General features: G+C 41.5%; 6 protein-coding genes and 1 long non-coding RNA gene across 13 annotated transcripts; 6 read left to right on the top strand and 1 right to left on the bottom strand.

Moving 5' to 3' along the window:
* Positions 1-9,375: 9,375 nt before the first annotated feature.
* Positions 9,376-66,821, top strand: frmpd1a (FERM and PDZ domain containing 1a). 3 transcript variants are annotated; one of them, XM_085410750.1, is made up of 16 exons: positions 9,376-9,655; positions 20,109-20,222; positions 40,063-40,185; positions 40,490-40,653; positions 45,701-45,803; positions 45,943-45,988; positions 49,204-49,308; positions 53,861-53,956; positions 54,403-54,528; positions 54,616-54,735; positions 55,245-55,381; positions 57,616-57,835; positions 57,940-58,122; positions 58,887-59,031; positions 59,113-60,384; positions 61,609-66,821. In XM_085410750.1, exons 3-16 carry the CDS (start codon positions 40,067-40,069, stop codon positions 65,028-65,030), a joined length of 6,258 nt encoding a protein of 2,085 aa, XP_085266876.1. In that variant the 5' UTR covers positions 9,376-9,655; positions 20,109-20,222; positions 40,063-40,066; the 3' UTR covers positions 65,031-66,821. The 3 variants fall into 3 exon arrangements, with proteins under 3 accessions (XP_085266876.1, XP_085266878.1, XP_085266879.1); XM_085410752.1 differs by lacking the exons at positions 9,376-9,655; positions 20,109-20,222; positions 40,063-40,185; ... (4 more) ...; positions 53,861-53,956; positions 54,403-54,528 and having other exon boundaries at positions 54,618-54,647; XM_085410753.1 differs by lacking the exons at positions 9,376-9,655; positions 20,109-20,222; positions 40,063-40,185; ... (5 more) ...; positions 54,403-54,528; positions 54,616-54,735 and having other exon boundaries at positions 55,253-55,381; positions 57,620-57,835.
* On the bottom strand, positions 31,967-33,501 carry LOC146668761 (uncharacterized). The gene is made up of 2 exons (XR_014912179.1): positions 33,299-33,501; positions 31,967-32,413 (listed from the first exon to the last, which is right to left on the bottom strand). It is a non-coding gene; the product is annotated as an uncharacterized LOC146668761 (long non-coding RNA).
* A 3,573-nt stretch (positions 66,822-70,394) lies between the features above and the next one.
* On the top strand, positions 70,395-79,778 carry LOC146668762 (multidrug and toxin extrusion protein 1-like). 2 transcript variants are annotated; one of them, XM_085410770.1, is made up of 16 exons: positions 70,395-70,740; positions 72,235-72,336; positions 72,452-72,520; positions 72,637-72,785; positions 73,122-73,164; positions 73,700-73,744; positions 73,834-73,931; positions 74,479-74,576; positions 74,680-74,861; positions 75,674-75,782; positions 75,964-76,039; positions 77,724-77,793; positions 77,867-77,999; positions 78,104-78,198; positions 78,287-78,350; positions 78,451-79,778. In XM_085410770.1, exons 1-16 carry the CDS (start codon positions 70,570-70,572, stop codon positions 78,690-78,692), a joined length of 1,746 nt encoding a protein of 581 aa, XP_085266896.1. In that variant the 5' UTR covers positions 70,395-70,569; the 3' UTR covers positions 78,693-79,778. The 2 variants fall into 2 exon arrangements, with proteins under 2 accessions (XP_085266896.1, XP_085266897.1); XM_085410771.1 differs by lacking the exon at positions 70,395-70,740 and adding an exon at positions 70,751-71,514.
* Positions 79,779-81,608: 1,830 nt separating this feature from the next.
* On the top strand, positions 81,609-91,356 carry LOC146668763 (multidrug and toxin extrusion protein 1-like). 4 transcript variants are annotated; one of them, XM_085410769.1, is made up of 17 exons: positions 82,909-83,005; positions 83,382-83,966; positions 84,234-84,335; positions 84,425-84,493; positions 84,716-84,864; positions 85,902-85,944; positions 86,837-86,881; positions 86,982-87,079; positions 87,351-87,448; positions 87,727-87,908; positions 87,983-88,091; positions 88,621-88,696; positions 89,086-89,155; positions 89,249-89,381; positions 89,862-89,956; positions 90,034-90,097; positions 90,170-91,356. In XM_085410769.1, the coding sequence occupies exons 3-17, from the start codon at positions 84,249-84,251 to the stop codon at positions 90,412-90,414; spliced, it is 1,563 nt and encodes a 520-aa protein (XP_085266895.1). In that variant the 5' UTR covers positions 82,909-83,005; positions 83,382-83,966; positions 84,234-84,248; the 3' UTR covers positions 90,415-91,356. The 4 variants fall into 4 exon arrangements, with proteins under 4 accessions (XP_085266892.1, XP_085266893.1, XP_085266895.1 ...); XM_085410767.1 differs by lacking the exon at positions 83,382-83,966 and having other exon boundaries at positions 81,613-83,005; XM_085410768.1 differs by lacking the exon at positions 82,909-83,005 and having other exon boundaries at positions 83,012-83,869.
* A 6,332-nt stretch (positions 91,357-97,688) lies between these two features.
* LOC146668764 (uncharacterized) lies at positions 97,689-99,114 on the top strand. Its single transcript, XM_085408353.1, has 6 exons — positions 97,689-97,767; positions 98,251-98,367; positions 98,529-98,591; positions 98,675-98,737; positions 98,828-98,908; positions 99,011-99,114. The coding sequence occupies exons 1-6, from the start codon at positions 97,689-97,691 to the stop codon at positions 99,112-99,114; spliced, it is 507 nt and encodes a 168-aa protein (XP_085264479.1).
* An 18,267-nt stretch (positions 99,115-117,381) lies between these two features.
* On the top strand, positions 117,382-127,272 carry LOC146668765 (multidrug and toxin extrusion protein 1-like). Its single transcript, XM_085408354.1, has 16 exons — positions 117,382-117,549; positions 118,122-118,223; positions 118,313-118,381; positions 118,604-118,752; positions 120,194-120,236; positions 121,055-121,099; positions 121,207-121,304; positions 122,384-122,481; positions 122,907-123,088; positions 123,171-123,279; positions 124,438-124,513; positions 124,823-124,892; positions 124,986-125,118; positions 125,778-125,872; positions 125,950-126,013; positions 126,086-127,272. Exons 1-16 carry the CDS (start codon positions 117,382-117,384, stop codon positions 126,328-126,330), a joined length of 1,746 nt encoding a protein of 581 aa, XP_085264480.1. The 3' UTR covers positions 126,331-127,272.
* A 5,839-nt stretch (positions 127,273-133,111) lies between these two features.
* On the top strand, positions 133,112-134,565 carry LOC146668766 (uncharacterized). The gene is made up of 8 exons (XM_085408355.1): positions 133,112-133,215; positions 133,288-133,323; positions 133,401-133,571; positions 133,701-133,817; positions 133,980-134,042; positions 134,126-134,188; positions 134,279-134,359; positions 134,462-134,565. Exons 1-8 carry the CDS (start codon positions 133,137-133,139, stop codon positions 134,563-134,565), a joined length of 714 nt encoding a protein of 237 aa, XP_085264481.1. The 5' UTR covers positions 133,112-133,136.
* Positions 134,566-143,315: the final 8,750 nt, after the last annotated feature.

The raw sequence follows: 143,315 nt of genomic DNA on the forward strand, positions 1-143,315 counted from the left end.
ATGAAAAGGATCTTTTGTAACATGATCTTCTTCTCCACATTTTGAAGTTTTAATAAAAGCCGACAAAGTTTTCCACAGTAAAGGAGTTCGTTTCTTACTGAGGCCACCCATGCTGCCTTTGTGAACCTGCAAGGTACTTTGAGTGAAATCATCCACAAAATGGCAAATGTTTATCATTCGCTGATTTAAAAACCTCAGGTAAACGAATGCTCTTTTTTTTCTTTACCTTCGCCAAAGGCTGTTTAATGTAAAGAAACATTGTTTTTCAAAGTCTCTGGTTTTCCATAACCATCTGCATACCAGCTAGATCTGGACCAGATGGAAAGAGAGAATGGAGGTTTTTCTCTCTTTGTCTGCCTCTCTTTTTTTCCCTGCGTGTGTGAGAGAAAAGGTCTAACAATGTGCACTGAAGACAGACAGTCTCTGAAACATAAGGCCAGCATGTGTTGGCGCGCTGTTGATCTACAGACTGCTTTGTTTCCAACTCGAGCCTCGCAAGCATGCACAACAGCCACATCATCAGTCTGATAATGCCACTCACTACTTCAGTAACATACTAATTCACTTCTGGTGTACTGAGAGGAAGTACAAGTATCTTCACAGCCGCTGTGCATAGCTAGCTTACTGTATATTGTATGAAGCATAATACATTAAATGCATTACCAAAGATCTTGTCTCTGTAGATTCTGTATGCACATATCTAGATATCCTCCTCATAAAGATGCAAGGAACTGTGCTGAGGAGGAGAAGACAGGAGTGGGTGGAGGAAATGCTCTTAACCATTAAGTTTACATAGGCTTCAGTTCCCACCACCAACCCTTTGATTCAGTCATGCTGGCGCTTTAAGTGCTGGTGTTCTATCCTCACAGAATATTCTTTCAAATATTCATTCCCTGATGAGAGAAAACACTTTGGCACTGTAACATCTTCATGTGGAAGTCTTTTCATCTTAATTTATAATAGTGATTTGGCTGTACATTAAGCACTACTGCCACAGTTCAACCATTCATTGTTGCCATCGTTAGATATGCAGCCAGCACATCCAGTTCGCGGCTTCTGTTTTTGTCGGCTGGTAATCGTTTATGAATGCAGATGCATTTAAGATACATATGGCTGATTTATTTTTCTGAATTCATTATTTAGATACATGGACCCAAATCATGTCTAATCAATAGAACGTGGACTTCAAGCAGTAACCAGAATGCCTGCAGTGCCCAGTCATAGTCATTAAAAAAGTTATCTTGACTTAATTAAACTACGCTGCCTTTTTATTCTCTTGTTTTTGGTTTCTAGTTACAAGTTTGTTAGGTTTATGCAACAATAATACTTGATCTGTTTATTGTGGAGGTTTGGCTGAAAATCCTGAAATCAAATCTGTGCTGTGTGCTCGGTTTCCTTGAGCTGCAAGCAATGACATCACAACAACATCACTGGTCAACTGCAATGAAGTTGCTGGACCAACTCCAATACAGTAATATCACATTGCAGTGTATTACCCATCCAGCAAGACTGCTACAACTGTAATGTGCAGAATCATGATATTACGCCACTCTTGTCTCATAGGGTGGGCGTACAACTGCATAAATGTTTGTCAAACAAAATTAGCTTCTCTATTCACTCTCTTCTCTTTCAGCAAAATTAGCACCATCACACCTTTGGCCTCCTGTCAGCGCTCGAGTGCCAGCGGACATGCTTGTGTGAGTCTGAATATTTGGGGGTGCGAGTTCAATTTAGCTGCACTTTTGCTACACAATCTGGAAGGAAAATCAAAGTTGTGCGTACTGTTACGGCTCAATTGTAGCTTGGCAGACCCACTCTCCATTGAAAATAATGGGCTCACTCTGGGCAACACTGCATTTGTGCACTTGGTATGAAACGACAGTAAAGTGAGCCAACGCACTTCAAACAAATGGCTTGTCAGACTCAGATGTGGTTGGATAATAGTTTGTACAAACTGATTCATTCCAAACATGCTCTCTTCTTTAGCAAAAAACTAAACATAGTCAAGCTGTAGTGGCAACTTCATTGACCCTGTTCTCAAGGAAACAAAACAAACTGCATATTATTTATGACGATGATTAAGTGATAGATTTAGCTTTTGACCAAACAGCCGGGTGACAAATAAGAACTTTACAAATGTTTCCTCAACACTAATGAGCACCTTATTTCCCTCTGAGCATTTCGAGGCTTTAACTTAAAACACACCTCTCCCTTTCTTTTAGCTGGATCATCGTTGCTGGCCTCCTTTACACTTTCCCTGTCTGTTTCTCAGTATCTGCTGCCAGCTGGCTAGAAATCCAAGCCATGCTCCGTGTATCACTAAATATCCCATATAGCTCTTTGGTCACACATTTTTGTCAGTTCTTGGTGACTTTACAGCATTAATCAGATGTCCTTTGAAGCTCCACTGATCTCACTTTTTAGCCGACAACAAATAACATGCACTTTTATTACTTGCTAGATATTTCGTATTTCTCCTGCTAATCCTTTCAAGTTTGTCCTCAGCAGCACTCTATGTGCAATGATCTGTCTCTTACTCCCTCCCTCCGTAGCCCTCATCCCTCTCTCTTTCTATCTAATCCCAGACGAAAGGGAGTTGGACACTCTTTCCAAAAGTTGGATTTGTAAATAGCTCGAACCACATCTAAGAGAGAGGCAGAATTAGCAAGAAAACACCAACTCGGGGCAAAGAAAAGAAGAAAGAAGGAAAAATGCAATATTGTTCAATTTCGGCCCAGAAATCCTTTAAAGCAAGTCCCATTCAGGAGGTTATGGAAGACCGACAAATGAATTTTCATTAGGGGTTAGTCCAAAGTAAACTTTTGAGCCATGCACAATTTCCATCCTCACTTAACATGAAAATGTGTTTGATGTCTGTTTTTCTGAAGAAATTATCAAAGGTAACTGGATCACTTTTGGTTCCATGATGACACTACAGTAATTTCTAAAAGGTCCAGAAGTATCGAGGAGGAACATCCACTGCGGACATGCTCTGAGGTGACCTATGCTGAGCATCGCTGCACTTTCAGACTCACGACTGTCCCACTCATGTTGGTGATGTGTCTTGCCTGTTTCTCCAGGAGACGCCTGCAAGGCACCGTGGTCTGATCAGGGAGCTGCTGGCAAACAATACCAGGGCCCAGTGCCATCTCCAGCTGCTTCCTCTCCACAAAGGCCTCACTGAAGTGGATTGTACTTATTTATTCCTCTTTTAAAAAGCCGACATGAAAGCCAGAGCTGTTTATGTGTGTTTATTATGACTTGCGTCCACAATAGGAACCTTGAGGAAGACTCCCCCAGAGAATCAAAGTACGGGTGAGCGTTTGATGCAGGATACAATTGGTCTCAAATGCCAGCATCAGCTGTTACTGTGAGTTCATTAATTCAGCTGGCATTTAGGCATGATGTGGCATGACCTCAGCCTCGGTACAGCACCACTCGTGCTCTCCTTCTTCTTTTCTGCCACTAAGACTGCAAGTGGGCGTGCTGAGTTCTCACTACCTGAAAGTGACAAATGTCTCTGCCGTTGTTGCGCAGAGCACCTCGGCACTCACTCTGAAAACTTGGCCATATCCCATGCAGAGCCCTGTGGGGAATGGCAAAGCCTCACGTCTGCAGCCGATTAGGGAGAGAGATTAAGGCCTGCCAGGAGAAACCGGGCCATGGTGGAGGTGTGGGTACTGGGAGAGATGGAATGAATAAAAGACGAGTTCAAACCAAATCAGGCCTGCTGGGCTTTATCCACCATCAGCAGCAGAGTGGTTGAAGCTTCCTGATAAAGATGCAAGGAACCATGTGGAGGAGGGGGAAAAACGCTGAACCATTAAGTTTACATAGGTTTCGGCTCCCACCACCAACTGTCCACATGCTATCCAAAATCTATTCGCCCTTTTCTTCTTTTCCCTTCATCTCAGCTCCCACCCGATGCGATGGCCCCTTTGATTCAGTCATGCTGGCGCTAAGCTTTTAAAGGGAGATTTTTTTTGGTCCTTACTGTAACTTACAGTAGGAACTTTGCTGCCTGTATTTACTCCCTGTTGAGAGGAAACCATGTCATCCATTTTTAATTCAGCACAGAAACATCTTCATTTGGAAATCTTTTTATCTTTACTCATAATGACAACGTGCTTATAAATAATGTTTTGCTGTATAAAATCATTGCCATCTTTAATGGATTTTTAATAGATATTGTTTAGCACTATCAACATGGCAAGTTTAAAATAGAGAGGGGGCACAGAGGCAACTTTAGACACTTTTAAACAACTTATTTTTTATAATAAAGAGCTCAGGTTTCATCCAAAAACCAATGAAATGTTCTGTATGGGCCACCTAAGCTAATAACTAAATGCCAGGCCAGACAAACACATTTTTATCCAGTGTTGAATTGGGTACTTTTGGCTACGTTATCCTTCCGTCTTTCGATTTAAGAATGCTTGAACTTTTACTGGCTGGTACTTTAAATATGTGATGAGTAAATCTACAAAGACTTTGTGAGGTGTGTTTACCCTGGTAGTGTTGGTTAATACCGGAATGAAACTGGCCAGTTTTAATTTGTTATTATGTGGTTAAAAAAAAAATCCCCAGTTCTCTAATGTGTTCCAGTAACTCACTTCTTTTCTTTCTTCCAGTTAGTCTCTTTTTTTTGTATCAGGAGTAGCTCCACCATCTAGTGGCTGGAACAGAAACATATCAGCTTTCTCAAACATGCACCCACTTCATATACAGTCTCCAGCATGGTACATAAAATAGTACTCATGTTGCTTCTGTGGTAACACAAATAACTCCGAGCCAATCATTTGAAGTTCATCCATACTCCACTAATGATGCTAATAAGGCTAATGACAAAGAGGCTCCTCTGTTCTTCTTTCATGTCAGCCACGAACAACATCTCCCTTCCTTAGGACAGTATTGAATGGATTTTGGCTTCAGAGGGTAGCTCAATTCGCTTTGAAAATCTAGGGTTTTCTTTTTTTGTTATCATGAGAGAGAAGGCGACTGGAGCAATTGAGAGAAAACGGGAAAAGGATTGTTTGGAGTCAGAAACACATTTCAAAGGCTTCCCCCAAAAACAGCCTGCAAAATCTGAGATGAAACCGGCTAATAAAGCACCACACAGCAATAAATAATGCAACAAGAGGAAACAACATGAAAGATCTTTTCATCTTCTTATGGAGAGAAAAGGGGAAAGGAAGCAATGAGAATATGTATACGCTTAGTTCTGTAGTCAAAGTTTGTTGGACTTTGCTTTGAAACTATGGAGCATTTGGTCAAGGGGAGAAATGTATTGTATTGTATATGCAAGAAAACCATACTGCTCTTACTCCATGTAGATAAAATACAATAATTTATCTAAATTTAATGGCAGAATATGCTTCAACCCTTACTGCATCCTCCACGTTTCTTTTCTAGTTGAAATTTTCTGTGACTCAGACAATGAACAGGCTAAAAATCCCCTTGCACCCACCCAAAATAGTTCTGTCCACCAGCTGATGGCCAAGGACAGAGATCAAACAGACCACAAAGCAGGGAGTGGGGGGGTCGGTGCAAGAGCAACAAAAGAGCTTCCTCTCCTAATCTCTGTTAAATTAGAATAGACGTGCGTGGCAGTGTGGGCTTCCTGCAGAGGATGAAGGGGATTGAGCGGTGACTGGAAGTGGACTGTGTGGTTATGATATTATTAATAAAAGCAGCATGGAGGCTGTACAAGTGCTAAATCTGCATGTGAGACTGTGTGTGTTAGTGGGGCAAAGTGAGAGGGAGAGAGGGGAGGAAAAAAATAGACGGTGTGGAAGCAGCAGTGCAGTTGTGTAACACTGACATCTTGTGGCCAGATGTGTAAATTGATTGTAAGATAACTGTTTCATGTGATAGTTATTACATTTGTTACATTTTTTATCTACATTACCCCCTAAAAGTTAACAGAATTCACAAAGATTATGTTATAATGACAACTTCTACATTTTACTTATAGCAAAAAAATCAAGCAAGGTTATTTAAAAAGTTATAAACACCTTGTAAAAATTATTAAAACTACAAACAGAATGTGAAAAAAATAACTGCTGTTATCTTATGTTCAAGACATTTGTATGTTGTGCTGCAGAGATATCAACTGACTCTGAAATAGGGCTGTGCTGCACTCTCATGTAATACCACTTTAAATCACAAGGTGGTGCCACGGGTCGGTGTAAGCAGTGTTGCCAACTTAGCGACTTTGTCGCTATATTTAGCGAGTTTTCAGAAAAAAAGACGTGAAAGTGCATATCGCTTTTACTCTCAACAAGCAGCGGGTGCTGTAACGCAGTCAGTTCTTCTTTTACTCTTTTACTCTTATGCTGTTTTGTGGATCACAAGATTTAAAACTACTTATAAACACACACACACACAAAGTAACTCCACCAGAGTGCCTATTTCGGGTCACTTTTGCCGGTCCAAGCCCGGGTAAAGGAGCAGGGTTGGAATTGTGACATTAAAAAAAAAACAATAATTGCTAAAAGAAATTTAATTTGTAGTTCTAAATAAACTCTAAATGCATTTAGGACGTTTTTACTCACTTTAAGTCTCTTCCACGATGTTATTTCTCTCTCCAACAACATAGGTTACAATTAGATTAGCATGACCAATTATGCAAATTAGGCGATGACGTCATTTAGCGACTTCTAGCGACTTTTAGGACAACCAATAGCGATTTTCCTTACTGAGGAGTTGGCAACACTGGGTGTAAGATCAGCATAGCAAGGCAAAGCCACACATCTGCAGCCGATTAGGGAGCGAGATTTAGACCTGCCCAGAGATGGTGGAGGTGTGGGTGCTGGGAGAGATGGAATCAATAAAAGATGAGTTCAAACCAAATCAGGCCTGCTGGGCTTTATCCACCATCAGCAGCAGAGTTTCAGGAGCTTCCTGATGAAGATGCAAGGAACCATGTGGAGGAGGGGGAAAAACGCTGAACCATTAAGTTTACATATGGTTCAATTCCCACCACTAACTGTCCACATGCTATCCAAAATCTACTTGCCCTTTTCTCCTTCTTACTTTGTCTGATCTTGCACTCGATGGCGCCTTTGATTCAGTCATGCTGGTGCGCTGGACTTCTAAAACAGCTTTTTCTTTCTGTTCTTACTGTAATTTAAAATAGCGGGTTCTCTGCTTGTGTTTAGTACCAGCTGATAGGAAATCAATTCATCTATTTTAATTCAACACGGAAACATCTTGATTTGGAAATGTTTTTATCTTTACAACATTAGATAATATTGAAGCTATTATTACCTTTTGTACATAATTTATGCTTACTGTCATACTAATGTGTGATTTAGACTCCTGTGGGGAATCTATGCTCATGACATACATGTTAACCCTTCGCGTAACCGAACGTGCACCCCTGAGAAATATAACTACACGACGGTTATTGTATGGATGGCCGTAGCCCATACATTGAGCGGGTAACCTACTAATCAGAAGGTTGGTGGTTCAATCTGCTCCAATCTGCATGCCAGATATTCTTAGGCAAGATTCTAACCCCAAGTTGGCCTAACCTGCATTTTAAATGAGGCACAAATCTTGGTTCTGCATTTGAATTTTACATTTTCTGTAATGTCTTGAAGCACCTCTCCACTCTGTTTCAACATTGCTCCACTCCTGATGATGATATTGTTAATCCCTGTTTGCATATTTGCACCACTACAGGATCTTCTTCTTCCTCAGGCTGCTCCCTTTAAGGGTCGCCACAGTGGAACAGCTTGCTCCACTGCATCCGATCCTTAGATCCTCTGTCATATACGTCCTCTGCATATCTTTGTCCACTACATCCATGAACCTGGATGTAGTGGATAACAATTTTTTTTAATGAGCCCATATTTTCATATGTGAAAAAAATAAAGTTTGAAAAAAGGAAATCTGTGAGAAAAGTACAAAAAGCTTGGGCTGCTGGGAGATCTTCCATGTTCCTGAATTGTTTTCCTTGATGATGCTTACACATCATGGATCTTTGCATAATCTTGTGTAGTCTGTAGTCTGTTTTTTCTCCTGTTTATTATCTTACTATGCTTCTTTTTTTATCCCTCAGCCCCATGCTGAGGTTACCCCTAACTTACTATTAAAGGAAAATCTCTTTTCTCATCACTTCGATGTACTTGCTCATAGGGGATTGTCTGATTGTAGGGTCTCTACCTTACAGAATAAAGTACCATAAGTTGATTGTTGTTGTTGTAGCGATGCTGCTCAGCATCACTATGTGCATCATCTTTCACTCCATAAAGGTGTTTGTATGTTTGAGTTCAAAATGCTGGATTCATTATGAGTGAAGAACAAAAACTGAACGCATACTTGATGCACATTTAATTGCAGATGACAACAGTCATTGCTAATTGTTGGGACCCTTATGCGCTCAAGTTTCCATCAAATAGCATTTAAATTAGCACAAAGTGGTTCTGAGTCATTGCCATTATCCTGTGATGAAATATTTCTATTCCTTTATCCATAATGTGCCGAGTGACTGGTTTGATGAAAACAAATAAATACAATTCTATGGCTTTCAGATTCAACAAACGGGAGAATTTAGATGGATTTTTTTTTAACCTGTACACTCCATGGGAACCATCAAAACACACAATTATCCCCACTGTAGAGGTATGGAGTCTTCAAGAATCTATACACAGCTATACATTCGTCTTACTAGTGTATCTGTTACCAGACTTGCCTACTACATTAAAATGCACCATAACATATTAATATTTTTTATAACATATTGATATTTTTACTTAAAGTCCCTCTAGGTTGTCCAGCTGCGAATACTGTAATTTGTAATACTGTAATTTGGACACGTGACCCACATAGGCTGTTTATTTTTGTGGTTTTATAGCAATAGAGCTACTGCTGTTTGGGGATACTTAACAAAACAGGTGGAAATGAAAAGATTAAGTACAACATGCAAACCTAGCCTTGGATATTTCAGGAGGTGAAACACAAACGTGCAACACAAACGCCAGTAGAGGGCGAAAGGGGACAATTTAGTTATCTCCACTACTTCTTTCTTATTTTAAGCCAGCTGGTCGTGTGTCGTGTGTGGCTTCCCAGTTTAAATAAAGCACAGGAAGGTTTTTTTGTTTGAACCCAGTCCCCCCGCCCTGTTTGTATATCAGTATTCGGCATATTTGTATGGCAGCACTGGATGCGCGCAAGCGGACAAAAGATACAAAGAGATGCAGGTGTGCAAACAAGAGGGAGCTCGCGCCGTACGTTTCTTTGCTGTTTGTTTTCTCGTTAATGTCGGAGTCTGACATCACTGCTGAAAGTTCCTGTGAGTGTTTCAGAGAGAGAGAGAGAGAGAGAGAGAGAGAGAGAGAGACTGGGGTGGGTGAGGTGGGGGGGAAGAGAGACAGATAGAGAGGATTACCGTCGCCTAAGCTGTGCGCGCCTCACCCCATCCGCATCACACGCGCTTACCTGCGCGGGGACTTTCGTCAAACGCAACTTTTCCTTTCTGTGGGGGATTTCGAGCCTCTCGTTGCCCACACCCAGGTGATATGGATTAACTGCACTTCTTCGAGGTGCGGCGGGGTTTTTTGCGGCGCTTTTCGAAGTTGTTCCACGTACAGGACGGTCGGGACGGCCCGCCCTGCGCTCAGGAGGGGATTAGAGAGCGGAAACCCGCTACTCGGTAAGGTCTTTACACCTACAACCAACCAGGATGAACACTGAGCACACATAGAGGTGCTAGAAACATTTTCTGTGCACCGATATTACCTTTATTTCCCTTACGTGCATGAGCGCAAGCTCTCGAAGCAAATTAGACGGTGCTTTGGCTCAGTTGGCTGGACATTTGTTTTAAAAATCAAATAAGAAAAAAAACTTGCTTATTGTTAGCCTGCTAGTTTCACAGTGCAAAGAAAAGTAAAGGTTTAATTTTCAATTCATGTTCTTAATTAAAAAAGTTAATCTGCCACATTTAGAAGTCTCATTAACTTCCTCCGATCTTTCCCCTTAAAACACACGCAGCTTAAAGAGTGCAGGTGAAAGATGGCACCCATTCACAGCTTCACCTGTTTAAATCCATCTCAGTCAGATTAATGGAGGGGCGGAGGCAGGTGGATGAGGGATTTTTTTTAAAGCTTCAGCAACAATCTGAGACGTAGACTGTGTAGAAAGGGCTGGAAGGCGTCCCTAATGTTCCACAAGTTCCACTCCATTCATTAAAGAGACATTCCCAGGCTGCTTTTAAAGCACTGGGAGTCGCTCAGTTTCTGTGTTCAACTGCTGCTAAAGAATTGATGAATAAACTAATAGTGCATAGTCTGTGTGAAATGAAAATGTGTTTTACTAATGCATCACTGCAACCAGAAACACACACACACACACACACAGCTACATGCATTTTACAGTAAGATGTGTCTCCAGATATTTTGCTGCATCATGCTTCAGCCTTCACAGAGACTGGGCTGATGCCACTGTGTTTGGCTTATAGGTGGCACAGTCTGCTGCTGCTGCTGGACTGTGAGTCCCAAAATCGATTCGTTTCGTGCAGACACACTAATACAAAGCGTGCCCTGATGCTCAGGATTGAAACTGAAGAAGACTGTGGGGCCGACTGCGTTGTGATGGCTCTCCCGGGCTTTACTAATTTATGATGTTATTTTTAGGCTTGACTACATTTTTGATGCTGCCTATTTGTCAAGTTTAATAGCGAGTGAAAACTCGGGTGTGTCCGTCAACCTCTCTGTGTGCACACGTGCCTAAACTTGATCAGGCAAAAATGGTGTGTGGGGATACTTCAAAGGCCTTTCGGCACTTTTGTTCTGTCATTGAGGTTTGGTGTGTAGTACTGTTCAAACCATTAAAAAGTGCTTAAAATGACATTTCTCACCTATACTGAGAAGAAGCACACTCTTCAACTTTAGCTCCAAATGTAATCTCCCTCAGCTCCTCCTTCACAGTCAGAGCCTTAAATCTTTACAACCAGCTAAAAAATATGAGATGGATTTTCAGCCCGAGATGGGACTTTTTGAACCCTCATTCCCAAAACTCAGCTGTCTTTCTGACTTCACATTGTGCTGTAGTTAAGCTACTTGAAACGTTGAAAGAGATAAATCCTTTCAAAAGGCTTCTCCAAACATCTGAGAATATGAAGGCGTTGGAAAATTAGAAGCAAAGAAAGCGAAAAACTCCCCAGCTTCTTACTGCAGAGAGGTGAATCTCAACCTCGGGATGGCTGCTCTAATGAGGTCTAAAAGGTTTTAGGTCAACCCTAATCTCCTCTGCCATAAAGACGGCCCTTTTAGACACGTTGGCTTCAGTGTGAAACACCTGATTAAAGAGTTTTCCAGCAACAGCAGAAGTAGTTCTCTAAGCGCTTTTACTGTATCAGAGGCTTTCCATCATTTCATACTGGATAGGGAGGATCACATGCTGACAGCTGTCTGTCTGCTGAGTTAGTAGAAATTTTTCTTACTTCAGATCTGATCTTCATTTGAGTGTTGGTGGGATTCTGGTCAGTTTAGCATAATGGGATGTGGTGTTTCAGTTGTGGGATTACACTTGAGTATATTATTACTGCTGCAAAACAAAAGATATACAGAGCGTAACATGCCATTCATTTTAAAGCACATGAACATAAAATATATGTCTCATTGTCTATTATACCTGTGTTTATGTACCTCCAGCTGGTGTATGAACAAAAAACATTATCACCTTTAGTCATTAGTCCTTGAGATTTGCATACATTTGCCTCTGACAGATATTTAATATTGGATTTTCTTCTATAAATAAATAACCAAATCTAATATTTATGATTTCTTTGTTTAATTTGTTTTTTTTAGTTCTTTTAGAAGAAGATCTGATGATGTTTTAGAACCCATGTATGGAAAAATGTATTTTCCTGCAGTAGTACAATTAAATATGACATGACATTATTAATCATAAAGAGTATTTTAAGCTTTTTCTTAGGACTCACTCCATTGTCTTGTTGCCTGGAGCCGTCATACAGCTGTAGAAAATTTACATTTCAGCACTTTGTGACAGTTTACAGCACAGGCAGAGCAAGCTGACAGACACGCATATGTTTGCATGTTTGAGCTTAGAGACATAAGGTCACTCAACTTTTGGCTGAATGTCACAGTTTTGTCCAGTATATTGACACTCACCATGTCTCACACGCATACTGTGACGCACTGAAAAGCCACCAAACATCTAACAGATAGGACGAGAGTTGGGTCAGAGCAGTTTGAAATGCAACCAGTCGATTAGGACAAATTAACTTTTGACATTAGTGATGCAATTGATTGTTTTTTTTAAGTAATTGGAATACTTTGGATTACTAAATTACTATATCTCATACCAGAAAAAGAGGGACGTTCTATAGATAATAGTTTTGTTTAAACCTCTCAAAACATTTTTAGTGAAGATAATTTTTTTTATTATTGTTGTACTTTTGTTTACTCATGAATAGTATGTCTGACATTTTTTGTCGAGTTCCTTGCTTTGTGGCAGTACAAAAAAACCCTGTTGGTTATAAGCAACAACTATCAAGATCTGTGGGGTATGCAGGTCATGGAAGCAAAACTTAAAATAGCACACAAGGAACACAAGCTAACCAAAATAAAACAAAGTTTAAACACAGATACAGACTTAGACACACAAACTTGACATACACAAAATGTAAGCAAACATGGAGACATGAGCTACTACATACATGGGATGCCAGGAAGGACACACAAGACTCAGATGAACAAGAGATAACTAAGATACGAGAGTAACTAGAAACATGAAAAACGAAACTAGGAAACACTGGAAATACTGAACTAGATGACGAAACAATGAGAAACTAGAATACACTCATAATAATAACTCAGACTTGGATAAAGAACACAGAAAGTCAGAACACAAGAAAAAACTGAGGAACCGTGACAGCAGTAGTTACTCCTAAATAGTCCTCCATTTCTGCAAAAATGTGCGGCGCAGGACACCATATTTTAAAGATGTAAAGAAAATGTTATCAACTAATCCTCAGTCATGCAATTCTAATTACTAATTATATATAAAAAAATACATAATATGGCATGGGTATTTTTTTGTAATGAAACTACATTTAAACACTACGCATACTATGCAATTCTATGTATGAATGACTTGAAGGTTGCAGCTGCCAACTTAAAGTCACATTCTCCCCAGAAATGAGTTTCTTAAACATTACTTCTCTTGCAAGTTGACTACGCAAAATAAGATCTGCAGTTTGACACTTTTGAGCTTGTCAGCACAACACAGGCTTTTCTTTATTCACATAAAATCTGGAACCTATGAGCTAGAAGTGTGATGTGATGTCACTCTTATCCAGTAAAGCGTAATAATAATCTGGTAACTTGAAGCCTGATTTGCACAGCCTGTGCTTTTAAAATTAACTTAGTTGTTAGTTAGCCCTGGGTAATTAATTCAGTTTTCTGTTATTTGGCTTCCAGCAATAAAGGAATAAAGAAAAAAAGATGATTGTGCAACACTTGAGTTTTTTTTTTTTTATCGTTTTGACTCTATTTTCTGTACAGCTGTGTGCTTTCACCCCTCCGAAAAACTGAAACTTGCTCAGTTTTTGCTTCAACTGTCCCCAAGATGACTGGAAAAGAGCCTTATATCATCAAGACGTTTCTTGAAGGAGGAAAAGTGAGAACTTTTACATGGATTGATCAGCAGTGGCTCATCAGTGGTAGCTGATGTTGCACAATATTCATCTACCAGATCTTTGAGGGTCTCTCCTGCAGTTCAGTCTTAATAGTGTGCTGTAGAAGTGTATTACCGCCTACTCCCTTCCTTGGCTAGACTACCATGTAGGCGCCTTCAAGGTCTGTTGTTGCCTCGTGGTAGTGGTGTTGTGGCTGGTGAGCATAAGCAAATGCTCTTTTGAGATAGGCTTCACAGTCCAACACAATCACAACATTACATAATTATGGGAATAGACTCATTAAAAACAAAATATTATTCAAAGTGGAGTGTTTTTATACATCTGAGCTGTCTACAGGGGTCGGCACAGCAACTGTAAAGAGTAAATATTTGTTTCAAATGGATGGACCCAACCAACAAAAGTAAATACTGACAAGATCAGGTGAGCCATTTTAAAAAGCATCATCCTCATTAAAGGACTTAAGTTACCCAATGCAGCCTGCTTAAGTGGATAATCAACATAAAGTGATGTCAGGAACAGGAAGTGATGTCACTATTTGTCTCTTTCTCACAGATAATTCCTCTCAGTTTGGTGTGTTTGTCTTCCTCAGAAATATCTCTAAAATTCCTCTAAAAGAACGGCTGGTCATCTGGCCAGTTATCTTTCAAGAAGTGCAGCAGAAACAATGCATTTATTTAAATATCACAGCAAAGGTCAACATGTTCTGCTGCACATATTGGCTGTCGCACACTGGCGTTCGCTCTATTTACTTTTATGTAAGGCTAGCTCAGCAAATAATACTAGTGCATTAAATAGATGGGGAGCATAGATACTGGCTTTGTGTATAAGCCATCAGATAGCTTGTTAGCACTGGCAGCTTCGAGGCTGTCAACCTGCTAGTACACCAGCTCTGAGGCAGAACAGCAGAGCTGTGTTGCCCCAGGTACATCTCTGCACACACAATAGGTGACAAAGAAGCTTATTTAACACTTTACACTCTGTACCAGCAAGAGACGATGTCCTTAAGAGAGAATTTAACTTACTAGAAATCCTAATTCAGATACATAAGTGAAACAACATCAGCTGAACAGGTTCATTGATAGTATAACATTATCCTGGTTCTTAATTATTTCAAATTTTTTGACCTAATTTTATGACAACAGTAGGTAATAAGACACATTAGTTATTTTAGCAGTTGTATTTTTGTATGGAAAAAAGAATGGCTCAAACCCTGCAGTGATGGTAAAGATGCATTACCCTAGGTAGCCTTCTATGGTAACTTTTTTTTAAAAAAAACCTTCATTTAACCAGAAGAAGGAAGTCTTAAGATTAAAATTCTCTTTTGTCAGACTGCCCAGATGTAGATAGCATAAACCAGCATTCCTGGAGAAAATCCACACAAGCACAAGTGGACATGCGAACTCTACATCCAATGGCCCCACTTGGGTTTGAACTCAGGTTCAGCCTTTCTTGCTTTGAGCAAACTGTGCTAACTACTTAGTCACCATGTTGTGTGCATGTGCACCAACCTGAATGTAGAATTTATTTTAAACTGCATGTCTTGTTTATTATTGTGAGGAAAATGTGGTTTGCAACAAAGTGCACAGCAACTGGGAATAAGAATTAGCACCTGTAAGCACAAGGCTTTGTATCTCAGCTGGAAAAGGAAGGATTGCCCAAGTGGCAGAGTTTTAAGTACCTTGGAGAATTTCCTTTGAGGGAGGAAGACTGGAAATTGACAGACAGATTAGCAAAGCATCCGCATTACTGCAGGCAGCTGTAGCGAAGGAAGAGCTGAGCCCAAAGGAGCAGCTGTTGCTTTAGTCTTCGATCTGTGTTCCTACTTTTAACCCTGGGCATTAGCAGTTGGTGGCAATATTAAAATTGATCAGGAGTTAGGTTTCTGGGTAGATATGAGGAGATCTGCCATTTCAGAGGGGTGCAGGGTAGACTCTCTGCTGATGTGATTTGAACATCTCACTTGGATGCACTAGGCATACCCAGCTGGAAGGAGACCCGAAGCAGACCCATAAGCTGGAGTTCATCTTTCCAGGAAGAGTTAGAAGCGGTGGTGTATGACAGGGAGATCTGGGAACCGATGTTTCTTAGATTAGTGCTGTATCTACTCTGGATGAAAAGCAGAACAAGGACAGATGGTTGGAACGTTTTCTCATGCAGCGTATGAGACACACAACCACACCTGCATGCACAATAGGGGTGGGGGGAAAAATCGATACTGTCTAGTATCGTGATATTTTGTTCATTCATTCATTCATTCATTTGTTCATTTTCAGGCACAACAAATACCTATATTGAACATAAAATGCACAAAACAAAAAACAAAAATTGCCTGAAAAAGGAGTGGGACGAAGAAAACTTATTAAATCCCACCCCTATACTCACTCATCAACAAAAAAAACAATAAACTTCCCGCAGCTACGCCCATCATTGCATACAGACCCATCAACAGCCCCGGGCACATACAAGCATCTCAACGGCAGCTCGCAAACAACAATTAGAGCCTTCATAACTGAATACAGAATATATAAATTATAAATTGCATTACCACAGGTAACAGGCAGTAATAATTACAAGTAACAAACACACATACATATACATACATACATACATACATACATACATACATACATATATATCTACACACACATGCACGTATATATACATACATACGCACACTCTTCTTTCTTTATTTTTTTTTATTTTTTATTTTTTTTCTCTCTTGGAATCCATACCAGCAATGGTAAGAGGACAGACATTACAGAGCACACTAAAAAACATCATTGAGTATACTGTGACCAGACCAAATGTTTGTAGAGGAATTTAAATCTATGAATATTTTTGCATTGTTTCAATTGTAAACTCAGACTGTTCCAGATTTTCACACCACATACAGACACACAATTGTTTGCTAATAATGTATCGATACAGGGACAGCAGAAATCGATATTTTGACTTCAAAATGCTCTGACTTCAGAGCATGTTGATCAGCTCCCTTTTCTGAGCAAGAATCCTGACATTCCTTCACTGTCCAAATGTGTTTAACTTTTTTTTTTGGCAGCAATAAACATGACAGTTTACTTATTTTAATTTAAGACATGTTTTATTTTAATTAAGTTTAAAACTTTTTTAATTAATGTAAAATTATATTTTGTTTTAATTTACTTTCAAATTCTTCAGTTGCTGAATGGGCTGCATAGTTTTCATAAATTGCATAGTTCAGAATAGCTATAATTGTACCAGATGGTTGCATTCAGTTAAGTTGGACTAGACTGTAATACAAACCGTTCAGTTTGTCAGCAATAAAACTGACTGAAATGAGAGAAAGACTGAGTGTGAGACTTTGATATTAGATAAAATGAATATTGATAAAGTTTACCTTTATGTACAGAATTTGAATATCGCAAAATATTTTTGCAATAAATTGCAATAATATCGTATCGTGCGTTAAGTATTGTGATAATATCGTATCGTGAGTTGTATGGTTAATGTTTTATTTGGGAACAGAATGGTGTGTATGTGTAAGTTTGGTGATGGAGTTTTTATTATGAATGAATGATGAATTTTTATGAATTATTATGTCTACTTTTTTATGTTTAAGGACAACAGATGGAAATTAGCCTTTGGCTAAAATCTGGCATGTTTACATTCATATATATATATATATATATATATATATATATATATATATATATATATATATATATATATTTTTTTTTTTTTTTTTTTTTTTTATGTTCATTAACATGCACTGTCCTAAATAAAAAAATAAAAAAATAAAATGGTGATTCCCACCTCTAATGCACAATGCTACACAGTCACCCAAAGTGTCACTTAACAATCGTGGGGTTCCACACAATCCTGGTAAGTGTGTGAACTCCTAATTGCATTCTGTCCCCACTGCTACCCTTCAAGCTGTGAACATAATTCATTAATGTCAAGAGGAGAAAGGAAAGAAACAAAATTAATGAGAAAACATAAACAGGGCACCAGCTCCCTGGGTCTAACAGGCCTCCCATATGCTGTAAAGCTAATGCAGAGGCCCACGTTTGTGTCCACCCTAAGGTCGTTTTCTGTGTGTCATGCCAAGGCTCTTTTTACTCAGCTTTCCATATTTGCTCCACCATCCTATCCCAGTAAAGGCTAAAAAGCACCCTAAAGTATTAAAGCATAAAGAGGCCAGTACACCTACCGTCTATAAGAAAATATTTTGTGTTTTAACGTAGGTTGTACACTGACCGTCAAATGTAAATGCTATTAATTAGAGATCTCTAAACTTGAGCGAGTTTGTTTTTGCAGCCTCTGTGAGCCAATTCTACAGTTTTACTGTGGTGAGACAAAAAGTAAAAGTCAAACTGTAACTGTCTATATGCCTGAGCTGCCAGGCAAAGGAAAGGAACACTTGGACGCTTCTTGCATAAACCCCACCCACCCTTTCTCAGAGGGCTTGAGCCCATGTGTGACATCATGGTTATAATTATCATGAAGATGCCATTTTTGTTTGTTTTTCCCAAGCAGTCAGAAAAATATCACACCTTTGTTTAAGGATTTAAAAGTATTATCTAAAGCTGCACTGTTGCCCACCCACATGAAGGTTCTTTTTAAAAACACTCTACATTTTCTCAGTAGGGTTAGAGAGAGCCCTCCTTGTGATTATTCCCATTGCAACTAAAGACAGGATTGTTTTCTGAAGCATGAGGTGGTGTACTTGCCTACACCATATAAAAATAATTTTAATAGGGTTTTCGGATGGAGCTTCACATATCAGAACAAAGTGACAGTGACACCCTCAGGAATTCTGCAAAGACCTACCATCTCACTTCCCATATTAAAAGCTAGATCATCATTCTGCCACATTCTTGCTGATGTTTGCAGTTTTGCTTAAATGTGGCTCCCATTCAACAGCCTTCCCCAGCCATATCCATCTGGACCAATTAGTGTACACAGCATTCATCAATGAATAAAACAATATGAAATTTAGTCTTCATCACAGAAATGAGCCTGCTGCAAGTCAGCTTTGGTTATGAAGGACCGAGATGAAACATACATATGGTTTTCCTGCCTCTTGCAGAACGTTGCACTGTTTCACCCTGTTCCTCTCCAGAAACATCTTTCCTCTTACCTGTGTTTCCTGAGAATTGTGACTTTCATAATGGTGTAAAACAACTTCTCTTCAATCAAGATCGCCTGACAAGCGAACCTAAAACCAGATTTAGAAATTATGAAAAACATAATGAAATATTCAAAATGAAGTGTTTTGTGTTTCTGAGGTATCAATTACATAATCACTGGAGCACAGAGTAGGCAAACCGGATGTTCTCCATGCCCGTCAAACCCTAACCCTCTTGATCCCTTTTATTGCTCACATTTCTCTTTCTCATCTTTCTGTTCTTTGCAGCCTCATGCGTTTTCTCTCTCTCCTCATTCTGTCTTCCTTTGTGTGCGTCGGTATGCCTGTTAGTTGTTGGTAGAGTGAAGTGGCTGCATTATCTACATACATTATTGATGCTTGCAGCACTTTAACACACACATGCACAACCACACACACACACACACACGCACACACAAAATCCAGCTTACCGCTCACATAACAAAAACTTACATACAGTTATACAATCACACACACATACAGTCACAAAGAGCACACGTAGCCTCACTTTTGAATGAAAAAGTGAGTGACAGCGCACACATGTTGTCGTTTTTTTAAAACAGCTGATTCCCTGTTTTAAGAAAAAATGAGGAAATTGTGACATTCTCAGACTAAAATTAATTCACAGTCACATGCTGGGCTAATAGGTTAAGACATGAATAGAAAGTGAGAGTTATGAAAGAGAAGAGACAGAAGGATTAGAATTTGAGTAGCAGGGAGTTGGAGATGGGAATAAGGGAGGGAGGGGACAGAAGAGTTCCCAGCATCTCTTTTCCCAGGGCTTTGTGAGGGCCTCATTAAATATGGATGGTGTTTGGATCAGAGCAGGGGTAAGTGGGACTCCACAAACAGCACATGCAGCCGATGCAGGCAGCCCCATCCTGCTGTGATGGAGATCGGTGTGGTTTTTTGCTTCATCTGTCTCTCCGTACTCCTCCTCCCTTGATTCAGTTTACTGCCCTCAACCCTTTTGTCCAGCCCCTGTCGCTGCCATCATGTGGCACTGTCTGTCAAACTCTTCTTCTTTTTCTCTGCTTGTCTGTTTTTGTCTTTTTCTTAGACTCATTTTCTGTCTTCCGCCTCAGTGCCCCCCACTCTCATTCCATCTCCAGTTTGCTTGTTTTTCCCCATGATTCACCGATCTAAAAGGAAAGCTTTCCTCCATTATTCACACCCTAATCGTAGTTTTTCAGATGAGAAGATAAAAATCATGTTTCAAATTGTCAATAATATTACAATGCTGAGAGACTCAGGCTCCAACAACCCTAACTCTTAATTCTGATTCATGCCTGTCGTCAGGAGATGAAGACACGTCACCCTGGTCTTCTTCAGTGGAGTGATGGGCGAGCAGCGAGGGCAGCGGGACTGTAACTGGCACCTTCATGGAGCCCTGATACCCAGGGCAGAGAGCAGGTGTGTGAATGTCTGTCTCTCTAATACTGAAATGAAACAGATTGTGTTTGTGTATGTGATTTGTGTGCACTAGAGCTGGGCGATATAAGATTTTTTCATATCACGATATGTTTTTTTCATTTCAGGCGATAACGATATCTATCACGATATAAGCCAAATAACTATATTTGTAAGATTTAAATGTGCCGTTGCTCACAAGTAAAATGTGAAATAATCAGCAGCTTGTTTTTATTTAAATATTTATTTCCCATAATAAGTTCAACAGGGTAGATGTACTTAAGGAACATGAGACTTTTTCAGATAAATAAAGGCAAATATTGCAAACTACAAAAGAAAGGCAGCCGCTAAAGCGTTTAAGTTTCAAAATAGAACAAACGAAACAGACTAAATTGTCAATTCCACTTAGAAACAAAATATTAATTCTAAAAATAAATCTTAGTTTGTTTTACAGAAGAACAGACAAAACTGACTAACTTTTGTCAATATCAAATAAACAGAGAACTAAAAGGAAATTCTCAATCTCTCCTTGTTGTATAGCTGAGCTTTTCAAACAGTTTTAACAGTTACTTTAGTCTGACAAAAGCCGAATGATGAATCAGCGCTTCCAGTCAGAGACTGAGGCTACGTCCACACGTACACGGGTATTTTTGAAAACGGAGATTTTCCGTTTTCGTTTTAAAAAATAATCCCGTCCACACATAAAGGCAGAAATGAAGGAAAACGCTGCTATGAACATGCCAAAGCAGCAGGTGGCGCTAGATTCCTAACCGTGCAGAAATGTTGGCCAATCAGAAGTCTAGAAGCCTCGGTGGGAAAAGTAAACAAAGCTGGGGCATAGAAGCAGAACCGAGTCGTATGTGTGGAGGGACAGTAACTGTGTGTATATGTAAGCATTTAAACACTGCAGAGAGTAGAATTAACAGTAACAGTATTGTAGAAATTCATTTCACCGAAACAATAACGTGGCGCACAGTGTGACGTCAAAAAATGCGCACACCTTTGACGCTGCGTTTTCTCCGTTTTTCTAGTCCACACGTAAATGCAAAAACGGAGTTTTCAAAAATCTTCGTTTTCAGTGACCAAAAACGCCGTTTACGTGTGGACGAAAGGTGCAAACGCATAGAAAAATCTGCGTTTTCAAAAATACCCGGGTACGTGTGGACGTAGCGCATGCACCAGTTTATTGTATTTCCAGACTTGCTTTCGGCACAATTTACAGTGCACGCTACTCTGTTTTTTGTCAGACTTGAAATAGCCGAAATACCTTCACACTACGGAACTTCTGTGGCTCTTCCGTTCGACAATCTCTCCGGCATTGGAACCATCATCTGTTTTCTCTTCGGTCACGCTCGGTTGATTTTTCTAGTCGGCACACTCATTTCCTCCATTACCCGGGCGGTACGGTGGCTGGCTGCTTCCCAAACAAATACACATGTGTGGCTTGGCACTTGTGCTGTACGTAACAAGTCACGTGACGTGACGCTGCGGCTGTGATTGGTTCGGCTCTGCGCTACGTAATTTGGATTGGCTGTTTTTTTTTTGTTTTTTTTGTTTTGTTTTTTTAAGAGGACAAGAGCGGCGAGGTCTATCGCGATAGTTTAATTTTTCTATCGAGAACAGGTTATATCGCGATACATATCGTTATCGTTCTATCGCCCAGCTCTAGTGTGCACACAACAAAAGATGGCAATATTAGATGATTTAAAGACTGTGGGATAAACACAGTGAGACAGACGCACAGTGGAGAGGTAAGTGAGCAGTAAACTAGTGTCTGTCTAGTTTAGCCAGTGTGTTACTCCAAACAGACCTGTAAGGCTAAGGTGAAGCTCAGTCTAATCTGGCTCAGCAGGAGTGACGCACAAACTCCCTGTCACAGCCTGCAGACACACTCTGTAATCCCATTTGCCTACTCTGCGCGCCTGTGTGTCTCTGTGCGTGCAGTAAGAGTGTTAGGCAAAAGTTGTAAGTAATGCATGTTTCAGAATTTACTATACTCATCGTGTATGCATAGCTAATTTAGTTAACGTTCCAAAAATACAGAGAAGTCACAGGGAGGGTGCATGGGCGGATGGATTGTTCTGTGGAGTGCCAAGACTTGAGTTTGCAGCTTTTCTCTAGACCAGGGATGTTAAACTCATTTTATGTACACAGTAACCTGTAGGCCCACCTATAATCAAGTAACCTGTACACAGGTTACTTTGATTATAGGTGGGCCAGACTGGCGAAACTTCCCTTTCTGTCAGTGTAAAGTTTAACTATACATTTAATTCCTGAGATATTTTATTAAAGGAAAAAGAAGTGAAGGAAAGAAATGTGTCAGCACAACTATTTGGGCTTAAAATGTAATAAATAAATATGTAAAACTAAAGAAGAAAGTAATAGTAGCGCATTGGGCAGTGTCCAGAACATGTCCTTTTGAAATTTCTTTAGCCCAAAGTAAAACAACAGGAGCCTTTCAGTTATTTAGTTACTTTGGTATAGTGTGAAAAGCTGTGGGGAAGGTGTTTATCAGTAGGAAAACCTATAAAACGTATTAAAATAGGTTTAAAAGTCAAAATATTTAAGCCCTACTTAACATTTTCTAAAGCAATTTAGGGGCTAGAGTTTTCCCGGACCAGTTCTGGTCCCTGGGCCTTATGTTTGACACCCCTGCTCTGGACATTTTGAGTGAATTGTGTTTTTGGATAATATTATTTATGTCATTATATTTCTTTAAGACTACAAGTGCCATCTGACTTTACAGACAAATTATTTTTTTTAGCTCAGTTCAGTTATATTAATGTAGCACCAATTCAGAACACAACAGTTGCTTCAAGGTGCTCGGTCTATTCCCAATGCTAACATGTTTGCTGTGTCAAAGCTACAAAATGTTTAGTGGTTATTACAGTGTTTCCCACACTTTAGTTGGCGAGGCCACCCAAGTATATTATCAGACGCCTGTGTATATTTTGTGACTTATTTTGGATTATTTGTATTTTCCACTGTATTTTGAGAGTTCAGTCTCTGCTCACAGCCTTTCCTGTCAACAGCAGCCACAGTCTTTTGAGAGACAAGAGACTGTCGTGTAGGGGTGGGTAATATAGCTTCAAAATGATATTGCAATGCTTCAGTAAATTTGCAATAAATACATTTTCAGTGATAAAAAAAACATCAAACAAAATAACAAAAAAAAAAATACTGCGCAACAGTTGGGGAGTGCAGATTAAAGGTAGCAGGATTTAATAGTGCAAGTATAATCAAAGACATTTTCCATCCTTTTCCAATGAGTTTTTGCGTTGTTTTCCGATGTCTAAGGAGCTTAGAAAGAAAAGTGTCTGTCTTCTTTAAGTTGCTTGAAGACGTTTCATCTCTCATCCGAGAAGCTTCTTCAGTTCTAAGATCAAATGGTGGAGAGTCCCATATTTAAGCCCTATGGGAGTGTCCTCCCAGGAGCACAATGGACCCCCTAACGATCCTCTACCTAATCGCACAAGCCAAGGTGTGAAAAGGTCACAATCAGCCAAGGTTTCAGGTGAACTCATCGGCTGTATCCCAATTCAAGGTCTGCAGCCTTAAAGTACGCAGCCTCAACGATCCTCAAGGGCCGCGTACTTAAAGACCGCTAAGGCCGGAAGTGCAAGGCTTGTGAAATGGGACGGTCTAGCCTCCGTTGCACTGCCCAGGTTGCCTAGCAACCATGATACTAACAGCTGGAAACGTGTCATACAGCTTTGTTTGGACAGAAATGAAGGAGAAAATCTTTTGTTCATTTGTTTGTTTCTTTCTACATGAGCTTTGATCATTCTCTGTAGGATTAAGCTCAGCTATTGAACGGCGTATATTTTAAAGTAGAGGCTTTAAAACCAAGTTAGTACAAACGTCACTAATGTCACATAACTTTGCCGACATGTGGCCAACAGTAATGTTTTAATGTTCTTCGTTATTAAACATTTGCACATAAATAAGTGACATAATATTCAGTACTTACTTAAAGTTTACTCTTCGGGCACCCCTCATTCGCCGTTTTTTTTCGGCAAAATTATCCACACCCACCGCCGCGCTATGCATTCTGGGATACGTTGGGCCACGAAGTCTACACTGCCACAGCCTTAAAATTCAGGGAAATGAAGGACGCATTTCAGGGCCGCATTTCGAGCAACCTTTGAATTGGGACAGCCTTCGGCGCGCCGCTGTGACGTAATCGGCCTTGAAACGCGTACTTTAAGGCTGCAGACCCTGAATTGGGATACAGCCATCGTGAAACCTAGCCCCACCCTATCATGTGATTTCCTAAGGTCAGAAGGCCCAGGATGTGAGTGGGCGTTAAGGCGTCTGGAAAGGGATCTCAAAACTGGATTATAGATGGGAGACAGTTGGTGTCATAAACCACCGCCTCTGTTTTATGAGGATCATTCACAGTGGACATAGATGGCTTCTTTCACTCCTCTTTCAAACCATCTGTCTTCTCTGTCCAAAATGTGAACATTGGTGTCCTTGAAGGAATGACCTTGGTCCTTTACGATGACCTGGATGATTGAGATGTTGTTTTCTGATAATCCTGAGGTCAGAGTGTGAAGTTGCTAAACTGGTTAACACTTTAGTTTAACAATAATTAAACTTATTTAACCTTATAACAATACAGGAGCTTCACAGTAATGTCCAGAATAAAATGTTTTCTACCTGGGATGTTGTATCTGGGGTTGACCTTTTTTGCTAACTGCTTTTAGGACTTTTACGACCATTTGGTTTGGAATCCTATCCTAGACCGATCAGTATGTAACCGCATCCATGCACAGTTTGCTTTGGCTCTCAACACAGCCCCAGAGCTATGATGATGCTTGGTGGTGTCATTTATTTACTTTTTTGTTGCACATCACTGGCTACCAGTGTCTCCACCTTTACGGTTGTACCTCAAGCAGTGAAACAATTTTGTTGTTTCCAGTTTTCCCAGAACCAGTTTTGTGGTGTATTGTGACGTATTGGAGGCTGTGGAAATGTTGCTCTCAGACATGTGTTAGCTTATCTCTTTGTTTTGCTCATAAATGCGGAGCTTTTCTATGCCATTGATGATTAATAGGACATTTTTATATAACAACTAAGAATGTAGTTTTATTGTCATGGACAGTATATACACACATACATTTTTACCATGATATACATGATATTCTTACATCTAGTATTGATTTAAGCGCAATTGCCACTGAGCATCATCCCCAGAGATTAATGTCACAACCCTCTTTCACATCATGGCTATACTACGATTCCCAGCATTCACCCTAACCATATTTGACTGTTTTTTTGTGGAGGCTTGAAATTTGTACACCACACTGCTTTAAGCTGCTAGTTTTTATGATGTCAAAAATTCTTTAGACGACTTCAATGTTTAACTTGTGTGAGAGGTTGACATGGTTCACATGGAGAAGAAGATGATAGAGGGAAATTCTAATAAGCATCTATTGTGTACAATTAAACGAGGCATCTAATGAAAATAAGCTTTTAATGGCCAAAAAACAAAACCAGGAAACAAAAAGACTGTAAGAATATAAACGAAATTACACATGAGAAAATAGAACTAAACAGAGTAGGTTTAAATTGCTAGCTATGACAAACATGTGGAACATCTTCTTCACAGAGGAAAGATCACTATAGATACAAACTCTGCAAAGACTAAGCTGCAGGTAATTAACACAGGTGAAGGACGTTAGAAAAACAGGAAACAAAATCCAGAAAATTAAATGAGAAGATCAACTCAAATCAAAGTAAATAAGAAACAACCAAAAGATAGCTATCATGGCAAAGTGAATGAATAAATGTACATGAGAAAACACAAGTGTGGGGAAGGAGAAGTGCTGCTGTAGCCCCTTTAGTCAGCTTGTGTGTGCGTGTGTGTGTGTGTGTGTGTGTGTGTGTGTGTGTGTGTGTGTGTGTGTGTGTGTGTGTGTGTGTGTGTGTGTGTGTGTGTGTGTGTGTGTGTTTCTCTGCAGCATTTCTTACCCTGCCCAGCTTCAGCATTAGGTAAAACTATTCTGGCAGAGATTTTTGTTTACTTCTCTAATTTTATAGCAGACACAGCTATCTGAAAAAAAAACAACCTGAGCTAATATATATGTAATTCGATTACTGTGTTAATATTGTAATGATTATAGTGTGTATTGCATATCACAGTGTTGGGGGAAAAAACAACCATGTAATAGATTTTTAAAAAACTAGGAAATGCAAACAGCACATTTATTCATAGTTTTCAGAGGATGTGTGAGGAAAAGCTCAGCACACCGGCAGTGGCATTTTACTCATTTACAGCCTGAATCATATTTTAGTTTCTAATTAAGCATTGACCGGCTAGCTCATGGTCTTATGGCAGGAGGCAGGACTCAACAAGTGGTAAGTCTGTTGTAGGGCCATGTTTAACTCACATTTTACTACACCAAACTGTAGACATTTTGTGGCATAAATGCATTCAGGGAGTCATACAGCATTAAAAAAATGACTTGACTTTTCAACTAAATTTAACCGCAAAGGTTTTCTTCAGACAGATATAAAAAAAATGCCACTAATGATCCTGATCAATAACAACGGCACAGAGCCAACCTTTTTTAACCTTTTTTGTCTGGATGAAAGCCCACTAACCAATTTCCAGTGGAAGCAAGAGTCAGATTACTGCACAGTCAAACATTTGACAAAAGTGATATCGTGTGCAAAAGGTAAATGTTTCTGAATCGCATCTTTTATCAGAACTAAAGTACATATTACACAAGATGAAGCCTCCATTTCATTGAAAAAATGCATTAAAAATGCATATTTTACTCTAATGTGACATCAAATTTGACCACACCCTATGGATCACTTTTGAGCTCTTCTAACTCTGTGGAAACGGACAAAATAACAAAGGCAAAAACGTCATTCAACAGGAAAATGACACCATCATGCAGTGTTAATCTAAATAATGTTCTATAAATACATACACATTTTAGCATTGGATTAGAAAATAAGCTCCACTTTGAGCTGTTGCTTGTGTGTGTGTGTGTGTGTGTGTGTGTAAGCACACTGATGAGCATCATTGTATCACAAAATGAATTAAAAATTGTACTGAACTGGATGGTACTTATCAAAAATAACATAACAAAGCAATTGTATCAGGTGTAATAGACAATTTTCTGGTTTCTTCTTTCAGCTCCATTTTTCAGTATCGTTGAGACACAGAGAAAGCAAGAAACAGATGTGAGAAATCTGATTCCTCCCACATGAGCAATAATCTAATAGAACGAGATGGAAGGGGACACATGATTGAGTGATGACATGGTCAGTAGTTGGATGGCTGCAAGACATTCATGGGTGAAAAGGAGGGAGGAACAGAGTTACATGGACAGCACATCTTAGTTCCTGGTTATTTTGTTTATCATGCTTACTCACATTGATGTCATAAATATAATGTAATTAATTGTGGGCAAGTTTAGAGGTGATTCGGTAGACCTGAAGTTATTTTTTTGTACGACGAGTACCTCATAACACCTGTCCCAGCAGCAGGGTTGCCAGATTGGCCCTGCGTTGGAACTCTGCCAGAAACGACATGCAGGTCACTGGGTAGTGCTAATACTTGGCAGTGCATGCTGTTGCTGTCAGTACAGTAGAAGTATTTGTTGTGTTGTGGACAAACCACAAAATTATACAGTGTCTTTTCAGCTCAAATTCCAAACTCTGTTTAAATTTACATTGTACATACATTATTTATTAATGTAAAAACATTTTTTATTCATTGTCCTAAGGTCAGTTCCTGACTGTGTGCATAAGTTCCATTCATAAAAGATGATGGGAATGAAACAACATGTTAAAGCAGGTTCTGAGAGTCGCTTTTGCATCTTAAGCACCTGTTACCTGTAAATCTCCTAAGGCCAGTCTTAAAATCATGGACAAAAATGTCTTTGTGGTTTCTCAACACTCTCCATTATCTGGATCATCTAAAAGTATTGCTTTGGTAATGCAAAAAACCCAACACAGATTCTGGTTGTACTTCCTGGTTTTTGTATTAAGATGATGTTTCCTAAGTAGAGGCTATTACGTGAATCAAAACAAAAACAGCAAAGTCTATCAAAGATAAAGTCACTAGATGAGAGGTGGAATTATACTTTTTAACACTATCAAATTTTAGATCATGGTCCATTATCTTAGCATTATTACTGGCTATCATTAGGCACAGTGATTCAGGTACAAATAACCTCACAATGCAACATGTGATGGACAGACAGGAATAAAAATGGGATAGATGGACACAAATATATGATATAAACATATATGTTTATATTTTACTGTAAAGTAGAGCTCATTGTATCTGGCTGATTCCAACTACACTACTGGCCAAAAGTTTTAGAACACCCCAGTTTTTCCAGATTTGATTGAAAATCATACAGTTTAATCTCTCACTGCACTCTGAAATGAAAGCATGGTACAAATAAGCAATTGGAGTTGAAAAAGAAATCATAGAATGAATATATGGACCAAAATGTATTCTAAACTTTTGGCTCATCAAAGTAGCCACCTTTGGCAGATATAACAGCTGAACACCCGTGCCATTCTTTCTACAACAGAAATCAAATATTCTTTAGAAAGCTCTTCCCATATCTGTTGCAGAAGTCCCCATAAATGTGCAGCACTTGTAGATTGCTTTGATTTAATTCTTCTGTCCAGTTTATTCCAAACCAGCTTGATTGGATTTAAGTCTGGAGACTGTGCTGGCCATTAAATGTTTTCAAGCTTACCATCTTGTTTTTCTTTCCTGCGGTAGTTTTGGAATAGCTTGAACTTGTGTTTTGTGTCATTATCTTGCTGTAAGATGAACCCCTGACCAACTAGGTGCATACCAGATGGTATTTCATGGCACTGTAGAAAGCTGTGGTAGCCATTTTGATTCAGGCTGCCTCCTACTCTGCACAAGTCACCGACCCTGGATCCATTAAAAACAGTCCAGACCATCACCCTTGATCTCCAAGTTTGACAGTTGATGCCACACACTGTGGAACCATCCTTTCCGACTCGATGGCGTACAAAGATCCTGCGTGATAAACTGAGGATTTCAAATTTTGATTCATCAGTCCATTATACCTTCATCCAGTCTTCAGTAGTCCATTGGCAGTGTTGCATGGCCCAGGCAAGCATCTTTGTCTTATTCTGATGTCTTAGTAATGGCCTTCTTGCTGCAACTTGTCCTGTCAAACCTGCAGCATAAAGTCTTCTCTTCACAGTTGAAACTGAGACTTACAGTAGCTTGCAAAAGTATTCCCCTTGAACTTTCCCACATTTTGTCACATTACAGCCGCAAACATGAATCAATTTTATTAATTTCCACGTTAAAGACCAACACAAAGTGGTGTACACGTGAGAAGTGGAACGAAAATCATACATGATTCCAAACATTTTTTACAAATAAATAACTGAAAAGTGGGGTGTGCGTAATTATTCAGCCCCCTTTGGTCTGAGTGCAGTCAGTTGCCCATAGACATTGCCTGATGAGTGTTAATGACTAAATAGAGTGCACCTGTGTGTAATCTAATGTCAGTACAAATACAGCTGCTCTGTGACGGCCTCAGAGGTTGTCTAAGAGAATACTGGGAGCGACAACACCATGAAGTCCAAAAAAAAACACACCAGACAGGTCAGGGATAAAGTTATCGAGAAATTTAAAACAGGCTTAGGCTACAAAAAGATTTCCCAAGCCTTAAACATCCCGCGGAGCACTGTTCAAGCGATCATTCAGAAATGGAAGGAGTATGGTACAACTGTAAACTTACCAAGACAACGCCATCCACCTAAACTCACAGGCCGAACAAGGAGAGCGCTGATCAGAAATGCAACCAAGAGGCCCATGGTGACTCTGGACGAGCTGCAGAGATCTATAGCTCAGGTGGGGGAATCTGTCCATAGGACAACTATTAGTCGTGCACTGCACAAAGTTGGCCTTTATGGAAGAGTGGCAAGAAGAAAGCCATTGATAACAGAAAACCATAACGGTGTGTTCACACCGAACGCGATGGACGCGAATAGAGCGTCAGGTTTACATGTAAAGTCAATGGAAAGGCGCGATGACGCGCGATTGCGGGTCTCGCGAAAATTCGGAAGCAGATTTGCGTCGCGAAAACGCCAAAACGCGTGAAACGCGCGTCAGTGTAGCGCGTCTGGCGCGTTTGACTCGCGAATAAAACCACGCGCGTGAGTTTTTGTGTTGCATTTTGTGCATACGCGCGTTTCGCGTCTACCGCTCGAGTTGGAAAAATCTGAACTCCAGCGTCAAATCGCGCCGCGACAACCAATCAGGAGCCTGGTGACGTGGCTGTTACCTAGGTCAAAGGGGCAGATCCAGCCAAAGCCTTTCATACTTCAATGGAGGGGAAGGCTAATCAATGCGGTAGCAAACAACTCGGAGCTGTACAACACCAGCTGCTTTCAGTACCGAGACAGGAATAAAAAGGACTGAGCTTGGAGGAAGATATGTGAAGAGATCGGGCAACCTGGTAAGTTCATTCATTTCTCTTTTGAAAGTTTTCACTGACCCGGGGAAGCCGCACAAAAGCTAGCAAGCCACCGCTATTTTCCCACTGACGTACAAATACCGTTCTGCTTTTATGCATGTTATCATTTAGGAATATATTTTATTGTTTATTAATAAACAGCACACAGTGGTCCCGCTGTTCATCCGTCACTGCTTTGCTTTTTCGCTGATTTTTTATTGCACAGTACAGCATTGCATTCTGCAGCCTGATTGACAAATCTCCTGCGCTTGCCAAATTTATCACGTTTGGTTTTGATAACCATCGCGTCCAATAGAAAAAACAGCACAAAAACACCCATAACTATGAGCCTCATTCGGAAATAGACACCTGCACCGTGAGGGAAAAAGGCGCACGAAAGTGGCGGGCAGATGAAGACAAACCGCGGCATAATAATACTTTTACGTTTTGCAATCTACAAAGGTTTGCACTTTGAGAATCAATTGTGAGAACTGTGACCAGGGGCTAGTTATTCTGAGAACCCCTGCAATAAATGAGGGACCACTGTCTACTCTACGATTATTATATCGAACCTGTTAACATTTAATACTGTATTGATAGAACCAACTGATTCTGCAGCAGAGCATCCCCAGTCCCTGAGCTCCTGCTGCTGCACCCACAGATATGTACAGCAAGCACTGATACCTTTTTAGTCGGTGGGATTCCCTTGTGATCACCTTTACTAAATATCTACAACCAATCTGATTATATCCTGTTATTGTTTTTTTTTTTTTCCAATGTTGAAATTAAAATCTAGTAGCAGCCTTCTCATTTCTTTGTGTTTTGTGCTGTTTTACAGGCCCACAGAGGAGGACGGCTCCGAGGCAGATGAGGGACGGGTCCCAGGACGGTCCATCGGCGGTGGAGCTGGCCATCCTGGAGTCCCTGAAGAGGCCACACCAGTCTCCAATGGAGCATTTCCTCCTCAGCCTTGTTCCTGCTCTGGAGAGCAGCTGGTCCTTTTTATTCCTGTCTCTCTGTAAATTCTTATATTTTATATATTTATGTTTAATGTTTTTCTGTTTGAGACTTTTAATATTATTTCAAATAAATGTTTATAATGACTAATGTCTCAGTTCTACTACACAGCAAATGTTGGCACACGACTTGACACATGTAGAATTTATTTCATATTATACTAATGACAAAATATACTGATACAGTGGGATGCAGAAGTTTGGGCAACCTTGTTAATAGACATTATTTTCCTGTATAAATTGTTGGTTGTTACAATAAAAAATGTCAGTTAAATATCATACAGGAGACACACACAGTGATATTTGAGAAGTGAAAAGAAGTTTACTGGATTTACAGAAAGTGTGCAATAATTGTTTAAACAAAATCAAGCAGGTGCATCAATTTGGGCACCACAAAAAAGAAATGAAATGAATATTTAGTGTATATCAATGTGTGTGTCTCCTATATGATATATGGGGTGCCTTTGTCTGGATGTGCTTCCCATCCAGAGCTGCACAGCACAGAGGAAAGTTCCAGCGCTCCTGGAATCCCTCTGTGATGGAGCGCCAGTCTCCAGGTGAAGGCACAGCCATGAAGTCGTCCACTAGACAGTCCCAGATGGACGTCGCTGCCTGGGGGGTGATCTGGCTCACCGTGGACACACCGACTCTGAAACTGAACGCGATGGTCCTGAAGGAGTCCCCAGTGACAAGGAACCTGGACAAAATTGTTCAAAATCAGTATTATGTGTACTGCAGTTACAAAATACATTATTCAAATTCCAAAATACTTTTGTGATGTCAGATATAAATCACAAAACTTAAATCTTACATAAAACATTTTGTAATTATAAGGATAATTACAAAATGTATATTAGATAATATCTAAAACAGTTGTTTTGTTTTAACTTTAACATATCATAATTTGATTGGTAGCAACTTTCACAACTACAGTGAGCCAATCACTCATAATTCCTAAACATGTCAATCAGGTAGGAATGAAGTAAGACATTAATAGAAATAAAGAGTTGTATGTTGACATGTAGCCCTTTCCTTGCTTAAATCATTAATATTTTTGAAAAATTAATCTGTGATAAGACAGCTTATCAAGATAGAACCATGTAACTAGAGATGAATCAAACTGTTCACAGTTTTATCTAACTCTGTTTTAATAAAGGCTGTGACCCCTGCTATAGAGTCTGACAGCTGCAGGGATTATATACAAACATTCAACTATCCCAGAATTAAACCAGGTCTAAATAAAAAGGAGTGAGTATCACTACAAGGTTAACTCAGTGGTCCTAATGCTACAGTTTGATATCAGCAAACACCGAGCGCATACATTGATGTGACACCACAGCCATGCTATCATTCAAACACTGATAACAGCATAAATCGAATTAAATCGGGACTTGATGAGACCTTCTGAGTATCACTAGAAATATTATAAAGAGTCGTCTCTGTACCACAGTTTGCTTTCAGTAAACACCGACAGCATTCACTGTTAGCATAGCACATCCATGTTAGCAGTGTATAACTGGATGGATTAGCATATTAGCACAGGTATCAATAAAGGACTACCGTATTAAATAGTTTTACTAACCTCAGGCAGACGGACAGGCGCTCTGCAGGTGGGATTGAGCGTCTGTAGTTGGTGTCTAGGCGGGCGATGCTGGGACCGACGAGGGAAAGCAGGTCCTCAAACTGGCCAACGGTGATAGCGCTGGAATCGGCCGTCATCCAGGCGCAGCTCCTGGAGCAAGTGGTGAAACTCACCAAACTGCTCATGCCTCTGGAGGACCTGATGGACCCAGGTACGGCGAGGACGTCTGTTACGCTGCTGCTCTGCTCTCCACAGTACATAGAGAAGGGAGACTCTCTCTTCAAGTGCTAGCTCGATAGCTGCCATCTTGCAAAGATACCGGTCTGGCACAACTCCCTCCCACATTCCTCCCACATTTCCGGTTCACGCGCGTCAAAATGTATTTTGACGCGCGATGGATTTTTCTTGGACACGCGTTGAGACGCGAATGTACACGCGTCAAATTAGGGGCGTTTGGGGCGTTTTATTCGCGTCCATCGCGTTCGGTGTGAACACACCGTAAGAGGTCCTGTTTGTAGTTTGCCACAAGCCAGGTGGGGGACACAGCAAACATGTGGAAGAAGGTGCTCTGGTCAGATGAGACTAAAATGGAACTTTTTGGCCAAAATGCAAAACGCTATGTGTGGAAAACGAGCACTGCACATCACTCTGAACACACCATCCCCACTATCAAATATGGTGGTGGCAGCATCATGCTCTGGGGGGGCTTCTCTTCAGCAGGGACAGGGAAGCTGGTCAGAGTTGATGGGAAGATGGATGGAGCCAAATACAGGGCAATCTTGGAAGAAAACCTCTTGGAGTCTGCAAAAGACTTGAGACTGGGGCGGAGGTTCACCTTCCAGCAGGACCTCGACCCTAAACATAAAGCCAGGGCAACAATGGAATGGTTTAAAACAAAACATATCCATGTGTTAGAATGGCCCAGTCAAAGTCCAGATCTAAATCCAATCGAGAATCTGTGGCAAGATCTGAAAACTGCTGTTCACAAACACTGCCCATCTAATCTGACTGAGCTGGAGCTTTTCTGCAAAGAAGAATGGGCAAGGATTTCAATCTCTAGATTTGCAAAGCTGGTAGAGACAGACCCTAAAAGACTGGCAGCTGTAATTGCAGCAAAAGGTGGTTCTACAAAGTATTGACTCAGGGGGCTGAATAATTACGCACACCCCACTTTTCAGTTATTTATTTGTAAAAAATGTTTGGAATCATGCATGATTTTCGTTCCACTTCTCACGTGTACACCACTTTGTGTTGGTGTTTCACGTGGAATTCCAATAAAATTGATTCATATTTGTGGCTGTAATGTGACAAAATGTGGAAAGGTCCAAGGGGAATACTTTTGCAAGCCACTATACTTACTACGACCACTATTAAGCTGTTGTCCTGTGAGCCGCCTATCACGCAAGCTGTTAACTCTCAGAAACTTGTCCTCTGATTCAGTTGAGGCTTCTGTTTCTGAGCCTTTTGATGGTGAAGAAAACTGTACCTTGACTTTTGATTTTGCAATTCCTCTGTAGGAAAGACCTACATTTTAAGTGTTGTGATGGTCTGTCTGTCTTCCATTGTTAATTGCCTTTTTCTCGCCATTTCTGTTACAACACACTACTTTCTGCAGTATAATACTGTTCAAATGATGGTACCAGAGTGTGTTCTAACCAAGAGGGTTGTAAGTAATCCAGAAAGGTTGGAACACCTGTAGGAATCAGTAGCACCAGCTTTCAAGGCTTGATCAACCTCCATTGCTGCAGAACAGCTTTAAATTGTTAACCCATTTTGTGTACCTTGAAAAAGGACTTTTTGTATAATTCTGAAATGTACATTACTTTAGAGTTTTAGGTAACCTTACCTTTTTTTTAACCTCTGGCAGGTCACTACTTACCTTTGTACCATTTCTAGCTATTCATTGGACTTGAACAACTTCAACTGCAATAAATAACTGGAAAAATTGGGCTGTTCTAAAACTTGTGACCGGTAGTGTACGCAAACAAGTAAGATGTCAACAAAATATCACGATATTACAAAAATCATGAATATGTGTTTTCCTTTTTTATACTGATAATGTGGTATAAAAATCACATAAAAGTGGTATAATATTTTTCCTGGGTTGTAAGGCGGTGCATGACTAAACCACACTGAAGTATCCTCTAAACACTTGCCACATGACATGCAGCAAGTAGTCACATTGCTCATAAAGCTCACAGGAAACTCACCACACATATGAGACATGCATATTATTTAAAACATTTCTAGAAGAAAAGTCACACAATACTTAGACTTAACTCAGTGATGAGAGCAGCATTTATGTCAAAGTACGGTTCAAGAAAAACTGCTGTATTTTATATTTTTCTGTTTAAATCCACGCTTAAAATGAAGTCCCTTTTTTAAATGTTATGTTATGTTCTCATTATTAATATGCACTTGCATATTAATAATCCTCATGCTAATCTATTTCTTTGTTGACTCTTTGTGACCATGTCATAAAAATAAATAAGCAACCTGCAGCAAATATCACACTGACGTATAGTGAAGTCTCCTTAAAACTCATCACATATGGAAACTTGTAAAAGATCACTCCTCATTGTGTTTAAATATACTGGGTAAGCCTAATTTTTTGAAGTGCAGGGCTGATCTTTTAGCTCAATGTTAATAAGATTATCATAGATTTAATGTGCCACCAAGTGAAAGCAGAAGTAAAAAGTGCAAAACACAGAGTTCCCAAACAGGATACAACCCGAGCTGACAGACATGTGACTTGTACCACTACGACACCAAGAGCCTCCGACTCTGTTCCTGTTTGCTGCACAATTGTGATGTATCAAGATGCCAGTGTCCCGTGCATTCTTTCACATTACCATACGCATTTGATTTCCCAAGATGAGCACATGATAAATTCACATAGTTTACTGTATTGTGTAGTAAAGTAGAGCAAAACAAACTAGATCTAAAGAACAACAATCTAGAGGTGTAGTTTCACAATTCAGCCTGAAATATTCCAATAACAGTCCATCCTATACAAATCACACGACTGAAAATGGATAAAATTCCTATTTTCTTAACTTTTCATTACGATAAACCAGGAGTTAGAGCTTTGAAACACTAACAATGGAGCTAGAATATTTATGAAAGAGATATTTGACATGTTGTATCATTGATGAGAGAGGAAAGTACAGTCTCAGTTTCCTTTGCTGCCTTGATTTCTGCCTTGAATATGTCCATTGGAAAATAGATTTTTTCCTATGTTTTACTGTAGTGAATTTAATTCCCTGGGCTTGTACTTCATCAGTATACTCAATCAAAGCTACTTAGGAAGGAAACCATGTTTATGGGATTAGAGGGGATTGGATGTAGATGAATGCTTTGTCCCAGTGTTTGTATTTTAAAATGCACAGACATTTGGCTACGATCCATCCCTGATTAATCTACTTTTAGAAGTAAGTCACTGCTCTGTAAATCCATTACTTCAGTGTCTCGGGGTCTGTACCTTTTCTTATGTAACCATTTAACTTGTGTGATCTTCGTGCTGCTGCGGTTCTTGGGTTAGTCAGTCCCTAGCAAAGCTGAGTACACTTCTGTTTTGGGTCTGTGCAACCTGAGAAGTGAGATACTGCAGATGAAGCAAATCGGTAGAGTGTGATATGGAATAGCGAGAAGTGAGGTGCCGATAGGATGAGAACAGAGGGAACAAGAGGAGGAGAGAGTTATTCACAGACAGATGGATGGATAATGTACTTATGAGTCAAGATCCCCCAGGAGCCACTGCTGTCTGCTTATGTCACTCACCACTTTCATCACTAAGCCCGCCTCCTGTCTCACCTTCTATCACACTTGCCTGTCTTCTGCCCTTTCATTTAGTTTCCTGTACTTGTCACACATTTCCTCCCGTCTCCTCTCCTCTCTAATCTTTTGTTTCCTCTATGTCCATCATTACGCCCATCTGGGGGAAATTCCTTCCTGCAGCTGCTCACTGGGAAGGCCTTGTGAGATTATTCACTCATTGATTACATCTCTGAGTCCAAACTTTATTCATTAATTAATCCATCCTTCTGCTCATCACCTTGTCACAGGGCTAACTGTGCTTTACGTCATTGTTCCATTCAGAGCATCTCCTTATCCATTCATCAACCTGTCCAGTTACTCATTGATTCTATATGAAATCATTATCATTAATACATTTCCAAAATAAATCAGTCATTCATTCATTTGTTCACTTTTTCATTCACCCCTGTATCATTCATAGTAAGTAAGGTGATTCTCCATGAATGCTTACTGTCAGAGAATCTCTTTCCCAGTCATAGTCAGTAGGTTCAGCCCGTAAGGATGTGAAGGGGGTATAAGGTATCAGCTAATGCCCAGGTCTTTGTCTGACTGCTTCAGTCATCTGGGAGGAAGGGTGTGTGTGTGTATGTGTGTGTGTGTGTGTGTGTGTGTGTGTGTGTGTGTGTGTGTGTGTGGGGTTAGGGAGTGAGGGAAGCCTGATTTATGGTCCCATGTTGGTTTCCATTTGCATAGCTCTTTGGTTGTGCAGAGAGAGGGATTGTGGGAATTCGGCCAGTGCAGAGGTAGTGGAGACTCACTTGTGTGCACTCCTCCAAAAAGCCAACAGAGCGTTGTGCATAGGTAGAATCCTGATTGGTTGAAAATTGAAACAAAAGGGAACCACAGAAGAAGAGCCATGAAATGGCACTCTATCAGCAAGAAGTTCTTCAAATATGGTGACTGTTGTCTTTTCTGTGGCAGGGGCTAACAAAGGACCAACAATGGCACAAACATGAGCACATATAGCACAAATATACTGGTCCACATTCCACACAGTATCAACACTGCCACTGGGTGACAGCTAACAGCTACAGCATGTAGATGTGCATCTGCAAAGCTCTGCCTAGCATCTTCAGGTGCTACATTTAGGCTTTTTGAAAACCTGTTACTTTTCTTAAAAGACAATGGATACACCTTTCATCACACAATTAAGTGTGTTACATTTAATTAATTTAATTAAATGTGTTACATTTAATTGTATCAGTGGAGCCCAACCTATGGAACTGTTATTTTATGTAGGCACATGATCCATTTACACGATAAAAGCAGATCTGTAATCTGTAATGTTTCAGATGATATTTCCTACACATCCACTACAAATCTCATGTAGTTTGAGCTATTTAAGTTGTGTAGCTCGCCTCCTCTTCAGACCACTTTGTAACCCACCTTTACCTCAGCTCCTCCTGTTCATGATGTGCCTGACTTAATTGCTGTCAACACTACAGTTACTGATGACTGATCTTGTTTTTCTCACCCCGTTGCTTCACTGAATGCAACATTTCCTTTTGCTACTATCATCTGCCTGCACTGGATTTTATAGCGGCATGTAAGAGATGCATATGGTGGAGATCTGCTTTACGAACACCAAAATTGACTGGCTGCAGCATGAGTAAATGTTTTGTGACCACTTTTGTAAGGTGCAGCCATTAGGGAGACAATCCAGAACCCCTGTTTTGAGGAGACGTGTATTTTAACTTTCATTCAACTGTTACGAGGCATCAGCAGCAGAACTTGATATTCTGTGTCAGCAAAGTGATGTCATGCTGCTTTTCTTTGCTGACATGTTGCAGAGGGAATTGTCAGGAAGAAAAATGCCTTTCTTACTCTTTTTTTTTTCAGCCTGCTTAACATTCTTCTTAGAACTGACTCAACTTTCGCACGGGTTTTCACACAAAACAAAAGCTAGAATGTCCAAAATTGTGGAGATTTCCCCAAGTCTGTAGGTCTTAATGAGCTCACACGTGCATGTAAGCTGATATTGTATTACCTCAAATACTGTATGGCTCCACAGAGGCCCATTAACTTAGTATTGCATCATAGGCCCGTGCATTAGTCTGACCGAGCCCCGCAGACGCCAGAGGTGTCCCATGTCCATTACATCTCTCTCACCAACCAACAATCATTTATAAGTACCACCTGTCTCACAGCAACACAACAGGGACACATTTAAGGGAAACACCATTGTTATTGGAATGATAAACTACCAATATTGATGTTTATTGAGGCACCATGCAGTAAGTGATTGGTTCATAATTTGGGCTAAGAGCCTTTTAAGTAGCATGATGCAACAAGTAACATCATTGCTGGCCTCAGTTGAAATATTAAATATCTAATACCCAGTGTGTGTGTGTGCTTGTGTGCGTGTGGGTACTGTGTCTCCACTTACTGTTTTTCCTTTATTTTTTTGCAGGGTGTTTTCATTGAATTTGTATTCTGCATACACTAATGTAATAGAGTCTGATTTGTACCCCTAACATCATCATATCACAGCACAGATTTACGCATGAGCACACAAATGCCATGTGCAGGATTGTTTGCATCTGGAGTGTAGTCTTAGTGTTGCAGCTGGGCTTTCTTTAACACGAAGCAACAAAAGCTGAAAACTGTAACTCTGACCAGCTCCCTGGAGCTCTGGCTGAAGAGGGATTGTCTCTCCTGTCATGAGAGTGATTAAGGGCTTACACTCTTACATTTCATTCTAGTCAAACATGTGCTGCAGCTTTGCCAGGTATTGCCTCTTGTGTTTGCACACTTTTGTGAACGGTGCTTGTGGTCTTAGGCTTGTTTGTCACGTTCACCTAGAGGGAAAACAACCAGGAAGCTCTCCAGCCTCCTGTTTAGATTCTTTTATGAAACATTTACATTGTACATTGCATATTTGTTTAATGTGGAGCCATTTAACTAAATCTACGACACAAATGGCTCCTTTGATCTACAACCCCTGCCAGGTAAATGGAGGTGCAGGACAGGAGCCGCTCCCCGTCTCGCAGGACCAGCCGAGTAGAGCAGGTAGTGGGACGATGGCTGAGACGGTCCAGAGACTTGGGCAGCAGATCTCACTCTCTGAGCAGGTATTATGTCTTTTTTTTGTTTTTTGTATAAATCCATTATTTTACCATTTTTACTATCTTTGATATATTTTGCCTTGAGATGCACCTGTCTACAGTCATCATCAAAGGAAGCCCATATTTGTAAAACCTTCTAAAACAGGTTCTCTCATCCAGTAACAAATAAATTAATGCTTTAATCTGTGGCTTTTCACAATTATTTCCTTGTTTTTGTTATCCCCACAAATATAAGGCTGTTCACAGTAGTACTGCTCTGTGAGAAATACAGATACTGCAGTAAGATGTCACTCCTGAATTACTCCTCCAGGGATCGGGCTGCAGCAGAAGGGAAGACAGCAGAGTCCAGTAGCTCTGACCAGAGGAATTATCCCTTCCGCTTCAATATTCAGATCCAGCGCGACCCAAACCTCAACTCTCATGGCCTCACGCTTTCCTCCCAGAACCCGATTCTGGTGGAGGAGGTCACCTCAGGTAACGTTTGCAACAGCACCGTTCTAAGGAAATAGCCGTGACACAGATTTCTGAACTTTAAATCAAATGGGTCTCTATACTAAACCTTGTTGTGTTTATAAATAGCTATTCTATGCGGTGATCTGTAGCCCTCTTGTCCCTAAATCTACTGCAGCACTTTTCACTACCTTGGGAGTAGAAGGAGTGCATTATTAGTTTGAATCAGGGCCTTTTGTTTTAAAGCTGACACTGCATGTTCACCTGAGCCCTGCTATAGGAACCTCTTCACCAGCTTAGGCTTCTTCTCCCACAGAGACTTCATCCTACCTGCCAAGAGTCAATTTCTATTGCCACAGTCTGCAGAGCTCTAGTACTTTGTCAATGTCTCCCACCTAAAATCACACCTTTATTATTCTTTCTGTAGGTGAAAACTTACGACAGCGTTAGCCACTGTACACCTCATGAGTGGAGAGTAGCAAAGAACAAGTAATTCCACAGCCACAGCATAAATTAAAGAATTTTGGTATGTAAACCTACAGAATCATCATTTAATGCACCTCTGGTTTTATTCTACTTTATGCTTGTATAAGCTGCTATTACTAATATGTTTAGGACTGATATGTTTACTCAGCTAAAAGCTTTACTGACAACGAGGCTGTGATTGTTAGGAGGTAAAATACTGTATATACAGTTCACTCAGGAACAGAATATTGTTTGGCTCATTCTCCCTGTTGTCTCTAGAACCATGCCCTTATTTTGCATAAAGTAAATCTCCTCAGCAAATGAAGGCGTGGAGCTGTGCCAGACCCCTGCAGGCCTCTGGCCAGTGTACTGTGCAACACAAACTGACAAAAGTGAAGCCTCCAAGGCTGCAGATACTGCATACATGCACACAAAATTATATTAACAGAGGAAATGAACTGTGGTGCTTATGTGTTTGTGTGTGTGTGTTCCAAAACACATTTGGAAGGATTCAAGGAAGATGGCGTTTTTAGCCCTCGATTGAGGCTCTCAGGGAGCACGTACATTCGGACGATGCACTGTCTCCAAGAATCACTTCCAGGCAAATGCCTGATATGCAATAGACGGATATGACTAAGATTAGAAGTATGGTTCGGGTTTCAAAGAGGTGGAATGTGTATGCAGCTGGGGGGTGTGGTTGGAAACCTTAAATCAGTCCTCTTAACTAAATTAATTTACAGAGATGTAAGGATTTGCCAGCACATGCTGCACAAAAGGCTTCCTCAGTCAGAACCTCGTTTTTTCCCTCTGGCAATAGCCTGCTATAAATCACTTCTAAAGCAGAGGTGAAATCTCTCCTTTAATCAGTTCCTTTTTAGAAGTCTGACGTTTAATAAATGTATACAGAATTTTTTTTACGCCACACTATTAATCACAAAAAATAAAAAGGAAAATTATAAATATATAACTGGATGAAAATTTTTTAATTTCAACAGCACAACAGATTTGATTTCGGTTTGATGACACCATTCAAAATTGTTTTGCATATTTTTAAAAAAAGAAGTATTTGTGAAAGAGATTTATCATGGAATCTATACAATTTTGTGAAGTACCGAGTACACTCCATGATTCAGTAGCGTGTAGAACCACTATTAGCAGGAATCTTTTTAAGTAGTTGTTGTCTGTATGACTTTATCAGTCTCTCAGATCATTGTGGAGGAGTTAGTCCACTCTTTAAAATATTTCTTAAATTAATTGAGATTTGCAGCTCTCTTAAGATCCCACCACATCAGAGTGGCTCAACCATGTTTTGTTTTTCTCAATTTGCGCCATTAGGTTGTAACTTTATTTTCACTGTATTGCATTTTTTTCAATCAATGGGCTATTGGAACACCTTTCTTCTTTTTCAGCCATTCTCTTGTAGACTTGCTTTTGTGCTTTGGATCATTGGCCTGTTGGATGACCCACTTTTGTCTGAGCTTTAGCTGTCGGACGGATGGCCTCATATTTGACTCTAGAATACTTTGTTATTCAAAGGAGTTCATGATTAACTTAGTGACCTCAAAATGCTCAGATCCTGTGACTGCAAAACAAGCCCAAATCGTCACCCCTCCACCACCGTGCTGGCTGTTGGTGTAAAGTGTTTGTGCTGATTAACTGTTTGTTTTTTAGCAAACTTGTCACTGTGAATTACAGCCAAGCGTATTTGGACTCTGTCAAACAAGACATAAGTCTGTTGTTTGTTCAGCTGCAACATTGCAAATTGTGCTGCCATGTTCTTGAAGAGAACAAACAGGGTTGTCATAACATAAGCTGTGTCCCAAAACGTCGGCTGCATCCTTCGGAGGACTCTGCCTTCACGGTCTACGTGGGCCGGGTCCTTCGAAGACCAAGAAGGCCAGAAGTGCGAGGCTGTGAAATGGGACGGTCTAGCCTTCAGATTTGCGTCACCACTGTGTCAGTGGAGTTTAATAAACTCAGCCATCTGCTCCTTGCTATCTAAAATATAACAGGACACTGCCATAAATTCTCGACCGTCTCACACTTCTGTTTAATCAGTTTTCTGTTTGACTTGTATTCAGCTGTGTGAAAATCCCAGAGGAACCCACCTGATGGATTAATAAAGTTTTATTTAATCTAATAATCTAATAACTTTTTCTCAGCCAAACCGATTGACTCCGGAACAAATAAAACACTGAAAAAAGCCAAACAATTACATTTTTAAGTTATCCGAGTGACTTATGTATCATGTTTAACCTCAGTAGCGAAAGACAGCGGGGGTCCGAAAACAATGAAACTGGATGAAACAATGAGTCCGCAGCTCTCACCGGCTCAAGTGACCATTGAACCCCCCGGCTAGCTGTTGAGCGGGTGGGTAACAGACGTCTCCAAAAACGTCGGCGCACTTTTGCATATATGCAATGTCTTGATAAACCAAGCAGATATTTGAAGTTTACACAGCTACTTTCTCGCCTGAAAATATGTTAAAAGTTTCTGGGATATGGTGGGCCACGAAGGATACACCCGACCCATCCTTCAAAATCGGGGAAATGAACGACGCATTTGTCGGCCGCTTTTGAAGGACTCGACGAATTGGGACAGCCTTCGTCGGCTGGCTGTGACGTAATCGGCCTTCAAATGCGGCCTCCGAAGAATGCAGCCTATGTTTTGGGACACAGCTATAGAGTTTCATACTCAATACTGATACCCAGGAAAATACTGGATATACCATTTTTGATAGCGTTGGACAGATAATGGCGCCATCCTGCACCTACAGAAGAAATGGTGAAATATTCACAGATGCTCTGTGAATGGCAACAAAAACCATTACACAGAGGTTTTTAGTAGTTTCTCCAGGCTTGTGTGTCTGAAGTGTTATTCTGTGACCCAACATTGTCACAGATCTGAAATGGTAGAAAAGTTATCATCATGTGGTCAGCAGCCTGATGACTTCAAAATTTCAAGAAATAAAAACTATATGGTTTCTTTATGCATCCTAAAGTACAAAGATGGGATATCAAATACTGTAACATACAGACTCTGAAAAGAATCACTGAAATGTAACTAAACAACAGTTATTGCTATTAAAAGCATATCTGTATTATATCCTACATTTATTTCTCCTAGAAAAGCGCATGGGTCTGAATCCCCCTGAGGTCCAGGGTCAGATTACCTTCTTTCTCTTGTCCTCTTGGTCACCATCTGTTTCTGCCTGTCAGACACACACACACACACACACACACACACACACACACACACACACACACACACACACACACGCACGCACGCATAAAGATGCTGTTGCTCATGTCTCCAGTGGCCCCACCGAGTCTTGGCTCAATTCGTTCTCCCTGTCCGTCTGTCTGCAGCACGTGTTGCAGCATCTTGACTGTGAAATATGAATCCATTATTCGATAGGCTTTTTCAGGCCCATCAATATCGCCCAACATCTGTCTATGTTTATTTTAGTTATTTAATTGTGATAACATACTAGTATTCAATGCTTTCTCTGAATTATATGGTTACCTGATGTACAGAATAAACACATGTTGGTGGATGATATGGTTTATTAATAAGTAACAGAGATGATGGATGTCCCTCAGAATAGATTCACGTATGCTATTTGTGATCTGAGGCTCAGTTCTTTTGCTTTCCTGTTAGCAAGTCAGATCGATTGCAGTTTTATTTTTTAGCCGAAATCACAGACGGAGCTTCTGAAAACGGCTTGAGTCCCATAATTTGTAAACACAGTAAACAAATTTCAAATGATTTTTTTAATCTTGTTTGCTAGTGTCTAGTTTTATGGAATATGATGTAATGTGCGTGCTGTTCCCGTTAGAGTTAAAAGCGATGATAAAGCAAGACATGCTGTGGGATGTGATTGACAAGTCACTACCCTATGAGAGTGCAGCATCTTTGGGTTTCTCATTCACATCCACCCTTTGCTTGTCACGCCTGACTTTAAAACACCAAATCTGCCGTGGGGAAAACACTGAGCTTAAAGTAGCACAGCTCTAACTGAAGTAGCTATTATATGCAGTCTATGGTGAAAAGTGTGATGTTGTAAAATGTAGTAATTTATCAGCTAACTGTATGCAACACAAAAATACAGTTTCTTTCACATCTTGTACCAGTTCAACCAGAGCATAGTTTAACATGCAGAGTTCAAAGGCACAGCAGCAGCAATAATGTGTAGTAGTTGAATATAATCTGTGCTTCTAATTATAGCTTTTGATCGCCACTGAAACACATTTACATGTTCATTCACCGAAAGGACAAAGATAACAGATGTCGTCAGTAGCGCCGACAGCAGCCAATCGTTTTTGGATTATAGAGATGATAAATAAAATATTATGTCGGTACTGAGAAGTACAGTAAATGAGGTGGAGATAGCACAGTTGTTATATGTGCCCAAAATTGGAAGCACAATGATTGGTCGTCCCACAGTTAGATTTGGAGAGCTGTATGAAAAATTATGCACTGAGTGAGATGAAAGGAAATCACTAGAATACAAGCTACAGCCTGTCAGCAGCGCCAGTTGCAGTATGAGCGCAGGCTGATTGAACACCCTCGGGCACGACAACACAAGGACATTTTATGTGTGCAGGTGGGCCTGCAGATGGTCGGCTCGTCCCTGGCGACCAGCTTGTGAAGATCAATAACGTCTCTGTCGATGACCTGACCCCAGAGCAAGCTACTGAGATAATCAGGTCTGCACAGACAGCTGCATTCACAAACACACATGCATATGCCTGATGATTGGTACATACTCTGCAGTTATTTAAAATTAAGCAATGCATACCATGTGTCATCTTAACACCCTCCCTTTCTGTACTTTTTTTTTTTCAGGGAGTGCCCAGATACGTTGACTATGACGGTACTCAGAACAATGCTGGTGAGTCTGCCCTATCTATCAAAGAGAAACACACTTCAAAGACATACACAGCACAAACAGACTTACAGTTAAGTGGATAATGGCTGGTCCTCTTCCAGCAGCACTTTAGATGAACTTAATGTATTTCTTGTTTCCTGTTTTCATTAGGTAGTAAAAGCGCACTCGCACAATGTGTCTACTGTGTGCACACGTGAATACATACTGTCCATATACAGTGTTTTTATGTATGGAAGCCTGTCAGCAAACTTATTCAGATACCTTGGGATCAGGCATCCTTGCTTATAACAGTCCTGTCCTCAGGGTCTCACCGCTATATCCCCATTAACTGTGACACCATAGTACACACATTCAAACTGGCAGCTCTTCTTCTGCACACACATCTTTCATCAGTCAAACTGTGCGTGTGCGCGGGCACACGTTGTGGACCTCAGCCTGTATTGGTGAAGTTGACGTATGTGTTTGCACTGAGGTGAAATAGATCAGTAAATAAATGGCTGCATCAGCACTTTGGTGATGGAAGCGCCTCTACTGTGTGTTTCATAGCTCACAGCTCCCCCAAGAAATAATTACTGAACTCTAAGGAATTAGCAGCATTTCTTAGAAAATATTCGTCTCTGTCAAATCAAGAGTTTGAACCACGATAAAAAGAGACTTTTCTGTTATAATTAGACAGTGAGATAAGAGAATTGCTTGGCAGTTTCTTTAAGTGCTTTAATCTGCCAACTGTCACTTGTTGTGCAGCAATGAAGGCAACAATGTGTTTATCTTTGTTACCACACAGCATGATTCATATTGCAGTATAAATTTATGATAAAATAATTGTATATAAAGGCTTCCACTTGTATGGATATTCCAGTTTTAACATCTACTGTATACAGTATATGATTCGATGAGCACAAGATTCACTCAAAGAGCTTGAGAATTTTTTACAAGCAGCATTTTTAAATGTTAAACACAAATCCATAATATATTGCATTAGCACCATGTATTTGTAATGGACAACCCTGCATTTTGGAGGTCATTGCCAAAACCAATATTCTTACTTGAGTCCACATTCTTTGGAGTCATGCATTAGTTTGTTTAGATTTGTAGTTAAAGACCATCACTCGTAGTTAAGTCGTAGCAGTTTAGGATGAAGACATCACTCATTGTGGGGAATCTGTTTACTAGCTTGCTGATTTGAAACAGATTTTTCATTATCGCTGCGATATGATTATCTGTTTCAAGAGCCATGACCCATGCATCGTTCACTGTTTATGAATGCATTTTTCTTTTTAAAAAAAAGGTCCAACAAAAAAACAAACAAACAAGAAATCCTTGCCAGATGTAAGTTGATGGTTAATTTTGGAAAATTTATTCTCCCCTCTGCACATTAGCTTTTTAAATCCATGCATAAAGCTTCCTCAAACATTACTGGTCAAGATAACTTAGAATGCAAGACTTCAAATGAAAACCAGCTTCTGATACTAAAAAGATACTAAATTTCCTGTACATGCAAAGTTTGCTTATTCATATGCAGATATTTGTTTGATTCTGCACCACTGTAAATAAAGACACCAGAGCCATACTGGTTTATAAACTGTGGTGAAAGCTAAATTAGCAAACATCTTCCATGCAGTTTTTATAGGAGGCATATGATAACTTATGTGTAAGTAAGTAAGTAAAATTTATTTATATAGCACATTTCACAGATAAAAATTACAAAGTGCTTCACAATAAGATCAGACATACAAGTTAAAATTAATTAAAAGCCTGTTTGTATAAAAATGTCTTCAGCTGCTTTTTAAAGGAGTCAGTAGATCCCCACGTGTTTTAAACCTAGTACGTGGGACCACCAGTAGCCTCTGACCTGAACACCTAAGTGCTCGGGATGAAGCATGAGGTTTCAACAGGTCAGAGATATACTGGGAAGCTTCACCGTGCAGAGCTCTAAAAGTTACAACTAAAATTTTAAAATGAACCCTAAAATTTACTGGCAACCAATGAAGAGAAGCCAGAACTGGAGTAATGTGTGACCTTTTGTTTGTACCAGTTAAAAGTCTTGCCGCTGCATTCTGTACAGACTGAAGGCGATCCAGAGCTGATTTGTTGAGACAAGTAAAAAGACCGTTACAATAATCCAAACGAGAAGAGATAAAAGCATGAATAATTATCTCAAGTTCTGCCTTTGACACCAGTAGTCTGAGTTTAGAAATGTTTCTTAAATGATAAAAAAGTTCAGGACAAGTTGTTTAGAGTGTTTCTCAAGAGACATTGAACTGTCAAATATAACACCCAAGTTTCTGAGACTCGACTGAAATGAAGGGTCTAAAGAACTGATATTCTGCTTAATTTCTGAGAGCGTGTGATCAGGTGCAATAATCAAAGTTTCTGTTTTATCTGCATTTAACTGAAGGAAGTTGTCATTAACCATTGTTTGATTTCTGACAGACAATTATTTAAGCAAGACAATTTATAAAACTCAGAAGCTTTGAAAGAACAGTACAACTGAAAGTCATCAGCATAGAGATGATAAGAAATATTATTGTAACGTCTGATAATTTGGCTTTAAGGGAGTATATACAGCAAAAAGAGAATAGGACCTAAAACAGATCCTTGAGGTACCCCAGAAGGCAGAACTGATGTTTCAGACAACACATGATTCATACAGACAGTAAAGGATCTCTGAGATAGATACGACATAAACCATTTTAAAACAACACCAGTAATCCCAAACAAGTCCTTCAGCCGATTTATCATGATGCTGTGATGTGATGACCAATATTACAATCATCACATTCATGAACCTTTTAGACATTTTTTACATATTAGTGTTGTTACATGTTATAAAGAACAACAGTAGCAAACAGTGGTCATTTATAACCTTGAATGTTATATATATATATATATATATATATATAGATAGATAGAGATAGGGAGATATATATATATATATATATATATATATATATATGTGTGTGTGTGTGTGTGTGTGTGTGTGTGTGTGTGTGTGTGTGTGTGTCTTATATATGAAACTCAACTCCATGTTATAAGTGCTTGTTTAAACTACAGCTTGGAAAAACAAAAGCCAGAGAGTGTCTTATAATGTCCTTACATGTATTTATACATCTCTGCACTGCACCAAATTCAGCCTTGATTAGATTGTAAGAAAGAAAGAGAACATACGTATCCTGTGAGAAACTGCTTCACAGCTTATTGACTCGTATTTCTCACAGGGCCCAAAGTCATCATTTATCACACCGGAGAAGAGGGCCAAGCTCAGGTCCAACCCTGTGAAAGTCCACTTTGCTGAGGAGGTGGAAGTTAACGGACACACACAGGTGAGTTTGAAAATATACTATGCAGCTATTCGTAGCACTGCCAACTTTAAATCCTCTGGCTGCCTCTGTAGTGTATCATTGTGTCTCTGAGACAGCTTATGTGATTGTGGATAGATGATGTCACATTTGAAGTTTTATAGAAATGTCATGTGATGGTAATAGATCATGCTCAGCTCTCCACATTTACATCAGTGCACAGGAGTCATTAACACCCCATCTAAACCAGCTCTACACGGTCTGGGTGATCAAATCTGATGACAGCTATTTGCATTTACGTCTGTTATAAATAATTCTTCGTGTTATTTCTTTCTGCATTGTGTTCAGGATGCAAATATTATAGACTGATTTAATATAGAGAAGCATCAGTGTACTACAGTCTTGATTATGACTTGCTGAAGCACATTTTACACGACTCAGTTCACTGATTGTATTCAGTCACCTATTTTCCTGAATGGAGTCAAACTGCACAGATAATATTTAAACATGACTCTATATACATGAGGGTCTGACTGTTTTAACCAAAGGATATATCGTTACATGTTTGTCTTGCTTATGGCCAGGTTGACACTTTCAGTATTTAATTCATTATCTCCATCAAGGAGATTATGGTTTTCATAGCATCTGTCTGTAAACAAGAGAGGTCAAAATGTTGACTGTTAATTCTGATAAAACTTCATTTGGCTGTAGAGCGGGGTCATGTTAACAACTCATTAAAATTTGATCTACATCTACCAAGGTCTTCAAGGTCAGCATCATGATTTATTGGGTGAATATTGACAAAAAGCCTTATAACTTAGAAACTAGATTTCTTACAAATGCGATGTGTATTGTCAACATTTAAAAAAACACTGTAACATTTGACCTTTGGCCTCACCTTCGAAGTCAGATAAGGTCAAACTTTCATGTCTTTTGTCTTTAAAACTTAAAATTCTACTGCACTTGTTTGCATTGGCATCGTTTAGGTATTCATGCTCACATATGGGGATTTTAAATATCACATTATAATCTGCATCTGAATGTCACACCACAGTTTTTATCTGTGATATCACTTTTACATTTCACATCTGCCCTTTTTTCAGGTTGGCCTCAAAATTTGTAGAAATAAAGTATTGTCATCACAAAGAGAATGAGCTGCCCAGAGTGTTGTAGTACAATAATACATAATAACCTCAAGTTATTCATGTCCAGCTATCTACAAATGAATACCTATTATCCATTATCTACTCCAAAATAATGTTTGTATACAAAATACAATGCTATTCCCTAAAAAGTAAATACTGCCCAGAGAGTGAGGGGCCTTGGCGGAGGTTTGCAGTCTCAAGAGTGCTTCTTATATTTTCGCTGTAACCTGATGTACATTTGGAATATACTGCATATACAAGTGGGCTTAGGCCACGGGCACAACACAAAATAAATCCATATAAGGCAGTACCAGAGTGCTGCATAAGCATCTCTGACCAATACATTGTCCAAAAATAGAAAATAATTTTATCTTTATAATCTTCACTCAGCCTTCCACTGTCAATAACGAGATATACACATGACCAGAATTTACATTAAAATACCAGATTAATGGACCTAAAAGCTCATAGTATTCTGATATATTTTTCAAAGCTTTTGAGACAAAGTCTATTTTTTCAGTTCTGAGACACTTCATGGATAATTTATTCTGACAGGTTTCCTGATTTGATGTGGGGTAGTACAACAGAGATGCCATTTAGTGAGCAGGTTCAGAGTCTGTGGTGTGCACATGCAGGCATGTAGGAGGTTGATTTAATACACAGCAAGTAAACATGGCTCTCATCAATGCTGCATTTAAAAAAATATATCATAATGTGTGTTTTTAAAAAAGGCATTCAAAGCTGTACTTAGATCTCAGTCATACACACTGTGTCGTTCTCTCAATAAGACTGAATGTAAAGCTCATTTATTTAGAAGAAAAGTACTTTAAGAGATTTTAAGTGCTTGAACCATGAAAATTTCTGACTGCTTACATTTAAGACATAATGTTGGTTTTTAGGATTTTTTGAAACTTTCTCAGATTTTTTGCACTAGTTTGCAGAACCGAAGTTTAGTTGATGCCATGTATCACAGTTCAAAATCAAAAGCTTTAATCCAGCCAGCTGTGGGTCATTAACAGTAGATCAGACAGCGAAGCAGACAATTAAAGTGAGCGGCAGGCAAAATCCAGAAACAGTCCTAGGTGTCATTCACTGTGAAAACAAAGAATAGTACAGGGACAATAAGAAACTGTAGGCAGTAGTTGGAAAAGCTCGACTGGTGTGAATATGGCACGCTTGCAACAGGAAGTATTGCACCAGGGGTATAAAAGGAAGTCTGACTGGCTAATTGGGAACAGTTGTAGCAAATCAAACACAGATAAGAACTAATAAAGGCAGGTAGTAAAATTATGCAAAGAGACCGGAGTTCTATTGAAGAAAGGGATATTAATGGTTAGTGGCCTCTGTGATGAGTTTTCAGTCACCCAAAGGTGGCTCTCTCTTTTTTATTTAGCTCGATCACCATGGTAACTAATGATGAACACATAACTCGGTTAGAGTTCAGATTTTTTTCTTTAAAATCGGCTGTAAGCAGGATCTTTCCTCAGATTCTTTTACTTACAGAATGCCTTAAGTATCATAAACATGTATTCTGTGCTATAGGAACACATTTTCGACACAACATACAATGCTAACAGCACCACTTGAAGTGGTGTGTCATATTTGTGAAGACCCAAAGAAATTTTTCATTTGGAATTTTATTGTCCTGAACAAGAAAATAGTGGAAACCGCAGACAAGCTTTAAAACGTGATTTATGGTTTCTAGATGTTCCTTTGCACTATGACGATGAGTGCTTGTCAGTAAAACCAACATTAGATTCAGCTTTACTGCAAACTCGATGCACTTTGTTCCTTTATAAATCTGCCTGTGGTTGTTCAGGGTTCCTACCCTGCAAGCGGATGTGAAATTAGCAGAACGAGGAAAACCACTGAGGCCGGAGAGCCCATTACTAAACACAGAGAAAACACAGATCAATATCCTCCCCATTCTCCGGTCCTAATGTCTGTGATTACAGGACAATAAATATCAGATTAAGGAGAAAAAAAGGGTAGAAGGAGATGGTAAAGAGACCAAGAGAGGTGGAGGGGAGGGGGCGGGATGTTTTTATCATCGTTAAAAGGAAGACAAAATATGTAACGGGGGATGGGAAGCTAGCAAGGGAGGGGTTGTCTAAAATTTGAACGCCCTCTGTTTCAACTTCAAAACATGTAGACATCAATGTTGCATTGTATCACAGTGTCAATACAGAAAAACACTTTCTTAAATCATAAGAGAAGAGGGATGTAGCGGGAAAGATGAGTCACCGCGGAGAACGAGCCGGGTAGACAGAAACAGGCCAGAGGATATGATGCGAAGAAAAATGCTCTGTGAGAAGAGCTGAAGATGAAATAACACTGCTCTCTCACTTTATGGTCTGTTATAATGTGCTAAACATATTCAGTATTCTCAGTCTGGATTGCCAGCATTTAAAAATAACAGTGGTTGTGTTCAAGCGACAAACATACGTCAGGAAAATTCAGCAAATCTGTCTCATGACCAGGACTCCCACTTGATGTGTCCCACATTTTAAAAGGCTCCGTTTTTCCCACTTTCCCCACTGGATGACAGACAAGACGAGCTTAATTCAAAGGCTGTGAAGAAATCAGGGTGACCGGGTGAAGCTGGCGGAAGGCAGTTCCTTGAGTTTTTTGCTTTTATTTTTGTAAAATTGATATATTTTACTCATAAAACATCGTTGGAGGTTTCATTCTGTTTTGGATGCCAGCGATGTGGCGGTACAGAGAACAGTGCAGTCGTCTCACAGCAAGAAAGTTCTGGAATTAAAACTTTCTGAAGAGTTTCTTCCTAAAAGACAAGCATGTTAGATGAAAAGGGTTAGGGTTAGATGCTATTGAAACAGCATTGAGTGGTGCATTTTTGGTGGGGTTCAAGATGGGTCTCTGAGGGTACACTATTTTGGTGATAGACTGTGATAGTGCTGTACCACTAATGTAACTTTCCCACCATGAATATATACCTACTGAAACCCAAAGATGATTATCAGACAGATCAGCAGCTAAAGTCAAAAGTAATGCAACATAAAATTAAACACATAAGTGTAAGAAGGTTTGTTTTTTTTTATGGAGAAGAAACTTCCAGACTACAGCTCAATGATGGCAAGACAGGAATTACAGATTCAGACATGAACAGCTGTAGGCGCCACAGATCAGCAGTCAATCCTGTTATACTCTGAAGTCTGCCTGCAGGAAGCATGCCTCGTTGGTACATTGTAGTACAGTCTCTCTGCGGACAACCCTGTACCGTCATAAAAAATTAACAGGCACACGGACATTCGCTCCCAAGTGGACCCTAACAGACTCATAGACCCAGAAACTGCAACACACCTTTAAGATTTCCCACATTATTGCACACAGAAAGAGCCACCCTGCTCCCTGTCAGACTTTTACTCCTGAAACCAACTAAATTCAGACTGTTTTTATTTTCTTCACAGGGGAACTCCCTGCTCTTCCTGCCCAATGTACTGAAGGTGTACCTCGAGAACGGGCAGACCAAGGCCTTCAAATTTGAGCCCAGTACCACAGTCAAGGTACTCTGTAGCGATACTGGAGTGTGGCATTATAATGACACACACCTAGCAGCTCTAGCAGAGTTTCAGAGTTGAAGCTGAGGCTCGTGAAGCAGGAAAAAAATCTCAGATTTCCTCCTGAGACAAAAACTAAATCAAAGTTTTAAACTAGACCCTGTAGGAGTGCGTTTCTTCCTGAATGTCAATCAGTCTGACAGCAAGCTCCACATTAAACTGTAACCATATAACGTTGAATTGAATTTACCAGATACAGCTGAGTGATTTACTCACTTCCTCAGCAGTTATTAGTATTAGGCATGCATTTGTTTCCTGGATTTGACAGCTACTCTGAAACTTTCTGTTACCACTCTGACACCTTAACACCTTAACTCAGCTCACCTCAGCAAATGTGTTCCCTGATGTTATAAAATATTATCTCTGAAGGTGTAATTTTCTTTGCACATCAGGACATTGTGATGACACTGAAGGAAAAGCTTTCTCTGAGCCGCATTGAGCATTTCTCGCTAGTGCTGGAGCAGCAGCACAGCATCAGCAAATTGCTGTTGCTACATGATGAGGAGAGGATACAGCAGGTATGCACACACACACACAAATTACATTTAAACAAAAAAAAAGTATAAAATGCATTCCAAATAATATAAGCATCCGTGTTTCTGCAGGTGGTCCAGAAGAAAGAGGCCCATGACTACAGGTGTTTATTTCGTGTTTGTTTCATGCCCAAAAACCTTCAGATGCTGCTGCAGCAGGATCCCGCTGCCTTTGAGTACCTCTACCTGCAGGTAGACTGATGAATGTGCACACTGCTGGGCTTGTCAGATCACTACTCTCTTTTATTATCTGTTATAATTATTGTTTTTCTATTTAAGGATATTAATAGTTACTTTATTTATATGAAATGGCTGCTATTAATATCAATTCTGATTAATTGAGTCACTGCAAACTGACCTAAAGCATCAATAGAAAAACAGGATTCTCAACTCTGAATCAAATCAATAGGCAAAGTGTTGTAACACTTCCAAAAGTACACTTATTGCTGCAGTTGGCTCATTTCACCGTGATGCAAATCATCAGACTGAAAGGTCAGCTTGTTTGTAAGTGTGCAGTTTTTCATTAAATCCCACCTGCACCGTGATTCTCTTAAAAGAAGGAAGTTTGTGTTTGTTTTAATACCAAAGCTGACCCTGCTATTTTGGACGTTTTTCTCCAATTAGCTACAAACTGCTGCAAACAAGACAAATCAGTTGCTACACAATGATTAATTCTGATGTATGTTGTCTGTTTGTGCTAGGGGGTGAACGATGTACTGCAGGAGCGCTTTGCAGTAGAGATGAGGTGTAACACCGCCTTGCGACTTGCTGCACTACACATTATGGAGAGGCTAGCGAGCTGTGGACAGTCACCCAAAACCAACCTGAAGATGATCACGTGAGATATAGACACACCTTTATATGTGGACTGTACAGAAAAGATGGCGTAGCTAATGTGGAAATGCTGTAAACCTGCTTTCTTTGTTTGGTCAGCAATGGCCGACAGTAGTCGCAAGAAGACATGCAGTTGTCTGTGTTAAAACCCTCAGCTGCCTGTGTCTGCGACTGTAGTAACATACTAATGTATTGTCAGAGGGCATGAAGCTGAATTTGTGAAGGTCCACCACTAATAGTTACATGTTACACTACAGCTCATGAGAAATGTTGTGTGCTGTCTATGGTGCTGAAGTTATAAGTTTAGTTTGAGTGTAATAAAACTTTATTAACAAAAAATTTGTTTTTTTATCTTCAAATGTTCAATAAAAACATGAATCGCTAATTCATAACGAAGAAAGCTTGGTAACTACCCTTCAAGGACCTGCAGTTCAAAAAAGCACCCTTTCAATAGCCAAACCCATCTGTTCTCTGATTGGATTGTTAAATTTGTGATTGACATGACATTGACCAATCAGATGAAAGGAAGAAAAATAGGGTCAAAATTTGTACTTGTAACTTGAAACTTGAGTGCAGTTTCACACGTATTTTTTGGCACACACAAATCTTTTTTATGCACAAACAAATTCTTTTTACACATACAACTCCTGATTTACAAGTGCAAAACTGATTTACAAGTACAAAATATTTATGACCGCAATTTGAGCCCATAGGGACCTCCAGGACAAGCTACTTTCAAAGCTACATGACCGTGACAGCTCATTATATCACAGCGGATTGCGATATAATGAGCGGTATGTATTATTGTAGAGTCTACCTTACAATATAAAGAGCCGACTGTTTTTGTGATTTGGCGCTTTATAAATAAAATTGAATTGAATTGAGTGGTAGACCTATACTGCCCTATATTGTACCATAATTATTATTTTTTTTAATAATTGCGTGGAATGAGTCTTCAGTTGAATGTTTTTAACAGGCAAAAAATACTTCAATAAGTAAATGTTAAATTTTTGTCTTTTTTCTTTTTTTGCTGATCCGAAAATTGATCCGATCCGTGACTTAAAACCCTGATCCGATCCGAACCGTGAGATTTTTGATCCGTTGCACCACTAATATCAAATGCAAAAAATATGGCATGGACATCAGGCACAGGAAGTCTTAATAGCCCATTTTTCAATTTGATGTTTGGAATTTGTTTGTTCTGACCAGCACATTTACATTAATATGCTTTAAAATACGTTTTCCTTAATAAAGTTTTATTGCGCTCAAATTTAACTGTTCTAATTTCAGGACCATGGACAGGGCACACAGCTTTCTCATGAGCTGTGCTCTAACACGTTTTTTATTTCGAGCCTACACAAATTCAGCTGCGTGCACGTTGACAGTACGTGAGATGTAGATCACAGATACACACAAGACTTAAAAAACCTTCTTTTTTCTAAACAAATCACAATTAACAACCTGAGCCAGCCCTATTAGTGCATCGCCTGCAGCTAAAATCATCTCTTAGTTTGGGACCTTGTGGAGCCTCTGAGCCTCTTTTTGTTTGCAATGGTGATGAATAGTTTGACAGGCAGGAGTGTCTTTGGACTGTGATGTTTGCAGACAACATTGTGATCTGTGGTGAGATTAGTTTAAACAGCTGGCCACTACCATTTAAAGCAGAAGACAGTGCACAAGAGAGTTGAAGAGGAAAGTGCAGGCAGGTTGGAGTGGGTGGAGACGAGTGTCTCAGATAGCAGCAATAGTGAAAGGTGAAGTTTACAGGATGGTAGTGACACCTGTCATGATTTATGATTTTAAGGTGTTAAGGGTTTCATTGGGTTTGTTCATAAGGGAGAGTATTAGAAATAAGTACATCAGAGGGACAGCTCATGTTGAGCGATCGGGAGACACATAGATGCAAGGCTGAGATGATTTGGACATGTGCAGAGGAGAGATAGTGGGATATACAGTATATGTTGAAGAGAAAGAAGATGTAGTGAAGGAGAACATGTAGACGGTTGGTGTGAGGGAAGAAGATGCAATCGAGATGGAGGCAGATCATCTGCTGTGGCGACTCATAAAGCGAGCGGTCCAAAAATGAAGACGACCACAAATCTCTTTTTGCTTAAATGAGTGCCTTTCCCTGTTTAACATGCAGGTTTAACAGGCTAGTTGCTTTGTGTGTGAAAAAGTTTTAATATCCTTTTAAACAAAAACAAACCCTTTCAATCTGCATTTGTGTGTTTCCCTCAGAAAGACTTGGGGCATAGAGAACTTTGTGTCATCCACCTTGCTGAGGAACATGCGAGAAAAGGATCTGAGAAAGGCCATCGGCTACCACATAAAGAAGAGCCAATCCCTGTACGATCCCAAGCAAAAGGGCCTGTCAGTCGATCAGACACGGATCAACTATCTGGAGGAGCTGAGTGAACTCAAATCATTTGGAGGGAAATCTTTTGGTGCCACCATGATGGTAGGATTTGATCTGTATACTTTTGTTCTTGAGATTTGGTTGTATATTATAATTTGAATCATCTTCTTTCTCTGCACTTTCTCCACCTCCTCTGTGTTGTTCAGCTCCAGGACAGGGAGTCGATGGTGACCCTATTAGTGGGAGCACGGCACGGGGTGAGTCAGATCGTCAACCACAAGCTGAGCATCCTGTCCACACTCACAGAATTCACCAGCATAACACGCATCGAGCTGCTGCCTGAATCGGAAAAGGTCAGCCTGGTCAAAATATACCTGCAGGACATCAAGGTGAGACCTAAAAGGATACACACCCAAACCTAATATGCAAGAGGAACAGAATACCTCATCTGCAACACTGTAAACACTTTCCTGATGACATTTCCTGTTAGTTTTGTGAGCTATGATCAATGTTAGTCAAAATGTCACCGGATGAGGAAGCCACCTCCCACAGTTTGTCACTCACCCAGCTTGACGTTTAGGATAGCCCTTCATTAAATAATGTCTTTCTCACATTAGCTAGATATTTTATATCAATGTCTATCCACAGTCTATCCATTTTTGTCAGCTCTGGAGGTTTCTGCTTAAGCTGGAAACTAATTAGTATTATTTTTCATCTCTTTATTGGTGCATTTTGTATTTAGCACATGTTGTTTTGATCTGCATGTTTCCCCTTTTCATTAGGTGAACACGAGTAATTGTGCAGATCCTTATCAGTTTTTCAGTTTGGAAACAGAGTTTTGTTCTGTTTGGATGATTGTTAATCAGCTTTAAAAGCTCTCTTAATAAGCTGCTGACTTCCAGACCTCCTTAACTGCTTAAGCACAATATTAATTAGCATTCATCTTAACACGACCCACCTTTACTGCAGTGTTTTAATGAATTAAGATGAACAATTTCTGTTTTTCATAACCTCTTTATATTATTCTCTGCACCCCCTTGCATACAATATACAAACCTCAGCAGAAACAGTGGTTGAACTTTATGCTAAGTGCCTTTACACTGCTGAATTGTCTTTCCCCACAACCTCTCTTTTTCCATTCTCTTTCATAAAGCCCATTACTTTACTACTGGAGTCAGCTGCGGCTAAGGATATGTCCTGCTTAATAGCAGGGTACTGCCGAGTGTTTGTTGACCCTGACCTCAACGTCTTTCCCTGGATAGATGACTCCAAGAAGCACAGAATCTCTGCTGAGGAAGGTACAAAGACAACAATGCGTTCATCACACCTGTAACAATCAATAAATGTTATCTCGTTTTAATTTGGATTCATGTTCACAGGTTATGTTTCACGGTGTGGCAGTGACTCCGATGAATCCTCAGACTTAGACATGGAACCGCTGGTCAACCTGGTGTCTGACAAGAAGCCCCGCCTTCGAATCAGATCTTCATCAGATCCAGATGGACGGAACAGAAAAGACAGTCGGAGAAACAAAGATGAGAGTGAAAAGGGAGAGAAACCTGGCGAGGATAAAAGGCTAAAAGATGAAAAGGGTTCTGACACTAAAAGAGAAAAGTTTCAGCTCGATAAGAATGACGAGAATGAAAGCTCAGAGCACAGGAAGGAGGTGAAGAGAGTGCAGGATTGTGGACAAATAGAGATCCACGTAACGGACAATGATTCGGGGAGACACGCTAGACAGGAAGGGGAGATGGGATGTGACGAGGATGTGCGAGCAGCAGAGGAGGAACCGTCTGTATCAGATTCATGTCATACGGACTCTCATGTCCTCACCAGCGCCTCCAGTGACACTCTCGATGGCCTGGAGGAAGATGACTTGATGTCATGCTCCTCTTCCTCTATCCACCCCAGTGCTGCTTCACAAAGTCACACCAGTGTCCACTCTTCGTTTCACCTTCACCCTTATTCTCATGGGCATGTACAGCCTCACCTGCTTGCCCCACCACCTGCGCACTCCCATCCCCTGATTCACCTCACAACTCCTGACAGAGGAGGAGGAGGGGCCTGCAGGAGATCAGGCGATGGAGCCGATCCCCAGCTCACCTCACCCGTCTCCACTTCTTCTCAGAGCCTTGCTGATGCCCAAAGATCTTCAGGTAACCTCTGCACTGATGACAGCTCCCTGTGTTTCGCGGAGCTCTCCCGCCTCGTGGACTTCCTGCCGAGCCCTCCAGAGGCCAGCGAGGAAGACGACGACGAAGAAGAGTTGAGGAGGAGGAGGAATGCGTTAAAAGAAACAGATGGGGGAAGAGAGGGAGGAAGTGTAAGCAAGGAAGGTGGTTTTAAAGAATATTCGTCATCGCCTTCCCCGTCTTCAAACACAGACTTTGTGTTTAACTTTGACCAGAGCGACGCACGCTGCTACTACAACATCTGCTCCAACATCACCCCCGACAGTGCACGCAGCCTTTCTCATAAACAGAGAGAAGAGAGGGAGGAGGGAGAGGAGACTCAAGATGAAGACCTGGAGCCAATACCCATCCTGCACCCGCCCCCTGGCTTTGGAGACAGCAGCTCTGATGAGGAGTTCTTTGACGCCAGGGATCGTTTCACCTCACCTGAAGACCCGACATCAGGGGCTGTGCCAAGAGGTGATTTACTTTTCACTGTGAGGCTGATCTCAAGAATTTTCAAGTCTTGTATACTGATCAGCAATAAAGGTTGTAAATTCTGCTTTGTTGCCATCTAGTGGCTGAAGTGGTTACTCCCTAAAAGAGTTAGAATATTTACTGGATTACTGAAAATGTTACATAATTGCCAGAACATGTTACATAATTGCCACACCTAACAATAATGGTAGATGTGGTCTACTGATCCTGATGACACTCTTATGCAAGAAAAAAACTGCCATTTCCTTTACTGCATCAGTCCAGGTGGGATAGAAGTATAGTCTAACTGCATCTGAGGGCTTTTATGATATGCCTCAAATAAATATTTCCAAAGTCCACTACAGTACTTCATACCGTCATTCTACTACATTTAAGGGGTTATGTTCTTACCGATTACTTTCCAAAGGCAAAGAATTACAGGGGATTATTATTGGAAAAAAAGTACCAAAGTGAATATAATCTTCTATAACTGCATGTTTTCTCCACACCCCATTAATATTCGGAAGACACCATCTTATTTATCTTATAATCTTTTGGTGGATGATCCAGCTTTGACTAGCTATAAAAGTTAGATTTCACTCTATTGACTCATCTATTAATCTAATACATAATTTGGACCTATATAAACATGTCAATGGAAGAACTATTTTAAATATAATTCATGAATAATGCTTATGTACTTTTCCTTTACATTGTTTAATGTTTTTGTTCTACATTTGACATGTAATGTTATGTTTTACCTCTACTCCCATGAAGGAAAAAGCTTAAACTGCTCCAATTTACGGGATTTTTTGTTTTAATTTGATTTGATATAAAAAGCAAGCTTATTTCAGAGAGGATGAGCTGATGGGCTACTCAAGGCCCCCTCTACTCTAGTAGAGTACAATAAAAATATGACACTGGAAATGAGCTGAATATATCCCCTTTAAGTAGAGTGTCCATCTACCACCACATTAGCTACTAACAGCAAACATTGGAGCAAAACTAATACAAAAAATTGCAGACAAATAGTTTAATGGCAACTGCTGTGCAAAACGAAAAACTAACCTTAAAGGAAAAAGTGATGCAAAACCTGTAATTTTCATTGAATGTACATTTATGGCCTATTTTGTGTGTCTGTGCACTGCACACAGAAGAATATAAATTTTGTTGTGATATTTGTTCTGCTTTAAACACAAAAGCTGAAATTTTTGTGCTATCTTGCAGACATTTGCACAGAGATGAAGCTGGACTTCCTCAGCACACTGAGCCTCAGTGATATCAGAGTCTCTGTGCCGGACACAGACAAAGTTAGAGAAGCAGAAGATGATAGAAAATGGAGAGAGGAAGAAGGAGGAGGCAGAGAAACTTTGTTCCAGCTCAGGAAAAGATCGAAGAAGCGGCGTTCCTTCATGGAAACCGATTACACGTCCAGGGTGTCGTATCCAGAGCCAGATCCAGAGTCAAAGCAGGCCCTGGCTTCCAAGCGATGTCATAAAAAACATTTGGGAGAAGTCAGCGATGCCCAGATCCTCAGTTCAGATCCTGAACCTTCAGAGCAAACCAAGAATCCTAGCCCCACTGTCTCCTCACTTACTCACTCTGAAGGGGAACCTGCTCAGCTTGAGTCAAAGCCCATTCTGTTAACACTCTGCTCGCGTGCACCAGGTTTTGGTTCTCTTGATCAGCCTAGAGACCCAAAGCCTGCTCCCAAAACCAGGAAACAGGAAATGGAGATGGAACCTGACGCAATGGAGTCCAAATCGGTCACCGATCTGGTGAAATCAGTGTCTCCAACCATCACTGTTGTCCGCTGCCGTGTGGATCCAGACGGAAAGGAGAGTGCCGATCGGAGGGGTGACGGAAAGGAGGAAGGGGAGGGACAGGAGCAGGATAGGGAAGGGAAAGAGGAAGGGAAGCCGGAGTCAGCAGCTTTGACAGGGAATGGACCGTTCACTAGTCATATGTTTTTGCAAGAAATCACTAAACAGGAGATTAAAGAGGAGGAAGAGAAGAAAGAGGGAGTGGGAGCATACTCGTCTAGCTTAAAGAGACCACTTGTGGGTGTGCAGGCGCCACCAGAAATCCACATACTGTCTACATGTTTACCAGACGGGAATAAAAAGGGCAGTAACGGCCTTTTGGTGTCCAGTTTGATTGCACCAGAGGTGAAAGATGCAGAGGAATACATGCTTAAAGGCCCCTCATATTCACCACCACCACCCCCACCTTCATCCCCTCTACCCTCAGTACCAGTCCTTCACAAATCCCAGAGTGGCTGTCTAGTGAAGGAGGAAGAGGGCAGCGAGTACATGGAAATCCAAAACAAAATTACAGCTTCAGATTATATGGAACACAATCCCAAGACAAGCAATTACAAAGAACAGGCACACGTAAAAGTCACAAGCGTTAACGACGATGATGCCATCGGGGCTCTGACCATAAGCGATGAAGTTACAGACAGCACCACTTCTGACAATGTTTTTGATGATGATGATGATGAAGTGAGTAATTCACTGAGTGACAGGAGAGATGACAGGACTAAAGCTACAAAGTGTAGAGCTAAATCAGCAGGTCAAAGCGAGTCACAAATCAAGTCTCGCACAAGAATTCATTCTGATTATACTCGTGCTATAAACTCAATTACAGCAAAGCTCGGAGCTGCAACAAGCGCCACGTCTCCTACTTTTAATTCAGGTGTTGGATTGAAAAGCGAGATCACATTTCTCAGTGCTTTAAATCAAACCGTGGATAAACCCAGAAGTGAAACCCAAAGTGCTGAAGATAAAGAAAGTTTAGTTAGTTCTAAGTTAGAAAAAACTAGCATGGCTACAATCACCGATCTCGCTAAACAACCTACTTCTCCGACTCATTTCCTCTTCCAAACCTGTTCCCCTGCCATCATGGGCCGATTATCTGCATCAACGCTTAGGGGGAAGATTCAACAGCTGCCTCTTTATTTATCACGATCTCAAGAGTCTCTCAGTCAACCCGGGATTGGGAACGTGGCCCAGAGTCCTGCTGAGGACAACACCAAGGAAGAAGCAGAGGTCACCATTAAAGTAACAGACGTTAATGATGTCAAACAAAATGCTGACTTAGAAGTTGGCAACACTGCGGAGTCTGTAGAGTCAGATGATTCGGATACAACGGTCACAGGATCAGAGGTGGACGGGGAGTTTTTTGTAGAGCTAACATCAGCAAAGAGTTTTAATTCAGGGACAGAGGTGAAGGAGGAGGTCAGCTCTGACCTGCCTGTTCAGACTGAGCCTAAGCCCCAACATCGAAATTTGTTGTACTCTGGATCTGATAAGGACACACCAGGACCAATAACAGAGCCCCCAGCCTCCATAGTGAGCCAACTCCAAAGAGATGCCGCAGGTTTAAAGATGGACACTCCTGGTCCCATAAAAGACTCTCCAGAACCAAACTCCAAAGTCACAAGTCCAGATGCAGACGTACCAGGTTATAAAATAACCAATCGATCACCTTCCATCCCTCCTGCAATCGTGGTGACCACAGAGAATCTAAATGGGCCCAGGCTTCCTTTTCAGCCACAGAAAATAAGAAGGACAAGTAGCGACAGGCCTTTAATGGATCTTTGTAGACCTTCAGAGAAAGTTTCAGGCTCACCAAAAACACCTCCTTCAGGCTGCAGAGTATTCACTATCTGTGAGGATCCAACAGAGACAAAGGCCCAGGCCGAGGTGGTGTCTGCTCCACCTCTGAAGTCAGAGTTTGGATGTGGTTCTGTGCTATCTTCTGGATGCGAGTCGATCGTAGAGGGGGTGCAGGTGCCACTGGATGCTTGTGGTTGCCCAGCTGTTTACACAAACTGCTTCGGCAGCGAGGACAGCTTCGATGATGAGCTGACGGTCTACGAGTTCTCCTGCCGCACACAGAGCAGCGGAGTAACGCAGACTTCTGGGGCAGGTCTTCCTCTAATGAGCTCTTCCCCTGTTCCCTCCTTTCTTTCCCCTACGTCCTCCCATTCCCCCTCTTTTCCTCGTTCCATTCTTTTCTCCTCTTCTACCTCTGAGCTCAGCCCTCTCCTCTCGCCTCTCTCCGACACCTCTGACCCTTTCACTTCTCAAACGCACAAGGACACCATGAGTCGGCTGGGTCAGCAGCGCTACCCAGAACCTCCCACGGGTTTCCAAGTACTCCGCTTAGATGTAGACCAGCTTCTTTCCATTCTAGAAAGTAGCAATGCTGACCGATCTGTAGGAGGACACAGAGCTCGTCACCCAAGAGAAACGTGCCCTGCTCACTTTACAGAGAACAAAAGGGTGCTCCAGATGGAAGCACGGCGGCTGATGTCAGGCTGCCAAAAGGTGGTGGGGATCGGACAGAGCCCAGAGGAGATGCTTCACTCTCTGGCCAACAGTTTCCGGACCCTGGTGGAGCTGGCAGGCGTGTGCCTCTGGTTTTCTGGGTGCGACAGGTGTGACCGGAGGAACGCAGAGGCCGTCGCAGGTCTGGCAGATGTGGCCCGCTCATTCAGGGACTTCTGCCTGGCAGCGGAGCGTGCCAGCAGCAAACGCAGCTGCCAGGACCTGAGCACCAAGCTGCTAGCCAAACAGTGCACAGCACTCACCGCCTCAGTCTTCTGCCTCACTCAGCTGTTCCGCACCCTAACTGCACTCTGAGGCGACCACAGCCCTTCAAGAAATTACCTTCAGCCTTGCGACCTGTGGCGTTCAACTCCACATCCGTGAGGTCACCAGTGAGCTCACAGCTGCTGTAGGTGTGGATAAGTGTGACCTGGGACTCTTGGCTTGCGGTGCTGTTCCTAGGAAGCTCAAAAAACTGGGGCCGGTTAACAGTTTTTTTTCTGGTTATCAAGGCAGAGATTGCCGAGGCGCATGTGGTGACTGACTAGCTGTGCACGTACTGTACCAAACAAACCAGATGGATAGCCAAGAGCCAGACTGTAGAGTGCTGCAAGCTTGCATTCCAATATCAAAGCTGATGTACTTGAATGTATTCTATGTTATTATCTGTTTGTTTATTTATTGATTGGTTTATTTAATGAGATACTGCAGTTTGGAAGAAAGGAATGTCAAGGAATAAATATGGAAATGTTTACAGTCATAGACAGAGGAGCAGTGGTGTGTCAAAGTAGTGGGCCTTTTTCACACATGCACAAGCACACATGTAATCGATTCAGAGTAACTCTGACTCATCCATTCATACACTGGCCTTTTATTCAACAGACTGACCATTTTAACTCTTCTGATCATCTGACTGCAGTTTACGGATTCTTATATACTGTATCTTAATAGGACGTCAGTGAAGACTTTTTCTGAATGTTAATGTTTACAAAACCAAAAACTAGTGTGGGACATGATTTGATGATTTCAAGCCTGAAGCCATTTGCTGTTTTATAAACCTAGTAGTGGAATGCTCATGTATGCGCGTTGCAGGATTTTATGAAACGGCACATTGAGTTTTTTGTCCTTTTACACCAACATTTGATAGGATCTGTGGAAACGTCAAAGATTCTCAACATTTTCTTTCATTTATTTTCTCTTTGACTGAAACCTTCCAGTGCATGGTGACGTTACCATTACAGCTCCTTGCATTTATTTCCATATATTAATTTATTTTTGTATATTCCACAACAGTCCGCAGGCTACAGAAGATACTTATCAATAGGTATTTATGGTGTGTGACAGTTCTTGAGTTTCTGATTGCTTTCAAGATTATAAAAACCATCACACCTCTGCTTGAGTTCTGAGGATGAAGAAAAACGACTGTCCCTTATACTAAGTGCATTATTATGAATTTCCCAGTATGACTACAAGTACTACTTGACCAGTGACATAACTTGGCCACAGAATGCAGTATTGTTAGCTTTTTCAGCCTTTGACACATTATGTAGGCTGGTCAGACCCAGTGATTGGTTCACAGCCTCTTCTTAGTTTTCTTTAAAATTTGACACGAAAATTATGTAAAACGCTGATTTGTGGATAAGCTGCTGTATGGCAGCATTTTCACTGGGAATGTTTAACAGTTAAAAGGCTCGACACACAAGACCTGCATGTTCACTGCAGAAATAACCATCAAAACTCGTTTCACCACTTCAGTTCAGGGGATACAGTAAACTGCAAACGGTGTTTCTTTTTATGATAGCAGCCAAAACGCTTTTATTCACATTACTGTTTTGTTTCATTAGGTTCCAATAAGATATTTTCCTGTATTATTTTTTCCAGTTTGCAGAGAAGAATGGGTTTAGTTTTACCATTATCTCCGTGTGGACGTTTCCCTAAAAGTAATGATGGAAAACCTTTTTGTTTTTTAAGTCCTCTGTGCTCACGAAGCATGCTGTTATAATCCATAAAATGCATTGTTATCTCTTCAGGGATTTTATCTGTGAATGACGGATAGATGAAGTCTGTGCTTGCTTTGTAATGCTCAATTCCCACCATTAAAAACTATGTTATGATCTTTTCATGATTCCTTTTATTGTTCATCCAATATCATCTTTGCTGAGTCAGACAGACAATGCAACAGGGGTGCAAACTCTGAGAAGGCGAGGGTGTCCAGATCAGCTTTCTCTCTCGTCCTCCTCAATGCAATATTAGAAGGATACATTTATGATACTAAATATTAGTAATAAGCACTGGCAGCTCTTGTGGTAAGAAAACCAACTTTTGAAGATGAAAAAAGTGGACTCCCCCCTCCTGTGGGTCACAGTGGTTTGGTCCACTCTCTATATCCTTAATCAAAAAGGTGACGTTAGAACAAGGGACAGTATTTACATTCACCACTCAACAGATTAAAACGGTTATAACTATTCTGCATTTTTTTTCTTGGCTGCATTACTTCAAAGTTGAATCTTGTATATTATAGTGTGACCATATTGTTAAGATGCAGCTGCTTAATTCATGTTTCTATATCAGGAAAGAGGAACAGCTGAACATAACACAAACAAAGATAATAAAGAAGAGGGAAAAACAGAAAGTTGAACTAAACTGGGAAAATAATAAAATTAGGGAAAAATCAATCGTCATAGTTCAGTGTGCACATATGAAAGAGACTGGAGATGCTGTGGCATCTGTCACATGTGCTCAGAGTGAACCTGCTCTCATCTGTGACGACAACAAGGCGCCAGTGGCAGTCCTGCCAGTTCTGATGTTCTCTGGCGAATGTCAGTTGATCTGTACCGTGCTGGGCTGTGAGCACGTCCCTCTGAAGCAGGGATGGCAATTATATTTCCCAAGAGTCCACATGAGAAACTGGGATTGTTGTGGAGGGCCCCACGTTGAGTCCTGATTTCTCATACAGCCTCTTGGGGAAATTAATTCCCCGCCCATGCTCTGATTCCATGCTCACAGATTCTGTTTCTAACATTTCCACCAAATACATGCACATGGGTTCACATCACATTTTTCAGGCTTTGCGGTCAGCAGCGACACAGCTGGTGGCATTAAATAGTTTTAGCACTAGAGGGCGGCAGTGCCACCTGATACTGTGTCAGCGCCTCAGGCACGAAGGCATGAGCAGAAACTAAACAAGCTGCTGCGTTTCTTGAGACTTCCCTGAGATTTTTTAAACCCAAATAAACAGAAGTTTAACAATTCTACAAACCTGCTGATAGAGATCATGTGACATGATTGAAAAGACCACATCTACTGCTGTAGTCACCTTAGTCATCAGATCATATGTTGTCTTAACCAGGGGCGATTTTAGCCTATTTTTGGGGGTGCTTCAGCAGCGCCCTTGCTGCCAGAGCGATGGTGGCTGAGCGGAGGTGGAAGTGCCTGGCTTAAAACAGGACATATTAACTGCATTTAACCTTCAGTTAGACAGATTTGCCAACCTCAAGGTGACACGGTGTCTCCATTTTTCTAATCTTTTAATAATATTTTGTACATTTCAAGGACTCTTCTATTTTTGGAGTGTATTTTTATGTATCTGTATTATGTTATACATACACTTTAAAAGTGAATCTCTGTCCAAAAAATGCACTCAGTTTACTTTTTACTCACTATGAGCATCATTCATTATTCTCCCGCAGTAATTAACGTTAGGATATGTATTTTTTTTTTAAAATTCCAATACATTTTTCTTTTGCTGTAGTAGTCTTTAGCAGCATTTAAATAACCTTTATCAGATTTGATGGTTTTGTTACAGACTTTTCAAAAAAGTGTTTTGCTTTTCTTTCACAAATGTGGGGATTAAATTGTGTTAAAGTGTACAAAACAGTGATGTCATGTTTTGTGACGAGGACCCAGGCACAGAGAGACTTGATGAATTTAAGAATCTTATGATTTAATAAAGAAATTCGCAGACTTGCACAGAGAGGGTAAAATTATGATGACTGATAATGGAGATGAAGACAACAGACGATGACAGGGAGGAACAGGGGTTTAAATGCACCAAGGAGACAGTCAGAGGGAACTCGGGACAACTGGAGACATTTAAGGATGCAGGGACTGACAGAGACAGGGAAGAAGTCTCATCGTGACGAGTAAAGTTTACCTTGCCTGGACGGGCAGCTCTCTGGGTGCTCAGCACCCCCAAGCCTCTGATCCTAGAATCGCCCCTGGTCTTAACCCTATTTATCACAATGACAAAAAAATAACCAAACACTACTTAATTTATTGATTTGATTTTCGGCAAGCTAAGCTGCTTTTTGTGCACTCAGTCATGTTGCCAGTTAACTTGTTTAGTATCACTTACTTTTCCAGCGTTTTGCGTGCCATCTCAACTTTTCGGGGGGACTTATTCTTGTCTCAAACATGTTGTCAATTCCAAAATGAGCCAATATATATCATGAAATGGTAAAACATCTCAGTTTAAACAATTTTCAAACAGTTTTCTGTAAATAAAATATGAATAAAGTGAAATATTGTTTATATTTTACACAGAGTTCCAGCGTCTTTGGAACTGGGCTTTGGTCTGGATCCTTAATACAGAGGAAACTTAACTTCGAACAGAGTTTTGGATGATGTTTGGTTGCTCCTACCATGAAGAACAAATAATGTATGTAGCTCATCCTGTACCATTCAACTTATATCTGTCTTACTTCTGTGCAGACTACCTTTATGTACCAGCTGCAAGAGCAGTGTCTTTTGAAATCATTTGCTAAATGGTAAATGGCCTGTGTTTGTATAGCGCTTTACTTAGTATCTAAGGACCCCAAAGCGATTACTGTCTGCTAATGCATAGCCTCTGATGTGAAATCCAATAATAGCCCAATTGAAGTGTTTGGATCTCTGCTGATGTTTATAGTGATATGTTTGACACTTAAAATTCTGTGCTATATAAGCAACAATGAAAACGTGATTATGTATTTCTTTAAGTATTTTAAACAAAATTATCTCATTTGAATCTTTGCTGTGGCACAGCATAGAGAAGTAAACGTGCAGGGTGCAACACACATACAGGGTTCTTTCTGCATTACATCAAAAGGAAGCCAAGAGGACATTGATGGGTGTGTGTGTGTGTGTGTGTGTGTGTGTGTGTGTGTGTGTGTGTGTGTGTGTGTGTGTGTGTGAGAGAGAGAGAGAGAGAGAGAGAGCTGAGATCTTTAGTCAGCAGGCTGTTAAAATGACATTCACACACTTTTTCCATCAGCTTTGATACAATTGTTTTCATAGTATTCCGATTAAAATCCTTCATACGTCAATCAGCAGTTTCCCAGTTTGTTTGTTGTTGTTGTTTGTTTGTTTTTTGTCTCCATACATGTCTGCAGATATCTCCATGAAAATGGAACAGCTGTCTTTACAGTATGACAAGCCTTTTTTTTTTTTACATTCTTCAGGACCATATTCGGCATTGGTCTCGTGATTCTGCTCGTGAGCGTGACGTGGCTGCAATGAAAGCAGAGGAAGACGATGTGGAATAATCTCACAAAAAGCCTGCCCGTATTTTTTTTTAAAATAAACTCCAAAACATAAATCACACACTGTTGTTTTGAAGACGTTTTTGTTTTAGCTTTGTTTGTTTGTTTTTGTAATAAAACACACTCATGTTTATCGTCAACAGCGTTTCCTAGACATTTACGTCACATATCGCGTCACGTTTCAGTGGAAGCACGAGGGGATTTCAGTGGATTTCTCCGCGTGGATCAAGCTGTGGGATATCTGCTGTGCCTGACATGTGTCCGTGACTGCAGGGGACGAGGCCGTAAATGGTGTCTGGGATCCAAGTCGGTTTAGAGCGTTTCGTTTCCTGGTCATGGAAGGTCTAGAACCGGTTACCGATTATTTAAGGGAAGTGAACGGACACTTGAATGAACTTCAGAGCTCCGGTGAAGGATGCTCTCCTTGCCGTAAGAGCACCCGTTGTTTGATCCCGCCGGTGTACTGGAATGAGCTGCTACAGCTTGTTAAACTGGCAGGACCGGTGGTAAGACGCATTATTGAGGCACTGAAAAATTATTTATTCCCAACAGTAAAGATGAAATTTTAAAAACCTGCTTCATTTTAAGCTAGTTCTGACCTGAGTGCAACTCCTGTAACAGTCTCGCAAATAAGACCTTTCCAATCTGGTTATGAAATGAAAAGTCAACACTCGGACATAAAGTCTTATTTTTTATTTTTTTTGCTTACTGAATGTTAAATCTTTTATAGCCTTCTGACATTCAGGCCTGAGTTACAACATGCTGCATACTGTTTAATGCTTTGATTCCACATAGCTGTATTAAAAATCAGCATTATAACTAGACTGTTGCACGTTTTACTAATTGAATGTGTTAAATCTGTTTATCAGAAAGTGGCAGGATCCTGCACGACAGAAGATAAAACACTAAAAATAGAAACTTTAACAAAATAATTTAAATTAAGTTAAATATCTCAATAAGAGACAAAGTGATGAAAATTATAAAATTCAAAAAGGTATATATATAAAAAAAAAAAAATACACATGCCTGCTTATTTCCCCTTAAATGATGCCACATTTCTGGGTGGTGCCCATCAAAAACTTAACAGCTTATTCTGCTATTGACTCGTGTTTTGAGTTTCTGGTACTCTAGATGCTGACAATCGGGTGCCTGATTGAAGCCTGATTGGCAGCAGCTGTGAGGGGACAGTTGGTGTCTGCTCCAAGCCGGCCATGTTTGACTGATCTGGATAGGACCTGTGCCTTGAAGGGCAAATTCAAGCTGGTGGTCTGCAGAATCAGGTTGCAGAATTATTTAGAGTGAGCCCTAGTACCATCTCCAATATAACGGGGAATGGTATAAGAACGGTCATAGCGAAGCATTGCGACAATAAAGAAAAGATCCACTGAACACATTTCTTTGCTTTTTATGCAGTTTATTTATTGTAGTGGTTTACACATTACAGGCTAAAAGCCTAACAGGCTAAAGAGACACAAATCTGCCCTCTTTGGTGACCTGTTGTGAACAAGTTAGGAAAGTAAAAAAAAATTAAACATCAGTCTGAAAATTGATAGTTTTTCAAGTTTCAGGCCAGCAGCATCAGCATGTTATTTTTCATATGTAAAAATGTATAACACTGTTTTAAAACACACACTTGGTCATTTAAACACTAACCATAAACAAACACACTTGTACAGTCATACTTGCGTACTTTATTGAAGCACAGAAAGAAAATTTCATGTCACAACATTTTAACAGTTCTAAATTAAATTCTTGGCTCAAATAATCTTGGTTTGTCCTTACGTCGGTATTAAATGATGAATTTGACTTCTGGTGCCTTCCTAGAAGCCTGATCTGTGCGTTTAAAAATATATGATGTTAAAAAAGACGGCAAGAAGTTTAGAAGCGAGTATATCATGAGCTATTTCTGACTAATGAAAATTCTAATGAAACAGTTCTTCCTTATTTATTTATTTATGATCTGCTGGATAATAATGATGCGTTTGATTTTGTTTTCCCAGCTCATTTCTCAGCTGATGGTCTACATGATCAGTACAGTCAGTATGGTGTTCTGTGGTCACATGGGGAGAACTGAGCTTGCAGGAGTGTCACTAGCAGCTGCGGTAAGGAGACGCACGTGAGGCGTACATCAGCTCTTTTCTGTCGCTGCCTTCTGTAAGTCTTCATTTGGATTCTGAACACATGCTTTTTTAAATGAATGTATCTATTTATTTGCAGGTGGTTAACGTCAGTGGTATTTCTGTTGGCACTGGTTTATCAGCAACTTGTGATACCCTGATATCTCAGGTTGGGGCCTATGTTTTTTAAACAACTTAACAAGGAGATTGTGGTATCAAGTTTGTTTTCCTGAACTGTTACTTTGTCATGTGATCAGTAAGTCTTTGTCTGAATGTTTCATGCAGACGTATGGGAGCGGTAACTTGAAGCGAGTCGGTGTGATTCTCCAGAGGGGAGTTCTGATTCTGCTGCTGGCCTGTTTCCCCTGCTGGGCCGTCCTCATCAACACTGAGCCCCTCTTACTCGCAGTGGAACAGAGTCCGGAGGTCGCCAGGTAAGTTCAACAGGAACAGCTAGAGCAGAATTAGACAAATTCATAATTATCATCTGTAAATGCACAATATATACTTTAAGTCAAAATCTGCACTACAGTAGAAGTAAAGCAGATGTGGTAGATCAAAAGATTTGCGACATTAATGTGCAGCTGACAAATCTGCAGCAACTCTGCAGGTCTTGCATGTCAAAATGTCTGAGAAATGTTTCAAGCACCTTTTTGAATTTAGGCCATAAAGAATCAAATCAGTTTTGTAGGCAAAGAGCACTTGTAATCACACCTGCATTGTAGATATGTAGTTTTTTCACACATTGTGTTTGTCTCTCTGGCCTGAAGTCTCGCCCAGATGTATGTGAAAATCTTCATGCCTGCTCTCCCGGTGAGTTTGATGCATTCAGTTTTCCCTCATGATCCTGTGTGTGAACGCACAAGCTAATGGTGGAAGCTATCAGTAAAATCAGAGAATGTCTAAAAGGGAGAACACCCACTCTGAGCACTTCCTGTTTCGTAAGGGACACTTGCGAAATCATCCAAAATGAACCGGGCCTTAGGGAGGTGAACCACAAAAATGGAACTCTATTTTTTTTAAATGAGCTGTCTCAACGATCCACACAAGATTTGCCTTACTGTTGAACCCATGACATACATGAAACAAACGTAAAATAAAATATGTCAACAATATTAGTCAAACAGGACATAAGTTGCAGTTTACTGATCTTATATCACCTCCTTGATTGTATGTATCAGTTTTAAAATTTTAATAGCTATCCAATTAAAGTTTTTAAACACATTACAAAGTAACAATATACAAAGTTCTTAGAAACAATAGTTACAATCGGCAATCATACAAGAATCAACAGATGTGTTCAAAGACAAAAAAATGTTCAAACTTTTTGTCTGTTTTCTATCTCCAGGCTGCTTTTATGTACCAACTGCTTGGGAAGTATCTACAAAATCAGGTCCAGTATCCTAACATAAGACATGTATGACATTCATGACATGTAACAAAGTTAAGTTTAAATGGAAAACGTTTTGCTCTTCGTTACAGGGAATTATGTGGCCTCAGGTTATAACTGGAGCAATTGGAAATGTCTTCAATGTTGTCATCAACTACGTCTTCCTCTATCCCCTGGAGCTGGGTGTTGCGTGAGTTTTTTTTTTTGTTTGTTTTTTGTTTTAATCACTTTTGAATGATAAGTGGTTAGAAGGGTGCAGATATGTGTCTTTAAGTGTTTCACGGGAATGGTGTGTTAAAGCTTTAAAACAAAAACAAAAAAACAATTATTTAGTGATTTAGATTTTGAACCTGAGAGTCCATCACATAGTTCCAGTGGCACATCTGGACATTTCTTAGATTAGCAAAGACAGTGAAGTATAACTGTGCTCAAAACTGTAAACCTATTGATTCTGATAGATCCCTGACTTTTACTCAGGTATACTTACAGTATAGAATCCTTCCAGTTGATCTAATCTGGCAAAACCATAAAATCATAAAAAAAAAAATGTGCAGGAGAAGAAAAAACTCAAAGCAATTATGAAATGTTATTTTAAGACTGTCTAATTTAACTGCTTTTGTGGACGCTTTGTACATGTTTTAATCTTGATATTTTCCATTCATACTGTGTCGTTATATTTCTTAATAAGTGCCTACTTCTATTTTTGGTCACTTCTTCTGCTCATGGTACTACTGAAGTGGATCTGCAGCAGCCAATGCCATGTCACAGTATTTGCTGGCTTTGTTCCTATGTGCTTACATCTGCTGGAAGGGTCTACACAAAGCCACATGGGGAGGTCAGTTTTCTTGACCACAGCGTGATCTTCGAGTGAATGTTTAAAAAGCTGGCCGTCTTTTAATGGTGTTTGTTTTGTTTTTTTCTTCAAACTTCTGCTGCAGGTTGGACGCTTGACTGTCTGCAAGAGTGGGGTCTCTTCATCAAGCTGGCTATTCCCAGTATGCTCATGATTTGCTTGTCCTGGTGGATATTTGAAATCGGAGGATTCCTGGCTGGTGTGATAAGTGAGGTTGAGCTGGGAGCTCAGTCCATAGCATACCAACTCTGCATTGTAGCTTATATGGTAACTTTTTTTCATTTTTACCTTTCCTGTTTTTGGAGAGACTATTTCATCCATCCATTTATTTTCTATTGTTTTCATGAAACAGTGAAATTAATAACCTTAATAACCCCATTAATAACCTTTTAAATTAATCTTAGCTATAAAAATGCTTTAAAATATCTTAATAATCCTTCATAAGAACATATTTTATAAAAAGATTATAACAAAAAAATCTTTGTATAATCTATACTTGAGAAGAAGGACTTTGATCCCTTTAAGCATGACCACCATACAACTCTGTATTCCTGATGAATAAAGGACAATGAATGTGGGATTGTAAAATCAGTGACTGTTCACCTGCTGCATGGTTTACTTCCAGTTTGTGCAGCACACTGCACATGCTCATCAATGCTCACCACTCCAAGGGAACATTGTTGGATTATATGCAATGCAGCGCTGCAGCCCAGGAAAACTACCAGCCTTATTGGCAGTTTCCTTCTGTTCTTCTAATGAAGTTGGCAGTAGTTGCTTTGGTTTCTTTGTGTGTTTCTTCGTGTGTGTGTGTTTGTGTTGTCTTCATCCTAATGGCAGTTTTATTTGAGCTTGTGCAAGTTTACACTACAACAAATCAGACTGGCTCTAGCATCTCTTGTTGTTTTCGTCTGTTTCTAATCTTTGTGCTAAGATAACGAGCTTCTAGCTCTACTTTTGAACTTATCATACCAATGTGGTAGTGGTGCCATGTCCCTTTAAACTAACTTTAATGAGATCATTTATTTTCATGAAATTCAATACTTCACATTATCACTGTGTAAATACATATCTTTTCACAGAGCCCACTGGGATTCTCTGTTGCTGCCAGTGTGAGAGTTGGAAATGCTCTTGGTGCAGGAAATCCAAAGCAGGCCGTGCTATCGTGCAAAGTCTCTATCATCTGTGCATGTAAGAAACGAGTAATCTTAAAAAGAAATAATTGAAAGCAAACGGCTGGTTACATGTGTTATCAACACGTATGCAAACAGTCCCTGAAAACACAGGTCGTGTCTTCACCTTCTCTCTTTGAAATTTCTACATGTGAGCTGTTCTCTCACGCTGTGCATTTTACTTTGTTTGTGCACCACAGTGGCAGTTGCCTGTTTGGTTGGGGCTTTCATCATCTCTACCAAGAACGTCATTGGCTACATTTTCACCTCCGAGCAGTGAGTGCACTCACAGACACACACTCAGTTTTACTTTGTTGCAGACACGTGGATGTCTAGCTGAGTCTGTGATGTTACACAAGTCCATTCAGACTATTATACATTATCTGTGGTCATCGTCTTCATGTTGATGCACAACGGTGATCTGTGACTGTTTAATGTTTAGCAGGTAGGTCCCTTTAACAAATCCTTCAGTTTATAGTTAGTGTTCATCCTGTGAGGCACCCAGACCCAGACTTCAAATACAGTGATGTGAAAACGTTTTTGCCTCCTTCCTCATTTCCTATTCTTTTTGTATATTTGTCACACTTAAATATCTCAGCTCATCAAACAAATTTAAGTGGTAGACAAAGATAACACAAACACAAAATGCAGTTTCTAAATGATGGTGTTTATTAAGGGGGAAAAATCCAAACCTACATGGCACTAAGTGGAAAAATTAATTGCCCTCTCCTGTTATAGCATAAATTAACTGTGGTGTATCACATCTTTGGTTTAATTCCTCTAGCAACACCCAGGCCTGATTACTCTCACACCTACTCTCAATCAAGAGATCACTTAAATACGACCTGCCTGACAAAGTGGCAGATATCTAAGGAAATTCAGGAACAAATGAGAAACAAAGCAACTGAGATCTCTCAGTCTGAAATAGGCTATGAAGCCATTTCTGAAGCTGTGGGACTCCAGAGAACCACAGTGAGAGCCCTTATACATAAATGGCAAAAACATGGCACATTGGTGAACCTTTCCAGGAGTGGCCGGCCAACCAAAATTATCCCAAGAGCCCAGCAAAAAGTGTGGTGGCACAAAACACTAAATCTTCCTAATGTGTGAAGCACGGTGGAGGTGCTATTATGCTTCGAGGCTTGTTCTCTCGGGGGCCAGAGGCCTTTTAAACAATTCCAACTTAATTAAAAGCAGATTTATAGGAGAATGTGACAGGGGTGAAGCATGAGCTGAATATTGTAAAGATGATGGCAAGATGATGACTGAAAGCATATAGGGGTTTTTGAAAATCCAAGTCAGTGCTGATTTTAACCCAACTGAAGCCAATCCTGTGGCATTCCCCGAAAATGGCTGTTTAATTATAACAATTATTTATAAACTGGGAGACTTGACACAGTAGCCATCCTTGCAATTGTGGAAATCATACAAGTGGTTCAAGTAAATGTCTGTAACTAGTTTTGAGATTCTTGCTCCAAAGGGAGATTCAACAATTTACTAAATGAAAGAGATCAGTTGCTTTTATGAGCAGTGTGAGTGGTTACTCGGTATATTCAATAAACACTCGAGACTGTCTATTTTTGGTTTTTTCAAATTGCCTTTATCATTAAGTACCTGGGCTCAACCATGAATAACTGGACCTTTAACGAAGATTGGACAATTTCAAGGAATCAAGGAAGGAAAACTAACACTTAATAATAAACTATATTGCCACTTTTTTTATTATGTTTAATGTTATGGTCTTACTAAATAATTAAGTCAAGCAGCTGAAGCACGCTCAATAAACTCCGCAGTGAGGAATAACAATGTCAGGTTCAAATGCAGTTTGACTGCTGCAGTTGAACTTGTTCCTTTTATTGGTTTGCTGACTAGAGATAGATGTTACATTGAAAGCATGAATATCAATTTAAAGTATGTTTCTAAAAACCCTTTTAAAGGTCTTATTTCTATATCTTTATAGAGACATCATTCAGAGGGTTGCTGATGTCATGCTTATATTTGGATTCATGCACATCTGTGATGCCATTGCGGTGAGAAATCATGCAGAATAACCATTCACAAAGCACGTGAGACATCCGCATGACCAGTGTTTGATACTTGCAGGGCGTGGCTGCAGGTGTTCTTAGAGGTGTGGGGAAACAGCTGATTGGTGCTTTGTGTAATTTTGTTGCATTCTACTTCATTGGCTTCCCCATTGGTGTGTCCCTGATGTTCGCAGCAAACATGGGGATTGTAGGTAAAACCAAACTGTGTGTGTGTGTGTGTTACTCTGTCTCAGAGGATTTGTTTAGAAGCTTTCAGGAACTTTTTTTTTTTTTTTTTTTTTTTGATCGGTGACAGGACTTTGGACAGGACTTGTCATTTGCCTCTTACTTCAGATGATATTTTACGTCACTTTTTTGTGCAAACTTGATTGGAAAAAGGCTTCAGAAGATGTGAGTAGCTACATCAGTTGCTTTAAGTTTAAAGCTTTCTTATTTGAAGCTAAAATGTACAATCAGTGTCTTTGATGTCTGTGATCAGGCTCTTGTGAGAGCAGGGGTTCACATCACAAAGGAAAATGCAACAGCTGAGCTGGAACACTCAGGTAAGAACTGGTAATAAGAAACAGTCTTGCTTTGAGGCTCGCATGAACGTTTTGGGTTAATCTCAAATACTCTCTCTTTCTAACTGCCCCAAACCTCTAGATTCACATCAGAGTCAGGCCCAGGTCAGTGGAGCTGAGTCTGCGTGTTTGAGTGCTGAGGGAGGAAACACAGACCCAACTGTAGCCAGTTCAGGCAGTAGAGCCTTCACCACCACCACAGTGGGAGATGTTCTGTCTGTACCACAGTTGGCTGTATGGCGTGGTTTGGCATTAATAATCATGATCATCATCCTTCTTGCTGGAATAATCATCAGTCACTTTCTAATGAAGCTGTTAAAATGATGGATTTTTGAGTGTCATAGGGCTGCTCATCAGCTTGACCATACTGAGAATCTACTCCAGTCTTCAGCTCTGTGCAGCTTCCAGAAACTCTTTGATTTCCTGGTCTGCAGCCCTCTCATATTTTCTTTACTGCACACCAAAAGAGCGGATGCTAACGTCAGGCCAAATTCACATTTAGAATTTCTTGTATCAGGTATCAAAACCCAAAGACTGTATACAAAAGATGGATGATGCTTTCAGGTCTGAAATGTGATACCTAAAGTGTCTTACATGTGCATTCTCTATAACAGACAGCAGCAAGCAATTCTTCTGCTTGTTCTGCTTGCCCCAGTAAACATTTTCTCACCTGTGGCTCTGTCACAGGTGTTACATCTTATTAAATACAACATCATGTTCACTTAGGAAATTATGGTCCCATTAGCATCGCAAAGGAAAAAGGCAGTTATGCACTTCACTGTATGAGTATACAGTCTCACTTGGTTTCTTAGTGAGTCACCACTCAGTCCTTCTGTCAGTTTTCAAAACACGAAGATTGCAAAGGCTAAAATGTGAAGCTCTGAGTAACTTGTTTACTATCCAACAAGGGGCATCCAGCATCCAATTTTAGTATGCAGTCTATGAGGAAATCTGCTTCGTTCGTTAGTGAGTGAGTGAGTGAGTGAGTTAGTTTACTATTAATTGTAAGCAAATGGAAAATGTGTATTTTCTGGGTGGAAACAAGGAACTTAAACAAGGAACTTAAACTTAAATGCCAGCATTTTTCACGAGAACAAACATTTCACTGCACAATGTCTTCTTATATCTTCCTTTTGCTTCAAAAGACCATACTATGGACTTTTTTTTTTCAATAGATGTATCAGAGAGATCTTTATTTTCATGATCGGTTTAGGCTTTAAACGAATAGATGAAGGTCTGTTTAGTCAGTGTTGAGACTTTGCTGAACAAATACATTTTTGAGTCATCTGCCATTCTTTTCTATTTCCTCTGTTGTTTTGATGTTTTTGAGTTCCTTCTGTTGGAAATCTGAAAATAAAGAGTTTACTGTTTAATAGTGAAGCATTAAACAATCACAAACTTGTAGCCATACTGGGTGGCTTTTAAGTGTGAGCGTGTATGAATAAATAACTCCTGAACAAAAAGAGGCTTTTCATGAAGCAAGCTTCAAAAAGTTGGCTTATGTAGGGAAATTCCACATTAACAGCAGCTCCATAAAACCCATTTAGAAATGACTGTAGGTCATCAGTCTCATCTCTGGGACAAACAGAGGTCTCATCAATTCACAATAAAGAAACCTGATCCTGTTGATCAGTAGCAATGAGCTCAGCCACCCGTGGAAATGACTTCTGTCCCACTCAACCCCCCTCTTGGTTCAGTCATTTTCGCCAGTTTCCAGATCATCTGTCATGAATGACCGTGTTCCCTTTCTGCATAATCACTGTTAAAAAGTAACTTGTTGCACAGACTGTCACGTAGTCAGGCCCAGACACATTATGTATGATTTGCATTTTGAGCTCTGTTTCATAACTATGACCATTTGTTGGAAATGTCATTTAAACATATACCATGCAGTGAAAAATTTCCCCCTTCCTGAGATCTTTTTCTTTTAATTTTTGCATATGTAAAAGGTTTAGGATTATCAAACAAATTTTAATATTGACAAAGCTCATCCAAGTAAGTACAAACTAAAGTTTTTAGAAGATCTTATTTATTAAGGTGAAAAACAACTTTCCAAATATACATGGTCCTATGTCCAAAAAGCGACTTTCCCCCTTTGCTAAATCATGAATTAAGTGTGACTAACTGCATTTTTTTTTTTTTTTTTTTTTTTTTTTTTTTTTTTGCAAGCTGATTTTAATTCCTCCACAGTGACGTGAATAACTCATTGCCAGTTCTTTACTACGGCGACTGTAGACCGCTGGAACAGCTGTGGCTCGCAGACACAGTGTGTGCCAAACTGCGGTTTATGTGTAACAGTTTGTGTTTGGTGAAATTTGCTGAGCAGTTTCAGACACTACATTTGAAGTTAGCTGCCCCTTGCTTACTTTGTACTTCTGTAGCACCAGCTACATGATGAAACGGCTCCATTAACTGAAGGTGCTCACTTTAACCACCAGCTGTAAAGACTATCCTTGTGGAAATGCTGTGTCAGTCCAGCAGGTACTTTTTTAATCATGAAGGAAAGCTCTTACTGCGGGCCACTCTAATTTAGGTGACTTTCCCATGATAAGTCTAGTTAAACCAGATTAATTTCTTAAACTAAACCTCTTACTGGTAGATAATCTTTATCAACATTATAAAACACCCTGTAATTGTATTCCTAGACTAAGACGTATTCAGGTGTAGTGAACATGAGACGTAGAAGATCGAAATGACTCACGCCGAAATAAATACATTAAAAATCTGTACATAAATTAAAAAAAAAACCTTTAATTTGACCAATATTTTACAATTAATCTACATATAGTATACTGTTAGTTTTTTTGTTTATTTACCCATTATTTAGTTATCATTTATCAATATTGCCAGTCTTTTCTCTCTATGTTAATATTTATGGAAGTCCTGCACCACTTGCATAACCTTGTTCAGAGTCATTTTCAAGAGTTAAAAACATAGATTGTATATAAAAGAGGAATGTTGTGATATTACCATCTTATAGCCACAGATACCTCCTAAGTGCTAAGTAATATACAAATAATGCACAGCCTCTTGGGCAGGCGAACAACACACTGTATTATTATTATTTATCACGCCATTCTGATAAAATTGTTTAAAAGGCACCAACAACACAAACACAGGAGTGAGGATAGGTCAGAGGGAGAAACCAGGCCACCTACAGCTATCTGTGTCTGTGCGCCTGTCAAACAAAGCAGCCATGCTGCTATGTGTAGCACCTTCCTACTCAGCTGACCCAAACACACACGTTCATATATTGCTTTTATCTATACCTAAGGACTTTCTTACAATTTCACACACACACACCCAGGAAAATACTGGATATACCATTTTTGATAGCGTTGGACAGATAATGGCGCCATCCTGCACCTACAGAAGAAATGGTGAAATATTCACAGATGCTCTGTGAATGGCAACAAAAACCATTACACAGAGGTTTTTAGTAGTTTCTCCAGGCTTGTGTGTCTGAAGCGTTATTCTGTGACCCAACATTGTCACAGATCTGAAATGGTAGAAAAGTTATCATCATGTGGTCAGCAGCCTGATGACTTCAAATTTTCAAGAAATAAAACTATATGGTTTCTTTATGCATCCTAAAGTACAAAGATGGGATATCAAATACTGTAACATACAGACTCTGAAAAGAATCACTGAAATGTAACTAAACAACAGTTATTGCTATTAAAAGCATATCTGTATTATATCCTACATTTATTTCTCCTAGAAAAGCGCATGGGTCTGAATCCCCCTGAGGTCCAGGGTCAGATTACCTTCTTTCTCTTGTCCTCTTGGTCACCATCTGTTTCTGCCTGTCAGACACACACACACACACACACACACACACTCACACTCACACTCGGGGGTCAGTACCCAAGGATCCTGCAAGACAACCTGCTCAACCACCTGAACCAAAGTTGCCCAGATGCAAAACAATCCAGCATCGCAAACAGACTCTGCAGACAGTCTGACCTGCAAAAACTATTAATTTTCAAAAAATTTTCTGATGAAAGTATGTTAATGTATATTAGTTTGAGGACCGAACTTTATGCAAGTCAGTGTGAGGAAGACTGTTCTGTTTTTTTGCACCCATACTTCTACTGTTATGAAATTATTGTCCACCTAGATTTTTTTATCTTTTTTCCAATTACTGAACTAAAATAAAAATTGTTTGTTTGGTTTCTCTTCCTTCCCCATAGATTAGACAGAGAGTGTTAAACACACACTTAGCGGGTCTGTCGCCGTGCTGTGGCACGCGCTATTTACAAGTGTAAACACTCCCAAACTTCCCAGCAGCAGTATACACATGCACGAGGACACTCCTCAACTTACAGCGCGTGTCTGGCCCCTCCTCATCGTGATCCCGTTATCAAAACATCAGCCTCTACTAGATACAGTAGCTGCTGAGAGCGAAGCAGTGACAGAAAGCAGTCCAGCTGTTTGCAGAGAACACCTGGATCTGTTCAATTATGGACGCTTCGGTAAAAACAGCAGGAAAATGCACAGAGGCAGCGAGGGGGGATTTAAAGGAAGGTGAAGTGGCACAGAGCTCCCGCGGCTGTTGCCAGAAATGTGTCCCTGGATTCATTCCGACAGTTTACCGCAATGAGCTTGTGCAACTTTTCAAACTAGCGGGACCAGTGGTAAGACTGTGTGGACACAACTGAATAGCTATATTTAACTGTAGTGGTGTTTTTATTCGGACATTATTTGGCATCCCTGTTTGTCGCTCTCTGTGTGATGTTACTGACAGGAAGAGCTGATTTACTACAGACGTTGTGCCATGTGTCAGTAAACTTGGGACTCGTTCTTAAGACTGTGTTATATCTCGTCCCGTTTGTTTAAACTAAACAAACCCGGGACTGTAGGACCGAGCTGTTTATATCTGTTTAGTTGCTTAGACAGGTTTGTGTTAGGTTTTGTATTGTTGGTTGTCATTTATGCTTAGAAATATTTAACCATGTATGCTTAGAGGTGTATAATTAATTGTGTAGTGATAGGTTGTGTGATCTTTAACAGGCTGCAGAGGCTTGGTGTGTATTCCACACTAGAATGCACACCCACATCCTGGGAGCACGAGAGAGGTCGTACCTTCTCTTATTGTTTTATGGTAGGATTAACGTAGCTACGTCTGTTCTAGTCTAAGTGCTTTTTGTTTAGATGAGCTGCAGGAGTTCCTCACCGTGTTATCTAGGGTGAACCATCTAGGGTGAGGGGGGGGCTACCCTCTTCCCGTGTCAAGGATGTTTGCCTTTGTGCTTTCATGTATATGACCCTTTGATCAGCAGTACCACACACACACACACACACACACACACACACACACACACACACACACACACACACACACACACACACAGTATTCTTTGTTCACATGTATACCTATGTAAGATGCTATATGTTAATGACCCTATGCATATTCATGTAACCACAATAAAAGGAGTGCTATGGGGAGCCTGGCTGAGAGTCTGATGGAGGTCAAGTGGTGGGACGACACTTGGCTCTAGGCAGGTCTCCCTCATGCATGAGTAAACCAGAGAACTTTGGTGCCTTGTGTCTTGCTTTGCTGTGTAATTATATTGTCTTCAACGTTCCAGCGAATAGGTTCAAGCTACAAACCTATCAGTTTGGCATCATGTTTATTTAATTTTAGATGCATTAATTGTGTTTTTATGGCTTATTTGGATTATATGTCAAATTAGTCCAGATTTTGCTTAAAGCTCAACAACATACATTTGCTTCAATATTTCTTAAATGTTTAACATCCTTAAGTTACTAAATGTTTTAACCATATTCATTACTTATTTATTTTTCCTTTAAATGTATTTCTAAATACAACACAGAGTCAGGATCTCCTCTTCTGTACTTCAGGTCATTTCCCAGTTCATGATTTTCACGATCGGTTTTGTCAGCACGGTGTTCTGTGGTCACCTGGGGAAAACTGAACTTGCAGCTGTAGCATTATCAATTGCGGTGAGCAGACATTTCAGTGCCTTTGTTGTTGAACTGTAAATATGCATCATTTTTTACCCCACTTTATGCATGTTGTGTTTCGTTTGCAGGTAGTTAACGTCACTGGTATTTCCATTGGCACCGGTTTGTCATTAACTTGTGATACCCTCATATCTCAGGTAGGGTCCTCACCAGAGCTTTCACTTTATTTGTGTAACCAAGACAAACACAAGCAGCACAGCTGGGTTCCCAGGTTCTCCTGGAATGCCCTTTTAAACATCTCAACACTGAGCTTTTGTGTGGAGTTATTTTTCTATGATCAGTCATACCCTTGTTCTTTGGTGGGATTCTGTGTTTTCCAACTTTTCTCACCCGAGCGTCTGTCTACCTGTTTCACGCAGACGTATGGGAGCGGTAACTTGAAGCGTGTGGGTGTGATTCTCCAGAGGGGAGTTCTGATTCTGCTGCTGGCCTGTTTCCCTTGTTGGGCCATCCTCATCAACACTGAGCCTCTCCTACTTGCTGTCAAACAGAGTCCAGAGGTCGCCAGGTGAGCTGTTATTAACCAGCAATAACAGACGCGTGGATGTTGTGACACTGCTGAGCATGTGTCTGTCTCACTCTTAAAGAAACACAAATTATGCAAAATGCCAAGCACTGTTAGTTTGTGCAAAACAATGCAGTAATCTAAAAGCACATTATACCTGCAGTGGCAGTGAACAGTTAACTGAGCACTGGAAAATTCAGACGTTTTCCTGAACAAAGATTTTAGCTAAAGCCAAAAAGAAAAAGAACTGTGGTACCAGCTGTGTAAAAATATTTTTAAACCAGTTTTGTTCATTTGTTGAAGTATCATAGACTAGAAATGTCTGTTTAACTGCTAAATCCTCCACTTTCTTCACCACCGTTGTTCAGTTTTTAATCTGAACTGTCAGTGTGCTGGTTCTTACTGTTTACTGTTCACTGACTTTTTTCTAAACATAACACAAATATGTGAATTCAGTAATGCAAAGGCATGAATTTTTCATTCAGGAGAACAAATTATGACCTCTTCACACAGATTATGGAAATATTTAACTTTGTACTTGCAGGGCTTTAAAATTAAACTCAGGAAAACAGCAATTTGCATGTCAGCTGTTAAAGTCACTCAGCTTTCTATGCAAGTGAGTTTAGGGTTCATCATTACTAACCTGTGAGGAATAACTGGTTAGATTTGTGTACTGGTTTACAGCCCAGCAGCGTCTCAGACTACATGCTATGTTAACATGCCAGTGACATGTCTCGACTTTTGGGTAAAGTTGCAAAAAACGTAATTGACATCACGAGACCTGAGATGCATTTTCAGTTTGTCTAAACTATTTGGGATTAGTTGGATCTGATAAGTTCAAAAATGAAGCATCATCATTGGTCACACAGGGTTTATTTTACAGCATAACACAATGAAGTCACTGTTGTTTACCAAAGTAGGAAACAGTAATGTGCAGAATGAAGTAAAAGAACAAGAAAAATACAATGTGCCCATAATTTATGTGCAGTCACCATCAACAGTGTTGCAGGCTTACTTTGTCTTTTCATTTCCACATGAAGCCTTTCCCAGCTCTATGTGAAGATCTTCATGCCTGCTCTGCCGGTGAGTTTGATTTGACAGAGTTTTGAAAGGTGTTAAATAACCAATTTCAGCACAGCTAAAAGATCTGTTAGATCTCTGTTCCAGATGCAAAGTTCTTAACAGTTTAATAGATTTACACATGGTTAGGTTTGTGCGGTCTTTCATGTTTGACGCCTGCTGATCTTGGTTGATGACGACTTTTTCTCCAGAAGCAGCTTAACGTTTTAGGTTGTTATTACAATGTATTAACATCAAACACTCATTATTCCCAGAGGATTCAGTTCAAGCCATCCGTAAATTTTCTTCCACTTGTTCAAATCAGGGTTGCAGGGGCACTGGAACCTATCCCAGCTGTCACAGGTCTAGAGGCAGGGTACAACCTGCACAGTGTATAGCAGGGCTAATGAAGAGACACGAACCATTCACGAACACATTTATATCTCCAGCCAATTTAAAAATCACCAGTTAACCTAATATGCATGTCTCTGGACTGTGGGAGGAAGCTGGAATTCCCAAAGAGGACCCACAGGCACAGGGACAACATACAAGCCTTGCCTAGATTCAAAGGACCTTAGCTAACTGTCCAAATTCTTAGCTCAGTTCATTTTTTTAGCAGCTCCAATTCACAACAGTCACATTAAGGCACTTATATTGCAGAAAATCAGAAAGCAATCCCACAAACTCTGGGACAGAGTAGACAAGGGTTAATGACATTCAGTGGAGGCATATAAATGCAATGAATCTGTAGTAACTGTAACTTATTGTCATTTGACATGTTTCTCAGCTTTGGCTGTTTATTATCTTCAGTAAAAAGTGTTAGCGTGCTGATTAACCTAAGATCCGATCATGTGCTCAAATTTGTTCTTCACTTCTGTCAATGAGTCTCTTATCATTTAATGTTTGCTTTCTTCAGGCTGCTTTCATGTACCAGCTGCAGGGGAGGTATCTTCAAAATCAGGTGCTTGAACGTGCATATGGCCCAACATTACCTTAATAGTTGGCTGTGCATTTAAAACATTAACATGAATGTTATGTGTATTTTGTGCTTTGGTGTACAGGGAATTATATGTCCTCAAGTTATAACTGGAGCAATTGGAAATGTCTTTAACGCAATATTCAACTACGTCCTCATCCATCAGCTGGATTTGGGTGTTGCGTAAGTTTTCCTCCATCATTCCTGTGACATCATTGGTTGAATGTAACTCTAAATTCAGTCAAAGAAAACTAATGTGTTTTAAATTCTTTATTTAATGATTCAGTGAATTTAACACAGATTGCACGATAGATTAAATGACTAAAAAGTCAAATAAAACTTACATTACCTTCTAATTTTAGTTTGGGTAGCTCTGTTGATAGCGTTTCATTTGATTGTCACTTTAAATATGTGGCATTAAATGTTTATTTTTTACGGTGTTTTTGTCTTTAAGTGGATCAGCAGCAGCCAATGCCATCTCCCAGTATTTGCTGGCAGCAGTCTTATTCATTTACATGTACTTGAGAGGTCTGCATAAGGCTACATGGGCAGGTCAGTCATTTTACTTCTACAGGGAATCTTGAACTTGCTGAAATGTTTTTATTTTGCTGTGTCATTCGTGACAGTTACTATTCTTTAACAGGAGGGTTTCAATAAACTTTAAGACATCTCTGTAATAGTTAAAATGTGTGGGATTTAAATAACATTTCATGGTAAGGTCAAATATATGTAAATCCTTCATTGGTAATTGTTGATCCTAGGCCTATCATAAAATTATAATTTAAACCAATAGTTTGAAAGATGACATATAGAGTCACTCTGACCCACAGGTTGGTCCCTTGACTGTCTCCAGGAGTGGGGACCCTTTGTCCAGCTGGCTGTCCCCAGCATGCTCATGCTCTGTCTGGAGTGGTGGATGTTTGAAGTGGGAGGATTCCTGGCCGGTGTGATCAGTGAGGCCGAGTTGGGAGCTCAGTCAATAACCTACGAGCTGTCCATTCTAGCATACATGGTAACTCCACTCAGTTTTGCTTGCATGTTGACTTGGCGTTACATTTTGGAATTACACATGGACTTTTTCCATAGATTCCACTAGGGTTTGCTAGTGCTGCCAGCGTACGGGTTGGGAATGCACTTGGTGCAGGAAACATCGAGCAGGCCAAGCTGTCAAGCAAAGTCCCCATCATCTGTGCATGTAAGAACCGACGTATTATTGTCTGTGTTACATAAATGGAAAGCACTAAAAATACTGATAACTGAGCAGTAGCAGCTCTAGTTTCATTTCATATTGAGCCTCATGAATAGAAAATTTTGAATAAAATATTGTTAAATAAGCATATGAAGCATAAATGTAATAAAATATAAATCCATCCGTCCTGCCACCTCCTTAACAGCTTATCCAATACCATATTGTTGATGGGAGCTTATCCCATCATTAGCTAACCTAGCATGGATGTCTTTGGACTGTGGAAGGAAGCTGTACCGAGCTATAAACCATGCAGGAAGGTACTTCACAGCAAAACGGTCATGGGTTTAAATCCACTGGCTGCCTGTGTCCTCTTGACCCATCAGAGTAAATCAATAAAAATGTAATCTAATAAACCTGGCTGCTGTATTTAAAGTGCTTTCTGTGTTCTTGTCATCGCTTTTTCCTTCAATATTAAAATTGAATGATTTTAAAAGAGTGTAATGCATTTTATTCTGGTTTCTTTTTCTCGTTGCAGTCATAATAGCGTGCTTTGTCAGCGCTATTTTCTGTGCCTGTAAAAATGTAATTGGATACATTTTTACTTCAGAGCTGTAAGTATAATTTCTGACCTTTAACCTCTACTCTAGGACGAGTTTCTCCGTTACTTATTTTGGTATTCTTGTATAGGTCACATCAGGTTGTTTTATGTGGCTGCTTGAACTGTTGAATGTTAAGTAAGGCTTTAACTTTCATGCTGACTCACAGACACATACGGGTGCCAAATTAAAAAAAAACAGTTACGCTTGTTATTCATCCCTTTGTCCCAGTGTCCATTTCATTAACTGAAACAAGACTGGTTTACATTGTTGATTAGATAAAAACGAACACAATAATCAAATAATTTCATGTTACATGGAGCTCATTGCATTGAAGGTCGTTTTTCAAGTTTGTGTATGCTTCATGGTGTTTGACTGTATTTTAACTGCACATATTTTTTTAGTGATATTTTGCAGAGGGTTTCTGACATCATGTTGGTGTTTGGTTTCTTGCATCTTGGTGATGCAATTGCGGTAAGAAATGATTTTACAGCAGTGATCAACATTTTAGGCTAATACTGAAAAATATAAAATGTGATTCAGAGAAATCTGTGTTTGTGTTTACAGGGCGTGACTGGAGGAGTTGTCAGAGGTGTAGGAAAGCAGTCAGTTGGTGCTCTGTGTAACCTGATCGGGTACTACTTTATTGGCTTACCCACTGGCGTGTCCCTGATGTTTGCAGCCGAAATGGGAGTTGTAGGTGAGGGTGGCAGAGCAGTGAAGTCATTCCAAGTTCTTTTATTTTCCTTCACAGTAAATTAATGTGACATATTCAAGATAAGAGAAAATATTATTTGCTGTTGTTGTCATCTTTCGGTGATTATTTACAGTTTTACACAAAATCATGAAATACAAAATGCTCAGAATTACAATTACATAGAAAAATAAATACATTAGATGTAAAGAAAAAAAGTACTAATAGGAAAAATTAAATCTTTAACCTTTTAAATGAAACATTTTAGACAGTATTCTTTATCTAATCTTACCTTAAATTGTCTTTCATTAAAATGATGCATATACTGCTGACGCTATGCGAAAGCGACAATCACCGCATGTTAAGTCTTTCAGGTTATGCTGTATTGGGAACAAATGTGTGCAGCAGTCAGAAATTAAATGTACCTCCGGCCTGACAAGCAGGCAACCCATTAAAACTCTTCTTCTTCTGTTTTTTCTGCTGTAGGATTTTGGGCAGGCCTTACGGTTTGCGTGTTCGTGCAGTCGATCTTTTTCATCACATTTTTGTGCAAACTCAATTGGAAGAAGGCTGCTGAAGAGGTGCACACCTGCATCTATTGACAGTTTATCACACTTTCATTCATCAAAGCATGTCATTAACTGTTGTGTCTGATCAGGCTGAAGTGCGAGCGGGAGTCCGCGTCAAAGAAGAAAAAGACACGATCAAGATGGAAAATAGAGGTGAGTGGGCAAACTGGCTGAAACATCCCATTATTACAGTGTCTTATTCATACTTCTCTTTCCAAACCCTAGACTCTAATCTCATCCAGACCCCAATCAGTACTATTGCATCCAGTGGTGAGAGCGCCGAGGTGGACCACGTATTGATGGAGATGCAAATACCAGAAGAGAGTCAAACCACCAACACCACTACAGTGGGAGATGTTCTGTCAGTGTCACAGCTGGTGTTACGGCGCGGCCTGGCGATACTCATCATGATCCTCATCCTCGCTGCTGGAGTCATTACCAACACCGTCCTCACTCCACTGCTGAAATGATGCAAAGTTGACAGTTGGACAAAAAGCACAAAGTTTATCTAAGTAATACAAATGCACCTTCTTTTGTGGGAGGGTTACTTACACTGTTGATTCAACAGAGGAACAGCTGTGTGCAGTCTGTGCCCCGTCTTACAGTGTCCGGCCACAGAGATGAATTCAATAAGATGAAAAGGGCGGAATATGTAGTAAACAAAGGACAACTTTATTAAGGCCTTTAATGAAAATGTGTGTAAAATGAGGCCACTGTTTGATAATGATAATCAGTTTGATGATATTTTTACAGTCAATTTGTAACATACAGAACCTGCAAATAATTTAATGCACATTTTATGAAGCGTCCAGTCCTCTCATTTCATTTTATATTTTGCTGTAATACCATTCACACTGTAGCAGTATGTAGCAACTTTAAAGATATTGTTTGCATACAGTTAGTCACACTCCTTTTAAACATCACTGATAAACCTGTGTATCCTTGCTTGCAACTGTTGGAGCAGTCCACCTCTTTCCTTCATGTACATCTTAGGCAGGGTTAAGACAAGGAAACACAAAAGCACGCTCTCTTCACTGGGACTAGGCCTGCTCTTGTAGGCAAAAAGAAAGCACTGTGCATCTTTACACACTATATAACTTTTTTCTGCTGACCTTTGTCCAGTGTTGGTGCAGGACAGTGAGATCCAGGCCACATTTCAGTTTGAGAACAGAATATAACAGAACAAAAAACTTTTATTGTAGGGTGGAACTGGTTCCAGATTGGGCACTTGGTCTGTTTTGGTGGAAGGAAGATACTGATGTTTTAATACTAAAGTAACATTCTTTACAGTCTGTATTTTCAGAATAAAACTATGACTGTGGTATGAAAAGTGGGACGTCTTCCAGTAATGATTTATAGAAATATTGTTTAACTGTACTCGTTTTGTCAATAAAAGGTCGAAGTTACTTGACCAAAACAGAACTCCAGTGACAGTTTTGTTTGTTTTTTAGTTGAGGGTTCGTGCATGAACCTTGGGGTTATTGTTGTATATACAGTGTTGGGAAGGTTACTTTTAAAATGTATTCCATTACAGAATGCATGCCCCAAAATGTATTCTGTAACGTATTCCGTTACGTTACTCAATGACAGTAACGTATTCTGAATACTTTGGATTACTTAATATATTATCATGCTTTTTACAACTACATGAATGTACTATTGCTGTGTGATTTATTACTATTACTGAAGGTCCACGGCTCCGAACTGTAGTAAAGGGAGCTCTGACTACTACGGCGGGGTCCCTGTCGGCTCGTAGCTGAAAAATAGCTTTACTTTGTTGTGTGGGTCAACTTTTCTTGCGAGAAACAGAGAGAGGCGTTGAAAGACTGACTCAAAATAGTGGACTTTAGGCCTTGTAGTTATCAATCGGATCAAACTACCTGCGTCCAGACAAATCAAAGCAGCCATACCTCTAACTTGAGTATCCCTGAGAATGGGGTTTCAAAAGTTCATGCAGTTGTTATCAGAGTGGAAACTATCCAGTGATGCCAGAAGCTGTGAAAATGCTTTTTAGTGCCTTAAGCTGTTCATGGGTCTCTCTGAGGACTGACACAGCCAGCCTCAAGTGGCACCAAGAGGAACTGCATTCCTGACTTAAGAAAAAAATTATGCATTTTTGTCAAACATTATAATGAGTTGACATCACTTGAAAAACACTTTGAATTTTGTGAAATGCCGGTTGCGGTTTGAGGAAGGAATCAAAGGGCAAAAGGGTAGATCTCCATTTGCTAATAAGATGTGAATGAAGTGGGGGAGAATATATAGAGCTGGAAGGGTGTGTATCGAGGTGTGGTTTCACTCCTGAAATTCAAATAAATTATCACCAAAGCAGGTCTCTTTGATGTTAGATCACAGAAATGGTGGCATTGTTCCTTCTGGTGACTGTTCAGATAAGCCAACTGACTGGCCAGTCTTCAACAAACCGTGAAGTTGCGTAATTATTCAGCCCCCTGAGTCAATACTTTGTAGAACCACCTTTTGCTGCAATTACAGCTGCCAGTCTTTTAGGGCAGCGGTCTCCAACCTTTTTTGCGTCACGGACCGGTTTATGCCCGACAATATTTTCATGGACCGGCCTTTAAGGTGTACAACAAATACAACAAAATAAAACTAGTACCGGTACCGAAAAAAAGAAAATGTATTCATAACACACGTGAAAAGACCCAGGAAAACCGAGTAAACGATAAAAACGATAACAAAATAACGCTGAAAACTGATAAAAACCCTGAAAACTATACATTTCACACCTGAGCCTCAACTCTCGCGGCCCGGTACCAAACGACTCACGGACCGGTACCGGTCTGAGGCCCGGGGGTTGGGGACCGCTGTTTTAGGGTATCTCTCTACCAGCTTTACACATCTACAGACTGAAATCTTTGCCCATTCTTCTTTGCAAAACAGCTCCAGCTCAGTCAGATTAGATGGGCAGTGTTTGTGAACAGCAGTTTTCAGATCTTGCCACAGATTCTGGATTGGATTTAGATCTGGACTTTGACTGGGCCATTCTAACACATGGATATGTTTTGTTTTAAACCATTCCATTGTTGCCCTGGCTTTATGTTTAGGGTCGTTGTCCTGCTGGAAGGTGAACCCCGCCCTAGTCTCAAGTCTTTTGCAGACTCCAAGAGGTTTTCTTCCAAGATTGCCCTGTATTTGGCTCCATCCATCTTCCCATCAACTCTGACCAGCTTCCTGTCCCTGCTGAAGAGAAGCAGCCCCAGAGCATGATGCTGCCACCACCATATTTGACAGTGGGGATGGTGTGTTCAGAGTGATGTGCAGTGTTAGTTTTCCGCCACACATGGCGTTTTGCATTTTGGCCAAAAAGTTCCATTTTGGTCTCATCTGACCAGAGCACCTTCTTCCACATGTTTGCTGTGTCCCCCACCTGGCTTGTGGCAAACTGCAAACGGGACTTCTTATGGTTTTCTGTTACCAATGGCTTTCTTCTTGCCACTCTTCCATAAAGGCCAACTTTGTGCAGTGCACGACTAATAGTTGTCCTATGGACAGTGTAGCACCCTCAAGGATTGACGTACGCACGATGTAGTTATAGAACAGGGTTTATTCTGGTCTTGGCAACCCGTGAGAACTGCTCACGGACAAAACAATAAAACAAAACACATCAAAATGCGCTCTTGTAAGTAGTGTTAATCAATCAAAAATCCTTGATTACAGAAAATAAAACACACAAACCTCGTGAGCTGACATCCAGGAGGTGCTAAATAGTCCTTTAGGGCAAATAATTACGCACACCCCGCTTTTCAGTTATTTATTTGTAAAAAATGTTTGGAATCATGTATGATTTTCGTTCCACTTCTCACGTGTACACCACTTTGTGTTGGTCTTTCACGTGGAATTCCAATAAAATTGATTCATGTTTGTGGCTGTAATGTGACAAAATGTGGGAAAGTTCAAGGGGGGCGAATACTTTTGCAAGCCACTGTATTAGAAGATAACATGGTCACATCCGTCCGGAAGAAGAGACAGAGTTTGAATGCACAATGCAGTTTTTACTGTAAGTGTTTTTTATTTTCATTCACAAAAGGGGAGAAATCTAGGAGAAAGAACTGGGAGCAAAATCCGTGAATAGTGTGATTTATACTCTGTATCACGCTGCATCTGATGAAGCTGGACCATAGACATGATCAAGAAAACTAGTGGTGCGGGGGGCCCTCAGGCCTCTGGCCTCTGGGCCTGCGGCTTGGTTCACTCTGGCACAGCTGGCTGCCGGCAGAGCCGGCGGGCACGCCGGTGCAGCCCCCTCTAGCTTCTGCTCGGTGGCTACTGGGTGACGCCTTGTCTGGGGATCCTCAGCCCTTCCCATGAAGGTGGCACGGATGCCCCTCCGGTGGTCCTCCTTGGGCTCTCGCACTCTGGGGCCTCTGGATGTCTGGGGCCTGGATCTCCTCCATGCCTCCTTCATGCCCTGGGGGACGGGGCTATGGCTCTCTACATCCTCTTGCAGACCATTACATGTGGAAACCATTTGAATACAAGCGCGCTTAAATAATAAAGTTTAAATAATAAAAACAAAGGTCGATCAAATGGACCAATACGGCAATGCCACGTTGATCCATTTGGCAAAATAAATCCATTGGGTATCCTTGTTGGTCTTCAGACAACAATTCTGACGGCTAAAGAACCAAATGGGACAGGCAAAAAAAAAAAAGAAAAAAGAAAACTAGTGGTGAAGTAACAGAGATGAAGAATACTCCATCATGGTCAGGAGTGGACCGAGGTTCCCTCTTTGTCCCCAGTGGAAAGTGGGTCCTCTTTCCCTTGATGATCCAACAATCACAAACTTCTGCTTATTCTCAGCAGCTGTTAAGTGTGACTGTGTGTATTTATATGTAATGAAACAGCTCCTCTGCAAACAGGGAGAATTTTGTAGAAATGACTGATGTCCCACTCAGCCCTCTCGTGGTTCAGATGTTTTCAGCTGTTTAGTGATTTATGAGTGTCAGTTCAAGTCCAGGATGACATTGTTTCTTTTCTCTGCATGATCACAGTTAAAAAGTAACTTCTTTGTGATACCGCCAGCAGACTGTGTTCAGGGCCAGATTTCCTTTTTTGAGTCATTTGACACCTGTTACATAACATAACATAACGTTTATTGGAAATATTGTTTAAACCTGCACATTTTTTTGTCAGTATTCAGCACTTTCAGTACAAATAGTTTTTATTCTCTGTTGTCATCTTTTGGGCCACATGGTGGAATGGTGGTTAGCACTGTTGCCTCACAAGAAGGTCCTGAGTTTGGCTCCACCCTCTGGCCACAGGTTTTCTGTGTGGAGTTCACATGTTCTCCCCATGTTGGTGCAGGTTCTGCCCAGTTTCCTCCCACAGTCTAAAGACATGCTGTTAGTGGGGTTAGGTCAATTGATGATTAAGCAGTAGAGAGTTAATACCCTACAGCTTATGACAAAATTTGATCCGAAGTGATTGATGGCCCTAATCACGACCTTTTGACCTCCCGCCCCTCCCCCCCGGAAGCGTGTAATGAGCGTGACGAATCGTATCCGGAGAAGGGGGGTGGGAAACCCCCCGCGTGACGAATTATATCCTGAGAAAGGGGGGCGAACCCCGGAAGCGCGCCATCTGTTGCTAACCGTGTCGAATTGCACCCTGAGAAAGGAGGGGTGAACCCCCGGAAGCGCGTCATCTGTTGTTGGGGAAAAAAAAAAAAGTTTTTAGAGGGAGGGGGAAACCTCCGGAAGCGCGCCATCTGTTGGAGGGGAATAAAAAAGCAGAGAGAGGAGTCCGTCACAATTTCTAAGGCACAGACACAAGATGGATTTCCTTCTGCAGCGTTCCTGTGTCCGATGAGATCTGCTCTCCCAAAGAAGAAGGTTTTGAATATGACATATTCAATCTCGATCCGGACCTTATGACCCTACCGGAAATACTCCGGAAGTGTCTAGTCATTTTCAGACCTGTTGCGTCATGTTCCCTAAGCACAGCGGTGATGCAGCAGCTGATTCTGTGATGTATAGAGAGACAGAGCGGATGTAATTTTACTTTCTTAAGCTGCACCGGCGTTTGTAATGGAAATAAAGAGTGACTTCCTGTAGAGATTTCAATAGTAATTTTATTTTCCTATAATACAGACGCTGTAAAAAACCTTTAAGATACACCATAGCTTGTGATGAAAAGAAGAACTTTCTATCCGCTTGTAACCTACAGGCTGCCTATGTGTAAAAAATGAATAAATACCGCTTAGTGAATACTACTTTTCCTTTTGAGAGTCCTTTTTACAAGAGACTGAAAAAACAAACCCGCGACAGGCGATCTTGTTTCACACACACACACACACACACCCACACCCACCCCCACCCCGCGGGCCAAGGAGGAGTTTTTTTCTTCAATACTTTAACAATAAGTTTTCTCAATAGATAGAAAATGATGACGCTGAGGAGTCAACATCCGATATTATCATTGCTTGTAACCCGGTTTCGTACATCTCCCCATAAAACTAGTCTTAGTGAGGAAAAAAGCTCATATTCAAATAAGTTTATTAAAGCACCCCCCTCTGTGGGAAAGAGTCAACCATGAGCCGAGTTTTGTCAACAGCAATTGTCCATTTGGTAAAACAAATATCCGTCTCAAAGTCGTATTTTACCGTTGCAGAAAACAGACGGCGTTCGCAAGAAGGCCCGCACACACACACACACACACACACTCACACTCACACACACACACACACACACACACACCGCGGGTAAAGGAGGAGTGAGACAGCAGATATCAGTTTTTTCTCAATGCTTATATCCTATAACACGCCCCCCAAAAAATATTATTATTATTATTATTATTAAAACATCTATATGAGGTAGGTTTTGCGCAACCTGCTCCTTGTCAGACCAAAGTAGAGAGTTTTTTCTTCAATACTTTAACAATAAGTTTTCTCAATAGATAGAAAATGTTGATCCGCTGAGGAGTCAACATCCGATATTATCATTGCTTGTAACCCGGTTTCTTACATCCCCCCATAAAACAAGTCTTAGCGGGGAAAAAAGCTCATATTCGAATAAGTTTATTAAAGCACCCCCCTCTGTGGGAAAGAGTCAACCATGAGCTGAGTTTTGTCAACAGCAATTGTCCATTTGGTAAAACAAATATCCGTCTCAAAGTCGTATTTTACCGTTGCAGAAAACAGACGGCGTTCACAAGAAGGCCCACACACACACACACACACACACACTCACACACACACTCACACACACACACACACCCCGCGGGGCAAGGAGGAGTTTTTTTCTTCATTACTTTTTACAATAAGTTTTCTCAATAGATAGAAAATGTTGATCCGCTGAGGAGTCAACATCCGATATTATCATTGCTTGTAACCCGGTTTCTTACATCTCCCCATAAAACTAGTCTTAGCGAGGAAAAAAGCTCATATTCGAATAAGTTTATTAAAGCACCCCCCTCTGTGGGAAAGAGTCAACCATGAGCCGAGTTTTGTCAACAGCAAGAACAAGGTCAGACAGCAATTGTCCATTTGGTAAAACAAATACCCGTCTCAAAGCCATATTTTACCGTTGCAGAATGTGGAAAAACAGACGGCGTTCGCAAGAAGGCAATCAAAAAAAAAACAACCCACTCTAACTATCGGTATTGTCAAGAGAAAGATGCGAAAAACAGATGCTTCGCTAGACTAGGATAAAATGAGAGAAGAAGCGGAAGGGGAGTCGCTATCTGTGACAGTTCTACCAATCGCGAGGAAGAATCCGTGAATATTATGTCAGCATTCCGTTCAAACAACGCCGCCGATCAGAGCGCCAGGGCCATCTCGCCAGAACTGTTCATACCTCACCCCGGTAAGTTTTTTTCTTTACGACTTTAAATTATATATCAACAGAGATGTCAATAATTTGATTACTTTCTTTTAGATTTCTACATCAATGATTTCACGCAAGTGGACTACGGTACGTTTAAATAAGTATATACCATTTTTTAAATAAGTTTAGATAGACTTGATTTAACCATGCTCTGATACTTACAGAAACAATCGATAATGCAGTGAGTAACAGCAGAAATCCGGCCGTTTTCCGCGGCGAATTAGAAGCCATATCCCCCGCAGAACCTCCGCTGCCGCCGCGTCGAAGAGAAGACGGCACTATTTTCGTCTCCGCATACCGGGAGAACCGCGGAGAAAAGTTTTAAAATCGAAGGTAAACAATATGATGCATTATCCGCCATTTTGTTGAATAACAGGATGTGACGGAGTAATCCGAGTGTGCTATACCGCCCCTCCCGACCCGGAGCAGATTTTTAAAAAGTTTAACTTTATTTCTCGACAGAGGTAACCGAGAATATACAGACCCCGCCGCAGCGAAAAGAAGAAGAAGAAGACGACGACGTTATTTTCGTCAACGCATACCGGGAGAACTGCAGGAAAATACCTTTTAAACCAAAAGGTAAACAATATGATGCAATATCCGTCATTTCGATAAATATCAGGATGTGGCGGAGTAATCCGAGTGTGCTATACCGCCCCTCCCGACTTGGAGTGGTATAAAGCGTGCTAGAAAGTTTTTTTTTATTAAATCTTTCTCTTTTTTGTTTTATTTCTCGGCAGCCGAGATTGCGGATATACCTATTCAAGCCCCCTCCGCTACAGACAATCGCGCGGAGGAGCGAGGTAAATAAAAAGTTTTTTCATTCTCGAAAAATAAAAAGGAGGAGGTTGTTTTCTTAAATCTCTTCTGTTTTATTTCTCGGCAGCCGAGATTGCGGATTTACCTAACCAATCCCCCGCCGCTACAGACAATAGGGCGGAGGAGCGAGGTAAATAAAAAGTTTTTTCATTCTCAAAAAAAATAGGAAGGAGGGAGATTGTTTTCTTAAATCTCTTCTGTTTTATTTCCCCCCCGACAGAGACCGATACAGAAAATCAGGCGGAAGAAAATCAGGCTGAGGAGGAACCGTCCAGATCGCCTCCTCTCAGGAGAGTGAGAGGTAATTGACGGGGGGATGAATCGATCCTATTAAACTTCTCTGCTCTATAAAAATAAAAAAATGTAAGGTTTAAAAATACATTCTGTCCGTCTTTTCTTACAGCTCGACGGATGCTTCATAAGAAGAGAATCCTTGAAAACCTCGCTTTCATGTACGCCATAACAGTTCGCACATATGCATCGATATACAGACACAAGGACCTGTAAAGTAAAAGCATGTAAAAGTCTGTGAATTAAGAAATAAAGAAAATCATGTCGGAAGAACACAGCATTCCTGAGGCTTTGTTGGAAGCCGTGGCAGAATTAAACAGAAACGATGAACATTTAGCCCCACCGTTAGAAAACAATATAGCCCCACCACCAAACGACCCACTACAACCTTTAGAAAACGCATTGCAGGTCCTCCTTCAAAACATTGAAAACGAACGGCTTGCCGGTCTACTGAACTTTGACCCTCTGCAGCCGATAGAAAATGCTCTTCAGTTCTACGACCGGCAGCAGGGGGAGGAGCAGGTGCAGCAGCAGGTGCAGGTGGAGCAGCATCATCATCAGCAGCCCAGGGAGGAGGAGGACCGGCCTGCGGAGCATCAACAAGGAGGAGGAGGAGGAGGATCTCGGGTACAGAACGATGCGGTGACTCGCCGCGAACATTTTAATAATTTCGAAATAAGGCGAGTATTTAACATTCCCTCTCCGGATGAAGCGAGCGACCTCGCTCAATTTTACCTCGACGTCAGGGATAATTTTGTAGATCTAGCGGATAGGGTCAGACCGGAAGTTAGTCGTAACGACCGGGTTCAACTGGAGATCATCAGCGAGCACGCGCGAAATCACTCTGTTTTTAACGTCGATGACGAAAGCGCTGAAAACATTGTACCGGTTTTTGAGGACCTGCTAGCCAGGCTGATACAATCAAACGGAGCGATCGTCGCAGGCTCTCCCCTAGAAATTGTTGTGCAAGTAATTAGAAATCCTAGAGGCGGTGGCAGTAATGACCCGCGTAAAAAAATTCACAAAATGTTAGATGATGAACTTCTAGTCAAAAAGCGTCGCTGTCTGTACGTGGTAAAAAACAAAAACGATAATCTGTGTTTTGCCATCAACCTGATTCACCTCACTCAACCTCATTTCACAGATAAACAGGCCCTGGAACGCGGCAGAGAGCTGCAGCGTTTAGCGGGGTTGAGCGATCGCACTCAGGTAACTCTCACCGACATAGGTAAATTCGAACAAATACTAAAACGTAAAATCGTCGTGTTTTACCGCCCGCCCGAGGACAGAACTCTTTCATTAATCGAAACAGACTACCCGAACACGCCTCACCCGCTGTACCTATTCTTATTCCACCATCACTATTACGGAATAAAAAATCTAAAAACATTTTTAGGAATTCAGTACATTTGCGACGAATGTCACCGCGGGTATTATAAAAGAGAAGAACACTTTTGTCAAAACCGCTGCAACCTCTGTTTTGACCCCGCATGCCCCTCTCACTTTCTGGACTCTGTAATCTGTACGGATTGTAACAGATCATGTCGCACACGCGCGTGTTATTTAAAGCACAAACAACCTAGAATTCACTCCGGTTCAGACCTCAGCGTTTGTCAACGATTGTATAAATGTCCGGACTGCAAGTTCCTCTCCCGTCGCGGAAAGCACAGGTGCACAGCCGCCAGATGTAAAATCTGTCGCGCGGAGCTTCCTCCCGACAACGATCAACACCTGTGTTACATCCAACCTTTGAAACATGAAAACTCTGATAACGCTTCCATAATCTTTTATGACTTTGAAACCTTCCCAGACAGGGAGGGGGCGCACGTCCCTTACCTAGTGTGCACAAAATCTCTAGAAGGAGAAGAGTGGCACGCTTACGGTGTAGACTGTGTTGAAAAGTTTCTCCAAAGATACAGAAGGAAAAGATATAGAGAGACCACGTTCGTTGCGCACAACGCGAAAGGGTTTGACAGCTATTTAATTCTAAGTCACCTGGTGGGGGGTGGGATGACGCCCTCTCTCATCATGCAAGGCAGTAAAATTATATGTTTCACAGAATCCGATTTCCTTCTCAAATTCATAGACTCGCTTTCTTTTCTCACCATGCGTCTCAGCGCTATGCCCAAAGCTTTAGGCTTCGAGGACAAATCCAAGGGATTTTTTTCCTCACAAATTCAGCTCGCGGGACCGATTAAAATACTCGGGTCCGTACCCTCCTCCTTCAGATTACGGGGTGGAGCGCATGTCACCCCCCGAAAGGGCAGAGTTTTTGCGTTGGCACTGCGAGGCCTCCCGGGGAGTGTTTAACTTTGAAAAAGAATCCCTGTATTACTGCCGAAACGACGTTAATATCCTGAGAGAGGCGTGCGTAAAGTTCAGAGACGGGTTTATAGGCGAAACTAAAGTAGACCCTTTCAGCTGCGTCACTATAGCTTCAGCCTGCATGAAAGTGTTTCTCACCAATTTCCTACCCGAAAACAGTCTGGCCATCCCCTCGCCCGACAACTATGGGCGCAGGTTCAAAGCCTATTCGCACGCGTCCATTCAGTGGCTGGAGTGGGTAGCTCACTCTCAGAAAATTCCCGTTCAACACGCTCTCACAACCGGCGGGGAGAAAAAAATAGGCCCGTACTTTGTCGACGGATACGCGCTGATTAACGGGGAAAAGTGGGTGTGGGAATTTCTGGGATGCTTTTATCACGGCTGTCCAAAATGCTACAGGCCTGAGGAAATCTGCCCTTTGACCCGCGCTCCTTACGGGGACCTGCACGCCTCTGCCGAGGCGAGGCTCCGGGAGCTGAGAAACGTTTACAGAGTCCGCACGGTCACTCTGTGGGAGCACGAATGGAACAAGATGAAAAAATCGAACGAGGAGGTTATAAATTTTATGCGGAGCTACGAAGTCCCGGAACCTCTGTCTCCTCGCTCGGGGCTTTACGGAGGCCGCACTTCGGCCTTGAGGCTGCGTTACAGCGCCTCGCCAGGAGAAAATGTGTATTACGTAGACGTCACATCCCTGTACCCTTACGTCAACGCCAAGCGCGCTTACCCTCTGCATCACCCCCAAATCATCAGAGAGAATTTTGCAGACCCTCGCAGTTATTTCGGGCTGATCAGAGCCACCGTTTACCCGCCGCGCGGGCTCTATTTCCCCGTTCTACCGTACAAAACCCCCGGAGGTAAATTAATATTCTCCCTCTGTCGCACCTGCGCCGAGACCAATCAACAAAGCGGTCCGTGCCTTCACGACGACGAGGCTAGAGCTCTCACCGGGGTCTGGGTCACCGTCGAGTTTAACAAAGCCTTAGAATTAGGTTACAGAGTGGCTAAAATCACAGAGGTCTGGCACTTTGATAGTAGCAGCAGCGATATTTTCGCCGGCTATATTAACACTTTTCTCAAAGGCAAACAGGAAGCCTCCGGTTATCCTCCGGAAGCTCGCGACGAGGATGAGAGGAACAAATACGTGGAAGAGTACCACAGGCATCAGGGCATACGTTTAGACCCGTCAAAAATAGAGGTGAATCAGGCCAAAAGACAAGTTTCGAAATTGTGTCTCAACAGTTTCTGGGGAAAGTTTGCTCAGAGAGCCAACATGACTCAGACCGCTCTGGTCAGAAAGCCGAGTCAGTTTTTTAACTACGTCTTTTCAGGACAGTACGTCTTTAAACACGTCTCTTTTTTAAAGACCAAAAAACAGGAAGTGGCTTTAATTCAGTGGAGCTATAACGAGCGGTGCGTGATACCTCCCGGCGCAACCAATAACGTTTTCATCGCCGCTTTCACCACAGCCTACGCCCGTCTAAAACTCTACGAGTATTTAGAAAAATTGCAGCGCAGCGTTCTGTACACCGACACCGACTCTCTGATCTACGTAGTGAAAGAGGGGGAGGAACCTTTAGAGCTGGGCAACTATCTAGGGGATCTCACGGACGAATTAGACGGGGACACCATCCAGGAATTTGTCTCCGCGGGTCCAAAGAGTTACGCCTACCGGACCAGAAACAAAAAGAAACTGGTGGTAAAAATGAAAGGAATAACGCAGACGAGAGAATGTTGCGAACGTGTCAATTTCGACAGTATGAGCGGGTTGGTGGAAAGTTACCTTTCTGGTATGAAAGAGGCGGAGCTCGGGACCCCTCAGAACGGTATTCAGAGGGATAAGAGAGGCTTTGTGCTCAAAAACAGAACATTTCAGAAAAAGTTTCGCGTGGTTTACGACAAGAGACGTCTCTTTCCAGACGGTACAACTCTGCCTTTCGGGTACTAGTGTTTTTGTTTTAGTTTTCTTCTAAAAAAAATGGAGGAAACTGATTTTGATCACAGACTGAAAGTACCTTTTTCCTGTCTAGTTGTGGGTCCTAGCGGGTGTGGGAAAACTCATTTTGTAAAGTGTGTTTTGGAAAACTGTGAACGCGTCATGGATACTGTACCCGCGAATATTGTGTGGATTTATACTTCTTTTCAACCCATGTACGAGGAGCTTTCAAAGACCAATAAAAACATTAAATTTGTCGAGGGGCTGCCTGATTCTTTTGAAGATTTCCGAGACGTTCTGGTGGTGCTGGATGACGTCATCTTTCAGGCCTCGGATCACCAGGAAGTGGTTAAAATTTTCACTCAATACCGCCACCATAAAAACGTCTCGGTCATGATGCTAACCCAGAACGTTTTCCATCAGGGTAAATACAGCCGCACCATCAGCTTAAACTCCAATTATATGGTGTTGTTTAAAAACCCCAGAGACAAGCTGCAGATTGAGATTTTGGCCCGTCAGATTTTCCCTTCGCAAAAAACATTTTTCTCAGACAGTTTCAAAGACGCCACCGAGGAGCCCCACGGGTATTTAATCCTCGATCTCACTCCCTCGTGCCCAGAACGCTACAGAGTGCGCGCCGGTCTGCTTCCGGGGCAGTACCCCGTCATTTACCTGCCTAAACCCAAGTAGTCATGTCTCAGCGTATAAAAAGAAACGCAGTCTTACTGCAAGCTCTGTACCACGCGTCGCCGCAGAAACGCAAAGACATTCTCGCTCACAGCTCCCCGGATTTCCTCCAGGCGCTGTGCGAGATAGCTTTAAATCTTTTAAGGGGAAACATACCTCTTTCCGCTCCTCAATACCAAAAACTGAAACGCCAGAAAAAGATCATCAGGCTGCTGGCCGACAAGAAAACGAGTTTAAACCGTAAGCGTCAAGTTTTAAAGAAACAAACGGGCGGGTTTCTTTTCCCTCTGTTGTCCGCAGCCGTACCCATTCTGGGGAACCTGCTGGGAGGAATATTTCAAAAACGCTGAGATGTTTAAAAAAATGATTCTCGTTCCCTCTCACGAGTTGAAAAAACTGACCCGACCCACCGAGCCTACCGTCAGAGAAACTGCCAAAGACGATTTGGACGAAAAGATGAAAGCCATACTGGAGGATCCGCGGATAAATTCGTACGAAAAAATCAAAAGATACGAGTCTCTGCTGCGGAGATATCTCACACTCTCTAAACAGGACCGGGACGAGGAGAGTAGGGTGACTTTCCACCTCCCGCCAGAGGAGGCGCAGCAGCAGGTGCAGCAGCAGGTGCATCAGCAGGTGCATCAGCAGGTGCAGCAACAAGTGCAGCGGCCCAGAGAGGAGGATGATGAAATGATGGAAGAAGTATTAAAATCCTTACCCCCTCGAGATCGCAAAAACGCCCGCTACATTATGCAGAAATTAGCTGAGGGTGGAGGAGGATGGACAAAGAGGGGTGAATTTGTTTACAAGGGGGATGCGGTGCGGGGTTCGCACATGATCGATCTATTTAAAAACCTCTCCCTCTCTTTTAAAAGTAAAAACCAAACGCGACCGAAAGGATGGAACGCGTTTTTAACTACTTTGGTCGAAACAAACATACCCTCATCCTCAATACATAACCGTAGAGCTCGCGACCAGTATGCGCGTCTTAAATCTGTGGAGGAGGAGGAGGAGGAGGGAGGACAGACACCTGCGCGAAGGGGGAGAAAACCTTCTCGGGTCAAAATAACGCTTTCCCCGACCTGGACCTCTATGTAAAATCAAATGTTTTTTTGTTTACAAATGAAATTAAAAAAAAAACGCTGCAACAAACTTTTTTTTTGTTTACGTTTCTTTATTCGATACACACATCTTTAAACTTTTGTAAGGAGCACGCCCCGTGATGACCTCTGCGAGAGCGAGCGGGGCAGCGTCCTTTCAGAAAGTCAGACACCATGTCATCATTTTTAAACACATCGTTATAGTACAGAGAAAGTATTTTACCGACGGATAACCCCTGAGCCTTGTGACATAGATAAAAAATGCAATGTTGCCCGCAAACGACAGACATAGGGTGCTGAAGTTGACGATTGTGATAGAGTATTTTGTCAGAGCGACCTTCCAGAAACTCTGAGATGACCGAGGGATAGTGAGCAAAGTCGGGAGGGAATCCGTAAGAGTCAAAAAAAGTGGAGGAACCGTCCTTTTCCAGAGTCAGAGCCAGCCAGTGTTCTCCCCTCAAGTGCGAGGGGTGAGTGTTTACTATAAAGTAGGCGGGGGGTTTAAAGTCGCGCCTCAAAAAGGCCAGCTGGTCCGAGGCCCAAACCCCGCAGAAAACGTCTCCCAAGGCGCGATGTAGAATGTGCTCCAGCTGAAGGTTATCCATGTATATATATATATTTTTTAGTAATAATCCACCAGCACCTGTCTTTTAGAGTCAATCTCCAGAATTGAGTCGTAGCAGGCATACACTATGAGAGTTGTGGTCTGAGGCAGAGGAACTCTGAATCTCATCTCCAGCCTCAAATTCCCGTTGGAGACGGGAGACAGGGCGTCAGCATCCTCGCTGGGTTCCAGATTAAAGGCAAAAAGGGCGTACCCTTCGTTAAATTCCCGGCGATCGATGCTCAGAGGTAAATCTTTGAGGTGTCTCCCCGTGGCGGAAAACATGTGATAAAACTCCCTGACCGAATTTCCGCGGTCAAACTGTGGCTGGAAAGCTTTGGCGGGCACCTGCCTGCCGTCCTGACACAACGCCAGATACTCCACATCGTTGTGTCTAAAGTTGAAAGGTGACAGATCCCTCCTCCCGGTGAAGGCGTCGTGATGAACCATGCCCAGGACCACGTATTTTGGCATGGCTCCCAGAAAGAGATTCTCTTGGTTGCAGATCCTGGAATTTTCAGGGCTGGAGTAGGTTTTCACAGAAACGCGCGAAAGAGGATAGAGGGCGTTTCCTTTCATCAGGGCCGCGGCGTGCCCCAGCCTGACGGCCGGCGAGACAGTGACCTTTTTAACAAACAGAGAGGCCGAAGTTATTTTCAGAGCAAACTGCGAATCCCGAGTTCCCATCAGACTGAAGGCATCGCTGTTGCGTATCAATTTAATTCTCAAATCCACAGAGTTCAGCAGGAGCCTCTCGCAGAAGAAAATATCTGCGTGGAGGGGACCCAGCAGGTCCACTTCTCGCGACTCGGCCGTGAAAACGGCTCTCTGTTTTATCCCTCTGTTCGGCCCGTTGCTTATAACTATAGAATCCATGTCTCCGGCAGTGTCTTTGTAAAACAGACCGGCGCTGAATTGACTCTTTAGAGTGTCTTCTGAAAAGTTGAGCAGCGTCTCGATCATGGCCCTGTAAGGATGGGTGGCGCTGGACTGCGAAATCAATCGATCCCCCAGAATAACGTCGCACTGACTGAAAATTGTGTTGAGAGGATAATTGATGAGGGCTACCCCTGCATCGGGTGGGATGTTGCTCCCGTCCCTTTCCGTAATTTTCACTCTCAGATGGAGCATGGTGTCGTTCAGATCGAGATACTTTTCCCCGTCTCCGGGGATGAAAAATTCAATGGGTGAGTTGTCGTTCAAAGCAGAGAGGGGCTGACATTCTTGATATTTTTTATCCTCTATGGATAGCTGGGTCATGGGAGCCGAAAATAGATCCAGTTCGGCAAGGGTGCATTCGGCAGATTTCTTGTGTTGGAGAGACATTTTTTATTTATTTTCTTCTAAAATATGTCCGAGCTCCTCTGGGGCTTCCTTCTCTTCCCGCTGCCAGCCTTAACTGATTTACTTTTTACTCCGACGCTTTTATTTTTAATCCGCTCGCCCGGAGGGCGTTTCCTCTTCCTGCGGGAGAGGACCATCATACCCCCCGCCCCCTCCTGGCGAGGCTCTGTCAGCTTACCCATCACTCTTTTCACAGCGTCTGTAGCGATATTGGTTGCGGCCGTTTTCAGGTGAGGTTTAGCTACGGCGAACCCGGATTTGAAGAGAGGAGACACGAAACGAAACAGTCTGGAGAAGATGGATCCTATCCCTCTGCCGTACATCACGGGCGCTCCGTAAAAACCCGGAAGGGAACCTCCCACCTGCCCCTCATAATACCTCACAAAACGGTGGGGGTCCTGCGGAAGACGCGCCGCCATTGTCAAGCCGGTTTAAAGTGCAGCTTGACTATCGTTTTCCCGTAAACAAAATCCACGAATCTGTCGCGGTCCGTTTTAATTTCTACGCGTATGGTTTTAATGTATTTTTTAGAAACGCGCAAGTAATGGACCGTATTATGTCTGATGCTGATCACGTCTCCGTAATCGCCTTTCACGTTAAGGACGCTGAGCAACGGTGAGTAACTGTCACCGACCGGCTGGTACTGAACGATGTCGGTGTAGAGAAACAGGTTATATACGCCCGCGTTCATATCGCACGGATACGGAGTAGAGCGCTTCGACAGAGTCCACCACTCGTTCGTTTTCAATCCCAGCATGTAAGCCAGAGGAGGGAAGACCTTTATTTTATGGCTCCCGACTCCTTTGACATCCAGACGTTTGGTGATGTTGTTGAATGAAGCCTTGAAGGACGGGTCGTACTTTTGGATCGCCGGCACCAGGTGATCCAATAGATCTTTAACGCGTCCGTAATGACCTCCCCTGCCGAATTTTAAAATCACCAGGGGCTGATCTTCCTCCGTCGTCCGCATCAGCTCCAAGTAGGAGGCGTCCGGCGGTAGATTGTACCATGTGCGCGGGTAAATGAATTCGCATAAGCCCACGCTCCATTCTCCGGTCAGCTCGAGGGGTTTGGCCAGATCCACCGTGTAGCAGCCGCTGACGTTATCTTTAAATAAGCCCTTGCTGGCGTTGGAAGGCAGGGTCACGTAAAACCCTTCGGACTGCATGATGAATTTTAAAAAATGAGCCGAATGATGCGAGGGGTCTCTTTTTTTATACGCCTACCACTTCCGAGGCTTTCACCCAGCTGTTGAATTTATCCGGCCAGTTTTTCCACTTGACAAAAACCTGTTTTTCCCCTCTGACTGTGCGCCGCTTTAAAATCTTCTCCACATGAAACGCTTTGTCCTCGGTCAGTTTCACTTTCTGCAGCTCGGGCTCATAAAACGACCCATCGATGGGGTCCCCGTCATAATCTTGTAGTTTATACACCGGTGGCGATCGGTGAAGGACCCTGATCACAGTAAAGATTTCGTCCGTGAAACTCTGTTCGTATTTTTTATCAAATACTCCTCTCAATTTGGATATCCTCACCAGATCCGCCCTCTTAAATTTCAACTTTATTTTAGGACGGGCGGGTGTCTTTCCATACAAGTTGCGAAACACCTGATCCGCGTTCTCGGGGCGCACCTCGGCAGGTGCCATTTTAATGCTGCTGTGATAACTGCGGTTATATCCTTCTAACAGGTCGGGCAACACCTCCAGATAGCGTCTGGTATTGTGCGCGGTGAAATATCTCCACATCCTCGTTTTCAGGGTGCGGTTAAATCTCTCCACCACCGAGGCCTTTAGGTCGCTGGCGGTAGCAAAATGGGAGATGCTGTGATTTTTCATCAGAGCTTGAAAACTCTTGTTGAAAAACTCTTTTCCCGCATCGGTCTGTAAATTTTCCGGTATTTCACTCTCTCTCAACACAGATTCGAAAGCTTCAGTCACTTCCGAACCCGTCTTCTTTTTCAGGGGGCGGGCGTAAGCCTTTTTTGAAAATACGTCTATGACGGTTAATAAATAATTGAATCCGTCGTTGTATTCAGACAGCTGTTTCATGTCGCACAGGTCGGCCTGAAGCTGCTTCAGGGGTTTGGTCACAAACACTCTATTTCTCTTAAATCTTACTCGCGCCGGCTTGTGCAGAGTATAGGCGTCCTGCTCGGATAAAAAATTCTGCACCTTGCGGATATCAACTTTTTTACCAGTTTCATCTTCTAAAGCACGTCGAAGTCTATTTACTCCTCCGAAACTACCTGGGTGATGCGGGTCGTAATACACTTTTTTCATCTCACTTTTCTCGGCCATCTCGTCTTCTGATAAAAAGCTCGTCTGCGTTATAACGTCGCAGGAGTCGGCTTTTATTATTTTATTCAAAAACCAGAGATGAATGTTTTTTATTATTATTTTTTTGAAACCAGAGGGCTTAATGTGCAGAAAACAGGAATACAATATTCAAAAACCAGAGATGAATGCTTTTTAAATATTTTTTATTCAAAACCAGAGGGTTTAACATGCAAAAAACAGGAATACATTTTTATTCAAAAACCCTGAGATAAAACACAGTTATAGAATACAAAAACTCTTTTTTTTTTTTTTTTAAATTCAAAACCAGAAGGTTTAACATGCGAAAAAAAAAAACAGGAATACATTTTTATTCAAAACCCTGAGATAAAACACACTTATAGAATACAAAAAAACTCTCTTTTTTTTTAAAAAAAACATGAGGTAAACATGTTAAAAGGTTACAAACAGGATACTTTTTTTTTAAAGCATACACGATTAAAAAACGAGGTAGTTTTTTGTTTTTTCGTTTTTTAAAAAGAAACAGAATACATGATTAAAATAAAGCAGAATTAAAAAACGAGGTAGTTTTTTTTTTTTTTTTTTTTTTTAAAAAGAAACAGAATACGCTTTTATTCAAAACCCTGAGATAAAACACAGATATAGAGTCAAACGGTTACAAAAACTCTTTTTTTAAAAACATGAGGTAAACATGTTAAATGGTTACAAACAAACAGGATACTTTTTTTTAAAGCATACACGATTAAAAAATGAGGTAGGATTTTAAAAAAACAGAATACACGATTAAAAATGAGGTAGGATTTTGTTTTTTTGTTTTTTTAAAAAGAAACAGAATACATGATTTAAAAAACAAGGTTAAATATAGGAAGCATGCAGGATAAGAATCAGCAACCTTTGTAAAACTCCGTAACCAAACGGAGTTCCCCGATTTTAACCACATCTTGCCCCACCAAATTGTCATAAGCGTCTGTGATGGCGTCAAAGACTTTCCTCACCGATTTCAGCTCATGAAGCAGGGTCTCCGCAACCATCCCGACTTTAACGTCCTCAGTCTTGATGTTGCGAGCAATCAGCAGACGTTGAATGGAAGGGACAAAGCGAGGAGTGAGCAGTTTCTTTCTGATGTTATAATAATTGTCGGAATAAAAATCATCCTCCAGAATTTGCAGGCACTCGTGTTGTCTCTGGCTGGGATGGTCTATCTTACATCCATTACATTCGTCGGTGCGGTGCTTGTTTATCACCAAGTTGACCAGATGATACACAGCCGTTTTCACAGTGTCGATGAATAAAGAAGACGCCCAGCCGTCCATCTCGTCGGTATGCTGCTGCCGCTGCCGCCTCTGGCGCTTCAGAGGCCCGTAGTAACCGGGAGTGTCGGGTACCAGCTCGCCCTCGTCAGAAAAACAATCGGTGGAGCTGGTCTCCTCATCGCGAAGCAGGGGTGCAGAGTCCATCTCTCTCTCTGAGCTAAAAAAGGCTTTTTGATCGGACTTTTAAAACAGAAGGAAGGGGGGCGTGGTCCGGGAGGGGCGGGGATTTTCAGAAGTTGAGACATTTCCTTACTCCTACAGCATCCCTCCAGCAGCGGCAAGTTTGAAAAAGAATTGTAATATCCTTCCTCACTTGCAGCATTCTTACGACCCACTCTTTGGCTGGTATAACCATCATGCTGCGAAATAATCCGCAGTCGGGGTTGAATTTCTCCATGACAAAAATGTCAGGCGCATCAGACTCGTCAGTCGAACGCAGACTAGCTCTCATTCTCCATCTCCCCGTGGCTGTGGTTCCTGAAGACCAGACGGTTGACAAGATTGTTTTAGTCTTGATCAGCTGCTCATCGTTGAAGCGTATGCCTCCGTTCCGCGGCGGGGGAGGGGGAATAGCTTCTATTTCTTCTTCCGTAGCTTTTTCTGGAGCCGGGGGAATGTTTTCTTTATTCTCAGCGGCTGCTTTCTCCTCTTTTATTTCTGGAGCTGGGGGAATGTTTTCTTTATTCTCAGGAGCTGCTTTCTCCTCTTTTATTTCTGGAGCTGCGGGCTCATCATCTTCTTCTGGAAGTTTTTCAGCCAGGGGCTCATCATCTTCTTCTTCTTCTTCTTCTTCTTCTTCTTCTTCTTCTTCTTCTTCTGTAACTGTGTCGAGAGGATGATCATCATCAGCTGATTCAACAGCTGATTCATCAGGGGAGGAAACATCCTCTACAGAGGGGGTCTTTTCTTTATCCTCATCATTCTCAACAGCAGTATCCTCTTTTTCATCAGAGGAGACAGAAGGAGGGGAAGGAGGATCTTTTTCATCATCAGCAGCATCATGCTCTTCTTCATCACCGAAGCCGGAAGGAGAAGGAGGAGGAGGGGGAGGAGAATCTACCTCTCTCCGGGGTCTTTTAGCGGCAACATCTTCCTCTTCAGGAATGGGAAAATCCTCATTTGCCTCTCCGATAGCCATCGCAACCAGCAGCTTCAGCACGGCCCAGTCATTGGGAGTCAGCTTCACAATGCTGCTCGATTCCGTCAAGCTTTCTCCTTCGTTCAACTGATAAAACCAGAGCTCCCCCGACTCATATTTGAATATGTAGCCCCACTTTCCACAACCCTCAGCAGGCAGAGTCCATTCTCCTCGCAAGTTTCTCGGTGCTGGAATTTGGCTGCGGAACATGAAGACGCTCTTACTTCTTCCTTCTTTCCGCGGAGTGTCGGTTGCTTCGGGTCTGGTACTGTAGACAGAGACGGGCGTATCGCTGATAATCGACGATGCCCACTCGCTGCTGCTGCCGCCCATGCTCGAGGAGGGTTCTGCGGGAGAGCAGATTTCTTCACCGTCCAAGTAAACAGGACCGCTGGAGGGCTGCAGAAGGAAAGAATCCATCTTGTGTGTGTGTGTGAGACTTAGAAATTGTGACGGGGCTCCACCTCTCTGGTTTTTATTCTCCTCCCTCGCTGCAGTCCCTCCCACTAAAAACTTTTTTTCCCAACAACAGATGGCGCTCTTCCGGGGGTTCACCCCTCCTTTTTCAGGATGCAATTCGACACGGTTAGCAACAGATGGCGCGCTTCCGGGGTTCGCCCCCCTTTCTCAGGATATAATTCGTCACGCGGGGGGTTTCCCACCCCCCTTCTCCGGATACGATTCGTCACGCTCATTACACGCTTCCGGGGGGAGGGGCGGGAGGTCAAAAGGTCGTGATTAGGGCCATCAATCACTTCGGATCAAATTTTGTCATAAGCTGTAGGGTATTAACTCTCTAGCAGTGAATGGTTTCCTGTCGGTGTGTTAGCCCTACATCAGATTGGCAACCTGTCCAGGGTGAACCCTGCCTCTCGCCATATGGTAGCTGAGCTAGGATCCAGCCCTCCCAGCAGGAACCCTGATAAGGATAAACAGAAGAGGAAGGATCGATGGATGCACTATATATTTGTAATACTTTGTCATGTAGACAATATGGTGCTTGGAGTCATGCTGTCACAATGTAACTTAATACAGATACATTTTAATATCTAAGCTCTGTGTACTAAAAAAAAACCAAAAAAAAAAAGCACATGAACCACTCTAGCACTGAGGCATCAGTTTTTAACTTTCATTTTAACGGTCAACTGGGCAAAAAAACAAAAACTAAAAAAAATTTCATGTGCAAAAGTCAAATCTGATTTTAAAAGAAAAATGTGTAAATTTAGAGTATAAATACTTTTCTTGTGAGCTGAGTATATTAGCTCTCAGAAAACATAGCTTTAAAATCCAGATTTGTTCCAGTTTCAATCCCTCCAATTAAATCAACAATTATGAATAAAAATGATAAAATGCTGAACTAGCTTCACATGAAGCGGCAATACATTCAAGCAACTCAGAACATTCATCTTCTCTGACTCGATTATCAATAATATGCACAGTCCAAGCTTCCTGTTAACACCTTCAATAATTAACCTTAATCTTAATTAACCTTAATCTAGTCTGGGTTTCTTACTGTGTCTTCTGCTGATTGAAAAAAAATTATATATATACATAATTTGGGGTTTTTTGCTGTTAAGATCACTTTTATTAGGTCACACAGCAAACCTGGATCCTGACAACCGGTCCAAGATTCTCAGCTAATCTGGTATCTGAGCTTTATCGAGTTTTCCATTACATATCTCCTATACTACTTCCTGCCTTAAGGCCAGTATTACTCCCAAATTTCTCATTGTGAGTCTTCCATCTTCACCTAACTTCTGCTATCAATCAATGACTTTCATCAGGTTGCATACCAGATCAATTAAATACAGCCTGTTAAAAAAAACTCCCTAAATTTCACTGTGTTAAAGAATTACAGGCCATTGATTTGTAAAATCCCCAAGGAAGCTGTGGCTCATCAGCTACTTGTAATAATGATTTTTTTTTTTTAAATTAACATGAATAATCCTCACAGCAAAAATCACCCTTAAATAGAGTCATGAGTTGGAGCACAAAGTTTATCTAAGTAATAAAAATGCACCTTCTTTTGTGGGAGAGTTACTTACACTGTTGATTCAACAGAGGAACAGCTGTGTGCAGTCTGTGCCCCGTCTTACACTGTCCGGCCACAGAGATGAATTCAATAAGATGAAAAAGGCGGAATATGTAGTAAACAAAGGACAGCTTTATTAAGGCCTTTAATGAAAATGTGTGTAAAATGAGGCCACTGTTTGATAATGATAATCAGTTTGATGACAGTTGATCTTTGTGACTCATAGAACTTAATGTACATTTTATCAACAATCCTGTATAAAGACAGTGAAAACAAGGAGATACAAAACAGAAGTATGAGAAAGCAGATGTCTTCAGGCACACTCTGTTCACTGGGACTAGACCTGCTCTTGAAGCAAAAAGAAGGCGCTGTGCATCTTTATACATTATAAAACTTTTTTCTCTTGAGCTTTTTCCAGTGTTGGTGCAGGACCATGGTGTCTGATGAGATCCAGGTCACATTTCAGTTTGAGAACAGACTATAACAGTAAAAAAAATTATGGTAAAATGCAAAGAAATCAAGGACAGAATCCCAGGCTACATTTGTGACTCATTGGTGGTTATTGTAAGGTGCAACTGGTTCCAGATTGGGCACTTGGTCTGTTTTGGTGGAAGGAATGTGATATTTAAGATGCCATATTTCAGCAGCTCAGGTTGGGTTACTGAAGACTTTACAGATTTGTTGATGCAAAGGTAACATTCTTTACAGTCTGTATTTTCAGAATAAAAATATGACTGTGATGTCACATGATGCCACAACTCAGCGGCTCAGGTTGGTTTAAAGTTTTTCAAATTGATAGCTTCGGTGCAGCTACTAAAATTCTTGGATGAGTTTGAATTTCAGTGACTTTGATCTCAAGGTCAGAGGTAACATTTTCTGAAAATGTCATGAATGCTGTGACTCAAGAACAAGAAACTTATATGTGATTACTCATGAAAGTGGCCACTTTCTCATTACTTTCATACATTGTTTTAGGAAGTATCCAAAACATACAAGTTTCATTATATAATTTTTCAAGGGATCTTATATCTGTTTTCACTCTTATATGCTTTTCATACAAGTTTCACACAAGACAGATACAAACTTTATAAGATTTATATAATGATAATAATAATAATAATGGATACTTTATTGATCCCCATGGGGAAATTACTTGTTTTTTCTCTGCATTTGACCCATTCACTCAGTGAAGCAGTGGGCAGCCCACTAAGCAGGCGCCCGGGGAGCAGTGTGTAGGGACGGTACCTTGCTCAGGGGTACCTCAGGGTAGCCGTTAAGTGGATTCGAACCGCCGACCTTCCGATCATGGGGCGACCACTGTATATATCTGTATATCTATATATCTGTTCCATATGGGAGGATTCTGAAATTGATAAAATCATGTCTCTAGTAGGATTTTTTTGTGAACTGTGGGGTATTTTTGTTGTAGCATTAAGCATAGAAACTGATTTGTCTGCCTAAAAGCTAAATCAGAAGTACCAAAGAAGATTAAGGATTTAATTAAATTTTGCCCTGTCTGTCTAATTACGTTTGACAATCATTTATGGTAAATAAGACCATATCTGCATGTCTTTGTACAATCACAATCAAACGGGTGTACAGGTGTTCCTAATAAACTGCTCCTCTAGTGTGTGACATTCTCACAACAAGGGGTTGTTACCATGGTAACACTTACCCTCAGACTGACTCAGTTTCCCATCAATGACCTGACCCTGCTCCCTGATGCTCACCTGTTCGTCTCCACTTCTCCAGAATCAAATGTAAAAATTTTGGTTTTATATTTTTATGCTGGTGATTCTACTGAATTTAAATGTCCAGGTAACTGAAACCCTCTGAGGAAGTTGCTGTGTAAAAGTATTGTCCTGATTCATAATAATGTAACAATAAAGAGTCTGCAAAGCATTGAAGCAGTCACTTGATAATTTATGAATCACTGTCTTCTGGTCATACTGGGCAGCTTTAAGTGTGAATGTGTGTATTTATGTATGATTAAACAGCTCCACTGTAAAATAAATACATAAATAAGAATCTTATTGAAGCAAACGTCAAAAAGTCGTCTCTTTGAAGTCACTCAGAGCTCACTGTAAGTCATCAGTCTCATCTCAGAGACAAGCACAGAGCTCATCACTGAGCTACCTGTGGTAATGACTTCTGTCCCACTCAGCCCCATCTTGGTTCAGTCGTTTTCAGCTGTTTATTTATTTCTCATCTTCAGTTCAAGTCTGGGATGACAGTGTTTCTTTTCTCTGTTAAAAAGTAACTGTTTTGTGATGCAACGAGCAGACTGTTACGTATTCAGGGCCAGACAAATTACCTCTAATCATTTGCATTTTCAAGCCATTTGAGGTCTGTTGCATAAAAGTCTTCAAATATTTGTGGGAAATATTGTTTAGAGATTTATATTGTTGTCAGTATCCAGCGCTTTTATTTACATGACATTTAAAAGAAGAGCCATTTTTCAGCTTTGTTTTCATTTCACTGCATCATATTTGAATATCTGCAATACTCTGTCAAGTGGAACAGACTTTTTTTATGAAATTTTGAGTCATTTTTTCACAGTGAAACTTAATAAAGATGTATTCTGGTATCTGAGCGCTGCATATTTTGATGACCCCAGGTGATGGGTGTCTCTGTTTTGTTTTTTGTGCTGTGCTTCGTTCTGCAGGAGCTGATTAAAGAAGCTTGCTGCTTGAGGTACAGCTAAGCCCAGTGAGTTTAACTATAAAAGCTCCCTCTTTCCTGCAGCAGATCCTTCCCTTGCTCTCTGGTTATCCTTTCCTCACTGCTATTGTTTGGTTTGGACACCAGCTTCCTAGACTACACTGGCTCAGCTACAACATGTGTTTTTGATTCTTACTGACCTTGTCACATGCTCATGCACGTTTTACACTACTGACTTGCTGACATACACATTCACCTTAATTATGTTCTGTAAATAAATCATCCTTTGCTACCTTTAGTTACTTTAGTTACAACCTCATCCAGTCTCACTCTGTTTCATTGGACCCTGTTTTATTTGCAGGTGGAAGGACCCAGTGCAATCGAGGAAAGGCTCTAATCCTTCTGGAAAGTGCTACTTTCCAGAAGGATTAGAGCCTTTACTCGATTGGATTAGGGGACAATCGTGCCTCAAGAGTTGGGAGTTCGCCTTGTAATCGGAAGGTTGCCGGTTCGAGCCCCGGCTCAGACAGTCTCGGTCGTTGTGTCCTTGGGCAAGACGCTTCACCTACCGCCTACTGGTGTGGGCCAGAAGGGCCGATGGTGCGATATGGCAGCCTCGCTTCTGTCAGTCTGTCCCAGGGCAGCTGTGGCTACAACTGTAGCTGCCTCCACCAGTGTGTGAATGTGAGAGTGGATGACTGGGTGTGTAAAGTGCTTTGGGGTCCCTAGGGGGGACTAGTAAAAGCGCTATACAAATACAGGCCATTTACCATTTACTAAGGAATATCACCAGCATCTTTTAACTGTCATTTTAATGATCAACTGTAAGTGAATGCTTTATTTGTACAAGTGTATTGAGTATTTTGCAATAGCAGAAATCACACCTAAACAGAGTCAAGAGTTGGTTGGCTGTAAGGTGAGGAGGACAGTATGTGTCTGGCCCCTCCTCAGACTCCTGCGCTGGTTATCAAACCAACAACATTTTCTTCTGCCTGAGTGACAGAAATCACCCAGAGCTGTTTGTGAAGAGGATCTGTATTTGTTCAATTATGGACTCAGGAAAATGCACCGAGGCAGTGAAAGAGGATTTAAAGGAAAGTGCAGCGGCTGCTTGCGCACAGAGCTCCCGAGGCTGTTGCCACATATGTGTCCCTCGGTTTATTCCGTCAGTTTACCGCAATGAGCTTGTGCAACTTTCCAAACTGGTGGGACCAGTGGTAAGACTGTGTGTAAATTTGAAGCTCATTTGAAGTTTGTCACACTCTCTGTCTGTTGTTACTGACAGGAAGAACGGATTTACTACAGAAGATGCACCATGTGTCAATAAACTGTAATTTGATTTAAACGTGGGACCTGGACCCTGGTTTAGTGTCTTATTAATAAATACATTAAATGTTATTTATGTTATTATGAAGTCCTGTTTCTGAATGGACCTCAAGCACTGTAGGACTGTACTGTGTATATCTGTTTAGTATTACAATCATTTAATTTTAAATTAAGTTACTATGTTTTTATGCATTATTTGGATTACATATCAAATTCCTCCATGTTTTCTTTAAGCCCCCAAAACATACAGTTGCTTATGTTTTTACTATTTTTACTCTTTATCGTGCTGCTGTAACACAGAAATTTCCCTTGTGGGAAGTATCCATCTATTTTAGATATTTGCTATATGTTTAACATCCTTAAGTTACTAAATGTTTTAACCATATTCATTACTTATTTATTTTTCCTTTAAATGTATTTCTAAATACAACACAGAGTCAGTATCTCCTCTTCTGTGCTTCAGGTCATTTCCCAGTTCATGATTTTCATGATCAGTTTTGTCAGCACGGTGTTCTGTGGTCACCTGGGGAAAACTGAACTTGCAGCTGTAGCATTATCAATTGCGGTGAGCAGACATTTCAGTGCCTTTGTTGTTGAACTGTAAATATGCATCATTTTTTACCCCACTTTATGCATGTTGTGTTTCGTTTGCAGGTAGTTAACGTCACTGGTATTTCCATTGGCACCGGTTTGTCGTTAACTTGTGATACCCTCATATCTCAGGTAGGGTCCTCACCAGAGCTTTCACTTTATTTGTGTAACCAAGACAAACACAAGCAGCACAGCTGGGTTCCCAGGTTCTCCTGGAATGCCCTTTTAAACATCTCAACACTGAGCTTTTGTGTGGAGTTATTTTTCTATGATCAGTCATACCCTTGTTCTTTGGTGGGATTCTGTGTTTTCCAACTTTTCTCACCCGAGCGTCTGTCTACCTGTTTCACGCAGACGTATGGGAGCGGTAACTTGAAGCGTGTGGGTGTGATTCTCCAGAGGGGAGTTCTGATTCTGCTGCTGGCCTGTTTCCCTTGTTGGGCCATCCTCATCAACACTGAGCCTCTCCTACTTGCTCTCAAACAGAGTCCAGAGGTCGCCAGGTGAGCTGTTATTAACCAGCAATAACAGACGCGTGGATGTTGTGACACTGCTGAGCATGTGTCTGTCTCACTCTTAAAGAAACACAAATTATGCAAAATGCCAAGCACTGTTAGTTTGTGCAAAAAATACAGTGGTCCCTCGCTATACTGCGGTTCACCTTCCGCTGTTTCGCGGATTTTTTTTGTGCAATTTTGCATGTTTTTTTGTTTTTGTTTTTCTGTTTTCACAGTGCATTGTGTCCATGATCGGCTGTCCATTGTCAATCGATCTCCTCCGTGCCGTGTCTCCTGTACAGTACAGAATGCATTCAGCTTGTCAAATTTACATAAATCTTCGATCACTAGCAGTGTGACTCTGAAGTGCTGTACTGTATGTTTGTAAGTTTTCTCCCCAACAAAAACAACAATGTCGACGAAACGTTTTGCACCGTCAAAGGCACCTGCGGTAGCACCCAAGATACAGAGAAAGATGCTAACCATCTCACAAATGATGAACTTCTGGACATGCTAAAGGAAGGTAGAAGTTACCGTATTTTTCAGACCATGAGGCATTAGGCAAAACAAAACAGTCAGATGAGTTAAACTTTACTCAACTCATTGTTCTTGCTTCCTCTACTTCCGTACCATTGATTCATTAATGTTTAAGATGCAGATGGACTGCTGAGTCTTGTCCTGTGGAGGTGGCTCTTCTATGTTGGGCCATGTGCTTGTGAAGTGGCTGTTTGGTCTCTCCAATGTAGAGGTCCGGGCATTCCTCGCTGCACTGTACAGCATACACCACATTGTTAAGTCTGTGTTTTGGCGTTTTGTCTTTCGGGTGTAGTGACGGGTTTTACAGCCTAAAAACAACATATTTTTAGAACGTAACTCGAGATAAACGGGGCGTCACTGTAATGCAGTAATCGAAAAGCACATTATACCAAACCTCATAGTTTGACCACCTGTAGCAGCAGAAACCAGCTGTTAACTCAGCAGTGGAAATGCATGGAAATGTGTGCTGGTTCTTACTGCACACATTTCTGACCTGTGAGAAATAATTCAGTAGATCCTTGTACAGGTTTACAACCCAACACTACTTAAACTACGTGCTGTGTTTGTTTGTTTGTCACATTGTTACTGTGCCTCGACTTTTGGATAAAGCTGCCAAAAACTTTTAAAAAGATAATTAACATCCTGAGACCTGAGATGCATTTTCAGTTTGTCTAAACTATTTGGGATTAGTTGGACCCAATAAGTATAAAAAGGAAGCACCATCATTGGTGGGCTTATTTTACAGCATAACGCATTAAAGTCACCATTGTGTAACACAGCATGAAACAGTAATGAGCAGAATGAAGTAAAAGAACAAGCAAAATGGTATGTAACCTTAATTTATGTGCAGTCAAATGTCACCATCATCAGTTTCACAGGCTTACTTTGTTTTTTTCATTTCCACATGAAGCCTCTCCCAGCTCTATGTGAAGATCTTCATGCCCGCTCTGCCGGTGAGTTTGACAGGATTTGATGCAGATTTGGAAGGTGTTCAATATTTAAACAAAAGGCAGGTTGATATCCAGAACTGAGGGTCTTAACAACAGATGCAGTGCTATTTAAGGTCCAGAGAGCATCGGTCACACCTCAGCACACGGGGTGGTAGAGAAAGTCATCTACTAAGGGTTAGGGTTGGTAGTTTGACCCCTTAGCTGCTCCAGTCTGCATGCCAAATGTCCTTCAGCAAAATAGTAACCCCAAGTTACTCTCCAATGAATCCATTGGAGTGTGAATGTTAGATAAAAAGCACTTAGGCATGCTCACCTAACCCTAAATGTGATCTCCTCCCTTTTGTCCCCAGATCTATGGGCGTTGGTGCTTAAGAGGTTAAGGATTGGATGGGTGAATGAGACGTGTTGTAAAAAGCACTTTGAGTGCTCTGAGAGATTAGAAAAGCACTTTATAAGAATCAGTGCATTCACCATTTATCATGTTTGACTTGGTATTCGTTTCTAAGGAGATTTACATTGTTCAACAATACTGCTCAATCTCTAACTTTGATGCCCCCCTCTCATTTATTCTTGGTTGAACTTTGAGGCATAAACTATCAGACAAAGTGGATGAGGGTTAATAACTTGCAGTGGAGGTGTATCAATGTATAGAATCTGTGATACATTTTATTTCTTTGATTTATTACTAATTATTTGACATGTTCATTGTTTTCATTGAAAAGTGTTAGCGTGCTGATTAACCTAAGATCCGATCATGTGCTCAAATTTGTTCTTCACTTCTGTCAACGAGTCTCTTATAATTTAATGTTTGCTTTCTTCAGGCTGCTTTCATGTACCATCTGCAGGGGAGGTATCTTCAAAATCAGGTGCAGTGCTTTTGAAGCATGCATATGGCCTACATTACTTTAATAACTGGTTGTGCTTTTAAAACATTAACATGAATATTATTTGTATTTTGTGCTTTGGTGTACAGGGAATTATATGGCCTCAAGTTATAACTGGAGCAATCGGAAATGTCTTTAACGCAATATTCAACTACGTCCTCATCCATCAGCTGGATTTGGGTGTTGCGTAAGTTTTCCTCCATCATTCCTGTGACATCATTGGTTGAATGTAACCTCAATTCAGACAGTGAAAACTATATGTGTTTTAAATTCTTTATCTAAATTCATGATCCAGTGAATTTAGGTGAATTACCACAGGTTTTATGGTGTGTTGGTAAATTTGCAGACCCAAATGCAGGACACAAGGATCAAGTGTCCTGCATTTGATCCTTGTGCACTTGAAAGACGAGAATACACTGACCGTCAAAGTAAAACAGGAAACAGACTGGGCACAGAACTAAACCTAAGAACTAGACACAGAGGCACCAGAAAAAAACCCTCAAAACTAAAATACAAAAACAGAACTCAGAAGGCTAGAAGTCATATACAAAGATGAAATCATAGAATAACACCAATAATACACAAAACACTGGGTCACCGATTCAGGACCATAACATCATGAGCTTGAGCACAGTAATATTTTTAGTGTCAGTGTCAAGGTATCAGACAACATGCTTTCAAACTGTGGCAGATGTGTGCGGATATAATTTCGTAGTTGAAGATATCTTAAAAAATGGCTGCACAGTATTCCAAATCTATCTTTTAATTGTTGAAATGACATGAAGGTATCGTTTGATTACACGTCTTTTAATTTATGAATTCCCAGTTCATGCCACACGTTGAAAGCTCTGTCTGCACATGATGGAAGGAAAGAAGGGTTAGATGTAACAGGCATACACATTGATAGTGGTTTTAGTTTAAAGTGCTTAATTTGAAGCAAACAACATATATCTAATAAGAAATCAATACCAGGCTTCGGAAGACTATAAAACCCATAAGCACAAGGAAATACAAAGCGGCACTATTGAAAAAAATATATAACAAAATGTAGAACATGAATATAAATTGTTTCTCAAAAACCTAAAAGGAATAATGAACTGACAGCAAATTCGAAACCCATCCATCCATCCTCTTTCACTTGTCTTTTTACAGGGTTACAGGGGGCTGAAGCCTATCTTAGGGTGCTTGAATTGTCACCTGTAAATATGGAGCTTTAATTGTTCATTTTTTTTCCTTCTTTTAATCTCTAATGTTTTTATCTTCTAGTGGATCAGCAGCAGCCAGTGCCATCTCCCAGTATTTGTTGGCATCGGTCTTATTCATTTACATGTACTTGAGAGGTCTGCATAAGGCCACATGGGCAGGTCAGTCATTTTACTTCTACGGGGATCCTGAACTTGCTGAAATGTTTTGATTTTGCTGTGTCGTTCGCCTTATTTCCAATTCTGTCCAATAATTTCATCATGTTGCATCATTTAGCTTTTGGCCTTTCATACCTGAAGTTTTCCATTATAAATACTCAAGAGTTTAATGTTTGACAAAAATAGTCATACTCTATAACTGTGGAGTGCAGTGTGGAGGAGAGGTTATTCTTTAACACTGCGGTTCCAATAAACTTCAAGACATCTCTGTAATAGTTAAAATGTGTGGGATTTAAATATTGTTTAATAGTAATGTCGGATTTATGCAAATTCCTCATTAGTAATTGTTGATCCGAGGCCCATAATTAAATCATAATTTAAACCAATAGTTTGAAAGATGACATATAGAGTCACTCTGACCCACACAGGTTGGTCCCTCGACTGTCTCCAGGAGTGGGGACCCTTTGCCCAGCTGGCTGTCCCCAGCATGCTCATGCTCTGTCTGGAGTGGTGGGTGGTTGAAGTGGGAGGATTCCTGGCTGGTGTGATCAGTGAGGCCGAGTTGGGAGCTCACTTGATATCCTACGAATTGACTGTTACTGCATACATGGTAACTCCAGTGAACCTTTTGACTTTTGCTTATATGTTGACCTGGCATTACATTTTGGAATTACACATGGATTTTCCCACAGATTCCATTAGGGTTTGCTAGTGCTGCCAGCGTACGGGTTGGGAATGCACTTGGTGCAGGAAACATCGAGCAGGCCAAGCTGTCGTGCAAAGTCCCCATCATCTGTGCATGTAAGAACCAACACACTAAGTATTATTTTCTGTGTTAAATGAACAGAAAAAAGTAAAAATACTGCTAACTGAGCAGTAGCAGGATTAGTTTTATTTCATGCTGAGCTTCATGACATAAGAATATGAAGTAGAATACATTTCATAAAATATAAATGAACTATTCATCCATCCAGCCACCTTCCAACAGCGTAGCCAATTAATGGTAGATTAATGGTGGACTCTCGGTGCCAAGTCCATCACAGGGCCAACTCAGAGATAGACAACCATTCATATTCATGTATACAGTGACATTAGAGCCATTAACTAACCTAACATGCATTTCTTTGGTCTGGGAGGAAGCTCGAGTACCTCCACAACCCATACAGGGTCCATGGCTGTTCCGTCAACATAAGGGGTCACCACAGGGGGTAGCTTTGCATGATTGATCTGGTCAGTTTTATGCCGGATACCCATCCTGACACAGTCCCAAAGGGGATTTGTCTCCAGTTGAAATTGAACCAGTGACCTTTTGCCTATTATGGACCAGTTTGTTTACCCGACCCTGGGCAAAATAGTATGTAGTTGATATGCATTAGAACACATGTTGAATAAGCTGCAATAAATTTGTGGACTATGTATACTTCATGTAATTTTGAGCCTGCAGTTAAACTTGAACCCTTTAAATCCCAGCGTATCGTATTTGATACATGCCTTTTTGTGATCATCAGCGTGACTCCCCCCACCCCACCCCCACCCCCACCCCCAAATGATTTAAATTGCATGACACATTTTAATGACTAAATTGCAAAAATATCGCTCATGTAGCGAATGTGATTCAAGTTAAACCTCATATATGCTGATTAAAATTTGATATATATTTTGTCTAAAGGTTCAACAAACAGTCCATTATCAAAAAATGAAAGATTTCTGGCAGTTATATCATGGTTTAGGTTCTAAAGTGTTAACATAAATTCAACTTGTGCCTTGTTTTTGAACTTGTTTTTGTTGTTAAACGTGAATGCTGTACAATCGTTCTACTTTGGAAAAAGAAGAATAATGAAATTACAGTACATTTTTCACCACAACTGTATATAAACTGTAAAGTTGGCCACCTTTTGTGTTCCTTGTTTTTCTGTTTTTCCTGTGATTTTAATATTTAAATGGTTTTTCTCATTGCAGTCATAATTGCATGCTTTGTTAGTATTATTTTTGGCGTCTCAAAGGATGTCATCGGATACATTTTCACATCAGAGCCGTAAGTATCTTTGACCTTTAACCTTGATTCCAGGAAGAGTTCCTCTCTTATTTATTGCTTCTTTAATTACATGTATTATTCAAGATAATCATTTATACCTTTGTCTCAGAAACATGTTGCCCTTGTTATCTAGTTTCAGTTAACTAAAACAAGCCTATGTGAGTGCTATAATCAAATAAATTCATTGTTCATGTGTCCCATTGTATTAAAGGTCTTGTTTTCATTAAGTTTCATATGTTCTTGATGTTTGACAATATTTGTGAATGTACAGACAAATGTACTGAAGCTGAAACTGCACACTGTTTTTAGCGATATTTTGCAGAGGGTTTCTGACCTCATGTTGATAATTAGTTTCTTGCATCTTGGTGATGCGATTTCGGTAAGAAATGATTTTACAGCAGTGATCGACATTTCAGGCTAATACTGTCAAATATAAAATGTGATTCAGAGAAATCTGTGTTTGTGTTTACAGGCTGTGACTGGAGGAGTTGTCAGAGGTGTAGGAAAGCAGTCGGTTGGTGCTCTGTGTAACCTGATCGGGTACTACTTTATTGGCTTACCCACTGGTGTGTCTCTGATGTTTGCAGCCAAAATGGGGGTTGTAGGTGAGGACTGAGTGAGGGTGGCATTCCAAGCTCCTTTGTTTTCCTTCATAGCATTGGATTGATATTACATATTCAAGACAAGAGAAAATAAGATATGTCGTACTTTATTTATCCCTAATTTTATATAATAACAATTAATTTTATTATATTCATTAAATAAAACCAGACATTTTGGTAGTTTTCTAGTCGAGTATGTTATAATAATGCCAGGGAGGAAAGACATCAGCAGTGACTTTGGGGAAGCATTTGTTGCTGTCCATGAAGGTTTGACAGAAGAAAGTCTCTTCTGTCCAAAAGGAACATTGCAGCATGGATTAGGTTTGCAATATTGCATCTGATGGAACAATGTTCTTTGGACAGACAAGAATAAAGAGGAGATGTTGGGCCATGCAAACTTCAATGCACACCACAATCATCATCCCAAGCAAAGCACCTCGCTTTTGCGTTTTTTGCTTAGTTTTTGCTAAAGACGTATCATAATATGCCATATGCTGCTATTCATCTACACATCTACATCTCTATATATAACCAGTGTATGTTGTGTCTTTCAGGTTACAGGTGGATTGTGACAAATGCGTGCTGCGGTCAGAAATTAAATGTACTTCCTGCTTGTCAGAAAAACTATTAAAACTCTTCTTCTTCTGTTTTTTCTGCTGTAGGATTTTGGGCAGGCCTTACGGTTTGCGTGTTCGTGCAGTCGATCTTTTTCATCACATTTTTGTGCAAACTCGATTGGAAGAAGGCTGCTGAAGAGGTGCGCACCTGCATCTATTGACAGTTTATCACACTTTCATTCATCAAAGCATGTCATTAACTGTTGTGTCTGATCAGGCTGAAGTGCGAGCGGGAGTCCGCATCAAAGAAGAAAAAGACACGATCAAGATGGAAGATAGAGGTGAGTGGGCAAACTGGCTGAAACATCCCATTATTACAGTGTCTTATTCATGCTTCTCTTTCCAAACCCTAGACTCTAATCACATCCAGACCCCAATCAGTACTATTGGATCCAGTGGTGAGAGCGCCGGGGTGGACCACGTATACATGGAGGTGCAAATACCAGAAGAGAGTCAAACCACCAACACCACTACAGTGGGAGATGTTCTGTCAGTGTCACAGCTGGTGTTACGGCGCGGCCTGGCGATACTCATCATGATCCTCATCCTCGCTGCTGGAGTCATTACCAACACCGTCCTCACTCCACTGCTGAAATGATGCAAAGTTGACAGTTGGACAAAAAGCACAAAGTTTATCTAAGTAATACAAATGCACCTTCTTTTGTGGGAGGGTTACTTACACTGTTGATTCAACAGAGGAACAGCTGTGTGCAGTCTGTGCCCCGTCTTACAGTGTCCGGCCACAGAGATGAATTCAATAAGATGAAAAGGGCGGAATATGTAGTAAACAAAGGACAGCTTTATTAAGGCCTTTAATGAAAATGTGTGTAAAATGAGGCCACTGTTTGATAATGATAATCAGTTTGATGATATTTTTACAGTCAATTTGTAACATACAGAACCTGCAAATAATTTAATGCACATTTTATGAAGCGTCCAGTCCTCTCATTTCATTTTATATTTTGCTGTAATACCATTCACACTGTAGCAGTATGTAGCAACTTTAAAGATATTGTTTGCATACAGTTAGTCACACTCCTTTTAAACATCACTGATAAACCTGTGTATCCTTGCTTGCAACTGTTGGAGCAGTCCACCTCTTTCCTTCATGTACATCTTAGGCAGGGTTAAGACAAGGAAACACAAAAGCACGCTCTCTTCACTGGGACTAGGCCTGCTCTTGTAGGCAAAAAGAAAGCACTGTGCATCTTTACACACTATATAACTTTTTTCTGCTGACCTTTGTCCAGTGTTGGTGCAGGACAGTGAGATCCAGGCCACATTTCAGTTTGAGAACAGAATATAACAGAACAAAAAACTTTTATTGTAGGGTGGAACTGGTTCCAGATTGGGCACTTGGTCTGTTTTGGTGGAAGGAAGATACTGATGTTTTAATACTAAAGTAACATTCTTTACAGTCTGTATTTTCAGAATAAAACTATGACTGTGGTATGAAAAGTGGGACGTCTTCCAGTAATGATTTATAGAAATATTGTTTAACTGTACTCGTTTTGTCAATAAAAGGTCGAAGTTACTTGACCAAAACAGAACTCCAGTGACAGTTTTGTTTGTTTTTTAGTTGAGGGTTCGTGCATGAACCTTGGGGTTATTGTTGTATATACAGTGTTGGGAAGGTTACTTTTAAAATGTATTCCATTACAGAATGCATGCCCCAAAATGTATTCTGTAACGTATTCCGTTACGTTACTCAATGACAGTAACGTATTCTGAATACTTTGGATTACTTAATATATTATCATGCTTTTTACAACTACATGAATGTACTATTGCTGTGTGATTTATTACTATTACTGAAGGTCCACGGCTCCGAACTGTAGTAAAGGGAGCTCTGACTACTACGGCGGGGTCCCTGTCGGCTCGTAGCTGAAAAATAGCTTTACTTTGTTGTGTGGGTCAACTTTTCTTGCGAGAAACAGAGAGAGGCGTTGAAAGACTGACTCAAAATAGTGGACTTTAGGCCTTGTAGTTATCAATCGGATCAAACTACCTGCGTCCAGACAAATCAAAGCAGCCATACCTCTAACTTGAGTATCCCTGAGAATGGGGTTTCAAAAGTTCATGCAGTTGTTATCAGAGTGGAAACTATCCAGTGATGCCAGAAGCTGTGAAAATGCTTTTTAGTGCCTTAAGCTGTTCATGGGTCTCTCTGAGGACTGACACAGCCAGCCTCAAGTGGCACCAAGAGGAACTGCATTCCTGACTTAAGAAAAAAATTATGTATTTTTGTCAAACATTATAATGAGTTGACATCACTTGAAAAACACTTTGAATTTTGTGAAATGCCGGTTGCGGTTTGAGGAAGGAATCAAAGGGCAAAAGGGTAGATCTCCATTTGCTAATAAGATGTGAATGAAGTGGGGGAGAATATATAGAGCTGGAAGGGTGTGTATCGAGGTGTGGTTTCACTCCTGAAATTCAAATAAATTATCACCAAAGCAGGTCTCTTTGATGTTAGATCACAGAAATGGTGGCATTGTTCCTCCTGGTGACTGTTCAGATAAGCCAACTGACTGGCCAGTCTTCAACAAACCGTGAAGTTGCGTAATTATTCAGCCCCCTGAGTCAATACTTTGTAGAACCACCTTTTGCTGCAATTACAGCTGCCAGTCTTTTAGGGCAGCGGTCTCCAACCTTTTTTGCGTCACGGACCGGTTTATGCCCGACAATATTTTCATGGACCGGCCTTTAAGGTGTACAACAAATACAACAAAATAAAACTAGTACCGGTACCGAAAAAAAGAAAATGTATTCATAACACACGTGAAAAGACCCAGGAAAACCGAGTAAACGATAAAAACGATAACAAAATAACGCTGAAAACTGATAAAAACCCTGAAAACTATACATTTCACACCTGAGCCTCAACTCTCGCGGCCCGGTACCAAACGACTCACGGACCGGTACCGGTCTGAGGCCCGGGGGTTGGGGACCGCTGTTTTAGGGTATCTCTCTACCAGCTTTACACATCTACAGACTGAAATCTTTGCCCATTCTTCTTTGCAAAACAGCTCCAGCTCAGTCAGATTAGATGGGCAGTGTTTGTGAACAGCAGTTTTCAGATCTTGCCACAGATTCTGGATTGGATTTAGATCTGGACTTTGACTGGGCCATTCTAACACATGGATATGTTTTGTTTTAAACCATTCCATTGTTGCCCTGGCTTTATGTTTAGGGTCGTTGTCCTGCTGGAAGGTGAACCCCGCCCTAGTCTCAAGTCTTTTGCAGACTCCAAGAGGTTTTCTTCCAAGACTGCCCTGTATTTGGCTCCATCCATCTTCCCATCAACTCTGACCAGCTTCCTGTCCCTGCTGAAGAGAAGCAGCCCCAGAGCATGATGCTGCCACCACCATATTTGACAGTGGGGATGGTGTGTTCAGAGTGATGTGCAGTGTTAGTTTTCCGCCACACATGGCGTTTTGCATTTTGGCCAAAAAGTTCCATTTTGGTCTCATCTGACCAGAGCACCTTCTTCCACATGTTTGCTGTGTCCCCCACCTGGCTTGTGGCAAACTGCAAACGGGACTTCTTATGGTTTTCTGTTACCAATGGCTTTCTTCTTGCCACTCTTCCATAAAGGCCAACTTTGTGCAGTGCACGACTAATAGTTGTCCTATGGACAGTGTAGCACCCTCAAGGATTGACGTACGCACGATGTAGTTATAGAACAGGGTTTATTCTGGTCTTGGCAACCCGTGAGAACTGCTCACGGACAAAACAATAAAACAAAACACATCAAAATGCGCTCTTGTAAGTAGTGTTAATCAATCAAAAATCCTTGATTACAGAAAATAAAACACACAAACCTCGTGAGCTGACATCCAGGAGGTGCTAAATAGTCCTTTAGGGCAAATAATTACGCACACCCCGCTTTTCAGTTATTTATTTGTAAAAAATGTTTGGAATCATGTATGATTTTCGTTCCACTTCTCACGTGTGCACCACTTTGTGTTGGTCTTTCACGTGGAATTCCAATAAAATTGATTCATGTTTGTGGCTGTAATGTGACAAAATGTGGGAAAGTTCAAGGGGGGCGAATACTTTTGCAAGCCACTGTATTAGAAGATAACATGGTCACATCCGTCCGGAAGAAGAGACAGAGTTTGAATGCACAATGCAGTTTTTACTGTAAGTGTTTTTTATTTTCATTCACAAAAGGGGAGAAATCTAGGAGAAAGAACTGGGAGCAAAATCCGTGAATAGTGTGATTTATACTCTGTATCACGCTGCATCTGATGAAGCTGGACCATAGACATGATCAAGAAAACTAGTGGTGCGGGGGGCCCTCAGGCCTCTGGCCTCTGGGCCTGCGGCTTGGTTCACTCTGGCACAGCTGGCTGCCGGCAGAGCCGGCGGGCACGCCGGTGCAGCCCCCTCTAGCTTCTGCTCGGTGGCTACTGGGTGACGCCTTGTCTGGGGATCCTCAGCCCTTCCCATGAAGGTGGCACGGATGCCCCTCCGGTGGTCCTCCTTGGGCTCTCGCACTCTGGGGCCTCTGGATGTCTGGGGCCTGGATCTCCTCCATGCCTCCTTCATGCCCTGGGGGACAGGGCTATGGCTCTCTACATCCTCTTGCAGACCATTACATGTGGAAACCATTTGAATACAAGCGCGCTTAAATAATAAAGTTTAAATAATAAAAACAAAGGTCGATCAAATGGACCAATACGGCAATGCCACGTTGATCCATTTGGCAAAATAAATCCATTGGGTATCCTTGTTGGTCTTCAGACAACAATTCTGACGGCTAAAGAACCAAATGGGACAGGCAAAAAAAAAAAAAAAGAAAACTAGTGGTGAAGTAACAGAGATGAAGAATACTCCATCATGGTCAGGAGTGGACCGAGGTTCCCTCTTTGTCCCCAGTGGAAAGTGGGTCCTCTTTCCCTTGATGATCCAACAATCACAAACTTCTGCTTATTCTCAGCAGCTGTTAAGTGTGACTGTGTGTATTTATATGTAATGAAACAGCTCCTCTGCAAACAGGGAGAATTTTGTAGAAATGACTGATGTCCCACTCAGCCCTCTCGTGGTTCAGATGTTTTCAGCTGTTTAGTGATTTATGAGTGTCAGTTCAAGTCCAGGATGACATTGTTTCTTTTCTCTGCATGATCACAGTTAAAAAGTAACTTCTTTGTGATACCGCCAGCAGACTGTGTTCAGGGCCAGATTTCCTTTTTTGACTCATTTGACACCTGTTACATAACATAACATAACGTTTATTGGAAATATTGTTTAAACCTGCACATTTTTTTGTCAGTATTCAGCACTTTCAGTACAAATAGTTTTTATTCTCTGTTGTCATCTTTTGGGCCACATGGTGGAATGGTGGTTAGCACTGTTGCCTCACAAGAAGGTCCTGAGTTTGGCTCCACCCTCTGGCCACAGGTTTTCTGTGTGGAGTTCACATGTTCTCCCCATGTTGGTGCAGGTTCTGCCCAGTTTCCTCCCACAGTCTAAAGACATGCTGTTAGTGGGGTTAGGTCAATTGATGATTAAGCAGTAGAGAGTTAATACCCTACAGCTTATGACAAAATTTGATCCGAAGTGATTGATGGCCCTAATCACGACCTTTTGACCTCCCGCCCCTCCCCCCCGGAAGCGTGTAATGAGCGTGACGAATCGTATCCGGAGAAGGGGGGTGGGAAACCCCCCGCGTGACGAATTATATCCTGAGAAAGGGGGGCGAACCCCGGAAGCGCGCCATCTGTTGCTAACCGTGTCGAATTGCACCCTGAGAAAGGAGGGGTGAACCCCCGGAAGCGCGTCATCTGTTGTTGGGGAAAAAAAAAAAAGTTTTTAGAGGGAGGGGGAAAACCTCCGGAAGCGCGTCATCTGTTGTTGGGAAAAAAAGTTTTTAGAGGGAGGGGGAAACCTCCGGAAGCGCGCCATCTGTTGGAGGGGAATAAAAAAGCAGAGAGAGGAGTCCGTCACAATTTCTAAGGCACAGACACAAGATGGATTTCCTTCTGCAGCGTTCCTGTGTCCGATGAGATCTGCTCTCCCAAAGAAGAAGGTTTTGAATATGACATATTCAATCTCGATCCGGACCTTATGACCCTACCGGAAATACTCCGGAAGTGTCTAGTCATTTTCAGACCTGTTGCGTCATGTTCCCTAAGCACAGCGGTGATGCAGCAGCTGATTCTGTGATGTATAGAGAGACAGAGCGGATGTAATTTTACTTTCTTAAGCTGCACCGGCGTTTGTAATGGAAATAAAGAGTGACTTCCTGTAGAGATTTCAATAGTAATTTTATTTTCCTATAATACAGACGCTGTAAAAAACCTTTAAGATACACCATAGCTTGTGATGAAAAGAAGAACTTTCTATCCGCTTGTAACCTACAGGCTGCCTATGTGTAAAAAATGAATAAATACCGCTTAGTGAATACTACTTTTCCTTTTGAGAGTCCTTTTTACAAGAGACTGAAAAAACAAACCCGCGACAGGCGATCTTGTTTCACACACACACACACACACACACACCCACACCCACCCCCACCCCGCGGGCCAAGGAGGAGTTTTTTTCTTCAATACTTTAACAATAAGTTTTCTCAATAGATAGAAAATGTTGATCCGCTGAGGAGTCAACATCCGATATTATCATTGCTTGTAACCCGGTTTCTTACATCCCCCCATAAAACAAGTCTTAGCGGGGAAAAAAGCTCATATTCGAATAAGTTTATTAAAGCACCCCCCTCTGTGGGAAAGAGTCAACCATGAGCTGAGTTTTGTCAACAGCAATTGTCCATTTGGTAAAACAAATATCCGTCTCAAAGTCGTATTTTACCGTTGCAGAAAACAGACGGCGTTCACAAGAAGGCCCACACACACACACACACACACACTCACACACACACACACACACACACACCCCGCGGGGCAAGGAGGAGTTTTTTTCTTCATTACTTTTTACAATAAGTTTTCTCAATAGATAGAAAATGTTGATCCGCTGAGGAGTCAACATCCGATATTATCATTGCTTGTAACCCGGTTTCTTACATCTCCCCATAAAACTAGTCTTAGCGAGGAAAAAAGCTCATATTCGAATAAGTTTATTAAAGCACCCCCCTCTGTGGGAAAGAGTCAACCATGAGCCGAGTTTTGTCAACAGCAAGAACAAGGTCAGACAGCAATTGTCCATTTGGTAAAACAAATACCCGTCTCAAAGCCATATTTTACCGTTGCAGAATGTGGAAAAACAGACGGCGTTCGCAAGAAGGCAATCAAAAAAAAAACAACCCACTCTAACTATCGGTATTGTCAAGAGAAAGATGCGAAAAACAGATGCTTCACTAGACTAGGATAAAATGAGAGAAGAAGCGGAAGGGGAGTCGCTATCTGTGACAGTTCTACCAATCGCGAGGAAGAATCCGTGAATATTATGTCAGCATTCCGTTCAAACAACGCCGCCGATCAGAGCGCCAGGGCCATCTCGCCAGAACTGTTCATACCTCACCCCGGTAAGTTTTTTTCTTTACGACTTTAAATTATATATCAACAGAGATGTCAATAATTTGATTACTTTCTTTTAGATTTCTACATCAATGATTTCACGCAAGTGGACTACGGTACGTTTAAATAAGTATATACCATTTTTTAAATAAGTTTAGATAGACTTGATTTAACCATGCTCTGATACTTACAGAAACAATCGATAATGCAGTGAGTAACAGCAGAAATCCGGCCGTTTTCCGCGGCGAATTAGAAGCCATATCCCCCGCAGAACCTCCGCTGCCGCCGCGTCGAAGAGAAGACGGCACTATTTTCGTCTCCGCATACCGGGAGAACCGCGGAGAAAAAAGTTTTAAAATCGAAGGTAAACAATATGATGCATTATCCGCCATTTTGTTGAATAACAGGATGTGACGGAGTAATCCGAGTGTGCTATACCGCCCCTCCCGACCCGGAGCAGATTTTTAAAAAGTTTAACTTTATTTCTCGACAGAGGTAACCGAGAATATACAGACCCCGCCGCAGCGAAAAGAAGAAGAAGAAGACGACGACGTTATTTTCGTCAACGCATACCGGGAGAACTGCAGAAAAATACCTTTTAAACCAAAAGGTAAACAATATGATGCAATAGCCGTCATTTCGATAAATATCAGGATGTGGCGGAGTAATCCGAGTGTGCTATACCGCCCCTCCCGACTTGGAGTGGTATAAAGCGTGCTAGAAAGTTTTTTTTTTATTAAATCTTTCTCTTTTTTGTTTTATTTCTCGGCAGCCGAGATTGCGGATATACCTATTCAAGCCCCCTCCGCTACAGACAATCGCGCGGAGGAGCGAGGTAAATAAAAAGTTTTTTCATTCTCGAAAAATAAGAAGGAGGAGGTTGTTTTCTTAAATCTCTTCTGTTTTATTTCTCGGCAGCCGAGATTGCGGATTTACCTAACCAATCCCCCGCCGCTACAGACAATAGGGCGGAGGAGCGAGGTAAATAAAAAGTTTTTTCATTCTCAAAAAAAATAGGAAGGAGGGAGATTGTTTTCTTAAATCTCTTCTGTTTTATTTTCCCCCCGACAGAGACCGATACAGAAAATCAGGCGGAAGAAAATCAGGCTGAGGAGGAACCGTCCAGATCGCCTCCTCTCAGGAGAGTGAGAGGTAATTGACGGGGGGATGAATCGATCCTATTAAACTTCTCTGCTCTATAAAAATAAAAAAATGTAAGGTTTAAAAATACATTCTGTCCGTCTTTTCTTACAGCTCGACGGATGCTTCATAAGAAGAGAATCCTTGAAAACCTCGCTTTCATGTACGCCATAACAGTTCGCACATATGCATCGATATACAGACACAAGGACCTGTAAAGTAAAAGCATGTAAAAGTCTGTGAATTAAGAAATAAAGAAAATCATGTCGGAAGAACACAGCATTCCTGAGGCTTTGTTGGAAGCCGTGGCAGAATTAAACAGAAACGATGAACATTTAGCCCCACCGTTAGAAAACAATATAGCCCCACCACCAAACGACCCACTACAACCTTTAGAAAACGCATTGCAGGTCCTCCTTCAAAACATTGAAAACGAACGGCTTGCCGGTCTACTGAACTTTGACCCTCTGCAGCCGATAGAAAATGCTCTTCAGCTCTACGACCGGCAGCAGGGGGAGGAGCAGGTGCAGCAGCAGGTGCAGGTGGAGCAGCATCATCATCAGCAGCCCAGGGAGGAGGAGGACCGGCCTGCGGAGCATCAACAAGGAGGAGGAGGATCTCGGGTACAGAACGATGCGGTGACTCGCCGCGAACATTTTAATAATTTCGAAATAAGGCGAGTATTTAACATTCCCTCTCCGGATGAAGCGAGCGACCTCGCTCAATTTTACCTCGACGTCAGGGATAATTTTGTAGATCTAGCGGATAGGGTCAGACCGGAAGTTAGTCGTAACGACCGGGTTCAACTGGAGATCATCAGCGAGCACGCGCGAAATCACTCTGTTTTTAACGTCGATGACGAAAGCGCTGAAAACATTGTACCGGTTTTTGAGGACCTGCTAGCCAGGCTGATACAATCAAACGGAGCGATCGTCGCAGGCTCTCCCCTAGAAATTGTTGTGCAAGTAATTAGAAATCCTAGAGGCGGTGGCAGTAATGACCCGCGTAAAAAAATTCACAAAATGTTAGATGATGAACTTCTAGTCAAAAAGCGTCGCTGTCTGTACGTGGTAAAAAACAAAAACGATAATCTGTGTTTTGCCATCAACCTGATTCACCTCACTCAACCTCATTTCACAGATAAACAGGCCCTGGAACGCGGCAGAGAGCTGCAGCGTTTAGCGGGGTTGAGCGATCGCACTCAGGTAACTCTCACCGACATAGGTAAATTCGAACAAATACTAAAACGTAAAATCGTCGTGTTTTACCGCCCGCCCGAGGACAGAACTCTTTCATTAATCGAAACAGACTACCCGAACACGCCTCACCCGCTGTACCTATTCTTATTCCACCATCACTATTACGGAATAAAAAATCTAAAAACATTTTTAGGAATTCAGTACATTTGCGACGAATGTCACCGCGGGTATTATAAAAGAGAAGAACACTTTTGTCAAAACCGCTGCAACCTCTGTTTTGACCCCGCATGCCCCTCTCACTTTCTGGACTCTGTAATCTGTACGGATTGTAACAGATCATGTCGCACACGCGCGTGTTATTTAAAGCACAAACAACCTAGAATTGACTCCGGTTCAGACCTCAGCGTTTGTCAACGATTGTATAAATGTCCGGACTGCAAGTTCCTCTCCCGTCGCGGAAAGCACAGGTGCACAGCCGCCAGATGTAAAATCTGTCGCGCGGAGCTTCCTCCCGACAACGATCAACACCTGTGTTACATCCAACCTTTGAAACATGAAAACTCTGATAACGCTTCCATAATCTTTTATGACTTTGAAACCTTCCCAGACAGGGAGGGGGCGCACGTCCCTTACCTAGTGTGCACAAAATCTCTAGAAGGAGAAGAGTGGCACGCTTACGGTGTAGACTGTGTTGAAAAGTTTCTCCAAAGATACAGAAGGAAAAGATATAGAGAGACCACGTTCGTTGCGCACAACGCGAAAGGGTTTGACAGCTATTTAATTCTAAGTCACCTGGTGGGGGGTGGGATGACGCCCTCTCTCATCATGCAAGGCAGTAAAATTATATGTTTCACAGAATCCGATTTCCTTCTCAAATTCATAGACTCGCTTTCTTTTCTCACCATGCGTCTCAGCGCTATGCCCAAAGCTTTAGGCTTCGAGGACAAATCCAAGGGATTTTTTTCCTCACAAATTCAGCTCGCGGGACCGATTAAAATACTCGGGTCCGTACCCTCCTCCTTCAGATTACGGGGTGGAGCGCATGTCACCCCCCGAAAGGGCAGAGTTTTTGCGTTGGCACTGCGAGGCCTCCCGGGGAGTGTTTAACTTTGAAAAAGAATCCCTGTATTACTGCCGAAACGACGTTAATATCCTGAGAGAGGCGTGCGTAAAGTTCAGAGACGGGTTTATAGGCGAAACTAAAGTAGACCCTTTCAGCTGCGTCACTATAGCTTCAGCCTGCATGAAAGTGTTTCTCACCAATTTCCTACCCGAAAACAGTCTGGCCATCCCCTCGCCCGACAACTATGGGCGCAGGTTCAAAGCCTATTCGCACGCGTCCATTCAGTGGCTGGAGTGGGTAGCTCACTCTCAGAAAATTCCCGTTCAACACGCTCTCACAACCGGCGGGGAGAAAAAAATAGGCCCGTACTTTGTCGACGGATACGCGCTGATTAACGGGGAAAAGTGGGTGTGGGAATTTCTGGGATGCTTTTATCACGGCTGTCCAAAATGCTACAGGCCTGAGGAAATCTGCCCTTTGACCCGCGCTCCTTACGGGGACCTGCACGCCTCTGCCGAGGCGAGGCTCCAGGAGCTGAGAAACGTTTACAGAGTCCGCACGGTCACTCTGTGGGAGCACGAATGGAACAAGATGAAAAAATCGAACGAGGAGGTTATAAATTTTATGCGGAGCTACGAAGTCCCGGAACCTCTGTCTCCTCGCTCGGGGCTTTACGGAGGCCGCACTTCGGCCTTGAGGCTGCGTTACAGCGCCTCGCCAGGAGAAAATGTGTATTACGTAGACGTCACATCCCTGTACCCTTACGTCAACGCCAAGCGCGCTTACCCTCTGCATCACCCCCAAATCATCAGAGAGAATTTTGCAGACCCTCGCAGTTATTTCGGGCTGATCAGAGCCACCGTTTACCCGCCGCGCGGGCTCTATTTCCCCGTTCTACCGTACAAAACCCCCGGAGGTAAATTAATATTCTCCCTCTGTCGCACCTGCGCCGAGACCAATCAACAAAGCGGTCCGTGCCTTCACGACGACGAGGCTAGAGCTCTCACCGGGGTCTGGGTCACCGTCGAGTTTAACAAAGCCTTAGAATTAGGTTACAGAGTGGCTAAAATCACAGAGGTCTGGCACTTTGATAGTAGCAGCAGCGATATTTTCGCCGGCTATATTAACACTTTTCTCAAAGGCAAACAGGAAGCCTCCGGTTATCCTCCGGAAGCTCGCGACGAGGATGAGAGGAACAAATACGTGGAAGAGTACCACAGGCATCAGGGCATACGTTTAGACCCGTCAAAAATAGAGGTGAATCAGGCCAAAAGACAAGTTTCGAAATTGTGTCTCAACAGTTTCTGGGGAAAGTTTGCTCAGAGAGCCAACATGACTCAGACCGCTCTGGTCAGAAAGCCGAGTCAGTTTTTTAACTACGTCTTTTCAGGACAGTACGTCTTTAAACACGTCTCTTTTTTAAAGACCAAAAAACAGGAAGTGGCTTTAATTCAGTGGAGCTATAACGAGCGGTGCGTGATACCTCCCGGCGCGACCAATAACGTTTTCATCGCCGCTTTCACCACAGCCTACGCCCGTCTAAAACTCTACGAGTATTTAGAAAAATTGCAGCGCAGCGTTCTGTACACCGACACCGACTCTCTGATCTACGTAGTGAAAGAGGGGGAGGAACCTTTAGAGCTGGGCAACTATCTAGGGGATCTCACGGACGAATTAGACGGGGACACCATCCAGGAATTTGTCTCCGCGGGTCCAAAGAGTTACGCCTACCGGGCCAGAAACAAAAAGAAACTGGTGGTAAAAATGAAAGGAATAACGCAGACGAGAGAATGTTGCGAACGTGTCAATTTCGACAGTATGAGCGGGTTGGTGGAAAGTTACCTTTCTGGTATGAAAGAGGCGGAGCTCGGGACCCCTCAGAACGGTATTCAGAGGGATAAGAGAGGCTTTGTGCTCAAAAACAGAACATTTCAGAAAAAGTTTCGCGTGGTTTACGACAAGAGACGTCTCTTTCCAGACGGTACAACTCTGCCTTTCGGGTACTAGTGTTTTTGTTTTAGTTTTCTTCTAAAAAAAATGGAGGAAACTGATTTTGATCACAGACTGAAAGTACCTTTTTCCTGTCTAGTTGTGGGTCCTAGCGGGTGTGGGAAAACTCATTTTGTAAAGTGTGTTTTGGAAAACTGTGAACGCGTCATGGATACTGTACCCGCGAATATTGTGTGGATTTATACTTCTTTTCAACCCATGTACGAGGAGCTTTCAAAGACCAATAAAAACATTAAATTTGTCGAGGGGCTGCCTGATTCTTTTGAAGATTTCCGAGACGTTCTGGTGGTGCTGGATGACGTCATCTTTCAGGCCTCGGATCACCAGGAAGTGGTTAAAATTTTCACTCAATACCGCCACCATAAAAACGTCTCGGTCATGATGCTAACCCAGAACGTTTTCCATCAGGGTAAATACAGCCGCACCATCAGCTTAAACTCCAATTATATGGTGTTGTTTAAAAACCCCAGAGACAAGCTGCAGATTGAGATTTTGGCCCGTCAGATTTTCCCTTCGCAAAAAACATTTTTCTCAGACAGTTTCAAAGACGCCACCGAGGAGCCCCACGGGTATTTAATCCTCGATCTCACTCCCTCGTGCCCAGAACGCTACAGAGTGCGCGCCGGTCTGCTTCCGGGGCAGTACCCCGTCATTTACCTGCCTAAACCCAAGTAGCCATGTCTCAGCGTATAAAAAGAAACGCAGTCTTACTGCAAGCTCTGTACCACGCGTCGCCGCAGAAACGCAAAGACATTCTCGCTCACAGCTCCCCGGATTTCCTCCAGGCGCTGTGCGAGATAGCTTTAAATCTTTTAAGGGGAAACATACCTCTTTCCGCTCCTCAATACCAAAAACTGAAACGCCAGAAAAAGATCATCAGGCTGCTGGCCGACAAGAAAACGAGTTTAAACCGTAAGCGTCAAGTTTTAAAGAAACAAACGGGCGGGTTTCTTTTCCCTCTGTTGTCCGCAGCCGTACCCATTCTGGGGAACCTGCTGGGAGGAATATTTCAAAAACGCTGAGATGTTTAAAAAAATGATTCTCGTTCCCTCTCACGAGTTGAAAAAACTGACCCGACCCACCGAGCCTACCGTCAGAGAAACTGCCAAAGACGATTTGGACGAAAAGATGAAAGCCATACTGGAGGATCCGCGGTTAAATTCGTACGAAAAAATCAAAAGATACGAGTCTCTGCTGCGGAGATATCTCACACTCTCTAAACAGGACCGGGACGAGGAGAGTAGGGTGACTTTCCACCTCCCGCCAGAGGAGGCGCAGCAGCAGGTGCATCAGCAGGTGCAGCAACAAGTGCAGCGGCCCAGAGAGGAGGATGATGAAATGATGGAAGAAGTATTAAAATCCTTACCCCCTCGAGATCGCAAAAACGCCCGCTACATTATGCAGAAATTAGCTGAGGGTGGAGGAGGATGGACAAAGAGGGGTGAATTTGTTTACAAGGGGGATGCGGTGCGGGGTTCGCACATGATCGATCTATTTAAAAACCTCTCCCTCTCTTTTAAAAGTAAAAACCAAACGCGACCGAAAGGATGGAACGCGTTTTTAACTACTTTGGTCGAAACAAACATACCCTCATCCTCAATACATAACCGTAGAGCTCGCGACCAGTATGCGCGTCTTAAATCTGTGGAGGAGGAGGAGGAGGGAGGACAGACACCTGCGCGAAGGGGGAGAAAACCTTCTCGGGTCAAAATAACGCTTTCCCCGACCTGGACCTCTATGTAAAATCAAATGTTTTTTTGTTTACAAATGAAATTAAAAAAAAACGCTGCAACAAACTTTTTTTTTGTTTACGTTTCTTTATTCGATACACACATCTTTAAACTTTTGTAAGGAGCACGCCCCGTGATGACCTCTGCGAGAGCGAGCGGGGCAGCGTCCTTTCAGAAAGTCAGACACCATGTCATCATTTTTAAACACATCGTTATAGTACAGAGAAAGTATTTTACCGACGGATAACCCCTGAGCCTTGTGACATAGATAAAAAATGCAATGTTGCCCGCAAACGACAGACATAGGGTGCTGAAGTTGACGATTGTGATAGAGTATTTTGTCAGAGCGGCCTTCCAGAAACTCTGAGATGACCGAGGGATAGTGAGCAAAGTCGGGAGGGAATCCGTAAGAGTCAAAAAAAGTGGAGGAACCGTCCTTTTCCAGAGTCAGAGCCAGCCAGTGTTCTCCCCTCAAGTGCGAGGGGTGAGTGTTTACTATAAAGTAGGCGGGGGGTTTAAAGTCGCGCCTCAAAAAGGCCAGCTGGTCCGAGGCCCAAACCCCGCAGAAAACGTCTCCCAAGGCGCGATGTAGAATGTGCTCCAGCTGAAGGTTATCCATGTATATATATATTTTTTTTTAGTAATAATCCACCAGCACCTGTCTTTTAGAGTCAATCTCCAGAATTGAGTCGTAGCAGGCATACACTATGAGAGTTGTGGTCTGAGGCAGAGGAACTCTGAATCTCATCTCCAGCCTCAAATTCCCGTTGGAGACGGGAGACAGGGCGTCAGCATCCTCGCTGGGTTCCAGATTAAAGGCAAAAAGGGCGTACCCTTCGTTAAATTCCCGGCGATCGATGCTCAGAGGTAAATCTTTGAGGTGTCTCCCCGTGGCGGAAAACATGTGATAAAACTCCCTGACCGAATTTCCGCGGTCAAACTGTGGCTGGAAAGCTTTGGCGGGCACCTGCCTGCCGTCCTGACACAACGCCAGATACTCCACATCGTTGTGTCTAAAGTTGAAAGGTGACAGATCCCTCCTCCCGGTGAAGGCGTCGTGATGAACCATGCCCAGGACCACGTATTTTGGCATGGCTCCCAGAAAGAGATTCTCTTGGTTGCAGATCCTGGAATTTTCAGGGCTGGAGTAGGTTTTCACAGAAACGCGCGAAAGAGGATAGAGGGCGTTTCCTTTCATCAGGGCCGCGGCGTGCCCCAGCCTGACGGCCGGCGAGACAGTGACCTTTTTAACAAACAGAGAGGCCGAAGTTATTTTCAGAGCAAACTGCGAATCCCGAGTTCCCATCAGACTGAAGGCATCGCTGTTGCGTATCAATTTAATTCTCAAATCCACAGAGTTCAGCAGGAGCCTCTCGCAGAAGAAAATATCTGCGTGGAGGGGACCCAGCAGGTCCACTTCTCGCGACTCGGCCGTGAAAACGGCTCTCTGTTTTATCCCTCTGTTCGGCCCGTTGCTTATAACTATAGAATCCATGTCTCCGGCAGTGTCTTTGTAAAACAGACCGGCGCTGAATTGACTCTTTAGAGTGTCTTCTGAAAAGTTGAGCAGCGTCTCGATCATGGCCCTGTAAGGATGGGTGGCGCTGGACTGCGAAATCAATCGATCCCCCAGAATAACGTCGCACTGACTGAAAATTGTGTTGAGAGGATAATTGATGAGGGCTACCCCTGCATCGGGTGGGATGTTGCTCCCGTCCCTTTCCGTAATTTTCACTCTCAGATGGAGCATGGTGTCGTTCAGATCGAGATACTTTTCCCCGTCTCCGGGGATGAAAAATTCAATGGGTGAGTTGTCGTTCAAAGCAGAGAGGGGCTGACATTCTTGATATTTTTTATCCTCTATGGATAGCTGGGTCATGGGAGCCGAAAATAGATCCAGTTCGGCAAGGGTGCATTCGGCAGATTTCTTGTGTAAGAGAGACATTTTTTATTTATTTTCTTCTAAAATATGTCCGAGCTCCTCTGGGGCTTCCTTCTCTTCCCGCTGCCAGCCTTAACTGATTTACTTTTTACTCCGACGCTTTTATTTTTAATCCGCTCGCCCGGAGGGCGTTTCCTCTTCCTGCGGGAGAGGACCATCATACCCCCCGCCCCCTCCTGGCGAGGCTCTGTCAGCTTACCCATCACTCTTTTCACAGCGTCTGTAGCGATATTGGTTGCGGCCGTTTTCAGGTGAGGTTTAGCTACGGCGAACCCGGATTTGAAGAGAGGAGACACGAAACGAAACAGTCTGGAGAAGATGGATCCTATCCCTCTGCCGTACATCACGGGCGCTCCGTAAAAACCCGGAAGGGAACCTCCCACCTGCCCCTCATAATACCTCACAAAACGGTGGGGGTCCTGCGGAAGACGCGCCGCCATTGTCAAGCCGGTTTAAAGTGCAGCTTGACTATCGTTTTCCCGTAAACAAAATCCACGAATCTGTCGCGGTCCGTTTTAATTTCTACGCGTATGGTTTTAATGTATTTTTTAGAAACGCGCAAGTAATGGACCGTATTATGTCTGATGCTGATCACGTCTCCGTAATCGCCTTTCACGTTAAGGACGCTGAGCAACGGTGAGTAACTGTCACCGACCGGCTGGTACTGAACGATGTCGGTGTAGAGAAACAGGTTATATACGCCCGCGTTCATATCGCACGGATACGGAGTAGAGCGCTTCGACAGAGTCCACCACTCGTTCGTTTTCAATCCCAGCATGTAAGCCAGAGGAGGGAAGACCTTTATTTTATGGCTCCCGACTCCTTTGACATCCAGACGTTTGGTGATGTTGTTGAATGAAGCCTCGAAGGACGGGTCGTACTTTTGGATCGCCGGCACCAGGTGATCCAATAGATCTTTAACGCGTCCGTAATGACCTCCCCTGCCGAATTTTAAAATCACCAGGGGCTGATCTTCCTCCGTCGTCCGCATCAGCTCCAAGTAGGAGGCGTCCGGCGGTAGATT

This window comes from Rhamphochromis longiceps, linkage group LG6 (assembly GCF_057381845.1).
Source record: "Rhamphochromis longiceps isolate RC_006_pf linkage group LG6, R_longiceps_female_GT1.1, whole genome shotgun sequence".
Taxonomy (NCBI): Eukaryota; Metazoa; Chordata; class Actinopteri; order Cichliformes; family Cichlidae; genus Rhamphochromis; species Rhamphochromis longiceps.

Excerpts from the sequence above, each read along its gene's own strand:
- frmpd1a (XM_085410750.1), top strand. The coding sequence starts at position 40,067 with ATGGAGGTGCAGGACAGGAGCCGCTCCCCGTCTCGCAGGACCAGCCGA. Across the intron at positions 40,654-45,700 it reads GGTGGAGGAGGTCACCTCAG|GTGGGCCTGCAGATGGTCGG; the intron begins GTAACGTTTGCA and ends TTATGTGTGCAG. Across the intron at positions 54,529-54,615 it reads ATGAGGAGAGGATACAGCAG|GTGGTCCAGAAGAAAGAGGC; the intron begins GTATGCACACAC and ends GTGTTTCTGCAG.
- LOC146668762 (XM_085410770.1), top strand. The coding sequence starts at position 70,570 with ATGGAAGGTCTAGAACCGGTTACCGATTATTTAAGGGAAGTGAACGGA. Across the intron at positions 72,786-73,121 it reads CAGAGTCCGGAGGTCGCCAG|TCTCGCCCAGATGTATGTGA; the intron begins GTAAGTTCAACA and ends TCTGGCCTGAAG. Across the intron at positions 77,794-77,866 it reads ACATCTGTGATGCCATTGCG|GGCGTGGCTGCAGGTGTTCT; the intron begins GTGAGAAATCAT and ends TGATACTTGCAG.
- LOC146668763 (XM_085410766.1), top strand. The coding sequence starts at position 82,832 with ATGGACGCTTCGGTAAAAACAGCAGGAAAATGCACAGAGGCAGCGAGG. Across the intron at positions 83,006-84,233 it reads TCAAACTAGCGGGACCAGTG|GTCATTTCCCAGTTCATGAT; the intron begins GTAAGACTGTGT and ends TCTGTACTTCAG. Across the intron at positions 88,092-88,620 it reads AGTCCCCATCATCTGTGCAT|TCATAATAGCGTGCTTTGTC; the intron begins GTAAGAACCGAC and ends TTCTCGTTGCAG.
- LOC146668764 (XM_085408353.1), top strand. The coding sequence starts at position 97,689 with ATGTCAGCATTCCGTTCAAACAACGCCGCCGATCAGAGCGCCAGGGCC. Across the intron at positions 97,768-98,250 it reads ACTGTTCATACCTCACCCCG|AGGTAACCGAGAATATACAG; the intron begins GTAAGTTTTTTT and ends ATTTCTCGACAG. Across the intron at positions 98,592-98,674 it reads CAATCGCGCGGAGGAGCGAG|CCGAGATTGCGGATTTACCT; the intron begins GTAAATAAAAAG and ends ATTTCTCGGCAG.
- LOC146668765 (XM_085408354.1), top strand. The coding sequence starts at position 117,382 with ATGGACTCAGGAAAATGCACCGAGGCAGTGAAAGAGGATTTAAAGGAA. Across the intron at positions 120,237-121,054 it reads TCTTCATGCCCGCTCTGCCG|GCTGCTTTCATGTACCATCT; the intron begins GTGAGTTTGACA and ends TGCTTTCTTCAG. Across the intron at positions 124,514-124,822 it reads TACATTTTCACATCAGAGCC|CGATATTTTGCAGAGGGTTT; the intron begins GTAAGTATCTTT and ends CACTGTTTTTAG.
- LOC146668766 (XM_085408355.1), top strand. The coding sequence starts at position 133,137 with ATGTCAGCATTCCGTTCAAACAACGCCGCCGATCAGAGCGCCAGGGCC. Across the intron at positions 134,189-134,278 it reads CAATAGGGCGGAGGAGCGAG|AGACCGATACAGAAAATCAG; the intron begins GTAAATAAAAAG and ends TCCCCCCGACAG. Across the intron at positions 134,360-134,461 it reads TCCTCTCAGGAGAGTGAGAG|CTCGACGGATGCTTCATAAG; the intron begins GTAATTGACGGG and ends CTTTTCTTACAG.